We start from the raw sequence: 144,179 nt of genomic DNA on the forward strand, positions 1-144,179 counted from the left end.
TAGAGAAGATATGACAGTGACTTCTGTCTTTCACTCTGGTTATCATAATTTTCTCCATATTGGGTTCCAAACATCAAAGATTAATTTTGCTTAACTTCATTGATACTCTGCCACAATTTTAAGCAGAAAGTTCAGCTCAATTTTCTTTATAGAAATTCCTTAGCAGATTAAAAGATAAAGTCAGTAGGTTCAGGTTAATCTTCTGTGTAGTCAGTAGTCTGGCTCTTTTGCATTTTTCTTTCACAGCATATGTGAGACATACTAAAAAAAAATCCTCAGTCTTTTGTGTGCAAGTTTAGTCAATGTAATATCCTTATGTGGAGTATTTCTGTCATATCACTCTTTGATGCATCATCTTTTCTGTTTCAAAACAGTATAACTGAGATAAAGACTTCACACCTCGTTCAGGTTTTCATACATAGAAAATGGGATCAGACTTTGCATATGTTGCTCACCTATGGAAAAAGTATGCAAAAATATTTAGGAAACATTAAAAAATCTAAGCAATTTGGGGTTTAAAGTTGCAGGAATGTATGTGAATAAGCAGGGAAAAAGAATTAACCAGATGACAAAAAATTCTAAGAGTTTACAACCTAGGTAAGATCAAGCTAATATAATCCTGATAAGTGGTTATCACAGTAAGAAGCCAAAATTAAAGGAAACTCTGCTAAATTTACACTAGAAATATTCGTGTGGCAACTTTTTCAGTTGTCTGCCTTACTAAGCACAGTAAGATAACAGGTAACAGCTGCTATAATCTTTTATGTTGAAGTTATGCACAAATGTTGACAAGTCACAAAAAAGACTGACATAGAATCTGGTCAGATTACAAACGGGTTTTATGTGGGACATTTCACTCTATGTAAGTAATAAATAATAACTACACACTTTCATTAGTTATTATTTCAAATAATCTTTGTCATTTTTATCAAGTCCACTTACAGAGGTTAATAAAAGGCAGATATTACCAAAAGTTCTGCAGCATTTCTGAACACCTATAACTTTTTTGTAGAAAACTAGAAATTATGTCTTTTTCAGATAATATCTTGCAATGATATGTTGAATGCAAGTATTACATAGAAAATTTCACAACTTTTAATTCTTGGAAAACAAATAGATCTTGTAAATGTTTCTTTGAGCATTACACCTGTATGGTTATTTGTTTGATTTTGTTTGTTTTTATGGGGTTTTGTTGCTTGTTTGGGTTTTTGTTTGGTTTTAGTTTTGCTTTGCTTTCTTTGCTTGTTTGTTTGGGTTTTTCTCTGAATTCAAACTAGGTTATATCAATCAAGCTACTAAGTAGAAATGTTTGGTTTTTTCTTTGTTATCAGAATATTACAATTATTCTCACATTCACCTATGATATTGCTTAATTCATATATTTTCATGTGAAATACTTGAATTTTCCTAGTTATGGTAAGAGTTTCTTTCAGAAGTAAGGTTGGTGTGCGGGGTTTTTTTGTTTGTTTTGTTTGTTTGTTTGTTTTACTTAATCTGACTTCTGAAAGAGTTATTTAAAATTATTGTGCTGCTTTAAACAAATCTTATTCTCAAAGGTCTTATCACATATCCTCCAGAAAAGGCATATGAAAATTTCATTTATAACAGCAATAAATAACCCAACTTTGTACATTCAGAACATAAATCCGTCGTGAAGACATATTTAAAATTGCATCTTCCAATAACTCAATTTTCTATGACTAGACAGAAATCTTACAAATTAATTTATCAAAACTCTTTTGTATGAGAATTTGAAATATTGTTGTTTGAAAATAAATTTGTACTTACAATGTTTAGGCTTTCAATTGTCATTCCTAATATGCTCAGTTCAGTATTTCTATACTGTTTGAAATTTTTCAAGTGTTTATCCTGGTACAGGGAAGCTTCAGTAATAACCCTGTCCCCACATGTTATCTCTGATTATTGCCTATGAATATTAATCAGTTTCCTGGGTTATAGTGCAGTGCAAACATGGAGAAATTCAACTGCATTCATATGGTGCTACTGTCCAGTTACTCATACTTCATGTGACAAAAGATGCAACCTGTAATACCAAACCCAGTGCTTTCCCTGACAGTATCTCATTTCTCAGAAGTCCCTGAACTAACAAGTTTTGCTCTCATATAAAAATTTTCCTTTCTGATATCTTATGCTGATTTTGGCAAGCGGAATTGCATATGCTAGAACATACAATATGACATGTAGATTTGGGGATAATACTTTTTTTTTCCTTTCTCTAATCAAACCCCTTGGCAACACTTGTCCTTAATTATATTTATTTATTTATTTATTTAATGTCTGCATTTAAATTTAGTTTGAAATGCAACTGTACAGATGATATTTTTTAAAAATCTCATTAAGAAAGACTGGGAGTAAGTAAGTAAGTAAGTTCCTTTGAGAAATAGCAAAAAATAAGGTTACTCTGGAGCTATGGATTTCTTTCACTACAACAACATGCCCTACAAAAGAATGAGTAGTATATTACTTCCCAGGGGCAATTAAAATTATGATCTCCCCGTGGGCTAAATCTACAAATGGAAATTAGCCTAAAAGGTCAGTTCTTGAGTAGATACCCACTATCTGTAGTTAGGAAAGCTTAATGAGAGACCTGACTCTGCCAGTAGATACATGCAAGAGTCCTAAATCTTTTTCAAGTCCAACTCTGGGTAGGATTTTCATACTACTCTTTTCCAATCTATTTACTTCTGTGTGCTTATTCACACTACACCTATGAAACCAGATGTTTCCAAAAGGTATTCTGAAGACTGTGCTGATTTGTCACCAAAAAGGTCACAAATTGGGTGATTCCTTACTTAGGAACTAGAAGACATCACCAGAATAAAATAGGGGGAAAGACTTTTTCTGTGTCTGTTACCTGTACTCGCTTTGATGGTTGTATGCACTAACAGTAACAAGCAGCGAAACATCTAACCTAGGGGTGTCAAACTCATTTTCACTGGGGGTCACATCAGCCTTGAGGTTGCCGTCAAAGGGCCGAATGTAATTTTAGGACTGTATAAATGTAGGAGCAGTTACCCCTGATCTAACCCGCCTTATCAGGTCTATTCAAAAACTTTAACTGGAAAGATTCTATGAACATCTTCCACTGATGTCTGGTTAATTTCACTCTGTTTTATTTCTTTATAGCTTTTCGCTTCAACAAGTTCTCAGCAGTCTACTTTTGAATTTAAACTGACAGCATTTTTACAAGCTCTGTTCAGACTGGGGTTGGAACATGGTCATTGGTGCAACTCATTCAAATGGAGGATATCTGGAACTCCCTGTTACAAAACAGCCACATAATTTTCCTGCATTCTTGGGGAGATCTGTTGCTCAATGAAGTAAACATAGGCTTTTTTGTTTGAATTTAATTTTATTGTAGTCCTCCATAGATTCCATAGTGGTTACAATTACCTTTGGAAAATAAATTTTTGGGAAGTAATTTTCAGTCCTAAAAAATTCACATTCCTCTCAGTATTGTTTTTTATAGCATTCATTGGCAGTACCAATCCCTGTTTACCAAGTATGAATATTTAATTATTTCATACCAGAATAAGTTGGATATTGAATTACCAACTTTTGCAAAAGAAATATTCAGAAGAAATCATATGCACTGTCTTCTTAAACTCTCAAAAATAAAAAAAAATCTTAACCTCAAGATATTAGACTGACAGGGTTTTAGAGGCGAATAAAAATTTCCTAATTCTATTCATAATATTAAAAGATAAATGAACTTCAGCTTTTACAATGGAGATTTCTTTTTTCTCAGATATGCTATTACAGAGCACAAAATTTTTCAGAAATAAATAAAGAAAAATGGAGTACATGCTCTCTTATGCTATCTCATTAAAAAGAAACACATCTGTATTTTTTATTACCTGTATCTTGAATATGTATTAAGCAAAGCAGATATTAAATCATACATGGACCTTATTCAGGAACCTTAACTGGATTAAGGACCATGTTAAATGTATACAAAGTTTGAATAAGGTATTACTTTTTCCTTGATTCACTTTTTTATCCACAACTGAAAGTGTTGAATTTATTGATCAATTCTTGCTTCATTTCCATTGATGGTGAAACTGAAAAAGGTATTCCACACTAGCTGTGTGAATGTAATTAATTTCTGTGTGAATTGTGAGAATGCTATGAATGTGAATATAGAGAAACAGACATATAATCTGAAGTAATAGTACAATGAATTTCAAATTTATCATAAAAGTTATGGAACTAAAGAGAAAATGCAAATCTGCAGTGACTATGAAGAACTTAATAAAAATGTACAAAAAGTATAAAAGTGTGCAGCACTGAAATTTTTATATTGTGCTATACTGCAGTGCATCAACTCAATAAACCTTGCCACTGAAAAGAAACCTAGCTAGTGCAGTAGATGTCTAGCTACAACACCATTCCCATCAATATTAAATTAATTGATACTAGTGTATGCAAAAAAATTTATCAGTTTGTCTTCAGAGTTTGTTATCTTCTGTAATATTCAAATACAATGGCAAGAGCCTGCAGTTTCATCACCACTAAATACCTTTCTTCTGTGGACTTACTCCATTAAATTTGAGGCTTATGAGAAATTACTCTCTTAATCTATTGATTCTGTTTTCAAATGGAAAATACATGAAACCTGTCACCCAGCATATGGGTCAAGACATTCGATGGTATTTGGACACAAAAATACATTTTAGTAAGTAGCTTAGGAGACTGAATCTAAAATCATGCCTTTGTCAAGCCCTTAACCCTCTTTGCAATGAAGTTTTCAGCAATAAAACTTTTATGTGCCTAAAGTCTCACATCTCTGCAGTCACCTTGGAAGTACTGAATAATTACTGAAATCTAATAAGAATCTACTTACAGTCTCTCAAAGGCTCAATCCTGTAGCTAAGCTTGCAGTCAGTAGGCATGAAGAACAGAACTTAGTTCAAAACATAGACAACAAATACATTTTCTTGAAAGAAATGTAACGGTCTTTTTCCTCTAAAACATAAATACTAAGTAGCAGATACTCTGGTTGTATATGACCTCATTTCAATCACCTCCTCAACAGTAGGTATCCAATGAAACCTTTGGGAGAAGCTAAGCTGCAAAGGGCTCTCTGCATAAAGTTATTCCTTATTTTACTGAAGTTGGGCCAGTTTTTAAGAAAGAATTTGATTCATAAGGAAGCAACATGATTCTCTAGCCTATTATTAGAATAACCAGCTGCATGAGAGAAGGACCTCTGTCTTTTATTAAGTCAATAATAAATTTAATACTAAAAATTGTAGAAAGTGAATATTCAGCCTTTGGAAACTGGTCTCTCTTTTCCAAGATAAGCCCTTTTCTAAAGAAAAAAAAATAAATCTCTGGCTGATTCACTGGGTTGTAAAAAGGTAATTCTGACAGCAAATAGCATGACCTCTGCATTTGATGTTATACTAAACATTTACCCTGATGGATTAAACACCTGCAGTCAGCTAACAGTTTGTTAGAGAGGAGGCAGCTTTCATCTGTATACCAGTGGCTACTGAGGTTCGGTGTTTTTTGAAGAAATATTATCAGTAATTCCTGCAGAGATGAGAATTTAAGTTTAAAACCATTGATTTCTAATGTGTTTCATACCTGCATGTGTTCACTTGAGCATTTCACTCTGCCAATACTTTGCCCACAGAAATACTCAACACCTAGTGAATTCAAATGAATTTAATACACGGTCTCATGATTAGTGGAAAATGGCAAAAGTAGGGGACTAAACCAGTTCGTGCTTTCTTTGATTAATTAATAAGAGACTGTCTTTTCCCAGCTTCACCTCATTATGCTAATGAAATGTCATCAGTTAAGGCTTTCCCCTGATTATTGAATCTGTCAGATAGTGCTCAGTTAAAAACGTGCATTCCTTCGCTGTCTTTGTAAAGTTGCCATCACAGCTTTTTATGAAATGCTACTTCCATTAGAGAGTGTTTGCTCTATTTTGTCATTATTGAATCATCCTGTTGACCTTGAGACAGGTGAATATGGAAAGCCCAAAATGAAACAGAGACAACACTATCTATGGCACTCTGGTCAAGATAATACATTAGCAGAAAGATAAATACCATTCTTCATTCATGATTCCTCCATAATTATTAATAGTCTGGACAAAGATAAATTCAAGAAGAACGTGTGACATTCAGAAAGCTATGTTGTGCTGTACTAGACTATACTGGAAGATTAGTACGAGATGGAGGGGAAGTATTTTAATCATTCAAAATACATCTTTTGCTATGAAAGTGGTTTAATAGACACATGGAATGGGACTGTATGATAAAGGTATATTCATAAGTTGTTCACAGAGACAGAATAAAGCAATACAAACACACACACAAATAGTAACAAGATTTTGGAGTATTCATTTTTTGTGTGCATGTTTAGGACTCTAAACTACTTTGAATATCAATATATGGGGTTCAGAATACTGATCTATGTGATGCCAGAAGCTACAGTAGATTTAGATGAATGAGCTTTCATGGAGAGAACATAAGACATTACACAACTACTTGGGAATGAGCCTCTGGGGGGTTGAGAGGTGAGGGCTTAGGTTTTCCACTTTTACTCCAGTGTCTGGAACACTATGACTTCTCTCTGTTGGGCTACTATGCACATTGGTTACAGATGATCATAGGTCAAGTCAAATACCTGTGTCTGACACACAGGGCATGAACTAGAGGAGAAGTTGTGCTGCAATGCAAATGCAGATACAGGCACCATGGCAAGAAAACATGCCGAGCAACGGAAGTGCATGACTTCATGACTTGAATGCTTCTGCATTGGAAAAAAAAAAAAAAATCTCACAAGAACCCTCTTTGAGAGGAACAAAACTCAAACCTCTCAAAAGAGTAGGTCATCTTGTGATTTAAAAGATCTATTTGAAACCCAGAAAACAGATTTTAAAAAAATCTTCACAGTGACTGATATGGGTGATGACTTTATTGGGTCGTCCAGGGATATGTACTCTTCCTGCACAGAATTATATATTATATGTACAGGCAGGACCTGGAAAATAAATTGCATACTGAAGGAAGATACTTTATAGCTAGATGACAAAATGACCAGTGATATTCAATTACACACTCTAAGTGATATGTTGCCATACAATATGGATCAGTGAGGACAGTGTCCAGAAATCTCCAGGATTCAATAGCTTTTAAAATGGTCAAGATTCAGTAGCTGCCAAAATAGTAAATAGGACATTAGTAATTGCTAAGAAAAAAACAGATAAAAACTTCATAGCACCATTTTAATTTGGTATGCACACACATCATAAAGATTTAATGTAGTTCTCATCCTCAGTCCTCAGAATCCTATAATGATACTTGAAAATATACAGAGAAAGGCATCAGGGATAATCAAAAACATGAAATAGGTTCTCAAAAAAAACCCAACCAACTAACCAAACAAACAAAAACCCCAAACCAAACAAATAAAAACCCAAACCACAACAACAACAACAAACAAAAACAAACAAACAAAAACATTTTAGGTGAATGTCAATTTCTTGCCCTGAACAAAAGAGGAATAATAGAAAACATGGCTGAGTATGTGAAGCCTGGAGAAGATGAATCAGTGAAGAGCTTCACATTATTTACATATTATGTTATTACACTGAAGTAACCGAAGAGAAGATGACTAAATAAGAACATAGAAAACACGGAAATCTGGTGATTTTTGGACTCCCCACACAGCATGTCATCAATTTGTGGAACTCATTGTGACTCAGTTTGGCAGAAACCAAGAATATAAATAACAATCAATTAAGTAGGAGATGCTTTTGTGTAGGAGAGGCCCAACAGTAACTGTTAAATTAGAAGATTCTGGTACAGATTCTGTCTCAAGAAGTCCACTGAGTACTAAACAGAGGGAGAAAACACTCCCAGGAAAAGAAATACTCTGCTTATAATTTTTCTGCAACCATATTTTCTGCCTAGTGTCAGAAAAATGTGTCTGGGTTAGAAAACAGGGGTTTTGGCTTACAAACAAACAAACAGAAAACATACAAACAAGCAGAAAATACACAAACAAACAAAACCAAACACCGCCACCATCAACCAAAGAAGCAAAAAAAAAAGCCAGACATCTTAGTTGTAGAGCTACAGTTCTTGTACATCTTCAAGAAGGAGGTACCTGAGAAATTTGGCACTTGGCAAGCATACTATACAGATCCTTAATCTAATAAAAAGGTCAAATTCTTGAGAATAAGAAAGAAAACCAGTAAAGAAACAACACACCAAAATGATAGTCTGTAAAGTATGTTTTGCTGTTTTTTTTCTGATGATGGAAGTTCACTTTCATATATTCTCTTTCTCCCCACATCACTTCTGTTGGCAGTGGTACAAAAAGTTATGGAGAGCTTTAGTCTTAGGAAATTAAACCAAATATTAAAAAATACTCCACAGTCGGAATCGTTGCACATATTTCTAATACTGTCTTAGTGTGTTGGAGGGAATGCTCCCTTTAACACAACATTTATAAGTTTCTGTAGCAATTCTATATTGCAAGTTGTTAAAGATATAGTGTTCACCATTTTATTTTTATCTTCCCATAGTCCAGTCCTTAATAGCTAACAGTTGTCATCCAAAGCAAATTCAGGGGACTATCAGGATGAGAGGGTTCTGTTTATTGCTAAAATTACTAACTCTATGAAGGAATTAGCAGGACTCATTTGGAGAGCGGATAAGGAGCAAATTGAGAGTCTATGGGTGAAAATAAAGGGGAAGGCTGGCAGGGGTGATGCTGATGTGGGTGTCTATTACAGGCCACCAGATCAGGATGAGGAAGTTGATGAGGCCTTCTACAGACAGCTGAGAGCAGCCTCACAGTCACAGGCTCTGGTTGATGTGGGGGATTTTAACTACCCTGATGTTTGCGGGAAGGACTACTTAGCCAGCCAGCCACACTGCAGGAGGTTCCTCCAGTGCATTTACAATAATTTTCTTATGCAAATGGTGGATGAGCTGACTAGGAGAGGTGCACTGCTGGATCTCTTCCTCACTAAAAAGGAGGGTCTGGTTGAAGCAGTAAAGGTTGAGGGATGCCTTGGTTGCAGCGACCATGAAATGGCGGAGTTCAGGATCTTGTGTGGCAGGAACAGAATAGCAAGCAGAATTGCAACCCTGGACTTCAGCAGGGTGAACTTTGACCTTTACAAATAAATTGCTGGGGAAAATCCCATGGGCAAGGCTGCTTGAAGGTAAAGGGGCCCAAGATAGTTGACTAGCATTCATGAACTGCTTCTACCAAGCTCAAGATCAGAGCATCCCGACGCATAGGAAGTTAAGGAAGGGAGCCAGGAGACCTGCTTGGTTAAACGAGGAACTGCTGGGTAAGTGAAAATGGAAGAGGAGAGTTTACAGATCATGGAAGGAGGAGCTGGCCACTTGGGAAGAATATAAAGCTGTTGTCAGAGGATGTAGGGAGGCAACTAGGAAAGCTAAGGCCTCTAAGGAGGCATTAAAGGCCTCTAAGGAGGAATTAAACCTGGTGAGAGGGGTCAAGGACAACAAAAAGAGCTTTTTGAAATACATGGTAGATTAACACCAGAGGCAATGTAGGCCCACTGATGAATGTGGTAGGCACCCTGGTGACAGAAGATACAGAGAAGGCAGAGTTACTGAATACCTTCTTTGTCTCTGTCTACTCTGCCGGAGTCTGTCCTGAGGAGCCTCGTACCCCTGAGGCCCCAGAGGAATTCAGGACAATAGAGAAGTTTGCCTTGGTTGATGAGGACTGGGTTAGGGAGCAACTAAGCAATCTGGACATCTGTAAATCCATGGGTCCAGATGAGATGCACCCGTGGGTGCTGAGGAAACTGGCTGAGGTCATTGCTAGGCCACTCTCCAACAGCTTGGCTAAGTCGTGGGAAATGGGAGAGGTGCCCGAGGACTGGAGGAAAGCACATGTCACTCCAGTCTTCAAAAAGGGCAAGAAGGAGGACCCAGGTAACTATAGACCGGTCAGCCTCACCTCCATCCCTGGGAAAGTGATGGAACAACTTATCTTTGGTGCCATCTCAAGGCATATCAAGGATAAGAGGGTCATTAGGGGCAGTCAACATGGCTTTTCCAAGGGGAAGCTGTGCTTGACCAACCTCATAGCCTTTCATGAGGACAGAACGAGGTGGATAAATGATGGCAGAGTGGTGCATGTGGTCTACCTTGACTTCAGTACAGCATTTGACACAGTCTCCCACAGCATCCTTGCTGCTAAACTGAGGAAGTGTGGTCTGGATGACTGGGTAGTGAGGTGGACTGTGAATTGGCTGAAGAAAGGAAGCCAGAAAGTTGCGGTTAATGGGGCGGAGTTTAGTTGGAGACCTGTATCTAGTGAAGTGCCTCAGGGGTCTGTACTGGGACCAGTTTTGTTAAGTATATTCATCAATTACTTGGATGAGGGAATAGAGTGTACTATCAGCAAGTTTGCCAATGACACCGAACTGGGAGGAGTGGCTGACACACCAGAGGGCTGTGCTGCCATCCAGCAAGACCTGGACAGGCTGGAGAGTTGGGTGTGGAAAAATTTAATGAAATATAACAAGGGCAAATGTAGACTCTCGCATCTGGACAGGAACAACCCCAGGTTCCAGTATAAGTTGGGGAATGACCTATTAGGGAACAGTGTAGGGGATAGGGACCTGGGGGTCTTTGTGGACAGCAGGATGACCATGAGCCAGCACTGTGCCCTTGTAGCCAAGAGAGCCAATGGCATCCTGGGGTGTATTAGAAGGGGGTTGTTAGTAGGTCGAGAGAGGTTCTCCTTCCTCTCTACTCTGCCCCGGTGAGACCACATCTGGAATATTGTGTCCCGTTCCAGGCCCCTTTGTTCAAGAAGGACAGGGAACTGCTGGAGAGAGTCCAGCACAGAGCAATGAAGATGATTAAGGAGCATCTCCTTTATGAGGAACGGCTGAGAGACCTGGGTCTCTTTAGTTTGAAGGAGACTGTGGTGTGACCTTATTAACTTTTATAAATATATAAAAGGTGAGTGTCAGGAGGATGGAACCAATTCTTCTCAGTGACAACCAATGGTAAGACAAGGGGTAATGGGTGCAAACTGTAAGGCAAGAGGTTCCACTTAAATATGATAAGAAACTTCTTCTCAGTGAAGGTAACAGAACACTGGAACAGGCTGCCCAGGGAGGTTGTGGAGTCTCCCTCTCTGGAGACACTGAAAACCTGCCTGGACAGTATAAAAATGGCCCACGTAGATACAGAAGAAAGACATAGTACAATCCCTGCATATTTTTGCAATTACTAAGATATCATAACTTTTTTTCTTTTTTTTTTTTTTTTTCTTCACATCAGTCATGGCTTTCTCAGTTTAATCACATACATTTATCTGTAAAATCATCTGGTGTGTTGCAAAGAGAGGAATTTAAGTTGATTTTTTTTTTTTTTTTTTTTTGGTCAATCTATTCATTTGCTATGGGGGATAAAAAAGATTAATTAGTGAAGGAATACTTGGGTTCAAATTCAAGTCATACATCTATTTTAGATGGGATTTGGTATTTATATGGTTCAAATCCCTCTACAGATGTTTTCCCTATCCCACAAGCTCTTTTAAAATCGTTGGATATTCTGAATTTGCCATGGCTGCAAAGAACCTACAAAATAATCAAGAATTTTTTAGAACTTTTTTTTAGTGTTTTTAATAGTTTAAAAAAACTGGACTGTATGCAATTGCAAATCACTGCTTGGATAGGTTTACTTGTAGGACTTTGGGATTGAATTATTTCTTTCACTATTCTTGGGAAAGGACTGGAAATATTTTGAACATATTTCATTTAATAAGATTAAACACCTTGATTGAGACTGCAGTATGTCTGCAGCAGGGCCTGAGGCTAAGGGTGCTTGATTGATGCCTTCGGCTTCATTACAGGTTTGGTTTATAATATTTGTGGATATATGCAATTTATGTGCTTAATTTTTTTTTGTATTAAGAACATTTAATTAGAGGAAATGCAATAAAATTTTGAGTCTCTCAGGGCTCAATGACAGAGTTCTACTTCAGCAGGAATTCTTACTATTATTTGCCACAGTCATTACCTTTCTAGGGTTGTCAACACTTGAAATTCTCCACTCTCCTACTTCAATTTCTTGTTATCATGATTATGTAGCAATCAGAAGAGCTTTTATGTTTTATGGAAGGTGTATGGATATAGGAAGACACTACTTCAAAAAGTAGAATGTGTATAATATATATAAAAGGAGAATAAAAAATTAGAAAAGGGATCAAAATATAATAGCTATGTAGTTAAGGTGATAACATTCACAGATAACTAAATGTGTTTATTTGCATAATTACTAAATGCTGCTGTACTTTCTTTTAAGATCAGTATGGCCAAACTCTCTTCTTATCCTCTCTTCCATACAAAATGAACTATCCATTTGAAATTACCCATAAGCCATTCCTGATAATTATTTGAAAGATATTTATCAGGAAGAGGATAATAGTTCAGCAGTATAAATCATGGCACACTGACATGATACATGGACATGTACTTTGACCCAGTTTAATTTTGTAGTTAAGTTGCAGTGAAAAATCTCACAAGATTTTCACTCTTTTCACTAGCCTCCTACAAACTACATGAAAAACAAAGCTTACTAGACTTTGCCATTTTGTAAGATTTTATAGGACAGCTGAACTAACCCATGTAGCACACTTGGGGATCTTTACATTTAGTACCCTGGTGAAGAGTATTATAGAAGACAAGACAGAGTTTATTACTGAGAAAATCATGCTGCTTTTTCAAGGGCATGAAAAACCTAAGCAGCATCAGGTTTGGCAACTCTGGTGCTGAAACTGTCTTCCCATGTCAAGAAATTGGGCCACAGAGAAATAATATACAAAAGAAGTCACTTAACCACATCCCAAATTGTAAATGAATTTCCCAGTTCTTTATGAGGAAGATAAGAAATCAACATGTGGGTTGATGTTTTGATCAATTTTTGAGATAATTGTTACATAAGATCACATCTTTTTGATTTAATTCAATAACATATACAATAACAAATAGTAGCTCCAGTGGTTCTGAAATAGTAGTGTAGAGATCCAGAGTCTGACCCTCACTGTCTTCAAACTTTCTCCACAAACTTCTCTCTAAAAGACTCTAAGAGGATTTTCGGAGGACAAAAGTATTTGGCTACAAAATGTTCATAGCTTGCCAAAACTACCCAATATGTTTCCAGTAAGATTTTGAATACTTGATTTTTAATGATTTCATAGGATTTCTGTGTCTTATTTCTTTTTTATAGATGAAATAAGACACTTCTACGGGTCAAAATATTTGACATACTGTATGTTATACATTTTGGGCAGGAAAAACTCAGTTTACATTGGTCATCCAAATCTAGTACATAGTCTCACTGTGGTGCTAAACTAAGGGGAAAAAGAAGTAATATGATTAAATTGAAGTCTCTACTGCCCGTATTTGCTGAACAGGAACAATTGTTCACCTTCATTATATTCATGTATACTAAAGCTTTCTGGGCCAAATTACTTTTAGATATAGTGTATATGCACTCCAACCTGCAGTAAGTATGTCTCCCTGCCTTTATCATATGAATTACTCTCATTTCTGTTAATGAAGGTGATTCAAATGTCATTTACCTTTATTATATTCAAACTCCCCTTGATTTCCAAAGAAAAGAAGGCTAGGCAATTTATTATATGTTTCCAAAGCTGTTTTTTTCCCTTTACTTATTCCTGAGGCATCAGAATGGAAGAAATAACCTATTGAAAGAGCTGTAATACCAGAAACTGACTCTTTCAACTGGACATTGAGCAGCAAAGTTTAGATTTAATCAAATTATTCTCTTGGTTTAGAGAGAAAACATATCTAAGAGAAGAGATAAAGGCTGTCTCCTCTCTCTTCATATAGAAAAAAAAATGCATTTAAAATAACAACTGTAGTATCTTGGATAAAAATAGACACAGTGGACACTAGTATAATTGTAATTGTTTGCATCACAATACCACAAATAAATTAGGGAACACAGCTTTCAGAAAGAAGCCGTTGAATCTTCTCTTCACATTCTATTGCATGTTGTGGTGCAATGATCTTGTGCAGTTTACTGAAAAATCAGTACAAGTGAAACCAAAGCTAACTTTCCCAGTATTTAATCAACTCACATTCTATAGCACTACCCACCTTTGAAGTTACTAGGAATGTTGTAAAAGAGGTAATCTGTGGCCATAGCTTAATACCCTGTGTAGGACATATTGAAACCATAAGACAACATCTCTGCTACTAAAAATAATAGCCAAACTTTTACAGACATAGAGACATTCAAAAAGAAAATTGGTGCTGAAAATTATCCTGAGCATTGAGGCAGCCATTTACTTATAAAGATAGTTCACACAGTTACATTAATGTTTACAATTTTCAACTATCATTGTTTCAATGAACTGAGCAGATACAGTATAATTCACATAAATGCCATCACATACAAAGACAACAGATAGTAGAAAAAAACAGGAAATATAAGGGTTCCAGGTTTTTATATTTTATATATATGTGTATATATAGAAACATAGAGAATGACAAATAGGTCAAGGGATTAGTAGCTACCAAATCAATTTCCGATTTCTCTTGCATTTGTTAGACAAGTGACCTGAAGGAAGCTGAAGAGACTCCATTATTGTAAAAAACAAGTTCATAATTATTTTGTTCATGTCATCTAGATTTTTCAATAGGTAAGTCATTCTAGAATAGATATTTAACAGTCATTCGTCAAGGAAGATTAAAAAGAAAGATGTAGTAGTTAAGTACACTTTAAGCCTAAATTTCTTGATGTGCAGCCGGTATGTGACTAATCCAAAGACTGACAAATGTAAATAATCAACCGCCTCATGAAATATATTGGATAATTAACGCACACTACAAAAAGTATGAAATTCTGTAAGCTTATTTTCATGTCAGGGTCATAGTAAGGAAAACTTGAATTAAAAATGTATTTAAAAGCAGAATAGTATGTATGAAAAAGGAACATTAATTCATCAACAAAATGATGCAGACTGTCATATTTTATCCATATTCTTTCTTCAAATCTTTTAGAGACATCAGAGAATACTCCATTGTCGATAAAGAGGACTAGAAAATCCTACATTTATAGTCCAGTCCAAACACCAAAATGAAGTAGAGGAACTGGCCCTCTCCATGGAGATTAATACTCCTGATGACATCTTAATTTAGAACCTGAATTCTTGAAACTTGGTCTTTTAATCAAGATTCTAGACAGATATATCAATAAAGAAATAATCAAATTTCCACCGTTCTTAACTACTTGTACAAGAATCGGAGGATAAAGTTTTTTATTGTGTTACATATTGACACAGTTACATTCTTAATTTCCAGGAAAGCCTGGCTATAAATTTATCTTGATTCATTAGGTTAGACAGAACTGTGTCCTGGTTTCAGCTGACATAGAGTTAGTTTTCTTCCTAGTAGCTGGTATAGTGCTGTGTTTTTAATTTATTATGGGAATAATTTTGATAACACACTGATGTTTTAGTTGTTGCTAAGTAGTCTTTAAACTAAGTTTAGGACTTTTCAGCTTCCCATGACCCACAAGGAAGCTGGCAGGGGACATAGCCAGGACAATTGACCCAAACTAGCCAAAGGGATATTTCATAACATGTGGCATCATGCTCAGTGTATAAACTGGTGGGAGTCAGCCAAGGGAGTTATCACTGCTCAGGGACAAGATGGGCACCTGATTCTCTTCCCCATGCCACTGTGGGGGGATGCGTGAGGGGAGGTGTGGTGTTTGGCTGCCTGCATGCTTAAACCAGAAGAAACTGCCATGTTTTATTGCATGCGATGTCTTTCATTTTTAACACAGAATTATATGTACTGAGAACACCTTTTCCCAACAAAAGCTTTCTTCTTGCTGCTGTGCAGCAGCTGAAAGTTTTCCTTTTATATGTTTGGTTACCTCATTAGTTACAACTTCTTCTATATTTCATTTTTACATTTTTTCCTACTTCAACTGTTCCCAGCATTGCATCAATGGTCTTTGAAGGTTTTCTTTCTTTGTTGTTTTTGCTTGCTTGTTTGTTTTGCTTTGTTTGTTTGTTTGTTGGAGGAGTAGAGGACGGTGGGGAAGAGTTAGTGGGTTTTGTTTGGGTTTTGGTTAGGTTTTTGAATTTTTTTTAATAAAAACATAAACATAATTATTTGGCTTATGCATTCAGCAGCTAACTGGCAAGATGTTTACCTGAGTAAAATCGTGTCAGTAATTCAGTATGTAATAGAAAGATCTGGCCTATAATATCTGTTTACTTGTGCAATCATATATATATTAGTTCACACGTATTATGTGATTGCTTAGTTGCAGAAACTAAGATTTTGCCTGATTAGGTAGTGAAGACAAAAGCAATATTGAGAAGATAAAGCAGGAAAAAATAGATAAAATCAACATGTTTTTAGAAATGCATGCCAATTTATAATGAGAAAGAAGGTTAGCGAGTTATTTGAGCAGTGACAATTTCCAGCCAGGTTACTGTCCTAGGATTTGAGGAGTCTAGAGGATATTAAATAGTCAAATTTGATTTTCCAGGCAGTGGCAGATTACTTATCAGATGCTGCTCATAAAAAGTGGAGCTGGAATTCTCTAGCAGACTGGGAGACCTGTATTATAGGTTGGGCTGTCAGACTTCAGTAGAGGGCTGGAGCTGAGGCTGTCAGTGCTGATGCTTGTGTTACGGTCACAGTAATCAAAGTCATTACTATATGTGGGTTCTTTCCATTTTATAGCATCTTCTGTCCTGACATAGGACCCTGCTTACTTGCTCTGGTTACTAATCCCTAAATCTGCTTCTGTATACCTCAGATCACAAACTACTATCCTGCTAGACCTTGTGAGCCAGATTAAAAAGCTTTCAGCTTCCACAACTTGGTGTGACAGGTCTCTTTTATTTCTAAATTTTAAATAATGTCAGCTACTTTGGATTACCAATTCTACTTAAAAAAATATATATTTTCAACCATTAAGATTTTCTTGTTATTTAGAAATGTGGTTCTCAAAAAAACCAAATATTTTACTAGTTATGTTTATTTTTCAAGGAAATCCTAGAAAAACACAAGTCCTTAGCAGGTAACTGGTAGCTATGACAACCAAACTATGAATTGCAGTGATATCTAATTGCTAGATAACAGGAATCAGGGATTTTTTTTTAGTCTAAATTGAAAACTAGAATCTAAAAATACTGTAATCATTTACATCTGGCAAAGGAAGTATGAAAAGCTAGTAGTTTAGCATGGCAGTACTTGAGACCCACTTCATACAGGTGTTAGCTGGTAACCTGCAATACAAAACAATGGGAGAATCGAATCCCAGCCTGTGAAATTAATATTTTCCTTTCCTCTTTCTTACTTAAGGGAAAATCTTTTCTTCAGTATAATCAGTAGAGAACCTAGTATTGAGACTGATGTATTTTCTTACAGAGAGTGTTGCCATGGAAAAATTTGTCACATTTTTCATAAAGTTACACACACACTGAGCATGTACCTAGGTGATACATTTTTATGAGGCTGAAAGAAAATGTAGAATTAATCTGCTAATGTAGGATAGAAATAATAAAGTACCATCTGAGAGTGTGTAGAAGAATTCCTTTTCCAAAGGTCCATAATCTCAAATACACTAGCATGACTTTTGAATTTTTTTGGAACTATCAACATTCTTTCATTTTGTTCTGGAGGTAGATCCTTAATGAGACTGGTTTGATTCCATAATACTACTGACAACTGTGTCTACACGGCCTGAGGTACAAACTGGTTGAATGGTTTGGGATTTTTTTGTTGTTTGCTTGTTTGTTTCTTGCATTTCCACTTTCACTGTTAATAATTTTCAGAGTGTGGTATGATGTCACATGCTTTAAATTGTAAACAGTGGTGTCAGAAATGAGCACAGTGATTTCTCTATCTGCTGAAGTTGGACTACCATATTTTTTAAGCTGACTGTAACTCACTTTTTTAAACAAATATGTTGGAAGTCTGCACAGGTATAATAAAACAAACTGAATTGTACTGCTATATTTTTGGTATGTGTGCTTATCCCTGGAGTTGCTGAAAGTACAACAAATTTGAATCAACTGTCTTTACCAAGAAGTAGAGAGACCACTGCAAATTATTTATACTTTGGAGGCAACAGATCCTACATTAAAAATTACAACTTTGAATAATGAAAACAAATTTTAAAACACCAAAAATCTCACAAAATTTAGTAGGGAACTCTGACAATATGAAATGATTTATTTTTTTTCCATTACATGCAAATTGCAAAGTTAAGAAAGGGGCTTGACAGGGACAGAGCTTTCAGGTAGATTTTGCTTTTCTTTCTTTTAAGTACAACTAGGACACATAATAAACCTACTTAATTGACTTAGTTTGTCTTTCTGCTGTAGTTGCTACTTTCTTAGTGTATTGACTGTACATGGCAAGGTTTTAGTAGCCTGGTGGCTACAGGGATGGCCTCTGTGAGAAAAGACTAGGGGCTGAACTGTGCTAGGCAGAGTTGATTCTAGCTGTCTCCAAAACTGACCCAATGAAGGGTCAAGTGTGTGGCAACTCTGTGAAAACATATTTAAGAAAGGGTAAAAAGTGCTGGATGGAGAGAAAGAGAACAAAAAGAGTGAAAAAAAACCAAAGGGAACACCAAGATCAGAGAAGAAGGAGGTGGTGCTCTGTGGTGCTGGAGAAGCTCATGAGGAGGACCACTCATGAGGAGGACCACTCTGGAGTGGATGGATATTCCCAAAAGAATGGTCACCTATGGTGAGACCATGCTGGAGGAGAAAAAGGAGGAAAAGTGTGAGAGGAAAGCATCAGCAAAGACAATCTACTATGTACTGACTATAACACTCGCCAACCCACTGCACGGGTTGGAGGGTAGATGAGTCTGGAGTAAACGGCTGAATTAGAACTTGGAAATGGTGAAAGAAAGGTGTTGATTTAATGTCTGTCTTCTTGTTTACCACTACCTAAACTGTTTACCATGTTTTTGTTTCAATTGGCAATAAATTCACCTAGTTTTCCTGAACCTGAGTCTGCTTTGCCTACAACATGAATTGGCAAGCAATCTTCTTTTTTTTATACAAACCCTCAAGTTTCTTATTCCTGTTCTTCCTGTTTTCTTCTCCTGTCCCACTGAGGGAGGAAGTGAGTGAGTGGCTGGGTGGGAACTTGGCTTTTAGCAAAGGCCAACCCACCATGGTTAGTTACAGAATAAATGTCTAGATATAAAAGCCCTTACTTTTTAATTCTGTATGACTTTGGGTACAATAAGTAGAAATCAAAGTACAAAGAAGATAAACATGCTTTTCCAAGCACCCTGTTCAGTGAGTTCTTCATGTTTAATAAAGAACATGAAAATCATTAATGTAGATTAATATAGGACTGATTTATGCATTTGACTTATGTATGGTAGCTCCACTCAGTGTATCACTGTTAGCTGCAAAATAAATTACCATCAGAAATTGTAGTATTTCCTCTTGAAAGCTAAAATCTTTCTGGTCATCTCTGCACCTTCATCTAGAAAATAACCTAAATGCATAGAGAATCTTTTTGAATTTAATGTATGCTCTTTCTACATTCCCCAAAAGCTTCAGGATCCTGAGTTCTGAAATAGAAATAATTCAGCAAAAACCATTGTGCCTGTGATTTTTTTCTACCTGAAATACTGACATAAAGGCTGCTGAAATTAATAGCTATGTCATGGAAGGCTTCCAGAGTTCACTGGGAAGAGAAGCTCTGGAAATATGACCAACCAAAATCTGAATGATCAGCAAGACATAACAAACTGAAGAGCAAAATGGGGGAGCAATTCATAATAACTAGTATTAGACAAGAGTTAGCTGGCCAGTCTTTCTACGTACCATTTATGTGTACAATTGGTAGCTTTTCTACAGCATGTTTCTGATCAGGAGCTTAACATGTGTGCACTGAATTGTTTTCTGAAGGAATTTGTCTTTCTCCACAAACTGCAGAAGCCTATAGAATCTATTTCATAACATAGGCAATAAAAATTTAATGTTTGTCAGTCTGAATACCTCACACTTTTCATTCAGTGTTATTTCCTTTGGAAGAAAGCATACCCTATGATGTATGATATTTAAAACAGCAATGAATTGTGAACGTCTTTTTTGTTTATATCACATTGAAATTTATCGTATATTCAACGTGGTAAATCCAGATCAGTGGATCAGAATTATTAAAAACTAATGTCTTCCTCAAGTTTTGTACCCTAGAGATGACAAGAAATAAAATGTAAACCCTTTTTCTTGATGCCAAGGTGATTAATGATTTTATTTCTGGGATGAGTATTATAGATGAACAACAGTGCAATCTTTAGATAAATTGGAAAGATATAGAAGATGATTAAGGAGTTTAATTTACTTGGTATGTTATAATTATGTTGTGTTAAAATACAGAGAGTTACAACTTTTTTTTTTTCGTCATGAATACTACTTTTGCTCCTGCAGTTTTGTACTAGGAAAACAACATTTTAAGACAGACACAAGAAAGACTTGTTTAATATTTTTTAACTCTTTCCTTATAATATCATTTTTTATACCTGGATTTTTATATCTGATATCAAGCGCTGTCTCCACATTTTTTCCTTTCCATTGGTTTATAATTTCAGTTTCATGTTGGAACGCTGTTTAAGAAAGCTATATTCTTGCCAGTGGCAGCATTAACTTCTGTGTACATGTTTCGTCCTGTTACTTTATACAGTTTGTTGTTGTATTTGAAATTGATGGTGGCCAAGAAGAAAGTTTATCAGCATTAGACAACAACAAAAAAGAAATGAGATCTAATAAGGTCACACTGGTTCTAATGCAAGAGATGCTGAAGGCAAAACCCAAGCCCTTCCTAGCTTGAACAGAAGTAGAAGCTTTTTCTCCTTTTTCACAAAATGTTGTTCATGTAATAGATGTTCCAATTTAAAAAAAATTCTTAATATCTTAGTGTCTCAAAAATGTTCTTATTTTAATAAATATTCAAAAATTTTACCGTTACCAAGTATCGCAATTTTCCAAATGTAAATATATAAATGAAATGCACAGGTTAAAAAGCATTTCCTTAGGATATATCAATTGTTTACTTCTTTTCACAGAATCACAGAATGGTTGGGATTGGAAGGAACTTCTGGAGATCATCGAGTTCAACCCACCTGTTAAGGCAGTTTCACCTAGAGTAGATGGCACAGGAATGTATCCCTGTAGGTTTTGAATGTCTCTGGAGAGGAGACTCCACAACCTCTTTGGGCAGTCTGTTCCAGTGCTCTGTCACCCTTTTGATCTATTAACATCTGTAACTATAAAACATTTAATATTGCTGTAGGGCATGGAATTATCATTTTGTTATGCATACTGTGAAGTTTGTATCTCAGTACTATATGACTTTTGGATTCAAAACATGAAACACAAACAGAAGGATGGTGGCAACAGAGAAAAAAAAAGTCCAAGAAACTATAAGAAGTTTGATAACGCTGTATTATGTAGAGCTACTTTTTAGTATCATCATTACTCAGACTAGTTGAACTCTAAAAGATAATCTTATTAAAAAATATCATGGCAAGTAGTCAAAAGGTGGTAGATGTTTCCTGGTCACAGAACTAGCCCAAATAAATGGGGGGGTGTGTGGGTGTGGTGTGTGTGAGTAATTGCCAGAAATACAGCACTTTTCCTCAATTTGCAAATTATCATGAAGTTTAATGTTGTTTCATTTTCATCTTTACTTTCATTGGATAATATTTTATTACACAGATAAAAATCTCAGTGTTGCAGGAAGAGTACCATGCTACTTATAGTGAGACTCTACTCATATGCCATCTGGCCTCCTATTCCCTGGCCCAAACTTGATTACAGATCCATTGGCTGAACATTTTCATATGTATTTGCAAGGCTAAAACAGAGGAAAGCTGAGTTATTTCATTTTTAAGTGGATGCATGCATACCTAAGATATGTTAGAAATTAAACAAAATTATTAATATTGTATACTGTTTTCATGGGAAAACAGTAGATTCATTTCAGTGCGGGATTCTTTCTGCATGATTGCAAAAATAATGTGGAATTCTTCCTGTCAAACTCAGACTGAGTCAAACTCTAAGTATGGCCTAAAAGGTTAGTGTCTTACTAAAGACATCTTTCAGAGATAGGTCCATGCAGCTACCTCAAAGCGCACACAATACAAACCACACATAGTATTTTTGCCCCATGTTAATGACACAAAAAATACTGAGATTTCTCTATTTGGAAATAGTACATTCTTCAAGATATATTATAGACCTCCTGATCTTGATTTATCTTGGCCAAGATCCTGAATTAATAGAGGCAGATTAAGCAGAAGCATGTCCTAGAAACCTGTCCTGAAGTAAGAACTGAGAGCAGTCCTAATGTGGAACAATATATTAAAGTGTAAAAAGAGGAAAAGGAACAACATAGACCTTCTTGGTTGCAGAAAAGCTTCTTGTTGTTATAGAAGTTAGGCAGTGAAACACAGAATATCACAGTTCTATACCTAGTATATGATAAGAAGGACAGATAGGAATTGTTTATTTAAGCATCCTTCTTAAAGAATCAAAAAAATTAAAACCCACAAAATTTTTTGAAGAAAAAAAGATTGAAAATAACTTCGTTATTTAGCACCTATAGCAGAAAAATATTCTAGGGATGGTAAATCTTCCTTGCCAGGGGATACATAGTAGTGGGTATAATGGCATGCTAGGATGCAAAATAAATAATTAAAATAATACTATTTTGAAATTATATTCAAATATTTGTGGAGATAATCTGAGGGTTGTCTTATTTCTCAGGTCACTGCTGTTTGTATTCACTCATGAACCACATTATCATCATGACAATGAGTATGTAATTTTGTAAATAGGTAATTTTAAAAAATCTCACAATGTTAGCAGTTCGTCTCTTTTTATAACAGGAAGTTCTACTTTTGTCATTATTTTTCTTCATTAATTCCACATACTGCTGACATCTAGTGACCAAATAATCTCATCTGCTTTGATATTTTTCTGCTATCAGAAAACAGGTATTTGGAAATTACACTATAGCTGTTTCAAGATATTTCTATACACACGAATATCAGTTGTTTAGATTTTGTTAACTTATTGAAAAAAAAAATGTGTCTTATACCTAGAAGGTGTGAAGTGAAAATAAACTTTATTGTCCACTCTAGACAGTGACTAGAAACAAAAATAAAAAGTAGCTTTGAAAGGCTTTATTTATGTGTATTATAATTTCACCTCAGTGCTTGCTGTGTAGTCTTTTATGTTGACTGTTTGGAGTTCAAGTTCTATTGTTGGAAATTATGCTAATGTTGGGCATGTAAAAGAATTGATGAAAGGGAGGGATAGATTATCAAGGATGAAACCTAAAAAAAGTAAATTGCCCTGAGCTTTGGCAAAATGACTCCTGTTCTGATGAGTACAAATTAAAGAAAGTACTATTAGGGTTCAGTCCAGTGATTGTGAAGGCTTCCAGCTTTCCATTCTGGGTCAAATTCCTGCATTCTGTTGCATGTATAATCAAACTACCAGTGTCAAATGTACTTCTGAAGATTAAATTCATGCTACAGTTCACTCAGATGAGTAGAAGAGTCAAGCCTGAGCCACTGCTCAGTTGATGGAGCTGATCTAACTCTCAGCTCAAAGTGGTGCAGACTCTGGAAAATACCGTTAAGTCCTCTGAAGTTTTTTGAAATCCTAATAGGATTTATTGCTGAAATGGATAGTGGGTAAACATGTGTCCACAAAAAAGGGTTCAGAAACAGACCTCTTAAACCAGGTAGGTTAGCCATACCATTCATTCCTAGCTCAGATTTTTACAATCTAAGTATTAAATAATTAACCATTTTAAATTTTGTTATTATTATGATTTACTTCAATAAAAAGTACTTTGAGTTTCATATTTTGAAGTGCTTGACAGGGAGAATAATATAGCTACATGGTTAACCAGAACATTAAAACAAAACAAACAAAACAAATAAACCCCAAAAATTTAAAAACAAACAAACAAACAAACAAACAAACAAACAAACAAAAAAACCAAAACATAACACAAAAGCAAACCAAGAACCATATAAGAAATTAATTTAATTGCTTATCTGCAATTGGTCAACATGAAACACAGAACAGCACAAAGCTACATTTTCTTCTTGTACTTCAGCACTTTTCATATTTTTCACTTTTCTCCCTTCTGCACATTGGGAGGAATAGCATCATGCACCGGCACATGCTAGGGCTGGTCAGATGGAAAGAAGTTTTGCGGAAAAGGCCTTGTGCTCACCATGAACGAGCAATATAGCCCTGTGGCAAAGAAGGCTAACAGTATCCTGGGCTGCATTAGGAAGAGCATTGCCAGCAGGTCCAAGAAGTTGACCTTTTCCCTCTATTCAATGATGGTGAGGCCACCCCTGCATTGTTGTGTCCTGTTCTGGGTCCTCAGTACAAAAAAGACTGAGGAGAGTTCAACAGAAGGCCACAAAGGTGATTAAGGGACTGGAGCCTCTCTTCTACGAGGAAAGGCTGAGAGAGATGAACTGATTAGCCTGGACAAGGCTTGGGGGGATCTTAATGATGTGTACAAGCATCCAAAGGGACAACATAAATAAGACAGAGCCAGGCTCTTTTCATTGATGCCCAGTGACAGGGTAAGAGGCAATGGGCACAAAATGAAACACAGGTTGTTCTGTCTGAACATAAGGAGACTGTGAGGGTGATAGCACTAGTACAGGTTACCAAGCGTGGTTGTGGAGGTTCCATCCTAAGTGATACTCAAAACACATCTGGATATGGTCCTGGACAACCTGTTCTATGTGACCCTCCTTCATGAAGAGGACTGCACAAGATGATCTCCAGGGGTCCCTTCCAACCTCAGTCATTTTGTGATTTGACTCTGACAAAGACAATTCTATTCACTCTGGTTCTAGAGCCTGAAGTTGTCTTCTGAGTGTTGGCGATTGAAGGAGGCAGATAGGCGTCCACATTTTCATATAGTACACTAATAGTTACTGTTTTCTCAGCTCCACCTCTGGAAGTTATGTCATTGTATTGGAAAGACTTCAAGGCTGATGAAGCTAAGGAAAAAAAAAAAGAGAGATTTAATGAATGATGTGACTCTAGATTACTGTTAGGTCATTTACTATCTTAAAACACAGTTTGGGAGATGTATGCTCAAAGCTGCTATCTCACCACTTTCTATGCATTCTACAGGGCATCCATTTACATTGGATAAGAAAATACAAAAATTGTCTTGGATGTAGAAACTAGATCTTTAACAATGACAATCCTCACTGTCACTAAACACAGAGCTTCAGAATCACATTCCTTTGTGCCTCATGAATCTTGCACTGTGCAGGTGAATCAGCTTTCCAACGAAGGCAAGACTGCGGAGTGCAACTCTGCATTGTATGGTTTAAGAATTGTATTTGTATCCATTGAGATGAGGGAGAAAACAGACTAGGATTTTCCCCTCTCTGAATGAACACTTTAGTTTGCAAGCTGCTGTAAAAGGAGAATATTAGTTCAGCAAAATTTTGTTTTATTTAAATATCAAGACTACCTAAATGGTACTTGGTGTTTTGAAATGAGCTGTAAATGAGAATCCTGGTTCTGCTTCCTCTGTTGACAGAGACATCTTCTCAGAAACATTGTTCTCAGCTCTCTGATTCATTCATGAGATACCATTTTCTTCTTAGCTTTTCTTGCTGGGAATTTTGCAGCTCTCTATTCAGCATATAAATCTTTGTATCCCATCTGCGAAGTGCATGGTTCTTCTTATGCTCAGAATTTAGGGCCAAACACATTAAATTGAAGCACTGCACAGTCTCTGTCCATTCCCTGTCCATTCAACTAATCCCATATATCCATGTCTTAATTTGAAACTGCTGTATGGTTCTAATGGTTCTGAGCCAGTAAATCATATGTGAGGAATTGAGAAAAATCAGTGTTTATTGTAAAATGAACATTTACATTGACACAAACCTTACTGTTATGTCAATAAGTGATAAGAGAGATATTCTATACAATTCAGTAGTCATAAGTCCAAGGAAATAAACTTTTCCCATTAATAGCATGACAATGAATCTCCATTGCAAGGTGTATTTTAAGAGACACATACTTCACACTCAAAATGTTATCTTGCTATATAGACTTACACGGTGTATTTCATTAAGGGCCTGACTCTGCAAAGTACTAAAAAAAAGGTTTAACACTAAGTATATGGATACCCCTACCACCTCAAAGCTGTGACGCTTGTTAAACCTTGGTATTCTGAATTAGAACCTACCAACCCTGTAGTTGGTCATAACGCTCAAAATATTAATGTCACTACACTCTTTAAAAAAAGCGTATATTTTAGTGTCATTTGCTGCAATTTTTAGGTGATTTCTGTTTAATAAAGACAGGAAAAAAAATAAGAAAAAAAAGTTGTGAAAAATTTTCAGCCATGATAATCTCAATTGTTTGTAGTGATTGAATCTTATTTAATTTTATAATGACATTAGCATTGCAAGAAGCTTTATCAGCTCTGCAAATAGACTTTCACTCTTAATTACTATTTTCAGTGGTTTTTTTGGTGTTCAATGGTAAGTTTGAGCCACAGCTGCTGTTTCCATTTTGATTTGTCTACTTTCCATAAGACAATTTGTATTACAAAAATTAATTCCATCAAACTGGACTTCTTTCGTGTGACATGTGAGTATATTTTTTTGTCTAAGGGTTTTCATTTTAATGAAGTCTTTTTTATGAGTGCTTGTTTACAGAATATCAAGTTTTGTTGATTTTCTTAAGAAATAATGCTAATAGTTTTTCTTTATATTACATTAAGCAAACACATTTAAACAGGATGAATAAAAAGTCCTGCAACTGGAAAGGAAGATCCTTTTGTAACACTGCAAGTTGGGCACTTAGTGAGGAGTGCCTCTTCTGGAAAGAACCTTGGGAATCTTGGTAGGCAACAAGCTGATCATGAGCCCACAGTGTCGTCTGACACATCAGAAGTGCAGTCAGTAGCTCAACAGAAGTGATTTTCAGGAAGCATCACTGGTAGAGTGCTCCGTGAGGAAGGGCAAACTGGGAACTGAGGGTAGCAGAGGAGAGGGAAAAGGTACCTACCTCACTGAGAAGGAGTCAGAGAGTTGAGTCATTAAGTCAGGGTCAGGATAGGTGTGGTTGTTAGAGTCAGTCTGTGATCACACAGCATGTCCATTGCAATGGAACAGGTGCAAAATCAATTCAGAAAGCAAGTCAGTGGTTTAGCACCAGGGTAGAATCAAGGCAGTATGTGCCTGGTAGATCTGGCTGCTACACAACTGCAATGTTGTTTAGGTGGGGGCCAAGTGTGAGAGCCTCAGCTGAAAAGGAGCTTCCTAGGGACGGAGGGGCAGATCCTCACTTCTACCTTGCTTCACAACAGCTCTTAGCAGTTGGACTTGGTCAACCTTGGACTCAGTCAACTAAACTCCTGGAAAAGGGAATGTGGTCAGAGACATGACAATCATTATTCTCCTTTACTTTGCAGACCAACCTAGAATATTACATCCAGATTTGGGTCCTCTGCAATATAAGAAAGACACTAATAAGCTGATATTTGCTTAGTAGAGGACCACCAAGTTGGTCAGGGAGCTGGAGCCCTTGCCCTGTGAGGTTCTAGAACATGAGTCCTAAGAGAAGTGACTGAGTCAACTGGGGTTATTTAGCCTGGAGAAAAGGAGATTTATGTGAGACCTTATCTGCAACTACCTGAAAGGAGGTTGTAGCAATGTGGATGTTGGTCTCTTCTCCCACATCACAAGTGATAAGACAAGAGGAAATGACCTCAAGCTCCACATCAAAGAAAGAAATTAGAAAAAAAGAAGAAATCCTACAATAAGTTAAAGAAGAAAAGGAACTGTAAGGCAATCAGTCAGTCTTCAAATTGAACTATTAGGAAGTGTAGAACTACAAACTAAGGTTCTTGGAGGTGGGGGAGTGAGGGAGAATTGAGGTTCATTTTACTATTTTGATGCCATCTTTGAAATTAATGTTTCTGTTTGTAGGGAAAAGTGTGAATCAGTATGAGCTAATAGCATCTAATTTATCATAAACTAGTCATACTGGGTTCCTTTTGTATTCGTATTTTAGTTTGGGTAACAGATGTGCTTAGGATAGTCTCCTGATCATTCTCTCTCACTGCATTTTGTTTCACATTTCAGACAGGTCTTAGAGCGTACCAACTGTACTTCTAAACAAAACTAAATCAAGAAACTGTATTTAACTGCTAACGGGCACTCAGTCCACAAGACCAGGTCAGAAACAGTCCACAGTAGAACCTTCTGGAATCCATAAAGTATGGACGTAGGTCTCAATACCAAATTTCACTCTATAGATCTCTTCTCATTGGTCTGCACTATTTACTGACATGGACACAGCAGTTACTGTCACAAATTAAAGCACCCCTTACACCTGAAAAAAATCCCAACCAAACAAAAAAGATCTCATCTGCAGGATATTTTAAGAAATGAAATTTCAGTAACATCAACTGAAACTGTTCAACTGAGTTCAGAGAAACCAAGATCATATTGAAAAACAGATAACAGTTCATCAGGATGAAATCTTATCTTTTGAAACATCAATGTTCTTAATGGCCAGGTAAAACAAACCTGTGGCTGGTTTGTTGGTTTATTTAATAAATTGCTGGTTTCAACAAAAGACATCTTTTTCTTTACTTGAAGTCAAAGGAAATTGAAACCTGGCTCCATATATTTTTCTTCTCGTGACAGACAGAGTTGTACCTCTATCATCTGGGAGGAGCTTAAGTCAACTCATTTATCCACATTTCCATAAATTAAGAAAACAAAACAAACAAACAAAAAACCCCACAAAAAAAAACCCACATCAAAACAAAACAAAATAACCCACCACCACACACACAACTTGGTAAAATGCTAGGACTTGGGTGTTAAGGTTTCATAGCGATAACATTTCTGAATTAACAACAAATGAATGCTTGCTTTTGATAGCTCTTTTATAGCTGGGTACAGCTGGATTAAACTTAACTGCAAAGGGAACTCAGTTTTCTTTATCATCAATTTGACATTGCTTAACAGATGTTTTCTGGAAACTATTATAATCTTTTTAATTTGTCTCTATGTAATGTGCAACAAATATCCTTGGTTAATAGTCTGATTATTAAATTTAATTCTTTTTTCAATAGCATTTTTCATTGTTGCGGAAACATTGGATCTTAATAACAAGGCTATAAAGAACACTGATTTCATTCTGGTTTTAAAGCCCACAGCTATTTTACAACATGCTAAAAAGGTTCTTTCATATGAAACTGTCTGTGACAGCCTGATGCCAATATATAGTATAACAGATGAGGGAATCTTTAGTGATGAGTCTTCATCTAAAGCCTCAGAAATCTATTTTGTCTTGATGTTTTTCTTTTGATTCCTCAGAAATCTTTCTCGCTTACACCGTCTACCTTCTCTGCCCTTTACATAAATCTCCCATCCTCTGCCTCTCCTAAAATGATATTCAGACTTGTTTCTCTTCCACTCCCAATGTCAACATATTTAATTTTAGACTACTTCTGCGGCTAAACTGTGAAGGTCTTCTCTGTACTTTCACTCCCTTTTCCTTCCATTTCAATGTAGGTTTAGTATATATTTTAAGAACTTACATATGTGCTTATATTGTCATCTATCATTTAAGTCTTACCTACAAAAGGCTAGGCACTGTACAAACCAGAGAATAATTCTTATTAAGAATTAAGAAGACTACAGTCTACAGTTCACAGGTCAAATTCTGTGAAGTATAATACGCAGGCTCAGTTTTTGCCTGCTTGACATGTTGTTCTCCTTTATGTTTGGAATATAGAAATCTTTCTCGCTACCACTGAGAAATTTTCATAAACATGTCAAGAAGACCTGCAAGACCTCAGCATGAAAAGAAGATACACAGGAAAAGATGAGTTAAGAAGCCCTGTAACAGTATCTTGAAGCCTGGAACAAATACTACTGGTGACTATATTCTGAAATTATATCAGAGTTGAATTAATGATCAAATAGGTTCATGTCCAATAATTAAATAAACTGGAGTTTTAAAAAATATCATAGGTGTGATAAGTCAGAAATGTAATGCCAGCCTTACTAAAACATAGAAGAAGAAAATGTCACAAAATTTGTAGAGTGTACTGAAAAGGGAACTAAATACTAAACTGAAAAAAAAAAAATCATATGTATAAAATTAAACACACGTTTATGTGCTTTGCTGGGGAGAAATCTTTATCTGTAGTAACTGTACTGATCAGAAATGAAGATATTTTTATCAATTTTATTATTTTTAATCTAGAAACTAAACCTGTTTATGGAACTTGTAGAAAATAAGGGAATATAAAAATAGGTAGATTACTAAGGAAGATCTGTCTGAACAAAAATTAACAGAAAAACAGTAGTTTCAATATAGTCAGAGGCTATTACATATGTGTATAAGACTTAAAAGACTTAGGGTAGAGACACATTCAACATGTACACACAAGCACAGTAAATATGTATTGTCAAAGACAGTAGAAATTAATTCTTTATATAATTACATAGTATGGAAAAAGTCAACATATATTTGTATTAAAAGACAGTTCAGAGTTTATCAGAACATATAAAATAATAGTACTGTATGTATGTCAAATTATATTGCAAAATATTGCTTCCCTGTGCTGCTTCTTAGTCACACCATGTGTCTTCCGTAGGCATATTCGAATGGATTTTTCACTGTGTACACATATGCAGGCACATCGCAAGAAGAGCCAGAGGTCACAGATGCATTTGCAAAGAGCAACTTTTATTTTAGTTACCTCTCTTACTGGGGGATCTCCGAAGCCACACCTAAGCTCCCAGGCAGAGGTGACACAAGCAGGGACGCAGGCGCTGGTCAGTTCAGCCCTGCTGGAAGATCGCTGGGCCTGCTGAGCTCGCCTGTATTTCAAGGCTTCAGGCAGGCGCAGCCTCCCACTCTTTCTCACAACAAAGCAGGAATCTCAGACATAGTGATAAGGTGCCTAGAGTTTCTCACAGGCCTATGTTGTCTAACACAGAGGTTCTACTCATCAAGCACACAAGGTCAGTAAGACAATTAGTGTGATGTATGTGCTTTTTCTACAGACAGGTGCAAGTCACTTGAGCGTATTTACATTTAACTAACCTCCTCACCAAATCTTCCACTATATCCCCATACATTCACTATCATATATCTATTTGGGGCAGTAGCTGTAATCTTTTTTTTTTTCACTGTCTGCATATGGGCTTTTCAGAACAAAAGACTCATCTCCCGTGAAAAGTCATAGACACTTCCTCCACCCTTTATCACAAGCATATTACTTTGAAGCTTCCAAGTGTTTTTGCATTGCTGGAGGAAGGTGAGGTAGGATCCTATATCCAGATGGAAGAAGGTAATGTTAAACCATACAATACAAGAGAAGACAATTGCCTCCTTCAGGAGGAAAGTCAGAGGGAAGGATGCTAGTTGTGAAAGAACCCAAGCAAGTTTTATCCCTGTGTAGAAGTTGGGTAGTTTGCTTTAAATTGACTTTATTCCATTTCAAAGTAAAATATCCAAGTATGCTTTGAAATGACATATACCCTTTGTGAGCGCACATCCTACCGTATTACAGAGCTGTTGTCTAAATAAACATTTAAAGCTTCTATACAAAATGAAGTAACATCAGGACAAGTGATTAAGAATCTTCTCAGAATATTCCACCAGTTTGAACCCTTCACCTGGCTTGTCAGAGATCTCTCCCTTACCAGATCTGAAATGAGTTTTTGAAGTTTCTTAAAAAATACCATCACAACTGGTGAAGTTTCCATAAGATACTGGTATTCACCTGACTAGAGAAGGAAAGAAAAAGTGAAGACTTGACTCCATAACCCAAAGATGATGATTAGTGTTTAGTATAAAACAAATCACACACTTTATTTATATGATAGTATTATTATTTAGAAATAATTTATTATTTATAATAAATACTATATTTATAAATTTATTTATTAGTAATTTATTTATGTAATAACATACATTTTAATATAACCCTTCTGACCATTAGTATTCAGTGCAAAAGTGAAATTGTCCCAGGAACCAGATATCTTTCTAAGAATGTCTTTCATACTTAGGGAATTTTGATCTGAATTTACATCACTATTTTTTTGCTTAATTGGCTTTGGTGGACTTTTATTCCATTAATTTATTTGGTCACTTTTTAAATGTATTTATATGTTAGACATCAGCAGTATCTTGTAGTATTGAATTTTACAGTCTTATGTTTGGTACAAAACTATTTCCTTATGATTTTTTAATATTTCTGCTCAATATCTTCATGTAATGTCATCTAGTTATCATTCTATGAATTTGAGGAATATTTGTATGGTTTTACAAAACAGAAGCTATTCTTTTTGCCACTGTTCTCACCTAGTATTACAATATTATGTCTCAATTCAGATTGAACCAGAACTTCATGTAGTATTTAAGATACGGATAGATCTTAACATTTCAGTTGTTCTGTTTGCTGTTTTGAAAGCTCTTGAGCAATGAGACAACACTTTGACAGAGATACTCAGAGTGAAAACAATATTTTTCTTTCCTGAGCAGTTGTAACTAAGTCAGAAGCCATCACCATGTATTTTTAGTTGAGGCTGTTGTTTTTCATGTGCATTAGATAGCATTTATTGACATTGAATTTCATCTGTCATTTTGTCATCCAGTCACTCAGCTATTGAAACACTCTCACATCATTTTACCGTCACAGTTATTAATAGCAGAAAAAACAATTAGGCGGCCTTGTCACATCACTGTTCATCACCTTTTCTAGGTCATTTACACTGAACAGGTATCTCAGCTGATAACAACCTCCATTGTGAGAACTAATAATTTATTCCTACTTTTTATTTTCTGTTAACCATATATCACCCTACAAAAGGACTTTCTCTGTTACCACAAGAAAAATTGTTCTTTCTAGGACAAGAACAACAAAAGCTTTAGTAGTTTAAATACTTTATATCTGCTGAGTTTATTTTCCCTGTACATGGTGTCTACAAAAATTGCAATAGTTTTCTGAGACCTGGCCTCCACTTCCTACAAAACCTGCTTGAACTTTCTCCATTTGGTCATTTATCTGCTTGTTTACTGATTTCACGTTTTATTTTATGTTTTTCAAATTTGTGCTGGACTAACTGACCAACAGTTTTATGAAACTCACCTTTGTGTTCAAACTAATCAGAGAAAGAATTAAAATCTAGGTTTTCCACCTTCTCTTGGTGCTTTCCATCACTGGACTGAAGCAGAATACCTCTAACTCTAGAGGTGTGGATTTTTTGTTTGTGATGAGGCAAAGGCAATCTGGTTTATGCTTAGCTCCAGGCATGCATCTCATTGTTTTGGATTTCAAACACAGATAAGACCCAGATTTAACCAAATAGATGTTTAATAAAAACTTAAATCACAAACCATTTTCTAGCATTGACTAATAGCTAGCTCAAGCAACTTTCCACACTGAGCTTCTTTGGGCAATTGGTCCCTTTATTGTTGGAGGCCCAAAGTTATATCTCTCTGAGAAAACTGCACGTGCCCAGGAGCATTCCCTGGCCAAGGCCGGCCAGCAAGCCAGCACAGAGTCCTTGTGTCTGTCTCCAGCACAGAAGACTGCACTGCCTGTGGGAACAAGTCACAGAGCAGTCATTCTTCCAAACCAAGTGATTCTTTAGGAGGTTTCTAGCTGGCATATGCTAAAAGCATGCAAGGACTCTATAAACAACTCAGGTTAGCACAAAGCAGTAACTCTCCTCACAGTTACAGTCTCAAAACTAAGGACCTGTGCTGTTGTATGGAGGTAGCTCTTTGTTTCCCCTCTGAGTATGACTTCACAACAAAGACCAATTTAAATCAACTTATTTGAGAAAAACATTCAGCACTTCTGTTCTCCAACATGTCAAAGAAATTCACTGTCATAATAATAAAAGAGATTTCTCTGGTATGACATTCCATTTCCTTAATCCTAAGACTTTTTTTTTTAATCCTTTTCATTTATTGTATAATATCAAGTGCTCCCACAAGGGAGTCAAGTTTTCTTCACTAAATACTGTCAAGCTGCTGTGTGAGCTTCAGCTTCATGTGGGCATGGGGCCAGGAATGGCAGGGAGTCCTCAGGCTGACAGCTGGACAGAACCTGGCAGCTAGGGCCTGTCACAGACCCCATCCAGGATCAGGGCAGGCAGGGGGCACCAGGGCAGCACCTTCCCTGTGCATCAGACACATCCCTGGGGAAGACGACTGCCCAAGGCCAGGCTGGGAGATGGGCTTGATGGTGGGTTAGCTCAGTGGGGCCCTTGGCAGGGTGAGCAGGGCTGTAGGGAGCTGGAGATCAGTCCTGGCTGCAGAGTCACAGGGGCAGGGGCTCATGTTCCTGGGGGCCTGACATGGGGTCCTGGGCTGTGGGCAGGGTTGAGGGGAGTCCTGGGAAGGTGGGGTTGGGGCAGTAGGGTGCAGGCAGGGCTGTTTGTGCTCTCAGGGCTCTGACAAATGTTTTCAATTTGTCCTCAGAAAATGGTGTGTGTGGAGAATCCAATCACAATAATGACAAAACAGTATAATTCAGGCACATAGGGAAACATAGAAAAGGTTGCGCACGGAAGTATAGTTTTGCCATATCCCAACTTTTGAGTGTGTTGACTCAAACATCAATAGAACTATAACAGCATTACATAATACTTAGAATGGTTATAATACATAGAAAATTCTGAGAATTAAAATATTACAAATAATAACTTCCTGTTTGGGAAGCTTACACATAATGAGAGCAGTTAGAGAGCTAAGAAGTACTGATAACACTTTTTTTCTAAAACTCAAAGTATTAACAAAATGACATTGACATCATACTTTAGTTTCCAGTTACAAATTGCAGATCTGAATGGACAACTTCTAGATTTGTATTTTTTAAACTCTACAATTAACTCAATTAACTTTCTGGACCTTTGCAAAACTCTACAACCACTGGCTCACTGAAAAACCTGTAAGTTTTCTGGGGTAGAATTTACTTATAGTACTCTTCTTACCTGTTTAAAAGAATATATATACGCATAACAAATAGGATCTATATAGCTAATAACACATACAAAAATTAGGCAGGCACACAGAATGCCTCAGCATAAAATAAGTTCTGTGGATACTTGACTATTATTTTCTGACACCTGCCTCTTATGGGAGCAATTGACAGTCTCATACGTGCACTTGCTTTCCATCTCAGGTGCCGTGAGTTACAATCACAGTCATAGTAATTGAGATGATAGACTCAGGGATCACTTGATCATATCTTTCTCTAGAAAAACTCTAAGAGCTTTTAGAAATCTGAGTGTGATAAAACACATTTATTTCTCGTTTATGAGTGATGATAATGTAAAGTATCTATATCATTTGCATTAATCAGTTACTTATAAGACTCGTTAAATGATCCTCTTATTCTACATGTTGGAATGATTGCTTTTACTATTTTTTTTCATTTAGGATCAATGTCAAGTCACCATGATGACTATTGGCAATAACTGTACAACTACTGATGATTTTCTAAGCTAACTGCTGAAATTAGTGGAGATGTTATTGCCTGAAGTTCCTACAGACTCTCAGACTTTTGACCACTATTATTAATGTTAGTCCACGAAAGTTAAAGGACAATTTTACTAAGCTGTGATCAGTATCCTTTTACCATTTTATTTCTCCCTGTTTTGTCCCCTTGAGATTACCAAACGAATAGTGATCTGTAATCAGCTATATTGACTTTACTGTTCTTTACTGGACTACCAATAAATGTTAAAAAAAAATTAAGAAAATACATCAAGCACAACCAGTGAAAAGGAAAAAAATACAGTAGGAAAATGTATCCATCACAATCAGTGAAAAGGAAAATAATCAAAGATTTCTATATAGCACACTAAATGATTAGGATAATTAGTGTGAAATGCAATTTGTACTCTACAGTCCAGAAACAAAAGGAGTCCCAAAGGAATACAACATATTCATTTTTGTTACATAGCTACTACTACCACAAAAACAAACAAACAAACAAAACCCCAAAACTAACAACAACAAAACCTAACACAAGAAAACAAAACAAAACAAAGAACCTACTGTAACTTCTGTTGTTGCTTATGGCACGGACATGTGTGACAGAAAAGTGAGTGCATAGAAAGGTATACATACAAATGCATTCATGGCTTTAGAACTTTTTCAGTGTTATTTGACATTTCAAAGAGTATCCTTTAAAATTTATTTTATTTCAACCATTTTTCATGTCTCAAGTTCATATAATGAAATAAGCTAAAGTTTTTTTAGCGCTATTATTTTCCTTTAACTACTCAATTTGTTAATCTTTTTCTCCTATCATAGATTGCCTACATCTCCTTTGGGCAGCAAGGTATTTTGATGTAGTTTTTTGGTTTTTTGTTTTTGTTTTTCCCTGCAATTCCTTATCTTCCACAGAGGAAATTGATTTTGTTTTTATTTTTATAATTCAATGAAATCATTGTTTTTCTCTGGAGATAGATTTTTTTGCTTTTTACTTGACTTTATTTTTATTGCTATGGCATATTTTTGAGCTGGGATTTGACTAAGATGCTTTTTGTGTTGAGTCTTAAACCCCCAGCAAAAATATATTAAAGCGTAAGAAGAAAAGAAGCGTAGTAGCATCAAAAAATATTAAATAAAATGAGTAATCTATCCGTATGTGAAATTAGCCCTACAGGACATATAATCCAGTGCCATATTTACCTGCAAGGATTTTATTCCTGTTTCTGTGATAATCATGACAGAGTTGCTTCAGCATAATTTCTTGGAAGAAAACAGAAGACTTCAGCTCTAGACATGTAATTGGCTTCAGCCTTTCCTCCACTTGGTTCTAAAGCCAAAACTAACATTTCATCTACCACAGAATGTCACAGAAATACCTATATTGTTACCTGAACCTCAGATCATAGATATTACTTAGCGTCACTACTGTAAATATAAAAATACCCAGTCTCTTTAGACAATTTTGCAAGACAGTGGTGCAAAATGAGACATAACCTAGTTTGCCTTTTTTTTTTTTTTTAGCTCATATGTCTAAAATAGTATTTTACTGCATTCCTTCTGATATTTTTCCTGAAAACACTGAATTAAACCGAAGAGTTTGCTGAGGATAAGCATAGAGAAGGTAAAGCCATATAATATGACTCAGCATAACAACAGTGGTTAAACTGCTTACTAGAACCAGCAGGAACACTCTCACTATAACTATCAAGATGTATTCTTGCCAGGCCTGAAGAGTAAACTGAACCAATGGATGATCCTGGATTGACAGAGGAAGGACTGGACTGGGTGAAAAGCTGTGAATGACTCTCTGTCAGGGAACACAGCATCAGCACATGAATTAAGCAGAACAAAGCTAATAATGCACCAGACAAGGGTGTGGTAAGGGAAAGCTTGTGTTAATACTTGAGACACGGGTGGAGTGGTGGAAACATTATATACTGCTTGCTGTGCTGGTGATATTTTCCAGATCAAGGGCATGTTCCCTTTTTCTGTGATGTTTTCCATCAAGAGATGAAATGGCATGAAAGGAGAGGTGGTGATAGTTCTGGTGAGGAGACCATCATCCTGACTCTGGGCTTTTCAGTCCTTGCAACAGAGAAGATTATATGCCATGGTCATCTCTGCGGCACGCAACAAGAGAAAGTGGAGAAAAGGAGAAAATTGGCAGGAAAATCCACTTATCTCAGTGAGTCTTTTACTCCTAATAGAGATCAAAACTTGCGCCTCTTGGGCTTTTGTCTGCATGACTGACTACAATCCTGAACACCATTTGCATTTCCCTGTTCAAATAATATCGTTGGAAAAGTCATCATCAGAGAAAGAAAAGACATACTGCTAAACAGGCATGAAACTTCTCCATTTTCAACAGTTACTGAAGTAGTTTCAAGGATGCACAGGTGGACTGCAGTGGTCAAAAGATTAGATTGTAGTCCATTTTTGTCTGAGGCTGTCCTGACAAGGGTCTGTGTAGATTTGGTTCACCTAACAGCTTTCCGGGCACTTGGGACACTGGGAAAAAAAAAAAAAAAAGTGAAGATAGATTAGTTCTGAAACCGTTTCATGTCTTTATCCACACCCAAGGTCAAATACCTCTTCCTTTTCTGTTAGCATTGCTTATTAGGACTATGAAAAGACAGGGATAAATTAGAGTAATGATGGAAGACATGGTCTGGGATGGCTGGGAAATAAATCCCAAGAGAAATAATGTATCATAGTCCTCTTTGATTCAGGCAGCATCTTTCTTGTAGCACTTTTTGTTTCTAGCAAGTCACAGTATCACAGTATGTTTGGGATTGGAAGGGACCTCAAAAGATCATCTAGTCCAATCCCCCTGCTGGAGCAGGAACGCCTAGGTGAGGTCGCACAGGAATGTGTCCAGGCGGGCTTTGAATGTCTCCAGGGAAGGAGACTCCACAACCTCCCTGGGTAGCCTGTTCCAGTGCTCTGTTACCTTCACTGAGAAGAAGTTCTTTCTCAAATTTAAGTGGAACCTCTTGTGTTCCAGCTTGATCCCATTACCCCTTGTCCTATCATTGTTTGCCACTGAGAAGAGCCTGACTCCATCCTCGTGGCACTCACCCTTTATATATTTATAAACATTAATAAGGTCACCCCTCAGTCTCCTCTTCTCCAAACTAAAGAGCCCCAGCTCCCTCAGCCTTTCTTCATAAGGGAGGTGCTCCACTCCCTTAATCATCTTTGTTGCCCTACGCTGGACCCTCTCCAGCAGTTCCCTGTCCTTCTTGAACTGAGGGGCCCAGATCTGGACACAATATTCCAGATGGGGTCTCACCAGGGCGGAGTAGAGGGGAAGGAGGACCTCTCTCGATCTACTGACCACCCCCCTCTGCCTTCTCTGTGTCTTCTGCCACCAGGGCACCCACCTCATTCATCAGTGGGCCTACATTGCCTCTGGTATTAGTCTTATCTGCTATGTATTTGAAAAAGTTCTTCTTGCTGTCCTTGACCCCTCTCGCCAGCTGTAATTCTAAGGAGGCCTTGGCTACCCTAGCTGCCCTCCTACATCCTCTAACAGCAGCCTTATATTCCTCCCAAGTGGCCAGCCCCTGCTCCCATGACCTGTAAACTCTCCTCTTCTGCTTGAGCATACCCAACAGATCCCTATTCAACCACGCAGGCCTCCTGGCTCCCTTCCTCGACTTCCTACGTGTGGGGATGCTCTGATCCTGAGCATGGAAGAAGCAATCTCTGAATGCAATCCAGCTCTCTTGGGCCCCTTTTCCTTCAAGCAGTCTTGCCCATGGGATTTCCCCCAGCAATTGCTTGAAAAGGCCGAAATTAGCCCTGCCAAAGTCCAGGTTTGCAATTCTACTTGCTATTCTGTTCCTGCCACACGAGATGCTGAACTCCACCATCTCGTGGTCACTGCAACCCAGGCAGCCCTCAACCTTTACTGCTTCGACCAGACCCTCTTTGTTAGTGAGGATGACATCCAGCAGTGCACCTCTCCTAGTCGGCTCCTCCACCATCTGCATGAGGAAGTTATCATCAATGCACTGGAGGAACCTCCTGGACTGTGGCTGGCTGGCTGAATGGTCCTTCCAGCAAACATCAGGGAAGTTAAAATCACCCACAACAACCAGGGCCTGTGACTGTGAGGCCACTCTCAGCTGCGCATAGAAGGCCTCATCAACTTCCTCAGCCTGATCTGGTGGCCTGTAATAGACACCTACAACCGTCAGAAATGGAAGGTCAGTAAATTACACGATTTGAACATTTAAAGAAACATAATGGAGCCTAATCTTTATTTTAGCAATCTACTGGAAATATCTTCCCTCTTTTCAGTAGGGATTTATTTGAATATTACTCGTAACCAGATTGCCTCCAAAGTGTGCAAGGCCGACTGGTCCTAGAGACTCTCTTCATTTGAGATAGCTTCTTTAGTTATATCTCCAACTGTCCTCCAAGAGCAAATGAAATAAACAAAACAGTGAATTCACTCCTGAAGTCTCTGTAAGACACCTTTAAGAGAAAACTATACAGGTAGCCTCAGTCCTTAGTGCTTTGTTTGTGTATAATGCCCCAACGTTAGTAGCAAATTGTCTTGCGCATAACTATACTAACCAGGGAAGATTTTGGTGAGGGCTAAAGAAAGTTTCTTTTGTAACCATGAGTGAAATATTACAATCTTTGTACGTAGTTTCCAAAGAATTAACGTAAGTATGCATCATAATGTGAAAAGCTAACTGCATACTGGCTTGTCTATTTAAAAACCTTTGGAGGTGATGAGATTTCTCTCAAAAAGTCTTTTGTCACTGTGCTTGAAGAAATCTTTAAGGAATCTTTTTGAAAGCACATTCTAGCTCAGTAACTACAGGTTTATATAATCTGCAGTGAATGGAGTTGCAATTAAGGTCAGTATTATCTCAAACAAGGTAAAACCAACATAATTATTTTTCGTGTTTCTCTGACTGGGTAGGAACTTATGTGTGTTATGTGATTTGTAAAAAAACTGCTTTACTGATTGCATGTGTGCAAAGTGGCTGTGCACACTCAGACCTTCAGATTTATAAAGAAAAAGGCACAATGAAAAGGGGAAAAAAGTATTTCTTTTAATAGTGAATTTTAACTCTGGAGAATATAATTTTTCATCTTGACAGATGCCTATCCTTCTTAATGCAGAAAACTGAAATTAGAGGAGCAGAATTTTTTGGGGGTGGTATTTGGTTGTAGAAGATGGCACCACAGTTGAATGGATGGTTGAAACACAAACCAAAGTTCTCCATTTCCATGGAGATTTAGATTAATCCATTCCAAGCAAATACTACAATCACCATAATATTATGAAGCTTACACTCCTCTTACATATTCCAGTGAAGGATGATTTGATGTGGGCTTTTGATTACTACTTTTTAATATTAAACAATTTCACAAAACAAACACTGGGTTCTACTTACAAGCAGTCAGAAGGTATAAGAAGGAGTTGTACTACTCAGCCTTCTATACTGCTGAAAATAATGTAGTTCTCAGAGTAGTGTTTAGAAAAAATAAATAGTTTAAGAAGCAAGCACTCTATCCACACTCTCTGAGACAAACACAGAATCAAGGAACTTGTCTGAGCACAATCTTCTGAGCCTCAACAATGCAGTTACAGACCTAGTGAAAGTGATAGGAAAACAAGTTGGGTTACAAAGTATGCAAACTACCATTTGTTATTCGGTGAGTATATCAAATTTTGTACTTGATTTAATTTCACAACAGACAGAAGTAAAAGCTACTTGTTCATCCTCTTTTTGGTTTATGGCAAACAAACTGAAAAGCAAATCTCCATTGGTACAAGTCTTACAAGTGTACTTCATTATTTATCAAACTATGATCAAAGCTGTAAATTTCTTTACACTTTTCAATTTTCAAAACAGAGTTAAAAGGCCCATATCTCTCTCAGTGATTAAATAAAGAGAAGACTTGTACATGGTTTTTGGTTTCTATCAATTTATTGACAGTATCCCTTGTATCACTTGAAGCAGTAGTATTGTCCTCTAGGAGAAAGTATTCTATTAACACTGTGACAACTTTCTCTTTTTAAACAAGAGATTGCTCCATTCACTCTTTGCTACTGTTTTAATCCTACAAAAGGTCTACTTCTTCCATGATGCAATTTTTCATCCAAGTAACAAATAATGAGCCCAACTTGATTGTCAGCCACCTACAGAATTTCACATCAACATATATGAAGTCCCAAACAAATATTTTTTTGTCCTACTGTAGGCTGTGTCTGTCACATGGACTCTTATTTCTGGGTAAAAACACAAAACAAATGGAAGTAAGTTTCTGTTCACTGTACAATATGACCTTCTAGCACTTTCTGAAAATATGTCCTGGTTAACTGACTCATCTGACAGGGACACATCACAAGGACTCTCTCCACCCCAAAGTTATCATGGCCAAAAGCCACTGTTTCTTAATTTGATTATATTCTCACAGTCTGCAGCTGTATCAACGCATTAAGTTCAAACTGAGCTTGCTAGCTCATATTAACTCTTTCTGTACCAACACTCAGTGAAGGTGTTATTACACATCCTAGAGGGTGTGTAATACATGTTCTCTTACAGTTACCTATCTAGATAAGAGAAGTGTTCCATGCACTCCACACTTATCACAGAGCTATCTAACATGAATATCGAAACCATACTTCTACTGCTTGCTAGAGATGATGACTCTAATCAATTAAAATGGAAATAAAATGGAAAGCAAGCCAAATGTATTAATAGCAGAGAGAAGAGTTTTTCGATTTCCAACTGAATGACTTTCAGTTGTAGCCTGGCTTAACTGAGATATGTTTGTATTCACATTTCCATTCTTCTGAAGTTCTGGGGTGTTGAAATCCAGGGATTTTTTTGGGGGGAAATAATTTGATTTTTATGTTTTTCTTCTTTCTTCTCTGTTTTTACCATCCACTTAGAAACATGCCTTTCTTTTCCAGATTAGTTATTTCTATTCCAATAAACATAGTTTTCTCCCTGTTTCTTCCTGATTTCCAGCCAATGAGACTTACTTGTTTATGACTGTAATTTATTTGTCAAAAGCATCTGTGATTACATCATCAGTGATGTTTAGTACAGTTCTGGGAACAGACTTTCTGAGTTAACCATTCTGGCTGGAAGACTAAATCTCTGTACACAAATTAAAAATACCAGAGAAGTATGGTACTTTTTTAAAAGCTATTTTTTTTCCAGAGACTAATGGATCCAGAAAAGCATAAGTTTATTTTAAAATTTGGAAGATACTTTGTCCCCAAATTTGCTTAGGTCAAAACTGGGTCTAAACTCTTTATCAAAACAAACAAACAAAAAACAAAACAAACAAACAAACAAACAAAAACAAACAAACAAACAAAAAACCTGAAAAATTTTCCCAAGTAGGGAGGTCTTTGCGTCACTGTAGAAAAGGTGCCAAATTGTTACATTCTGTGTCATGTCTTTCTTAGAATTGGTAGCTTCACGTTGTTAAGAGCTGCAATTGTTAATTTTCCAAACAGCAGCTGCACAGTGAGACAAATGCTGCTTGTAGGAGGGCGGCAAAAGAGAGCAATAGCATTTATTTCCCCCAGGAAATATTTAAAAAATAAAATTATTTTGGTGAACCTCTTGCACTTCATTAAATTTAAATTAGGAAAAAAAAGAAAGTTTCGACAACTACAGTGACTGGCCATCTGTCCAAATAATAGCAAGGAATAAAAACACACTGACCCTTTCCCATCTGCATTGGCCAATGGTTTGAGAGAAATGCATAATACTGTCTCTCTGATCATCACTGAATGCTCAATCCATTCTCATTTACATAAGCTGTGAGGGCAAATTCCTTCTGATAAATAATTATCAGAAGGTCATGGCCATGGAGTCCATTATTTAATTGTTTTTTGTGACTGAGTTTTTCTGTAATACTCTTTTTAATAATTTGACTAAAAAAACCCAAACAAAATAGAGTAAATGAGTGTTTGTATCTACTGTATGAATTTATCCAACAAATAAGAATAAAGGTGCATACAATGCGCTCTTTGATGTGACTTTGCAAGGAACAAAATAGACAAATCAGTCATCTAAACTCTATATACCACTCATGCAATGAATCTTCCTCATGTAGCTGTGGCACAGACTCAAGTCCATTATAAGCGTAGGTGGTGGTACAAACTACCGCTTGCCAATTTCCAAGAAATTAGCAATACATTTCTATGTCCAAGACACACAAAAGGTAAGGCATTGCTAGCATTAAAGGCACTGTAAACAAAATATGTGGGTGCTGGGGTGTTGGAAGATCCAAAAATATCTTTTACAGTCATGGTGTGAAAACAGTGAAAAGAGCTTTAGCAATCACTGTAATAGTTCCTTCAGAGCTCAACACCATGTTGCTGTGTAGTTCAGAGTTAGATTGTCCGCTTGCAAACACAGACTGGATGCTGTTTCATTGCCAGGAACTGCGTATACTTTTGAGTGTTTAAAGAACACTAACTCATGGTTGTCTGAAAGCAATCAAAGTCAGCTTGCCAGTGTTGGCACAGAATTAGAATCTTGGTGAAAACGATAAGTGTGCTTGGAAAAACTGGGAAAAAAAAAAAAAAAAAGGATTATTTTTGTGGAATAAATTCTTGTGGAAATGTCATCTGTTTGAGAAAGCACAGCAGGGTTTTTTTGTCAGATTTTTATTATTTATTTATTTCCTTGTTCAGTCTAGACCATATATGGAATTTGTATGAAAACAAAGGGGTGGGACAGAGGGAAATAATAGGAAGTTATTGCAACCAGATTAAATAAAACATGAGAGGTAAGATATGTACTTCAGTTTTTGACCACTTCTGCAAAACAAATGAAGTAGAACCTGAAAAATTCTGTTAACAATATATACAAATGGTTGATGGATAAAATCATAAATGTGTACCATTGGAGATTTGATCTAGAATTCTCAAGGGTATGCTGAAATACAAGAAGTATAGGGCATTCCGTGGTAGAAGTAAAGGGGGAGAAAGAAAACACCAAGGTTTCACATATTATCAGTTGAACTGATTAAAATTTGTACCTGCTGAAATTTTAATGTCTGATAAGAATTCAGATTTTCTGCTAGTTAATGTTGTTTTAATCTGGATTTTAATTTCACACTTATCTTCTAATTAGAATCAGAAAGCACAAAGATTCTTATTTCAGATTGTACTGATTTGACTGAAAATGAATTAATTTTCTTCATGCAGTTAGAAACCTTTCTTTTTCATAGCTTACACAGTCATTATTTGGACTTAGTTTGAGAACAAGAAGATAAGACCCAAGAACAGAATTAATGTTTTTAATCGCTTTGGTCTGAGAGCAAAGGGCATTTTGAGCACTCTGCCTACAGGAGTGAGGCATCGAGAAAGGTGGGCACAGATGGAGCAGAACTTGACTGACATCCGGACTGATCAATAAGAGTATTCCATCCCATTAGTGTCATGCTGCATATTTAAGGAGAATCGGGATCTTGTAATCTTCTCTCTTCACTCTTGGAGACCTGTTTGGGGCAGTTGTGTTCAGGACTTTCTCTAGTTCAGCCTTTTGCCATCCTGCTGTTTTGCAGAGGCCTCTGGGACTTTCTGCCTTTTTTCTTCTATTCTCTCTCCAGCATCAGCTTTGGGACCAGGTGCTGTTTCCTAAGACTGACTGCTTGGTGTGGACAAAGTTCATGAGGAATTGCATTAAGTATCTTTTATTTTATATTCTATTTCTATTTCATATATATATTTGCTAGTAGTGTATTAATATTCTGTTATTTTGTTAAACTGTGTTTATCTCAATCCAAGCTTCTCCTTCCCTTTTGATTCTCTTCCTTATTTGAGGGGTGGGGAGAGGAAGAGAATGAGCAGCTGTTGCGGTTATATTGCTAGCTCAGGTTGAAACACGACACAGGTATTTTGTAGCCCAATGAAATAAGCTCTGGGTATGTATTTACTTTTTTTTTTTTTTTTTTTTTTTTTTTTTCCACATTCTGTCCCATTATTAGCAGATATAACTGCACTGATTAAGCAACAGATTGAAAAGGTTGTACTCGCTTGAATTCTCTACTGAGCCAAAGCAACCAGTTCTCTGAGCAGCTTCAGAATTATTTTCCTGTTGACAAAAAAAAAAAAAAAACAAACAAAAAAACCCACAAACAACAACAACAAAAACCTGTATGTTGCAGCTATTCAGAATTTAATATAAAGGTGACTGCCCAAAGGAACAGGATCACTGCACTAAAGTATGGTTTTCTGTTAAGGGTAATTTGCCTGACTTGGAGTAGGAAGATTTGGAGGGATTTGTTTAGGTTTTGGGGTTTGTTTTTTGTTTTTGTTTATTTGTTTGTTTTTCCTTAACAAAGAATAAGGCAGCTAATTTTTCATTCATTGTATATTATTTGTCAGTATTTTTAGCATGTATCACTCTTACTGTCAACTAATCAGTCCTGTAATTTTTTTTTTATTTTAAATTACTTTAGATTGTATTCAGGACATCTAATTTTTTCTTCAAAGATTCACATTAACTTCTAAAGTGTTCAGTACTTGAAAGTTTTATAGGAAACCACAGAGAGATGGGAAAAATTAATTACTTATTTATAGCAAAACAGAAATACCTGGGTATCCATAAGTTAAGCTGAATGTAATAATATCTGTTTGTAAAGGGTATTATTTATACTAGTGATAAGTCATGTCATTATCCTGCATTTTGAAGCTCCAATATGTTAGTAAGAGGTTGCAATAAGATGTATTATGGCATTTTGCTTCATTGTATGAACTCCTTTATTGCATATGTAAAATGTATTAAATTTTAAAATGCAGAAGTTCTCCCTAATCAGTGTTTATTTAACAAGATTTTTGTACAGTTCCTGGTTACTTCTGCTTCAGCCCAGTAGAATGTGAATAGATAAGCCTTTATAATTTTAAAAAGACACAACCTGTTAACATAATTTTATACCAGCTTTATAAAATCTGCATGGGTTAATCTAACTTCCAACTGCTCACAAAAGAACTAGAAAGAAAGAAAATTGTATTTAGGACACACTTCATGGGGAAATCCTGTTATGAGTTCACAGGTAAAACTTCCATTTACTTAGCTGAGTCCAGGATTTCAACATGTGTGGGGAAAAAAAAAATCAATCATCTCTTTAAGAGTTTAAGAGCTAAAACTTTCTTTAGTTTCCACATAAAGGGAAAAAAATGAAAGGATCTTTTAAGGACAATCTAATTATTTGTGAAAATTGTGTATGATTGTAGAACTTGAATGAACCCAACAGTCTGCAGTTTTATAATAATGTCTTATACTATGAGATCAGTTGATGTTACATTTATCTGGCTGAAATTACTGTGACATAAATACTTTTACAACTTACAGTCTATGTTCATTCAACAGAGCTTTGTGCTTCCAGTAATTAATTTACAGGGGAGCCTCTTCCCACTCAGAATCGTTCCTTGATTTATTCAGGGTTCACAGGGAAAAAGGTAGGCCATGAGTGTTTAAAAATATTTGCTAACTCTCCATACCTAGTCTAAATATTTTTTAACTTTAAAACTGTAAACATTCATTAAGTCTTAAAAAACATAGTTATGCCTTCAGGAAAGTAATTACCTGTTTCACTAAATCTGACACAATCAAATGACATTCAGTGCAGTACAGAAAGCCCTTGAGGTACCTGGGCTATAAACATCACTCTATGTGCAACTGAGAAAGAATTTTTCAGTTGGTATCAAAGTTACTTAAAAGGACTGCTCCTCACTAAAATTAATCAGATGCATGTTGATTTTATCTTTGCCATTGCAAAACTAGAATATGAATTACACAAAAGAGCAAAAAAAATGTTTCCATGAGTGAATGAATATTAGGACAGAAAATTATGTTGGGAATACATTTATACGATGCCATGGTATCACTTTTGCAAAGTGACTTCTGCTGCAGGGGCATTTTCAGATAAAGTATATAAATTAGGATGCCTCCAAGGCATAGTTTTGCATTCTATGTGAAACCAAAAACACTTTATATGTCTAAAAGGACACTGTAGGGACAAACAGGCTCATACTTAGTTAAGGGAAACGCTGCCATAGGGAGAAATGTTAGATACATGATCTTGATACCCAGCAGGGAAGCTAGGCTGATATCACTAGTAATAAAAACCCATCAAACTCAGCATGTAGTTCAGCTCCTGGTTGGAAATGCTAAGTGACACTGACAAAAAAGTGTTCCAAGTATCATCTACAGAATTGTTCACTGTCAGATGTGACCTCTTTTAACTTCCTGTATCAAAGTGAAATTAAGTAATGCAAAGAACACTAATCATTTGCCACACACACACATACTCAAATTTAAGAAGCAAATCTATTTATAAATTAGAGCATTAGTGTGTACTCAGTTATAGTTAACTGAGTAAAGGTAACTTAGCCAAAGAACAGACTCCGACCTCTGCACCCAAACTTCAGGGAGAAATCCACTCAAAGGTACAGGATTTGGAGGGGATGGGGGAAATTTGAAAAATAATCCCATTTTAATTAGATGACTTCAAGCTATCTGAAACAGAAAGCCCAGTGAGGTTATTGCAACCACTCCTGAAGAATTTGCATTCTTTTTTAACACACTCTTTAGTGTTTCTATGAAGCAGATTCATTTGGAATATTTCCAGAGTTTATTTGGTTTTAAAATCAATTAATATCACTCTTGCTTTCTTTTCTCTTTGTCTACTTTTCTGTCTCCATTTTGTTCTTTCTCTTCTCCATTCATGTTTAGTCAGAAGACTGTAAGCCCTAAATAGGTACTTTTGCGTTTTCTTTGCCACACATCAAGTGGCATGTATTAAAAGGACTATTTTTGATTACCATTTCTTTATTTCTCCAGATAAAAGGTTAAGTAGCTGTAGAGTAATTTAATATGCCTAAACTGTTTGAAATCAAGGATTTATTCCAGTGTTTCGTTTTATCACCATAAGCACTACTGATTTTGAAAACTCATTTTTAAGAAGTGAAAGAATAACAGATGTCTTGCAGCCCTCACCACCAGCAGCTAACTTGGCTAGCAAATTTGGCTAGTAGAGTCAACACTGTAAAATCCCTCTGTGTCCATAATTATCTCTTTCATGTGATTACTGGCATGGTCTGGCCAACCTTACCAAAGTCAATCATAAAAGCTGGGCACAACCTGATGGAAATGCTAATGAAAAGTCAGCCTTTTCTAATGTAACTTTTGTCAGCCTCCAGATATAACTTGAGGGTTTTTGGCTGTAAAAGCTGGGGAATTTGAGCAGCCTCTGTGATACTTGAGCATGGCTGAATTCAAAAGTGCTAACTTTTTTGGAATTATATAGATATTGCTCATAGGTCTTCATGGTTGTCAGAGGTGTGACTATGCAAATGTATCTGAGTTAGGGTGTAGAAAACTATAGGGACAGTTGAAATACTATCATCAGTTCCTGGGGTAAATACTTGTATTTCTGGATCCACTATTGCAATGACTCAAACAGCATTAGAATCTGACAGTCTAATGCCAGCTTATATTGGTTTATCTGAGCTGTAAAGTCATACTTTTGCTGGCAATATAGTCTTCTGCTATTTTCTAGTCATGGAAAGGTTAGAAACACCTGTGTGCTTGGCCACCCTGGGTAAATATTTGTCTCACACAGGCAACTACATCCAGAATGGTATGGGTACCTTGAATCAGACAGGAGCTTGTTCTTCAAAGTTTCTTTTGGCAGGTGATTTTTCAGTCCTAGATTCACAAACATCTTATGATCGATCTCAGTGCCCAAAATTTTGAAGTAAACTCCCATACAGCGAAACTTCATTGCTTGCCAGTCTCACCATTCCTCCTAATTTCCTTTTGTAGGCAATTCACATATGGTCAGTTGAATACTGGGGAAAGGTAGCTATATCAGCTAAAAGGCTGTCTGCTCCTTGTGTACAATGAAGCTTTGCACGAATGCATAAAGTCCTGGTCTACTGGAGAAAGTCAGATGTCCTCTGAGATTCAGGCCTCCCCTACAATGCCTGGCACTACTTTCCAGCGTAAGTGCAAAATGCCTTTTGCATGCAATCTCTTGTTGCACCTGTAGCCATTTCCTCCATCCCACACTTGGAAATTAGATGGCCTGCACAAAGAATCTTCCATGCCTTGTGAATGGCAATGACCATACTGCTTCGTGCAAGGTTGTGTTACTGCATCCCCACCACATCCCACTTTCAGATTACCTATGTGTTTCAAACAAAAAAAGAAGTTTGCTTTTTTTTTTTTTTTTTTCCCAGTTGTCTGGTTTTGCTCTTTCTCATCAGATCGGTTTAGTCTATACCGTTCATGGTTTCCTCCTCTTGATTCCTTTCTCTGTTGCTTATGGATGGCCTCAGCAGTTATGTTTTTCTTTCTTGTGTTTACTGACAATGACCTGAAATGGAAGGGGCTGAGTTGTCAAGGTAAAATAATTCTGGAGGTAAAAGACCCCTCAACATAATTCAGTCCATGTTATGTTTCTCCTTTGCTTCCATAGTGTTTGAAATCAAAAGGGACAAAGACAAAGCATTTATAGAACACTATGAGAAAGTAGAAGTAATTTGGGATTCTTGGAGAGAAAGAAGCAGCAGAGTACCTTTGTCTGAAATACATAACGACTTACTTAATTCCTGTCTTTTCTTTTTGAGAGTTTTTCAGGAAAATAAGGGAACAGACATCCCCAATATGACTTAATAGATGGAGCCTGTGTGCCAAAAAACTGCTCAATGATCATGCTAATTTCACTGTTTTCTGGTGTTAGTTTTGTAAATTTGAAAATACGCATAAAACTATGAGAGAAAATAAATTATTTTATTGATTCATTTTTTTACAAGTGTTTTGATATGTTTTTCTGGAGATCAAGACTGGTATCCTAGGAATTAATTTTGTGGAAGTGTGTTTGGTAGAATCAGGTGCTAACAAAAGCGTTTCAAAAAAAGCGTTAAGGAAAATTAGGAGCCTAAGTTGTGTTGAGCTATTCTTTCAGGCCTGAAACTGTTAAATGTTTTTTACAGCTGACTCTTGCCTCTCAGCTGTCCAAATCATCACTGAAATGTGAGTTGGAACATTGCGGAATAGCACTGAGAAAACTGAACAGTAACTTTACAGCTACTACAGCTACTATACAGTGTTAGCTGGTGTATGGTGACAATGCAGTGGTGCACAGCTGACACCTCAGTGTAGGACAAGGTACTGAAATTTGCTTTGGGCAAATTCCCTTAGTATGTTGAGGTGATCTTTGAGCAATACTGCAGGCACTGTTGGGTGTGATGTAACCATGAACACAATAAAAGGGTGTTATGATGCAGGCTAGTATCGGTATAGATAAAGTTTACGCTGATTCACAGCATCTATTTGATCCCATTGTATGTAAATACAGCAATACACATAAAGGCGGCTCTCTCACTGGTACCTGTTTAATATCAACATTTGTGTGGGGAACAGTGATACACTATCAATATGCTGCTTTATTCAACAGCATTCAACTTGCCTGGTGCATCACTTACTGACATGATTTACCTTTCAAAATCTTAGAACCTTATTAAAAGGCAAAGTGTAAAGGAGTGATGCATAGCTGAGGAGGTAAATGAGGAAGAGGAAACAGATCCTTTATGGGGCCATACACAGGGTTGTTTGTGTGCTATGATAATTCAAAAGCTGTTATTGTCAAGAGCAAATAAATAAATATGTATGCACATCTGCCTAGGTGTTTTGTTTTCAGCATTCTTGAAGTCCCATCAATGTAAAATTAACATGAGCAAAATCACATTTATCTCCCTCTCCATTTCATAATTTTTAAATCTCCATATAGGTCACCTCAGCACTTCCTTTTACACTGTGCTATTGTCTAGAAAAAATTATGGAAACAACATAATGTTAAAACAAGAACAATAATCACTGTTATTCCTGGAGCACTAAGAATAACAGTGTTTATTGTCTTTGTGCCGACATTCTTTCTCTGTTACTGTTATGACTTAATGCTTTGTGCTTTTGCTGCTCCCACCCCAGCGAGCTTTCAGGGCACGTTTAGTTACTAACCCTTTAAGGTCCAGAAGCCATGATTTGTTGTTCAAAATCTAACGCAATGTAAAATGAGGTAAAACACAAATGCTTTTTAGATCTCAGTGATAAAAAGGTCTTCAGGGGGTGCCGTACAGTGTGCAAACTATGGACAGATGGAAATTGGATGTAATGACAGTTACTCCAGGGGATAGTGTGTCAAAAATTGGCATAAGAAGAAGGAAATACATTTGAGAGAAGGAAGTTTCCAGACTGTGCAATGGGCTTTGTATGGATAAATAGGTAGAAGTGAGACTGTCTTAGCTTAGAAACAAAGTTCATGGAAACCTGCACTCAGAGATAAATTCACTCTTAGACAGCACACAGAAGAAAAGAATGCTAGAAAAATAGGTGATTTTGTTTTTTTCCCATCAGCTTCTCTAATAAGCATAAGAGTAACAATCCAATCACATATATGGAACAATATAAAAGAGTGATTGCCAGAAAAAAAAAAAAAAGAAAAAAATAAGTTCTTTACTTTCTCAAAGGCAGAAGCCATCAAATGCCCTCATCTCAAAATTAAGAAAATGTCTGCACTGAGAAAGTGTTTGCTATTCCAGCTCTGTTACCTCTTAGGTACGGGGCCCAGTGGGAACAGATCCTGTTACTGCCTCGCTTTTCATCTCCTGGTTTCAGCTAGTGCACGACACTGAACCCCTTTTCCCCCCTTTTCCTTTTAACAGCCTTTCTGCCTTGGCTGTTCAGGCAGTAAGGATTCTAGAGAAGAAACTCTCACTGTATATTATTACTACAGGTGGCAAATTGATGCCTTTTGGCACTCCTGTAACAGATATGTTCCAGTAGACTGGTTATAGTATGTTTCTATAAAATACAATTAAAAATCACAGGACAGAAGTACTTCTAAATACTTCCATCAGTTCAGGCTCAACAAATCAGAGGTTGCAATATTCCATATGTCCTGCTTATTTACTTTTATAAAAACTCTTTTTTGTTTCCTGCCAGCTGTGCATAAAAGCTACCTTTTTTAGCTCCATGTATTCTTATGGATCAAAATTTATAGGTAAAGTTCATACAGATTCTCATGTAGAGCTGTGAGATGCTTGTTATTTTATATGTTTAAAAGTTTTGATTTTTCATGCCGTTTAGAGATCAGCTTTGTCAGAGAGAAGGGGTTGTACATCAAAGGCTATTGGTGCCTGTGTACCACTGTGGGTAGCAACGTCAGACTAACTTAAAAGTATGTGATCAGGTTGTCCTCTAGTGGCTGCCCAAGAGAAGATCTAATCACCGATTTCACAACAAATATTGCTGCAATGAAAATTAGTGTAAATCCTTGCCACATTATTTTTTCTTCCAGGATCTGATAACAAGAGCTCAAAAGTATCAATCTGTGTGATTTCCATTCTAGTGTCAGATCCTGCAAGATTTTTCTTATCTCTTCCTAAATTGTGCCTTGCAACAACATCCTAAATTATGTTTCTGAAGTGTCTTTATGGGTAGAAAAATCAATTGCACATCTCTAGCCTCTTTTTGTAGGGATGAAATTACCCTCTTCTGATATTTGGTTTTCCTTTTATGCTTCTAACCTCTGTGCCACTGGATTCAGTGCTTTGAACACAGTACAAATGTCCCTTCTTAGGAGAGAGAAAGTGTCATGGGAGATGGGAGACAATTTCTCCCTCTGATTTCAAAAAAGAGCATTCTGTCCTCCTTCCTTCAGCCTCACTGCGTGTGCTGCAGATACCTTATTTACGGTAGTGAGTGAGGGTCTTGTATCCACTGAGGAGCTGTCTGGCAGGACTTTTTGACTCTTCTACTGACCTGAGAGAAGTCTTAAACTTTGAGAGTTCTTTGGAACGACGAGTTTTCTGAATACACTGACATTGGTATTCAGACCACTGTAATAATTTATACTAAATTATGTAATAGTCCTTTTACTCTGTTATTTTAAAATGTAAGCTCCACATGTAAGACAAATATAAAAAGAAAACACACATTCCTGAAAATAAAATATTGATTCATAAGTGCATGTCCAAACTGTGCATCAATACACCCACAGGACTGAGATTTCTGAAAGCAGCTGAGAAGTCTTTCTCAATGCAATTCACAAAGATTATGAAGCATCCACTGGCCATTTAGTCATACCTGTCATCAAAAGAACGGAAGCTGAATCAGCATTAGACAGGCTGCAAGGTCTAGATTTTCTAGGTTTTTCCAGTATGTGAATCTGCCTTTTATTCAAGCCACAGCTAAGACTTCTCATTGTGAAACAAAGGCAAGAATTAAAGTATTTTATCAGTGTTCTCTAAAGAAAGTTAGGATGCCTAGTTTCTCATCCAACCATGTACTTATTATCTCTGTTTCACAAATGGTGAGTACTGAGGCAGAGAGCAGTTAAGTGAGTTGCACTAGGTCATACCTCAAATCTCACAGAGAAACAAATGTCCTGCTCAGTCCACTGTCCTCTGGACCACTGATTGACCTTACCCAGACAAGGAAAGCTTATGTGTTGGTGTTAATTTATAAACAGAATAAAAGTAACAATACAACAACCACTGGTTACTGTACAAACACATTCTGTGTGACACTGCAAGATTAATGTTGATAATAGTTGGAGTATGGATCTGTGAAGCCATCATATAGTGTGAAGCAGAGAAAAACTATCAAGTTCACTTGCAAAACAAATTCAAGGCTCCTCTGAGCCCAGTCGAGAGCAAAAGTTATACATTTGCATTTAAGCAGCACTGAGGCCACCAAGAAGACACCATTAGCTGGAAGCAGAAAGTGTATAGCAATGAAGAATATTCAACTTTGTTCCTCAAATAAACCAAAAGTACTGGAAATCTATCTATCCCTTTCTGCACAATCAGCAAAGTCATAATACAAGAGTACATATAACAGTAACATCAGGTTTTAATATTTTCTGTTGTAATGAGAGGCTGTAGTTATTGCTTTTACTAAGGTATGTTGTGTTTTTTTAGAAGACAACTTCCAAATTCCCCAAAAGTATCCACAAAAAAGATCTATACTCACACACGTTTCTAGGATGCTACAGGAGGCAGATTGGCTCTTCTGACGTCAGCCGGTAGCATAGTTTAACTTTAGTACCCCCACAGCACTTCCTAACTGTTGCTTATTTATTATTCTGTTCCTGCCAGTTACGTCTTTCTTGCACTTTGCTTTCTCTCAACTTCAGCAGCTGGGCCTGTGTTAGAATCCAGGCCAAAGGGAGCACAAAGATTGTTTGAACATTTAGTAATAGTGTTCTTTGAGAATTCCTACAGATAAGAATCTTCTGTTCTCCAGTTCATGATCTGGGGTGTTAGATAGTGGTTTACGCCCTGTACATAACATTGCTTCCAGCTGGCACTTTCACATGTGATCATCACTCTCTCCTGAGAGCTGAGGATCTGCAGGATAACAAAAATAGTAATGGATTTCAAGACATTACCCTCCTACTAAACAATCTAAAAAAAAGCCTAGAAGAAGGTGTTATTTTTTTTCTGTTCCCCGCCTCTACCCCCCAAATATATTTTGCTGCAATTGTGAGAAAAAGTTTGTCTCGCTGAAAGCAAAGAACAAATAAGAATTAGTGGAGATCTTCTCTTAATTTAGAAGTTCACAAACTGATAGACAAAGGGTTATGGAAAATCATCACAGGGGTGGTATAAGGTTTAGTGCAATTCCATATCAGTTGAGAAATAGAACATGGGAAAATGAAGCTCTTAAAAATCCACGGTATTCTGAGATCTGTCCAACCTTTAAATTTACAGACACACACACACACGCAAAAAAAACCTGTACTGTAAAAGATGTATTATGAAGGTGCACAAAAGCTAAAATATTTAACAGTATAAGGCTCAAAATTTAAGATTAAGAAGCCTGGTTGGAACACTTCTATTTATACTGGTTTTATATTTAAAAAACAACTATTTTTAAATAAAATTAGGTTTATTTTTAAAAAACACCTGTTCTTGTGAGAAAAGACCTCTTTCCATCAAAATAAACTGTATGAATACTGAAAAGCTGATAGACATGGATTAATAGATTACATATCATAAAATTACACCTTTGGAAAAGTGACAGGCTTTGTGTCTTACTGTCACCAGCCTATGTGGACCGATGTCCTAGCTGGACTTCAGTTCTAGTGTGTCATTATGGTCAGAGATTCTCATGATATCAGATAATAGCTTGACAAGACAAGAAATCATCATGACATAGCTTTAAAATGAAAGAGGGTAGATTTAGATTAGATATAAGGAAGAAATTCTTCACCATGAGAGTGGTGAGGCACTGGAACAGGCTGCCCAGAGAAGCTGTGGATGCCTCATCCATGGAAGCGTTCAAGGCCAGGCTGAATGAGGCTTTGAGTAACCTGGTTTAGTGGAAGGTGTCCCTGCCCATGGTAGGGGAGTTGGAACGAGGTGATCTGTAATGTCCCTTCCAATCCAAACCATTTTATGATTTTATGATTCTATGATATACAGTTAATATTGTCTGACAAGGGAAACTGGTCCATAGGTGAGAACAGGGGCAATGAAGCATTTATTTTAACATCTTATGTTTGGGTCAGTTAAAAGAATTGCAATTTAGGCTGGCTAGTTTTTGAAATGAGGTACTGTGTTATATAAACTTGTTCTATTAGTACAACAAAACTACTCATCTGTTACAGAAAATAAAATCTCTAGGGTAGCTGCTGAAAAATTTAAGTTTTGCTGAACTGGCAGAAACCAAAAGTTGGATAGCCTAGTCCAAAAAACTTTAAGAATAAACTTGTCATTGCACATGAAAAAAATCAATGTACTGTTGAAAATCATAATGTAGCTATTAGTGAGTCACTTAGTGACTACTACTTGGGAAAAGTAACCAGAGGGAATGAGAACATGCTTACCTCAGTTCATTCTTGCAAAAAATTTATTAATTTCTTGTAAGGCTGTACTCTTCCAAATGTCTTTTTTTCTCATACTTAAACTGACTTTTCCTAATAACCTAGGATTGTTGGTAGCAAAAGGAAAAAAAAAAAAAAAACACCACAGATAATAGAGAATATTTTATACCAGAAGCTTCACATTTTAAATACAGTTTTAACAATCTTCAGAAGCAGATGACAAAATATCTAATATTTAAACTCACAAAATTCATCACCAGTGTTTTCATACCCAGGTGATGTGAATGACTAGCTTCCATATTTGAACATACAATTTTGTTAGAGAAACAGGATATCTTCTGTTGTTATGTTTTGGTTTGGTTTTTTACTTTGTATTTGTGTTCAAAAATATTCTACAGTGTCATAGTAAAGGAGCTTTTGGATGGTAACAACAGATTGTTCAGAAAATTTAAAGGGAGTATGCTTTCATTGAAGACAGAATAAATTGTTCAAAATATCAGTATTGGCCAGATATTCACAGAAATCAAAATTTTACAGTTGTTGGAATCTAAAAAGGATAAAGAAATGTTAGTGTAATTAATCAGCTTTTTGCCAGGGGTCTACTAAGTTATGAGGCACACAGGGAAGTTGAATAGGAAATGCTTATTTACTCTTTCTAATTATAGAACATCCCAAGGAACATCAAATGAAAATTATCTCAAGTGGTACAATCGAGATAGTCAAAATCAGATTTTTTCCATTAGATGTGTAAACTGGACTGAGTTACTATATTGTGGATACTAAAACATGAATTCAATAAATTATATCAATTTAAGGAAAAAAAAAAATCAATCTAGTCCTAGTAAGCTATGGTCAGTCATGCGGGAAGTGCCTCAAATGCAGATTGATGAAGGTTGGAAAGTTGTTTCTCTAAAGCACTATTATCCTATACTTTACTGTTCTTATAGTGTTTCCATAAATATCTGCTCCTGGTCCCTGTCAGATGGAGGCTGCTGGACATGATGGACTTCTGGCCTGTCCTATGAACAATGTCCTTACAAATCTGCTCCCTATATGTTCTATTTAAACAGCAACCTCCAGGTCTGGAATTTGAATCATAGTCTGCTAGCTGAGGAAAGCTATTGATTTATCCTTTATAAAATGCTACATATTGTTTCAAGAATATTATTTATAACAGCTAGTAATAATTTATTTTCTAATAATATTTTTATTAAGGAATCTAAAAGCCACATCTTAAGTGCCTTTGTTGCAATTCAATCCCTGCAAAACAACTTCAAGACTATCTTTCAAATAATGGTGTCTTGTGCCAGAAACTTCGGTAGTGTGCCTTACCCTGGCATGTCAATTCAGTTGCTGCTACTCAAGAACACTGTTTCTTTTTTTCGTCAGTTAAGAATTAATTCAAAAGTGAGGGAAGTCACAAGTTTTCAATGACACTTTAAAGACATATTTTTCTAAAATCACATTTATTCAATGTATTATTAATTAATGATGTAAAAATGTCACTAAAATTAAAGGGAGTGCTTTAAAGTCATAAAAAAATAGGAAATACGGTGTTAAAAATGAATTTTCTCCTGACCTATTTCAGCCTACTGAGATAAGGCCAATTCTGAAACTTTTCTGGGAGTCATTGAAAAGGCGAAAGATAATAATTGCTTCGGTCACTATGGTTTACCCGATAAATCCAGGTACATCTGATATAGTAGACAGCAAAGTTTTATTCATCACTGTTTGAAATGATTATGTTAATCAAAAAAGTGTCAAAGCAGCATGTCCAAGAACCAGTAAAAAAGTATCTGATTTTTTTTTTTTTTTAAATTAAATTAATGTAAGGAAACACCTGATGCCTTCCTATTCCTCTTCACAATTGTGAAGCAATAACTACTGAGGTTTTTGGGAGGAGGATAATTAACTTCAATTGTAGCTGAAATTAGGATTCAATAACAAGTACAGCTCCTTTCTTAGTGTGGTTTTGCATTTTTAAGATTCTGTAATCCTGAGCTGATCCTCCAGCTTCAGAAATCTTTAACAATTAAGAAATCTAGTTCCTGTGCTTCACCATCTCTTCTTGGTATACATCCTGGAACTTGTACAAACCAAATCTCATTTTCAGGTGAACAAACCTGGAAGGAACTTGGATATCAAAATGAGCAATACACAGGTGACAGGTCATTCAGGTAGTGAGTTTAAGTGTGGAACACTAAAATGCTGCTATATTCATCTGCTGTGTAATCTCCTTGACAGTGAAGATATTCAGAAATTGACAGTTTTGAAGTTAAAATAAGAGAAGAAAGCAGATATTTTTTCTGTTATTTTTAATTTTGAAAATAAAGTCTCCTACATTGCACAATATTTTAAAGAAGGATATTTATTTTCTTTATAGATTAACTCAGACATGTCATTGTTTATCCTGAGATTTGGTTTAGTTTTTCATTGTACAAGCCCAAATAAATAAAAGTTCGACTAGGATACTTTTATTCAGGACAACATATAAAAAGTACATAGTTCTAGTCTATAAGCTATATAGCAAGTTTTAAAATAAAATACAAAAACCTGTCTGGAACTTAAGTTTAATCCAGTGCTTAAATGTTACCTTATATTTGTATGATTAAATGTTAGTAAATATGATCATGTATAGAAAACATGGCTACTTTTGATTCAGATATCATCAAACTGTACTATTCTACTCTGTTAATATCTGCTTACAGGTTTTTAATTGTTTTCAGCCTAGAAAGCTTATTGCTATGTTGGAGTGGCTGAAAACCAGTCAAGTATTCTATTAATTTTATACCAAGAGAATATCATGTTTTCTCCAGTTCATTTTCAGAAACAAGTGAAACCATTTGGCATATATTTTGAAAATAAACACTTGTATTATCCAGCGCACCGTAAGATTGTATTAACCAGAACTGACTTCATAAACCAAAAATAAATCATACCTGAAACAGAGTGGTTTAAGTAGGACCCAGAGAAGAGAAACTCCCTTGATTTTTCCTTCACTTAATTTAAACACTGTGTATGATTTACAATTTTTTTTTCCTCTGATTTTACACTGTATTCTTTTTCCATAAGAAGTGATTTTTTCACTCTATAATTGCCCATGAAATTTCATTTTCATTTAAAAACTCAAATTAGATCTGTAGCAGTACAATTAAATACCTTAGATTATTTTGTTTGTTAATCTTTCATTTTCATCTTTCAAATAAAACAGCACAATTTTTTTGTTGCTGTTGTTTTCCTTGTCTTTCAAATATAATAAGATCTGTCCTTTGAGGGGAAGTGAGGATGGTCGAGAGGGAATGAAACATACTATGTCTTATCCTGTTAAAAAAAAGTCAGTCAAGAAAACTAAGGGGTTATAATGGATAAGCCTGAAAACTTCTAACTACAGTTATAACACATGGCATATCAAGCAGAGAGATCATGATCTCTGCAGAAAGCTCTCCAGCAATAACTTGAAGCTAAAGAGGAACAAGAGCAACTGATTGGCATTTTGTTACTTGAGTGATGACCCCACTGATGAGGCAGAAAGGCCGTTAAGGATGATTTTTTATGCTGTCTAAAATCTGCCAGATGTCAAACTTAAACCTGTGAAAGTTATAATGCATTAAAAAAAAAAAAGAAGTGTACATATACATATATATATATAAGTGCCCAGACTCAGAAAGCAATACTTTTCCTAGGCAACCAAGACTTACATATATTTCTTCCTTTTTGCTACTTACCCGATATATTCTTCATCATGTTGTCTCCTTTATTCTCCTACAAACCAAAGAATCATATTCATTTATATGTAATATGAGCTTACTGCCACAATACAAATGTGTTGCATTAAAAATTAAAGATATTATTTTTTACACTGCCTCAAGATGAAAAGTGAGCCTTCATTCTCTTTTGCAGTTCTGCTTCTACACTATCATCCTTCTTGTATTGTACTGCAGGACATGATCACTAATAGACAGCCAAATTTCGACGGACCTTAAAGTACGTCAGCTGTGCTCTGTACTTGAATCCACATGGCAGCAAATACAGAAGAATTTTCAAAGGTGAGTTAAGTCGGGCACTGTGCTTCACTGGGAATAAATTTCTTTGATCTAATATCAGAACAAGAAAGAAAAGGAATGTATGGAATGGTTTATCTTTCTGCACAAGGCTCTTAAAAACTGAAGGAGCCATTGTTTGGTTTTAAAGCTAAGAAATCCAAAACTGACTCTTTCCATGCAGTCTAGCAATCTTTAAAAAGTAAAATAAAACGGCTGATAGATGTATATCTTTTGGATCCTTCTTCTCCTTAGTTGTTTGATTTCTTTTTTTCTTTTGCTAGGGCAACACTGAAGTCCACATTTGTGTTTGTGGAGAAGTAAGGTTAGCTTTCAAGTTGGCTGAAGTCCTGACTCTGTGAGCACTCAGTTTTGTAATATGAAGGTTAAATTATTCTCAGAGAGCCTTGCTGGAGTTAGTGTTCTCACTCCCAATAACTGCAGGAGCTGCCTGACCTTTGTAAATACAAGTCAATGCTCACACTGTCAGAAGGAGCATGGTGGAGAGTAATCTTCACAATCATGAGGAAAGGTGCTTTGCCACAGGCTGATCATGACCAAGGAAGAGGAATCAGTGAACAGTCAGATAAAGCTGTTTTAACTGGATTCAAAGAGTATCTTTTATACAGCATCAGGTTGTATACAAAAGTCTGTAGACCTGCAGTATCCACAGTTCTCCTCCAAATTTCAACAAGATCAATGGAAAAATAGTAATCAAAAAGTGAACTAGGAGGGAAACACTCTAAATGTTTTGACCTCTAGGTCATCTTCAACAACACTACTCTCTGGCAAATTTAGACACATGTAACTGAAAAAGATATAAAATAATTGGCTATTGCTTTTGTCCTCTACCCCAAATAAATCTCAAAGCAGGTTTAATATGAAAATAATTTGGTGAAAAACAGTGTTTGAACATACAGTACCTTTAAAATGTCACTGCACCTCTTTTCCACTTTTCCAATAGAAACACTCTTGAAGCAATATCAGCTTTTCTGTGAACTGAAAAGGTCCCTGCAAAAGCAGAATATTCCATCTTGAGATATTTCTTATGTTATGCAAATATCCTCAGGTTTCCATTACACTTACAACTAGATGTATGCAAGCCAGGGAAAAGGGTGGCTAAGGGAATGAACCAAGAAAGAATGACTCAAGATACAGTACATAAGTGACAGTTGGTCAAAGGTATGCGCATTTGAGAGCAAAATCCACTTGGGAAATTCAGTTTGTTCCTCTCCTTTAGACATCTCAGGTTACTAGAAATTCCAAAATTTAGTAGAACCCCTTGTTCTAAAATAAATGTTTTGGAGCATACTTTCTCTCCTCTAAATTTTCAGTAAATGAAAAGTCTGTTTAGAATTTAATGACAAACAATAAATGACATCTGAAACTTGGCAGAATAATGTAAACTGGGGCTTGCCTGACTCAGACAAAGTTTCTGGCTCTGTTTAAAACATCAGAGAAAGGACAAGCCAACCCAGTGGAAATTTTGCAACTGAGCTAGCATAATAAACTATGATAGTATTTAATATATATTTTTTTAAGCTGTTTATTCAGCTCTGTAGCTCATGACCTGGCTTATGTTTTGAAACATCTGTTACTGGCTGCAACCAAGGTAACCAGCAAATATTGGAAATTGCATAACACTTAAGGAATGTTAAAATATTTTTTACGGGAACACCCTACAAGTCAAAAGGATTTTAACTAAAAACTGGTTAATTTCAGGCCCACAGTCTCCAAAGATATATATATACACATAATTTTTTCAGTTATGTAAGACAATATCTTCACGTATAGAGATGAACTCTTCCATCATGTATACGTTTTTAATATGATTGGTATTTAAAAAAAAAAAAATCTTGCAGAAAATGCATATGTTCCAGTTTTTGCTTTCATATCAAATAGACAACTTTTGCAAAAAGGTTTCCGTTCCATAACATCACTTGGACTTTTCCTGTCAAAAATTTCATTCAGAAAGTTTTGATTAAAATGAAAACGTTTTGATTTTTACAGTTCATGATATTTTGATTTTTCTTGATTGTCCTGAAGAAATCTTAATTTTGACTTACTACAGCACTAATTTCTAGATACCTGTGTTTCCATTGTTTCTTCTGTGATTTGTATTAGAGGTTTTGTTTTTTTCTGGGATTAAGTCTTCTTTCTAAAATACATCTCCACTGAGAAAAGATGCACAGTGATCATAAAATTTTCGTCTTGATCTGTGTCTATTCAGTTTCTGGAGATATAATGATGTGCAGTATGGGCATTGCAGTCCAGTCTTTCTTTTATATTGGCCAACTGGTGTGAAGTTGATTGAGAAAAAAATGATCAACCAGTGAGAAAGATCAACTAATTAAACTCAGAATCATTCAGAAAATATCGATACATTTCTATATAATAGCTTGAAAATGTTAATTACATAGAAAGATTCATTTTGCCTAAACCAAATTAATAATCATAAAAGCGAACTCTATGTAGCAGTTGCTGAAAAGGCACTGTTCATTTAATTTATTTGACTTTTTAAACAGGTTTCAAACAGCACTTGGTCAAAGAATCTTTATGGTTGAAAACAAAATATAGTAATAGTAACTATCATCACCATTGTCCAGTTGCAGTTTCCTGACAATGTTTTTGTTACTTCATTTTAAGCTTTTTATCCTCTTTTAATTCTCCAAGAGGAAGGAAAAAAAATTAATGTTGCCTGGGGCAACAGATTATATTCTTCAGGTTTTCTATTTTCTTCAAAGAAGTAGATATAGTGGAATACCAAAAGAATCACTTATATTTTCCATGCTTGAGTAACATTTATTACAGAATTTTATAATGCCTGATATTTTTCTGTTTTAAATCTGGTCAGTCTTTTAATGTAAAGAGTTGTACTCATTATTCCTAGAGCATAGTGAGAAGTTATATGTAATATTGTCTTATAGAGCAGCTATAAGCTACTGTCTCAATATCATATCATGCTTTTAACAGTAACTTGTGGGTTAATGTGTAATGTCATTCAGAATTTGAGGTGATTTAGAGCAACTTCATTTGTTTCTTTATGCAATGAATCTCAGGAAAGGACTGTTCCAGTTACTCCTTCTATCTTGTATCTTTATGTGAACTGCTTAGTAGGGTGTGGTCTTGTTCCCATTTATGCTGATTACTCATGGTGGCATTTAACACCCACAGATTTCTGAACTAAGCAAAATACATTCTACATCCAGAAGCTAAATGCATCTGTAATGGGAACCAAAATGTGAAATACTTAAAAGAGAGAAGACAGCTACAAGAAAATAGTATGTATGGTAATGGTGTATATGAGACTATTACAAAGAGTTTTGATGACACAGTTGGCTGGTCTTCTTCTAGTTTACCTTCAATTTGAAGAAGTACAGCAGGCAGGGAGGTATACCAACTTGATAACTGAAAGAAAGCTGGCCCCCTCTGCCCCTCCCCCAAAAAACCCAGATCAAACTAACCAAAACTGTTATTAAAACAAAACAAAACAAAGCAAAAAAAAAAAAAAACACCAAAAAACCCACACAACAAAACAAACAAACAAAAAACCACCAACGTCAGATTTTTCTTAAAAAGTTTGGATATCTAAAGTTCACAATTGTCAGCAAAGCTGGCAAACTGTTTCCATCACAAGACATTGCTTGTCAACAATTTACAATGCTGCCTAGCACTATCCAGTGTTAGTCGCTGGATGAAACCTTTTAAACATTTTTTGAATAAATATTTCTTGAAGATATTATTTTTATTTCTGAGAATGAAGGAAATATTTACTTTGCCAATATTAAAAATTCTGGCAACTTTTTCATAAGAAGCTGAAAAATACTTGTGTTTCAAAAAAGTAAAAAAACTTTAAACAGGTATGTTACCTATATGTCAAGACATGATTCTTCTATTTTTCTGGAAACTGTCCCAAACGTGTTCTTAAAAGTTCTGTTAAAAAAAATCAAACAAACAAACAAACAACAACAACAAAGAAAAACCTAACTTTGAAATATCTCCATTTTCATTTGCTAAGTTATCACTGATTTTTGTTTTGTTTCTGTTTATTTTTGTTGTTTGTTTCAGTTGAGTCCCACAGAGTACTGCTGCTGTAACACTAGTTTGTTCTTGTGGCTAAGAATTTTGTTTCTTCCATTTTTTTAGAAACTCGAAGTGAGAGAGAAGGGTCAGAAATGTTGCCAGTTCACTGTGACAACTGAACTGGACAGCTCTGAAGATGTGAGATGTTATTTAAGAAGTAGAATTTCAGAAAATAAGATTCAAATTATCAAAATGGAACACCCAAATTGTTTATTTAGTGTTCATATAAAGTATGGATATGAAAGAAACAGAGAAAAATAAGCCAGTCCACTGTTAACTGCAACTTCAGCCAAGCACAAATATATTTTCTTTCCTGTATTTTAGCAAAGTGAACATGCAACACCCCAGCAGAATGGTCAGAATGAAGTGGCTAGTGAAACTGGAATAAAGGTAAAATATTTTTAAGCTTTCTTTTCCGTTTTTCTTCCTCTCTTTTTCTGAAATAAGCATTACTTTGTATACTTCATGAGCACAGTGCCCTCTGGTCAGTTGGAACAAAAAAGGAATTTGCTGAGGAACAGAATAGGGAAAATATTTGTGTGTTTCTGAAATGATTGTATGTAAGTAAGTTTGGCTGGATTCCACAAAAATGGGTGAAATAGCATATGAATTTCCATATAGGACTATTTCTGTAACCTCAACTCTCGTTTCCATAGAAAATGTGCTTATTCTGGGAGATACTGATGCAATGAAAGAGGCGACCAAGGGATCTCACCAAACAATTAGTGAAGTTCTTACAAAAATATTTATAAGAAAATGGAACGTTTGTTTTAGTATAGATCAGACCAGATCAGGCTAATATCAAGTACCCTAAGGTCTAAATGAAGTAGTTTGCAGATATCTACTTATTGTTTGTAGCTGCTGAGTTCAGAAGTTTTAATTATATGGAAGGCAGATTACTTCTTTGCAAACAATTTACTATTACTTTGCAAGGAATTTACGATTTTAAACTCTCACATCAATGTTTGTAGTGTCTTCTGAAAAATGTTAGTATCACAGGAGACCCAGAGGCTGAAATTTTTAGCTATTATAATGGCCACAGAAGAAATTGGTGATTAAAATGTGAAGGAATAAATCATATTTGGCTAAATTCTTGAATAAATTATATGCCTAAATTCAGGTGCAGAAATTTAAATTTTTGTTTCTAATAAGTAATCTAGACAACTTTATCGCTGAAGAGAATAATAGGACAGAACTTTATAACTGGAAATTGTATTTCTTTTTCAGCCTCTCTTTGTTGGCATTTATAATTTGGGAGATAGCCTTGTAAAATTCACTTACTAATTGAATGTCAGAGAAAATCTCTAATGCTAACTACTTTACTGAAGCCAGGTTATACATGCTTATCTGTGATAACAGATTAAAAAAAAAAAAAACCCACACACTTAATTTCTTATGTTTCACATCCTAGGTCCTGTTCTACTGTGAAACAGGATTTTGCACACCAAACTGGCCATAAAAAGAAAAAAATACTTCACCTCTGCTTTATTCCATGTGAGATTTCCAGTAGATTCATTACCAACTGCAGCCACATCCATTCTGTAGGGTTTCCTGTTTACCAAAGACTGACTTTGGACTGTCCCTGTGTATACCATTATCTTGAGGTTGAAACTTTGAAGAAAAATTGTAAGTGGTTGCTCATACTCATTGAGTTAGTGTATACTGAGACCAATAAACATCATCCTTATACATAGTCTCAGTCATGACCAAAACTTGGCAATCAAAACTCAGTAGTTCCACAGAGGCAGACATCACAGGAGACTAAAAATAAGGCCAAAACAGGACAGTGTGTTAGAAACTTTTTATACTGCTCTATATACTGTTGTACCTTACATTTTCTTGGACCAAAGGTTCACTTTAGAATAAAAATAAGCTTTTATGTATATATATTTAATTTTAAGGTAATTTTCCCCACTGCAAAAATTAAAACAATAAATCTTATTCTGTAAAGCCTCATGTCCCAACTAGCTTTCTTCTGGACAACTATATGGACTGAACACATCTGATTAGTCTGCTTGATTTTATACTTTAAATCACAATTCTAGTACTTATACTATTTTGGAATGAAAGATGTTTTTGAAAAGTATTCATTAATATTATTTCCATATTTTCAGTCTTTTTTTCTATAGCTCTCATTACTGATATTTGTTGTTATGCAATAAGGGAAGCACTACCTGTTTTAGTCTCTGCATGGTTAAAATTTGTAACTGATTAACTTTTCTAGTACTCATCATCTATTATTATTTACTCCACAGATTCACTGAAAATGCAACACAGGTTTTAAGGGATGTCAACAGCAGCCACTACTTCCAGCAACTCCATGCCCAGGAATTCTTCCTGCCCTACTGCTGGAGCCCAGCCCGGGACACCAGGAACCATGAGGTGTCTCTCTATGAGGGACACAAGTCCTACTTTTTTTCAGGTTCACCCAGTAGCGAAGCTCAACAAATGTCCCACATACATGCATAGTCAGATGCATGGACTACCACAGACAAGGTGCTGCATTCAACAGCACCTATATACGACATTTGTTTAAAACGTAAGTACAGACAACCAAGTCACCTTCCTCCTCTTTTTCTGGTAGAGACTGAACTTCATGAGTGAAAGCACACATGCACCATCCTCCAGATTCATAAGATTCACAAGAACACTCATGTTCATGGATCACCCTGAGTACTGGCACACCATGATCCCTCCATCCATCAAATAGCACTACCTGCATCCCATATAAACCACTTCCCAGGTCTCCTATTCTGCAAGTTCAGCCTGATGCTCAACAGCATGCAGATGTACACACACTTGTCTCATAGGCACTTCATACTCAGGTTTTCCTGCAATACCAGCACACACCCTCTGCCCTGATACTCATTGTTTGATCCAAGACCACCTACTCCCTGGCTAGTCCAGGATGAAACTTACTAGAGAATGAGTCATGTAAACTTCATCACACACCATTTTGGGGCAAATACGGATACTTGCTCACCTCCAGCAGCAGGCGGTAGACACAGGGACTGTGATGTGCGGTTCCTCTCTGGACACTGGCATTGAGCCCCTCACTTGCCTTACTCACACCAGTCCCCCCAATAGCTGTTTTTCAGGACACACACTATTCCCCCCAAAAAAAAACTGGCAGCAGAGTTCATCACGCATTCCAGTATCTGCCACTGAGATCACCCGTTCTTTCCAGTTGCTGGCACCACAGATCAGAGTCCCCTTTGCCTCCACTCTGCCTTCAGTTGATTGCACTAAATCCACTCATGTCAGTCCACCCAATGGCTGGCATTCTGGACATGAAATCTGCAAGACCTAACAAGACCATCTGGAGAGCTGTCTTTTGACAATTCCTTTTTGATTTCTCTGCCCTGAACAAAACTATAATAGTTTTCAATACAGAATATACCCAAATACAACTTCAGTCTTAGCATTTTTCCACCTTTTAAATACAGAGATCTGCTTTAGGTTGTTTTCATGCCATTATCCAATATCCTAGTACTTGTAGAATTAAGTTGTAAGAGAGAGGTGCTGTGAAATTTCCACAGGGCCAAGACCTGATGCATAATTCCTTTGTAACTAAGACGACAATTTTGCTATGACTCCTGCCAGAAGATCCTTTCACATTTTAGACTCGAGAACTTTGGACTGGGCTGAGAGATCTGTCTGCAAAAATCAGAGCAAGAAAGCTGCCAAAATTTGAAAGAAGTGTTAAGATCATTTGGCCACCTCAAAAGCTCTACTCCTGACTTTCTTCTCCCACTCTTTTCTGTGAAGAAGAAATCATAGCTGACGTGCTAAGAGCTGCAATAGGAAAATTACATCTCTTAAAACATTTCAATCTTTCCACCCCCTAACTGCAAACTGCCAAACAACAGATTGCAAAGCAGCTTTGACTACTGTGCTTACAAGTTCCATACGTTTGCCTGTTAAGTTCAGGATGGAAAGGTAGCCTGAAAGCTGACAGTATTTTCTGTTTATTTTTTGAGATGCATCTGTTTTAAGAAAGACCAAGATAACATGGAAAGAACAAAAACAAAAAAATGAAAAAAAAAAAGTTGTTAGCCAAGAGTAAACAAATTACATATGCATGCTACACAAATCGGGCACATATCACGAGTCCCTCCTTAAATGAATTCAGTGCTGCCAGACTGATGGAATATATGCACTGCAGGGAGAATTGTCAGACTGCTGGTATCTCAGGTCTGCTTATCTCAGCTCTGGACTAGCTATTCAGCTCTGTTTTATGCCTTTTAGTGTATCTTAGCTCTGAACTGAAGAGATTGCTCATGAGATTTCTGTTTGTGCTGCTTGCTTCTTGGATCTCTCTAATAAAATTTTCAACAAAAATGTCAACTAGGGCAGCTTTTCTGAATTACATTTTCAGTCCAAGAAGGAACTAAATGTACATTCTGTTCCAAAATTCTTTTAGTTTTGGATTAAAGAAAACAACAAAGTGAATATTTGTAGGTGGAAAAGTGGGAACAAGACACACATTTTGTCTTTGATAATGTAATAACTGACTGAGATAACTGAAGGAAACTTCCTTTTAGTCCTTCTGCAACTGGTACAGTGATCAAGGAGGTCTGGAAATCTAACTTTCTCTGGAAGCTTCACCTTGGAGATCACCCTTGCAGAATCAGTAGCACACAGTACATTGAGGCCATATTCCTTACATTTTGATGAGGAGGATTATGCCATGTTATTGTTTATGTATATTGCCTTTTCAGTCCTTGGATTTAGGGAAGAAAGAGACACTAGTGGCAAACTATTAATCAATCTTATTAATGAAGTCAGCAATCCCTAAAGATGAGCATTAAACTTTTTTCTTTTAAGTTTAGTAATAAATTGATACCAATACATATGAAATAAGATTAATTTCCTTTTGATATTCTGCTTGAGTGGCTATGAGTAGAATGAAGTTACATTAAGATGTTTAGTCAAAAATTACATTAACAACACAGGGAGCTGAAGCTGAGCTGAATGACCGACCCAAGTAAGAGTTATATAAACAAGGAAAAGTAGTTCCATAAACCTGAGGGAGTAAAAAGCCTCACTCTGAATTTAGAACTAGTTGAGAGATAGGAAATAAACTGTGCTAATAAAGTGATTATTGACAAAGATTCTGATAGATTGCTAAAGAATTTCAGTGCGTCAGTTTGGCTATTAATCCAGAGTAGAGATTAACATCAAAACACCCTGATGTTCAGACTGTATTACCTTATATCGGTCTACCAAAATGGGGGAGGACTGCAGAATACTTCTTGAAGATCAAATGAAATGAGAGGAAAGACCTCAACTGTTATAATTTATTCATTACAATGCAGTTTATTATAGGTGGTTTCAAACTACTATATGTTTAGATTTCTGGCATAGAAATGAATTCAAAATTCTAAGGAATAGAATATGTTTTATATACAATAAGCTTTGGGATCTACAGTACAGAAAAAATACAACATTTGATTTCCACTCCAATAATAGATAGGTTGCATAATACATTGGTGTTTTATGGTCACAGAATATGTGATTAATTTACTCAGGCAGCTGGCATACACACTATATAATCTATTTAATATAAAATATATTGTAAGGATATACAATACTAATGAAATTAAAACCCTGTAGTACATTTCTGTTTCTAACTTTTCATTAAAAACCGTAATAACTAATGGCAAATTATGTCAAGTTTATTGTCTTTCAAAAATCATAAATAATAAGACATAATAAATGTAATTCTTAAAAGTATGTTGATAATTTCATACATTCACAAGGTATTCATCACATACTTAAAAGATAATTTTAGACAGTTGTTTTTATTATCATCATTTTTATTCATGTTTAAGTAAGGACTTTTTCATGATTCTTGCAAATTTGCAGTATGTTTTTATCATCAACTTGCAAAATCTTCTACAGAAGCACCTCTTTTTACTGAGTATATTCAACATATTCAAAAAATGCTCAGAGTTCTAAAAAAATTCTCCCTGTCTTTGTTGCAGTTATCTATCATCATCATTGTCATCACAAGTCATCTGCTAACACTTCACTTCAAGAAGAATTTTACATTTCTCATCTTTAAAGTTCAGAATCCTCTGATCTTATAATGCTCTCATGCTGATAATGCACTTCAGTAATTGTGCTATATAGCAAACATTTCTGTGTGCAAGTTTTAAATACTTATTCAACTGAATAACGTCAAAAAAATCAGAGGCTCTGTTTAAAATACCAGCATGTTCTTTTAATTAATATCACAGGAATGAGATTGGCATTATTACCAATGCATAATAAACGAAACACAGCAACTGCAAGGCACATTGCCCCGTGTATAGCTGTGCTATCATAAGTATAAAATTTTATTCACTACATCTTATGACATACATTTTGTAAGATAAGAAAATACAACCTTCTTTTAAATATTATAAGTGGGACCTAAAGACAATATTATGTCATTGTATCTCAGTGAATAATCAAAGCTCTTAGCAAAAACACTAGGTTGGACAATGGCTTTAAAAACCGTCTGTTTTCTGACCAGTTGTCTCCAATATCCACAGGAATGCTCTGCCATTTAAGTGAACTGTTTCTGCATTCCACACACTCTTTCATTGTCTTCTGCCAAGTTTTGTCAATTTATAGTTACAGGAACATCAAAACAGCTCAATGTCTTTATTACCATAGCCATGTCATAAGAAAGACAAGGTACACAGTGCTATACTATTGATTTTGCTTGGCAGTGCTTACACAGTGTAAAGGCCTTTTCTGTTTCTCACATTGCCTCACCAGCTAATAGGCTGAGTGTGCACAAGAAATCAAAAGGGGACACAGACAGGACAGCTGACCCAAAATGACCAAAGGGATATCTCATGCCGTAGAAGATTGTGTTCAGCAATGATAGTTGGGCAAAGAAGGAGGAGGGCGGGATATTTGTAGTTACACTGTTTGTCTTCCCAAGTATCCTGCTTTCCAGGAAAGGGGATAAACATCTGCCTGCTGATGAGAAGTAACAAATTATTTCCTTATTTTGATTTGCTTGCACATGCAGCTTTTGCTTTGCTTATTAAAATGTCTTTATCTCATCCTAAGAGTTTTCCCACTTTTACCCTTCTGATTCCCTTCTACATCCCACCTGGGGAGGAAGGAGTAAGTGGCTGTGTGGGGCTGAGCTGCCTACCACAGTTAACCCACAACACACATCCAAGAAATCTCAAAGTACCTCTCACCTATTACATTACATCATCCAGACAAACAACGGTCCATCTTTAGCCAAGAAAATATTTAATTTTTTCAGTGAATGGTCAGGAAAAGCTGTGTCTTTTTTTTTTTTTTTTTTTTTTTTAATTTGTGATTAGGTGACTTCCGAACCAGATGATGTTTTTTCAGGTTTTTGAGAAGGGATAGTAGGTCAAAGATGGTGACATATTAGGGACCAAAGCAATGGGCTGTCTAAATAGCAAAGATTCCAGGACAGAAGGTTTCATGTGATATGAAATGTCTACATTGAAAGAATATGTTTTAATGTCCTCATGTAATAGTAACAAATCAAGAAAAAGATTATTCAAAAGTAATACATTATGTAGTGTTTATTATTAAAATTAATTTGTCTGAAAAACAAAAACAAAAAAAACAACCTGGAGATAGTCTTTGAAGTATAAAGACTTACTTGATGTTGTAATTTTTATGTCTTGGCTAAGAATGAAACTCAAGAATAAAAGGCTAGATAGAACTCCTTAGTAATCTACAGTCTATCCACTGCATTCAATTTTTATTGTTAAAAGTAATTCTTCTCTTTATCTGATTAAATTATTTGTATTTAATTTGAAAAGTTTGATGGTGCTACACTCCACTGTGCAGTCATAAAAATTACTTCTTTGATAAACTGGTATTTGAAGACATGTCAGAAGCATGTTATTTGTTTAGACTGATTTCTTTTGTGAATGCATGAGTGAATGTAAGAGATCAAAAGCATCCTGTGTCTAACGTGATGCTCCAAATAACTACCACAAAGTTACTGCATAAAAAGACATTACACTGATAAAACAAGTATCTTCATCAGTAATCTCATTCTTGGTAGCTGAAATGGAGATACATAACTGGCAAGAAATTATCAGTAACCTCAAAAAGCTCTCTTTTCACAATTCATACCATTAATCAATTGAAAAAATAACAAATACCTAACCTCTGAAACAATGCTATTATTTTCTCTGTAGTGTTCTTCAGTGGTACTCAGTAAAAAATATGCATACATTTAAATTGACTGACATTGTTTAAAATATTTTTACTTAAAAGATGATCAAATTGATTTCTAAAATTTTTTGTCTTCAGATTTTCTATAAGTTGTTCTTTTCAGTAAACATTTTTAAAAAGAAAAAAAAAAAAACTTCTTAGGCAATGATACAATGTCACCTATACTCATTTCACCCTTTTACCTTTTAGAAGTCATAGGACTAAGAAAGGCTTAATAGCGTAAACTCTCAAAGAAAAATGTTCTAAATAATAGGAGTTTGAGGTTTGTTTTGTTTTGTTTTCTGAAAAATCCTACTAAGTAACAATTCCAAACAGGACCTTAAAATTGTATATCTCTTGAACGAACAAACAGGATTACAGGGCAAACAAGTTTTTGAAACTTCAGTCATGATTAAGAGCTGAAAAATGTTTGGACTCTACTTTGGACTCTCCCTTCCTAAATGGCAATATATGCCCTTGCTCAATACTCAGTGCTCAAGTCTCTCTAGAGGGCCATCAGCTTCTCCTTTTTCTGTTTTGTGTGCCATTTAAATTACCGCCATTAGAACCTGTTTCAAAATCAATTTTGTCAATCATCGTCAGTTTGTAGAAATACACATAAAGATGAAAATCTTCTTCTTAATAGGATCAAATAAATCTTTAATACTTGGAGGAGAAGCAGGCACATATAAATGTTGATTGCACCTTATTAGCTTATTTTTTACAAGGTGGGAAAAAAAGGATATTTATTTTTCCATGTTCCTTTGCTGAACATTTGAGCTGTCTTTTTTGTAAGAAAATTTACTTCTATGCATAGGGCCAGCTTACTGTGACAATAGGACTTGCATCCCACTAACAAATCCAAAATTACAGAAGAGGCGTTCTGCACATGGGTAAATTTCAGCTGAACAAATATCCCCATACTATTGCATTTCAGTTTTATTTTATTGAGTAAAGCAGAACTGAATATGTAGCCTTCATGTTTTTCTGAAGCTCACAATTTTCTACAATTAACATGGCAATGTGTCTTTTTCCTCAATCTTCCTGAACTGTTTACAGGGTTTTGTCCTGGTTTTGTTAAAAACAAGGTCAGTTGTCTTTCAGTGATTTTTCCTTTCAGCTAAGTTTTCTAGGTGACTGTACTTTTCTGAGTTTTTGCCTGCATATTTTTCCTCAGATGTTGTACTCAGTGCTGATAAAATGACCAAAGGAATGCTGAAGAAGCTCATGTTTAGATTTATTACTATGGTAGCCAAGAAAACTGATAAGATTTCCCACATTCCGTCGTGAGAGGGGTGTGTTTGAGGAGGGGCGGACAGAACAGGTGACTAAAACTGACCGAGTATTCCAACCATAATCATAATACCCCCTATATAAGAGGGTCATTATGAGGGTCTGTCTCTCTTTCACCATGGCCGGCATCTACAGAGGACCTTGTCTGTCTGCCTGAGATCTGGAAGGCCTCAGGCTCTGTATCCCTGAAATCCAGTTTCTGGTTTGCTGTGAAGTCCCGCCCATGACTTCCGGGTGCCTGCCCTACAGCTGCTGGAGCCACGCCAGCTCCACCCACCCAGCTCCGCTGCTGCTGGAGTGACGCCAACTCCACATCGAGCACTCAAGATTGTTTTTGTATATTTTGTGTATATTCTCTATTTATTAGTAGCATTAGTAAAAACCTTTAAAATCTTCCAACTTGAAGTCTAAGTCTCTGTCCCTTCCTCCTTATCTTCCTGTCATCTTTCCAATCTAAAGGAAGGGGTGGCCGGAGGTAAGGGGGTAACAGAGAGTATCTGCCAGAGCTTATTACTGCCTTGCCTTAAACCTTGACAGGTTGTCAGTACAAAGAACTTCACAATAACACCAAATTTTTATTGTGAATATATAGTGGTAAAGACTAAAAGATGACAAAATCTGGTGCAGTAGTTTACAAGAAAACTTATTCCAAGTATAGAATTTCAATTAAAATAGGTGCAAAATGGGAGACACAAGTGACTATGTTGACAAACTCTGGCTAAGTGGTAAAGTGGAGGGAGATGCAGACTGAAAAGGTTAGGAACACCAGTGCTACTGTATATCTCAAAAATTGTAGCAAGATCTCATCACTGCCATTATTAAAGGCTGCTTGAAAGGTCAAGTAGCACTAAAATAGTGTAAGGGCCATGATCAGTAATTAGGAAGAAGCCATCAATATCTTTTGCCTGAAGATTTTTCAGAACCAAATGAGACCAGATGAAATCAGACAAGAATGTATCATACAAAATGGAATAAGTATTTGCTTGATCTCTCCCTTCCCTCTTAATGTGTTGTGAAGAAACAATTAGGACTCAAATGGATAAGGGAATAATATTAATCAACAAAATATTTTAAAGCATTTTCAATCATCTTTTTTCGGTTGTTTGTTTGGTTTTTTTCCAGTTAGTTTTATCTACAGGATAAAATTTAAAAGATACATTTTCTACATGAATCCTGAATAATCAAGAGCGGTTAAATACAGTGGTATCATTTACATTAAGTGTAACATGTATTAGGATGTCAATGTTTCTGTGAGTCAAAAATAATTGTAAACCTTTCTAGGCAAACTCACTGTCATACTATTAACAATATTATATATTCTTTACATATGACCTTGCTATATCATTAGAACTCTCAGTATGCAATTAGGTGTAAATGGGTGTCTGAGAAAGGAGGTATAATTTTTGATGGTACTTTGAGAAAAAGACAGAAACCCAAATCTCATTTTCAAAAGTGTTTTGGGAATATCTTATTGTAGATAAATACACTTAGTCTTTATGGAGCCAGTCAGTGGTAGTGGGGTGCTTGAACACTTCAAAGGTTCTTGGATCTACATAGTAAGATTATTTTTGAAAGATAACTTGATACACTTAGTTGTATGCATGATTTCTAAAAAAAAGAAAAAAAAAAATTAAAGAAGTTGTTATTCTTGCTGAGTAAAAAAAATTTAAAAAGTTGTTATTCTTGCTGAGTACCTGTAGATTACTACTGAAACTCTGTCAAATCACTCCATCTGGTCATGACCAACTTCACAGTTCTTTATTCTCATTTCTATGTGTCCCAATCATGAAAGCTATGTATAAGCATCTGAAATTGCTAGTAAAATAAAATGGTGTGGTGTAGCTTGGAAAGGTCAATCTACATTGATTCCTGAACACAGACTCTATGTTCCAAACATATGCTCATTTTCTAACTCGATGTGTTCATGCACAAACTGTTCCACACATCTATAGGCAGTCCAGCAAAAGAACAAATTTATTCAGAAAACATTTTTTTTAACGTTATAAATTACATGTTTTATGGATAGTGATGTTATCTCCTCTCACCATACTAACATCCTCTTTTGCTTCCCAAAACACCTTTTTCTTCCCAGCAGCTTAAATGATAGCCATAACTGGGTAAAACTCTGATTTATTGTTCTAAGTCTGAAATCAGCTGATCTGTTTCACATCTGAAGGAATTAAGTGTCCCAAATTTCATTTTAAAAATCTATATTATTGAATCTATCTATTTTGAAAAAGATATACATAGAAACCATGCTTGAAGGACATCCTTAGCTTATGAAATTGACACTAGTACTACTGCTTCCTCTTAGAGACAGAGGTGTTTCATGGTGACTCCTGCACACAGTATAGGTTCCTGAATAACTGAGCTGTCTAAGGATAAAACAACAAATATGATTATAGTTTTGCATTATGTCATTCTTTTAGCAATAAAATAAGATAGAGTATTTATCTTGAAAAATCATTGCATTATCTTGAGTTTTTAGCAGATGTTTAAAGGATTTGCTACCAGAGAACAAAGAAGGGATCTGTAAGTGATACTGTGGAATTTGAGGCAAAGATTAATGACCACCTTTTTTTTAGTAAACACGTTATTTGTGTTCCTGCACAAAAGGGTAAAGGATGCAAATTATGACCGCCTAGAAACAAAACAGGCCTATCAGTGACCATCTGAGCTAATCTTCAGTATAAACAGTGATAAAAAATGAAGACCAAAGCCTTAGTTTCATATTATTTTGAAAAAGTCATTGGTTGCTGAGATACTTCTGACACAACTCAGCCAAAAACCCCACATGTTGTCTGTTGTATGGAGTCATCTGTAGTTTGTCATTTACAGCCTCAAATTCTTTCCTGATGAAGACAGAGTTAAAAAAATTAAGTCATGATTTAGGAAAGATGCTTTGATTTAAAATAGCATGCATGATGGAGAAAAATTTGTTTCCTTTGAGAGCAAGTACTATTAGAATGATATCTAGGGATGACCTTCCAAAACATGCAGCTGTTATCCATCTGAAACATGTATCAAATTAAACGTGTTCCCTTTTCCTGCCTGTAAAACATGTATTATGAAGCATTATATCATTGATATGTAATGAAAAAAAAAACTCTACCGTCACTGAACATCTGGAACTGCACTGATGATGAAGTGCAGCTGTTGCCTTTTATGTGAACTGTGATGCACAACTACACAGAGGCATTTACTTCAAAACCCTTTACTTATGAAATAATGTGGTTCAGGAATGTGAATTTTTACTTCATCCTACACACAGCGTTCAGAATGCTGTCAAACACACTCAAAGATATACAGACAATATTTCTAAGGTAAGTTTGCAAAGTAAGAAGTCCCATCTCTTTTAAGGTTCACTGAGAACAGTTTATCTTAAATTGTTATGAATCATTGAGAAAATCAGTCACAGAATCTTGCAAATCTGGAGCTGAATTCAACATTAATAAATAATTGGCATGGATAATAATAAATAAATAATAAATGGATCAAATACTTGGGTATATTATTTGTACCATTATTAACCCTTGTTACTGTTCTTTAGAGCACCATTTAATTAACTCTGTCTTTGTCCAGTTTTCTTGTGACAGAACAGGCTGAAATGCAAAGTGAATTTTTTTGTCTGTATTTTGTATTGCTTTTCTCTTATGCATTATATTTAAATTAAAGTTGAAAAAAAAAATCTGTAGACTAAAATATTGTCTTAGTAACGGTCACCTTTTTCTTCAATCTGGTCAATCTTCCAAATGCCACTTGTGTGTAGTTTTTATAATGCCTTTGAATAGCAGGCAAATAATCACGCTCTAGTTTCACAGAGTATCGCCTTATCTAAACAGTTTTCTGTTTCACTTTTGAGCATAACCTTATCAAGCTTCCAAGGAGTTTATTGATGTCTATAGTTTATCCCACCATACACTCTTGGCCTTTAGATGATAAATCAATGAACTTCAATAATGCTTCCTCAGAGTGCAATCAACATGGTACCTGTTACTTTTCTAAGTAATCTGTATAAAGATGTATACTTTAAATGAAATATCAAAATTCTTCATTCTTTTTTTTTTTTTAAAGGAACAACAAAGAGCGCAAGAGAACATTTAATTTCCTGACACAGAGAATAGTTTACGTTTCTTGATTAAAAAGGTGAATTGTCATGTACTTTGCTCATTTAGAAAAGCAAGTTGTTGCCTCTTGTAGACAGAGCAGTCCAGACAGGCATAGGGTCCTATGACTGGGCAGAGCAGAACTGGACTAGACCACCTCCCCTCCAGTACCATCATCATTAATAACTCTTAGGTATTCTTCCCACATAATTACAGGCATCATATGAGAAGCACAGTTATACTAACTCCCTATACAGTCAACTGAGAAAACTAGCAAATAAAAGGAGATAATTCAGTCCTTCCATGACATAAATTGTTCTTTGTCCCTATCTTTTGAGGGTTGTCTTTTGAGTTCAGTTGGATGCTTAGCGGTAAGTGGGATGAAGATGGTCATGAGGCTTCAGGGTGTAGTGGGCTGACACATTAACAGAGACATTTCCTTAGCTCTTGTAATGATTCAACCCTTTTTGCTGCATTACTGGTTTGAAGTATCTGGAACAGACTACAGAATTTGAGTGTACACATCCAAATATCAACAATAGAGAGACTTAATTGAATGATATTTAAAAAATAAATTCCAAATAATCTTCTGTTTTATTGGGTAATATCAGAGAAGTAAGATATTATAGCAAGATCTTGCTATAATCTCCCAGGAATTGCAACTTATGAAGGAGTTATAAATGAAAAGATGTTTTTTAAAACTATGTTTCCCCACAGTATGACATCAGCCTTCCAAAGCTGAACCAGGATAGCAAAACGTGGGGAGACTTCCACAGATATATTAACCAACCTATGGATTTTCTGTTAAAGCTTGGTTTAACAGTAGTAAGAAAGGATAAAGGATCAAGCTTATTTTCTATAAAGAAATGAACTGGAAGGTGACTGTGTTATAATATAAAAAGATCAGCCTCATTTTTCACTGTCTTGAATTTTGTGCAGATTTTTACCTGTGTGAAATACTTAAAATACTACTAATTTACATCTTGACAATTCTACAGTAACTCCTTGCCCTTTTTCAGTGAAATTGCATAGTCCTATTTGAAAGCCCTGATGGAGTCACTAGGACAGTGCCTTGGATCCTTCCCTCCAATCCCCAAGCCACATTTTCAGAGTAATTCTACATGAGCATAACTGTAAATAGAGTTTTCTCAGTCCTTATAATGAAGTGTCATAGCTGTGTATTACTCCTAATACTCTAAAAGCCAATACATTAGCAATGATAAATAGATATGGTTATACCAACGGCAAATGATTTTCCAAATTCAATTGGTATTTCAACATAAAAAGCTCTAAAAATCCTAAAATCCAGAATTAAATTTTGAAGTACTTAAATTCCTTGTGTACTCTTGGCTTTATTTAGCATTTGGTAATGAGCTGCACAGACCAAGCACTTTATTTCCTTTCTATCCTTTCAGTAAATCAAAAAATTTGTGTCTGGAGAATCTTTTAATATTCTGCATTCATTGATAATAAAAGAAATCTGAGAGGTGAATTTTCTTAATTCTTAATATCCTTGCTACTAGAATGTCATGATCATTTCCGCATACTGTCATGGACAGATAATATACAGAGGCATTTTTTAGTCACAGCTTTTCATATTGTATTTTGAGTCTATCCAGTTTAAAGTTACAAACCTGTGGGACTCCTTGATTTTAATGAGATTGCTGAAGTAATAAATGAAAATTTTAGTGTTCATAAAATATAAGTTTGCTGTGGACTGTTCCCAAAGCTTGTAAACAAGGAACATCCTTAAATCAAATTTGGATATACCAACAATGACAGCAGTTACACTTCCCAGAATTCTTTTGGCACTTTTGTGATATGAGTCATTATAATCTCTCACTATGCCAGAATACCAACCTTTTATTCTCTGGGATGAAGGAAAACAATTGCAGCGTGTGTGACAGGCCATATGAACAGCCATACCTCCAAGACTTGAAGACTTTGAAGCCTGAGGAAACTACACTTATCAGAAACCGTATCTATAACATTTCTATAAATATATGCAGTATATTTTATAATGACAATAAAATGAAATGAAGGGAAATTTGAAACTGAAGCCAAGAATCCAGTCTAATTTTTTTCTCTAAGCTTCAGGGTAGTGGCACAGGTGACAAGACTGTAGAAGTACAGTGAGTGTACTGTTAAAAGCTGTACTAGATCTGATGGGATAAATAGCATTTGTATTACTCTTTCGATATGTATGCATTATTTTTCTGGGAGCATTCAGTAGTAGTTTGGTTTTTTTTGTGTGTGTGTGTTTGTTGTTGTTGTTTTTTTTTTTAATATAGAAATTCCAAAAATTAACTAAGAGTTCTTAAAAAAGGCAAAGATATGTTATTTCTCTTATTTTTCCATCTTTATGGAATGAAATACATCCTTTACATGTGCTTCTGGAATTTCAGAAACTTCCAGAATATCACCTGTATGCTGGCTAATTGTGGAGATGATCCCAGTACCACTATTATTAATGTTACCAGTAACGAAGAAATGTATGCACAGTAACTCCTGGAGAGAGTAAAAATAAACAAACTCTTCTGAAAACATCTATACCTCTGCATCATACCACTTTCTTTACTACGTTTAGAATTATGAGTCATAACTGTCCTAAAATTGATACAAAATTATACAATTATGATTGTAAAATATTGCATTTCTGTGCGCTTCAGAACATAGTGTTTGAACTTACCCTAAATGTTGCCTTCAGCATTTAATCACCTATCTTTAGATACATGTGACAAAGTTTGCAGCTAGTATACTTACATAGGCTTGAAAAATATCAAAATTTTCAGTGACAAAAATCCCTAGAAAACTGCAAAACAATATTGAAGGGAATTCATTAACTAAATTAAAGATCAAATAGCAGTCTCAATTAGTGTGGCTAGAATTCCCTCTTGTAAATCCACTGTCAGTTGTGCGAGAAGATTGCTGCCAAGAAGTCCCTCATTATAAAGGGAAGATTTTTGGGGTATGAGACCTACAAGTCCTCAGATATGATGTTGAGCACATACACTTATCTGTAGGACAGATTTAAAAGATGACAGATATTTACAACAGCTGATTGCTGACACTGGTATACTCAATAAACTATATTGCAATACATGTCTTTTTGGATGCTTTTTCAGGGGCATGATTGCATAAATTTATGATTGCACAAATTTATGATTGCACTAATATTTGCCCTTTTGTTTATGCTGCTAATAGGTTCTTCCCAAGAAAAAGATGAGTTGAATGTGCAGAAAATAGCCTGGAATTCAGACTTTAATAATACCTGATGTTTGCATGCTGGGGAAGGGTGTTACTCTCTGACTCCCACAACACTGAGTACCCTCAGTGGCCAGTAAGAAATACATGGGTTGAAGCCATCTCAAACCCATTGCTTTCTTCAAAATTATTTTGCTAGTTGTCTAGTTTTCATACCCTGTCTTTCACTGAATCACAAATTCACTCCCTCCATGCTGGTCTGACTGCCTTTGGGAAATATTCATGCTCTTTCAATGAACTCAGGCAGAAACATTTACTCCACCAGTTGATCCACTCAGCTGTTGATAGGCATTTAAGAACATGCTCCAGTCCCTTTTGTGATGAAATAAGGTCAGCTTCTTTGCAACAGCTGTGATCAGACATCTTGCGTTACTCCCTGACCTTCATGGGTACATCATCCTTGTCCATCTCCTCTGAACTTTCTTCCATTTAAGACATATTCCACCCCCAGGAGTTTATTCAGTCACAAAGATGGAGAGCACTAGTGTTTACATATGCACCTACCAAAAAATTAAATAAACTATCACATTTTTAATCAAAGTTTTGGGGAAACATGAAATTGTGTCTCTAAATAAGTACTGCAAATGAAAATCTCATTAATCTGTACCTACAAGGACTAACTAATATAAAATACAAAAACCACATTAAAATATTTTGGAAGACTTTAAAATAATTCAGTGGGCTCCTAACCATTTCTTCACTGAAGTATTAATAAAGAAAATAAAGCAAAGCCATTGGAAAATGTATGTTGAAAAACAATTACTGATGAAAGAGAAAACTGTCAGTTCTACAGGTAATAGAAACAATAAGTCTTGAGTTCATGAGAAAACATACATTATATTTGATTTCTGCTACATTGTACATTATAATGGAAACAGTACTTTTTAGGGTGAAGTAGTAAGGATTTTCTCAGTATATTCAAGGTATGCCTTCATATTTTTCAAGGAAATTATTGAAGAAATAGGTCCAACTCCTCGTGTAATCTGAAAATACACATATATACAAGGCTGTGTAAGCACGTAAGCCAATATTTTTAGTTTTAAACAACATTCAAGAATGTAATTATTGTTCTTGAAATTATTATAACATAAAATATGGATAAAATAATATTTTCTTTTGCTATGAAATGTCCTCAAGCTTTTGAGCAAATATTATACTTGGCTGATATTTAATAATTTGCCTGGTTCCTTAAGGAATGCAGCAGGGATTACTTTCAATTATTTGAAAACTTTAATTAATATTTTACTTAATGAATGCCTTAAGAGTTGATAGATTAGCTTTCGTACACTTGGTTGCACTTTTGAACACTAAGTCTTTATGCATTGCTCAAAATTAAACTAAACCTCTTCAGAACAAAGTTTGTGTAGAGAGGTATTCAGTTTTCTAACATTTTGCTGCATCATCCCTGAAAGTGTAGGACATCATGATCTGCCACTCCTTTTGGTCTATCCAAACAATACCCATCTAATCATTAAGAAGAGGAAGTGTTTTTTCCCTTCCTCTGAAGAGAAAAAAAAAAACACTGTCTTGACTTACAAAAATATTTAGATTAATATTTTCAACAGTGATCTGAATTTCACTAGACTAAAAAACACAAAAGGAACATGCCATCTAAAACTTTAACAAAAATTAAATCCTTATTACCCAAAATTCTGTAGAAAGCATGATGGAGGTATAAATCCTACACTGCAATACAAATGACCTAATGATAGAACAATTAATTCTCCAGCTGCAGCTAAGTTACTGATAAGCAACAGCTGGGATAAAAACCTAACAATAAGGGAATATTAAGTGTCTGCTCCAAGAGATGTAAACATTTATTTTATGAAGAATTGTTTGTATCAAATAGTTAAGATTTTTGTCCTGGTTTTACACAGAAACATATTCAGGAGTAGAATAAATAGACAGGGAAACAGATGAGGGAAAACCTTTCTGCTTTCTTACGAGACAGGGCTGATCAGGTTTGATGGTAGGACTTTTAGATTATTATATATGTAAGAAGTAAAGTTTATTGGTGTAGTCCTGGAAATAATGATGCTTATTATACTTTAAAATAGATGAAGTAGTAAACATCTTAAAAGGGTATAGTAGAAGTAGAATATTAACTGGAGTGCTTACAAATAGATCAGGAAATTTCCATGGAATGATAGAGGCTGATCAATGTGTCTTTGCAGAAGCAGAAAGAAAGCAACAACAAAAGGCAAAGATAGATGCTCGTGATTCTACTATTCCAAATGTAGCAATGTTTCTCAGTGAACTACTCTCTCTAAAGATCAGCAGTGAGAGGAAAGAACAAAACCTCCAACTGTTGTTAGTGGCAGTTCAACACTGGGGACCTTGTTCCAGGGCACAGCAATGTCTGAACTTGAATCTTGTAAACAGACAGGGGAGACATGAGCTGTTAACAGAAGAGGCCATGGTTCTGGAAGGGAAATTAGTAAATCAGTGATTAGCTGGATCAGCCACTCAATTCTCTTTTCTTGAAGAGCTCCTGAAAGCAAGAGAATGCAAGTCCTTAGATGCAGAAAAACAGACCGACTGCTCTGATCCTAGGGAGAAGGATGAAAAAGACAGGTTCTTCTCACAGACTTTTAAAGAAATCTGAAGTCTTTACACATTAAGTTAATGTTGGTTGTGCAGCATTTCCTGACTGGGAATGAATCCTACCTGACTCAATATTCATTTGTGGAATAGTGAACCTTCGACTGAGTTGGGAAAAGAGACACAAATTCCTTCTTGCCCCCTAAGGTATCAGGGGAAGAAGACTTTCTTCACTCCCTAGCTTCTTGTAAGTTGCTGTAACTGCTGTGAATGAAAATGCGCATTTTGCTCATTATTGTTTGTCTTCATGGTAAAAGCAGAAAAGAGTTCATGCCTCTCTTACTAAACTTTCAGAACAAGTATATAAGCTTCTATAGGATAATTTTCTTATTTCTTTCTAAACTACATGAAGGGTGTGTAAATTACTTTCAGATTCAAATAAAATCCACTGATTTTAGTTTTCAACTGAGAAAATGTAACTTCAATAGTAATTTCCTTCTATGATGCTGGTAGAAAAAAGAGAAATACACATTTTATAATAGATGGCAGCAAAAGGCCTTATGCTTTGTAGTTACTTAAAGTTTATCCTTTGTAACTTGGAAGGGTAAAAAAGGTGAATATTTAGGGGAGAGTAAACATATACTCTGAAAATATTAGTCACAAAGTGCACTATGAAAGCATTCATTCAAGAAGATGAGAAACAACCTGTCATCATTAAAGTGTCACAAAATTTGCAAAGGCCAGTATTTCTTTGTGTTAGAAGCTATGAAGATAATGATTATGCAGTTATAATACTGGGATAGCTGCATAAAATATTTTTATTTCACATGACTGTTTTCAGTCTTCCTGTGCTGATTTTGACTCGCCTTCCAAAAGAGCAGTCATTCTCAATCATTTTGAGGGCAGCCAAGTGAACCAAAAGGTCAATCTAATTAAAAAGGAAGAGAACTTCAGCCCATAGGGAAAAGGGTCCAGTAAAATGCCAAAGGAGCTTGTATTAGAGAAGTACCAAGTAAACAGTCCAAAACAATGAAAAAAATCCACATTGGTGTCAAAAATATAGAAACAAAAGAAGAGTATGTGACCTTTTCCTACATTATAAATGAATGGTCTTGTCTGCTTAACAGAGAAATATTGTTTATTAAATATGAGGAACACAACTTTCAGTTAGGAAATTTTACTACCATTTGCTCAGAGACTCAGAAAATATTATATTTCAATAAGCAATTTGAGGGGTGGGGGAATTAAAATGAAAATGGTTTGAAGTTGTTTTTCCTCTGAAAGTCATGCTTAATGAGTTTAATATCAATGTGAGTCATCCATCATTCCAAAAGCCCCAAAGAAATTATACCATTTTTTTTCTGTCTAACGGCAGTTCAGCTAAACTCACAAAGAGCAGGAGATTTAAACCTCTACGGCTTTCTAACTTCTTTAGCCAAACAAGAATTTCCTAATGAAAATCAAACGTACTTATGGATCAGAAAGAAGTAAAAAATAAATTTCAGACTCTGAGTTTTCTGTAATAGTTTATAAATTAAACAGAAAAGCACATCAGAGAAGCACCTTACAAACTCATCAGAAAAATAATCATTAGCTGTTTCCCACTACAGAATCTTTGTTCTGCAGCATAACCCAGTCCTTCAGCCATTTTAACTACTAACAAAACTTTTGTCTTTGGAAAGTCCACCTCCATCTTTCAGTGTCAGCTTTTCATAAAATATGAGTATATTGGGGTCTAACTTCTATACTAGAAGCCTGTACATAAGGCACAAACACATAATGCAGACATGATGTAATACAATGTGACTGGAGGTGTTTCTCTTTAGTTGGTCAGTGATCTCGTCTCAAAGTCATAGTGCATTAACAAGTTGCCACATGTTCTAAGTGGACATTGGTGGTCGAATCTTTAATAGACATGTTTGGTGAATTATCTGTATCTTTCTCAAGATCCAGTAGAATCCATTAGTCACAACTCAACCCTTTTTAGGTTTCTGAATAATGATTGAATGAAGATGGTATTGAGGGACTTCACTGGTCAATGTCTCAGTTCTTTCAAATGGAATATTCATTAAAAAATGGAACTTGCACTCATACACCATGTATGAAAAAAAAAGATGTTGGTTTTCAATGAACTTCTAAACTTATTCATCTTGGAGTTTAAAAGAGAATCTTCGCCACAATTGTTTTCACATCAGGAATAAATAACTTCTCTCCATGTGTATATGTGTGAAAGGCACTATCTTTAATGAATAAGTGTAACAAGAAGAATTTTGGGCCCTGAAATTAAGTGTTCTTTAATGATGGCATTGATAATATTCACACCTGACTCAAATTTCTTTCATTTTTTTTTCCTCTGTAAGCTAAAAGGGGACTAACAAAAACAACTGTTATTGAAAAAGGAGGTAACGTTTTGAATCCAGGGAAAACAAGTCCTGCTGAACAAAAAAAATATTGTTTTACCTTTGTTAGTATTTGGAATAGAAGTTCTTGGACCCATTTTGCTATGTCACGGTTGAACAAACTTTCCTTTTCCAATTGCAGAAAATGGTATTGTTATTAAAACAACTTTTAGAAATTAGGTTTTTGTTTGTTTGTTTGTTTGTTTGTTTGTTGTAATTTAGTAATTTTGCCATTATTCTTCTGGAGTTTTATTGTTTGGAGATCAAATAGACCAACACTCATATATTTATTATTAATAGATAGTAATATTTTTAGTATAACACGCTGTCTGTAATTCAGTATATTGTAATTCAGCATATAATAAATAATAATATTATATGCACTTTTTGATGTTTAAAAACAGTTATTTGTTCTTTGAGCAGAATACAAAAGCCAAAGACTTACCTATTTTTGGAAATTCAGTTGTCAGTGGGTATCTCATATTTTACATATACTGAAATTCATGCAGCAAAGCAGAATTACTGTATTTTGTTAGCCTAAAATTTATTCTGAGGTTGCTAGTAAGTTGTATCTATCTCTTCATTTTATGTAACAAGCAAGAAACGTTATCCAAAACTGTTGAACATTAGTTATATTGAATCCCAGAGGCGGCTGCATTTCCATAGTGGTTGCAAGTGGTTCTTATATCCATACAGTACGAAGTATCATTATATACCCTCAGGTTAAATGTATTAAGCTCACACTGAAAGTGTAGGAATTTATGCTTGCTTCCCTTAGTGACAGAATTTAGTATATTAACAAAAGAAGCACCTCATGAGCCTAACAGATGAAAATCACTGCTGTAAACACAGGCAATCCCATTCTAACTATGAGACATCTGCCATTGTTCCCTCCCAGTATTTGCACTACAATAGTAACAGAAAGGAACCTCAAAGGCAGAGGTGACTCAGTTCCATTTCTGCATCTACAACTGTGTTAAGCATCTGCAGAACTGTTTTTTAATACAAAAGTTTACAGTGTGAGCTGCAGCTAAGCAAAGCAGGCACAGAAGTTACTTTCATGTAGATTTGAAATGCTGCACACGTAGATGCTTTTCCACGGTTGCTAGATCTCTTAGGATAAAACTCATCTCCTTGGAACATCATAAAGAATTCAGAAACATCAGGTATCTCCATAACAATAAGACTGCTTCTTAATGTTGCTATACTACATCAGCTATGTCTTCTTTCTGCATCAGTGAAGAGACCCTTAAATCTAATCTAAGAAAGTACCCAATCAGTTATTTTGAATTCTGTATTGCATATGTGTATATATTACTGTAGATTTCCAGCACTTTAAAGAATTTGTGCAATCTATTGCTAAAACACTTGGTAAGTTCTCAAAACATGAAGTGAATACTAATGATGTTGATCTAATTCTACCTTGGGTGCATAGGTGTTTAACACTGCTTGCTCTTCAGAATTTCATAAAGTACCAGAAATACACACTAAATGAGATTTATATTCAGTAAGATTTCAAACTAAAAGCATTTTATTAATTTACCAGAATAATAAAACAAAATGAATAAATAATGATTAAACTTTGAGATGCTGAAACACATTATTCAAAGTTTAAAAAATAAAAACTATCAGAGTTTCTTAATGCTTGTTTCAGGAGTTATTTCACAGCTTGGGTTGGAGGAAATAAATGTATAGGTTTTGAACAGAAAATGCCACAAGCTGTAATTGAACTCTATTTTTGAAAATCACCACTGGCTGCAGTATGAACTTTACATTATACAATGGAAAAATCTGAGTCAGATTTTAATTATATCCATGGAAAAACATAGTTCAGATATGTCCATACAAGTTTGAGAGTGATGAAGCTCTCTAGGTACAGCTATATGGAAGAATGCCATACTGTTTAGAGGTACTTGAGCTACTTCCAAGCAAACTGCTTCTGGAACTGGAAGCTGTAGAACCATGGGATTATACCTCAATCAATAAGTTCTGCTGAGAAGCTGTATATGTTAGGTATTGGAGATGCATTATAGTAATTCAGCCCATTACATCCAAGTCTAAAGGAGTACTACTGTATGGGACTGTTGTATTGCATTCAACCACACAGATATAACGCAAGATATGGTTACTATCTGTCAGCTTTCCTGGTCTCCCAGTCACAGCGGATAACTGAAACACTGTTTCAGCTTTCTTATCCCTTTTTTTATTGCAAGAACGTGTGCACACTGGAGGCAGAGACTTCACATCCTCCTTCACATTCCTGTGGCAAGGGACATCTCAGTAACAGGGGGAGTGAGGAACAACATAGTATTATGCAGTATGGTGAACGTGATTTCTACAGAAAAGCCCACAGTTGTTTATTGCAGATCTACAATGAATTATACAACCATCTTCACAACAAATGAATTCAGTCACCATTAGTATTATTTGGACATTTCTAAAACAACATCACAAAGTAAAGGTATTATCAATCCATGCTACTTTTAGCACTTCAGAGCAGACAAATCCCATATATTTTTTGGTATTTTCATAATTTCACACAGGAGAAAAACAAAGTAATATATCATTGAAAGCATCTCAGTAATTTCTGTAAAGGTTGCCCCGTTTTCACCTGAATCCAGATCAGCCGCTTTACCCTAGTTCCATATCTTTTCATTATATCAGCTAGTGCTGAACTCCAGTTACTGTCTTGACTCTCTGTCTCCTGCTCAACACCATAATTTCTCCTGAAGGGAGCAAGGGATGGGCAGAATCTGCCAGAAACCTGCAGGCTGCTTCTTCTTCTTTTGTAACCTCTGAGTAGTTCAGAGAAAATATGCTGCACAGACCAGAAGCAAATATTTGTTGATATGTGATATAGCTGGTTGATTCAAACAGATTAATAGCTTAAACTATGCATAGCGGTCACAGTTCAGTTACCAAATTGAAATATGACTTGACTCAAATCTTTCCTTGAAAAAATAGGTATTCTGTTTGTAATAGTCTTATGGGGTATTTCTAAGCAATTTAGTTTTTATATTTTTAAAAGTCCAATTCCAGTGCTTAATTTCTTTTACAGTAAGTTGTTGTTGTTTTGTTTTTCTTTTTTTAATATTTAGACTAAATACATTAATCTGCAAATTAAGCTGATTATATTTGTCCCCAGTGGATGTTGTGAAAAAAATACATCACTGTCCTATTTAATTTTTTTCCATATGAACAAACAAGCTATGCTTGGAGCAGCAACCAGCACTTCAGAAGCTTGTTCCAGTGTTTGACCACCCTCTTGGAGAAGAATTGTTTCATTATGTCAAGTCTGACTTTGAACCCTTCCCAGGAATGGTAAACTCCAGAAAGAAGGAAAGTCATCTGTGCTCTAGCTCTAGACCTAAGAAATCTCAATTCTACTCTGTAACCATTTATTCTACCCTATTATTATCCTAGGAAAATTTCTTCCGAAGTTATTTTATTTCTCCCTCCTCAGAGGTAGGGTCTGAGGCAAGCAACTGCAGAAATTAAATGTATAAAGTTCAGGCAAAATAATTTTCAGCCACTTAAAAGTTGGTAATGAATGTGAAATCTTAAATGAAGAAGACTTGGAAAATGTGCTTAACAATCTATATAAAATCCTGGCTCAGAGCAAGAAACACATTTTTGCAAAAGAGAACTCTGAGACTGGAGAAATAGAGTCTGAGGACATTCGTTTATTCTTAATTGTGTCTGCTATGCAGTACCTTAGAAAAGCTGATGCAGCGGTATCAGAGCAATGAAATTTTATATATTATGGCAGACTGAACAACCAGTAGGATGCTCAGCAAAATATTGTAGAATCAATTTTACTTTTAGACTGTTACATGAGCTATAAAAATCACTTTTTAAAAAGCATTATTCTGTCTATATCTACTCTCTGCTATGAAACAATATTTTCTGTATGTTGTCCCTATGTTGCTAAAATCTCATCTAATAAAGTGAGACAACATAAGATGCTTACCAAAGCACACCATTGATTCCATATTTTTGCTTCCACAAAAAGTAGTGGCCACAGGTACTTACAGTAATACTTGTCTAAATATGTATGTGCAGTCACTCATTTGCAGAAATATAATTTATATCAGGTCATTTATTAAAGCCATTGATTCTGAAATATCTTGCTTTGGGTTATTTTGCAGATCCACATGCCATCACACTACTTAGTGCCCTCTTTCCCCCTCTACAGACCATCTAGACTGCCTAATTTTCCACATTTTTTTAATAACAAAATCATTAAAACTTTTGGAAGAAAGGGTTTTGCTATGGATTTTCCTTTAATGTGAAAACAGAGGAGACCAAATATATTACACTGAAAAAAATGGAAGTAATACTTCTTGATCTCTGAGTAGGATTCCAGTGAAATCATAAAATTAGTTTCTCACTACTTCCAGAAGGTTGTGGAAGAAACCTAGTAAATAAGTCTTCCTGATCAAACTTATAGGACTACGGTGTTCAAATATTACTGCAAATATTACTGGCATCAGCAAGAAGAAATGCCATTATATGCTAATGAGAGTTAGATAGCATTCAGCACATGCAGAAAATCCCCACTCCCTGAAATGAACCAATTAATTAAATGAAGCATTATATAACATGAAACATCAAAGTCTAGTATACAGACTTTGTAATAATATCATGTTTTTCAGGATTCTTGTACTTGTTTATTGCATGATCTGTGGATATCTGAGAAGATACATAGACCTGTATTAGCAGTAGTTTTAGATCCATAAAAATTAAGGAACTCATGCCATTTTGCTTTTCCTTTGCTGTCTTCATGTAAGAGTTTCTGCAGCAGAAATAGCAATTGGAGAATTTTTTAATGTGTTGAAAATAGAAAATGTCTTAAGAGAGTTAATTTCTTCTACAGAATAGCAGAGAGAGCCCATAAACTAATAATTTTGTAGTAAACTTATATTTTCTCTTTTTGTTTTATCAGCAAGATGCCTTTGTTGTACAGCTCTTGGCATCTTTTCTGTCATGAATAACCCTACACTCATTTCTATCCTATTTAATTATCCACTCTGGCTTAAAACATAATCAGCATTAAACCAGCTGTGCAACCTTGAAAGAACACCAGTTCAATAATACATTGATAAAAAAAAAAAAGCTAGCAGGTTATTAATTTTAATAGGAGCCCTCCCTTCTGACTATAGCTTGGACACTGTTTCGGAAGTTGTATCCATTTACTGTCAAGCAGTAGCATCCCTGGTGCACTCATTATAGCAACAGATTCCATTCACAGCCTGACACTGTGGCCAGTAAGGTCACCTTTGAGGTGTCGACTTCCCTGCTAATACAGTGGAATGACTTGTAGAAACACTGATCAGTTGCAGAAGGAAAAGTATGTGGGAAATAATGAAGAAGTTTAATATAATTTTAAAATGTTTTGTCAACTAAAAATGTGGAATGAGAAAATTATTATTTAATGCTTTAAGAGTCTTAATTACTCCGTCCTGTCAGTTATGAGTTCTGTCCAGAAGCCTTAACTGCAAAGAAGGCAGAAATTAGTAAAAGCATATATCCCCTGATCCCTTAAGCTGCCAGGATATGAAGTAGAAGTCTGGATTTGGGCTTGAATTCTTCTACGATACTTTAAAAAACTATCTATAGGTGCTGTTATTCACTGGGTCAAACCTATCCTAGTGAAGGTGCACTAAGGATAAGCAAAGTTTTCAAAAATTGTAACATTTTCCTATTCACGGTATTTTCTGCACACTGATTGTCCTGGTTTCAGCCAGGGTAGTCAGTTTTTTTCTAAGTAACTGCCACATTTCTTATATCAGTGTCAGAATAGTGTTGATAATGTCTATTATTTAGAGTTGTTACCTAGGAAATATTTATGCTTAGCTGGTGCTCCTCCTCTTGCTCCCAGTGCCTGACCCCTGTTATTTCCTTCCCTATGCCCGCTGTGATTCTCACATTTTCCTGGGCTCACTGGGATCTCAGTGTCCACTGTCTGGTGTCCATTCCTGGGCATTGATCTGTATAATTGTATAGCTTTGTACATTTTGTTGTATTACCAGTATTATTCACTCTTCTTTTATAATTGTTCTATTAAATCTGTTTCCGTTTCAACCCAAGAGTCTTTCTTCCTTTCCCCTTCCTTCCTCCCAGGGAAAAAAGGTGAGAGAGAGTGGCTGTCTACTTTTTAGCTACTGGCTGAGGCTTAAACAGTAACACTAATACAGGCCATTCGGGTAGAAACTACAGATCTCAAGTTCATATTCCTTACCAGAATGACCGACCAGGAACGTGCACAAAGAACTGATATTAAAGGTAGCAAGGCAATCAAGATTTCTCTCACTATTGCATGTGGTTGCAATATCGGTGTCTTGAGCAGTATGCACCGTGAATTCTCTCAAGCTTAGTAACATGCCAGGCCTGCTATTCATCACTACAGAGTTTATGCACAGTGGTGATCATGACATTTTACTCTTCACTCTGGTGAGCAGTGAACTTACAGAAAGCAATTCTGATGATTTATAGAATCCCTACTTTGTTCATTTTTTATGGCGGAAATACTGGAGTGTTCTTATTTAGGGATAAAGACCCTTAATTCTGAATTATCAGCAGCCACACATTATAAAGCATGAACATAAAAACACTTATTATTACTGTATTATATAAAAACTGAGCATGATTTATAGGTCAGTGCGGACATGAAGTACCTTCACTCCTACATGTATCTATGTTTATTTAATATAGAGTCAAACATATATAGATTAGCCCAGATGCCAGAAATATTAATGAATTTCATGTTAAAATAATATAGGAACTACTTACATGAGCTCAAAAAAACCTTTCTCAGTCAGATATTTTCAAGCAATCTGTGTATTTTATAAACATGTTTTTCATCGATCATAACCTCTGTGGTTAAATCCCATAGCATGCTTTGAAACGAAGCTCAAAAATAATGTTTCTGTTACAGTCATAACATAACATGGAGAATATAAAACTCTCAATTATATGGGAATAGAAATTTTATTTTGTCAATATTGTTAAAATCTACTCATAAGCACCCATTTCTAATGGAAAAATGAGAAGAAACTTTACTGGTCCTTAAAAAATTTTGTAATTTTAAACATATATTAAAGGCTCTTTATTTACAGCTTAGCTATAAAAGGAATTGATCCTCCCGCAGAGGTTGTGGCAGTTACATTTCCCCCCTCTGAGAAGTGGTGTGGCAGTTGCACACCCCCCTCTCCTTCAATGACGCAGTTAATGGCTCTTTTGTGGGACCCTGAGTTGGTTGGACAGGGTTATTTAGCAGAGGAGGGGAGAGCAGAGAAGCTGAGAAGCTTCTGGAATGTCCACAGCCAGATCTGATCAGACTATAAAATGGGGCTCCTGATGAAGATTCCCTTTGTGTGATCTTCTCGAAGCAGCGGATCTGTGTGCCGGAGCCCTCCCCTTAGACTGGGATGCCACCTAAGGAAACTTCCCGGATTGGAAGCGCCTCACCTCCTCGTTTGGGTGGGTGACAATTTAAGTCCTTGCTGATCAGGCAAGTGTAGTCCTTGCCTAGGCAGGCAAGTGTAAGTCCTTGCCTGATACGGGCAAGTGTCATATCCTGGAGTCAGAGGGCTCTGGCTTTGTTTCTTGTGAGACCGTGTGTGCACACTGTGGATCCTCATTATTCTCATTTGCTGCATCCCAATAATATCCTCAACTGATATCCAAATCTTTATCTTATGTTATCGGAGTGCTAACTAATTGTATAAACCCTGTTTTGGTCAGTTCATTGGCTGTACTTTTCTGGACAGAATAAAGTCTGTTTTGGAACTTGTTTTGCCGCCTAAAACTGACTTTGGAGTCCCTCCGTGACAGAGGTAACCAAAATTAAAATTCTGACCCTTAAAAGTCTCCTGTAAACTGCTGTCTAAATAAGCAGCATTTTTTCACTTTGAACTTCTCAGGTACTTGAATTGTGGCTGTCTGTGTAACCAGAGAAGCTACAGAAAAAAGTTCACAATACTCTGACAAAAACTAAAAACAATCTATAAACTAAGTAGTTTTGAATATATTAAGGAGTTTGATGCCATAACTGTTCTCTGAATCAAACTGTGTGCAAAATTCAGTAGTGAACACTTCTTTTATAAAACCCGCAAACATTAAATAGATACTTTTCCCCTCTATTTTGATACAGTTGCCATTTCCTGGCTATTTCCCCACTTCTTAAACAACATTGCTCTTCCTAAGGCTGTGTAATTGACCTCTATAGATGACTTAAATGCATTTCTGATCCTTCAAGCATTTTGGAATAGCTCATTTTCAAATCACAGGAGGTACTGTTGGTTTCAGCTAGGCTAACATACAAATACAGTGGTTTCTCATGACTAGTTTTGATGTGGTCTGTTTATGAAATACAATGAAATGGCTGCTAACATAAACAATGTCCTCAGGCAGAAAACTGTAAGCAACTAGAGCAATTGTGTCCCTAACCAAACACCAGTGTATATTTCCTGATGGCCTATACTTTATTATGTTCCTATTTTCACAGTAGATTGCAACATTATAGGAAATATGACAACAAAATACATAAAATTCATTCTTCTGGGCATAGTTTTGGACTGATGTTCTCCACAGTATCTCTTAATTTTTCTGAGTTGCCTCTATATAAATGTTTCCTTTTTTCACTTGTAGTTAGATTTATCCAGAGTATTTCTGATCTTGTCCTTCATTTTTTTGTGCTAGAATTACCCCAAAATATTTTATATTAAAAAAAAAAAATTACATCAGTTTTATCATGCACAGGTTTTTTGTCTCAGTCCCTGAGTGAGACAAGAACGGTTTGTCGTATTTTGCAAAACTAACTAATACGACATTACTAGGGGGAATAAAAAGAATTGCTGAGAAAGGAAAGAAAGTCAACACTCCTCAATTGCCATGTTATGGCATGTTTTCTGGTGGATATCTGCACATCTTGGTGGCTGGAGACACTTCAGTTTGCCATACATATGACTATACCCTCAAATGATGCTGATGGCTATTCCAGCACTACTTGCTTGTCATGTTTTATTGCTTAAAAGCATCTCAATACATCTATGCCAGCAAAGCAATAGATTATATTAACTTAATCACATTTTTTACCATGTCTATTTGCATTTCTGCCTTTCTTAAATGTGTTCTAAAATTTAACAAACCATAGCAATACGTTTAGAGATGGGTAAAATCCACAGGTTGCTGGGTTTCTTTTTAAGCCTAATGGAAACTTATTCTAAAGTTTTACTCACAGTTACATTATTTTTCTTTTTTCTTCCTTTTTTTTTTTTTTTAAGAATACAAAGTAGACAAATACATACTGAAAAATGCTGTGCATTATGTTGGTCACCATCTTTGACAGCCAAGTTTACTACATTTTCTGTACTTTAAATAAATACATTGGTTACTTTATTTCGTTCCAATCATGATGTGTTCTCTCTAAACTGCATTGAAGTTGTTGAAAAATATTTATTTTTTCAGCTTGCAGTAAAACAGATGCAGTGCATGCAGATGCCTGAAGAGCAGCACTGCAGAAATATAACAGTCTAATGTCAAACTATCCTTAATGTCACACATCTGCACTATGTAACATTATAGTAAAAATTCACAGTTTGTTTGGGTTGGTAAAATGTTTTCATCTTCTTAGGTCCACTTCATTATTGCTGGGTTTTTCTCAGCTATGGAAGTGCCTGCTTTGTTTTTGTGTCTTAAAAATAAAATGAAAAGTAAATAGAGTGAAAAGCTACAGGGAACTATTAAAAACAAAGACTGCAAAAATGTGAAATGTTGGTTAAAGATCAAATAGGAGGCAAAATTGTTATCTAGAAGCTGTATTATCACTTCTAAACTTCATCCATTAAAAAAAAAAAAAGTAAAGAAGTTTCTAAACTTACTTTTAATTGATTTTACTTACAATTTTTTAATAAAGATGGAAAATAAAGAGGAAAGAGATTTTTACATTTCCAATAGGAGTTTTGCACTTTCCACATTAGACTTTTTCTAAGGAAAACATGGTATTCCTAATCAATTTTGCTCTCTTAAAATTAGAAGACAGTCAAATTTAGTTAGTAGAAAGGTGATTACAGATATAAAAGAGACATGTATTATATTTAAGGAATATGTATCAGCATTGGTTTCAACACAGAAAGTGCCAACTGAAACAGTACTATCATTCAAAAACAAGGTATTGTCATAAAGGTAAAATTACTGGACTAAAAAACAATATGAACAAGAATATTGTAAGGACTACTGGAATAAAACTTAACTTTATAAATAATTAGAGGGAAATAATCTAAATTAATTTTAGTTATTTTCATCCTTATTTTTTCAGAGCAGATAAGAATGCATTTCTAAGAGGGAAACCACTCTAAACATATATTTTGATAAATGTAAACTTTATATGATGAGTACTTGTTAATTCACTGCCCATTAAAAGTCTAACTCTTCCTTAGTAAACCGAAGTCTTAGGAAGAATCCCATTCACTCTTTGCTCTTTAGGAATTTCATAATTTCATAGGATATGGATAAAGTAATTCAAGCCATTGATTGTTCTTCTACATCATTGGAAGTAGTAAAAAAAGTTTGAAAGTCAATCCTAAATTTTTAATTGTACTGCTTTTTGATGCAGCTTGGGTTACACTTTTACCTCCTTTGGGAAGATTGAAACTTGTGAGTGATCTGCCGTCTTTCTAACCAGAGATTATGCAATTTTATAGTAAAAGATCAGTAAGATCTTGCAACTGTTAAGTCAATGTTTGGCACTAAATAAAAAGCTCTAGCATCAGCTACTCTTTTCAATCCATAATTGAAGAAGTTGCTATCAAGTTTTCTTTTGCCACTCTTTTATTTTTGCCCAATATCATACCCTTCTGTGTTGGTATTTTGCAGGAATAATGTATCTACTTTTTTTCAATGGATTACTTTGCCCAAACTACTCTATATCAATTAGTGCAATACATCCCCTGACTCACATCATACTGAGGTCAGAAGAAATTATTGCCAGTACTAGTAGAGCACTAATTTTTATTTTAATCCATAATATTTACTTTTTTTTTAGTTCAATTAAGAATTATGGTTCATCTACATTAGTATTTGTCAGTACTATTTATTAGGAATTATTAAAATAAATAAATCCTTACCATCCAAGAAAATTCCTATTCTAAAATGATGTAGTGTTTCACAGCCATTGAATGTCAAGATGAGCAAGACTAATGAACAAGGGAGAATGAAAATTCAGATAAAATTTCACTACAGGTAGAAATCTGTTAGAATTCTTAGTGTTGCAGTTATTTAAATTTATGACAAATTCTCCTGAAAGAATCATTGACATGGATGCAGTGGAATATTTTAAGCAGTCAACAGTGTTTCCTCCTTAGCAACCACACACAGTTCTACAGAAGGTAACATTACATCAGGTTGCTGGAAAAATTATTTCTGGCTATTCATCAAAATATAATAGTACATAAGAGATTTAGCTATGCACATGTGTCTTACAGAGAAAATAATTCACTCTGTGTTGATCATGCATACCATCTTTTGACAGGTAAACAGTACTTGCTGCTGAAATAGTAAGTCTATGTCTGTATATAAGGTCCAGTGACTGAATATAGGTTTCTTTTTAAAATTGAACACCCCATCAGTCAAATCAAGTATCACTTGAATGTTTCTCACTGTTCTTTCATCAAAAGAGTACTTTCATAGCATCACAGAGGAACGTTTGACTAGCTGAAAGAGACATATTATTGTAAAGATCCTGGTTGAAGTTCTGGCCCTACTGAAATCAGTGAGAGTTTTTCCACTGATTCAAGTGTGGCAATTATTTCATCGTAGTCCAGGATGTTAAGCTTCAGAAAAATGCAAATTAGAATAGCAAAGTTATAAAAACAGACTTTGTAAAATAAATGGTAAGTCACACTTAACTACCTGTAATGCACTGAATGTGAGACCATGATGTTAGAACTTTGCTCTCTGTTCTGCATTGTGATTATAGAAAACAAGAACACAGTTAATCATTGCACTTACCAGCAGAGGCAGGGGACTTCAACATGTATTTGATTGTCCCTTGTCATGCCATTCCTATTCCTGCATTTTCTTTAGCCACTACCATGTTTTTAATTGTAAAATGAAATAGATTATGCTTTAGTTTTAAATTAGGATTTTATGCATTTATGAGGTGGCACAGATAGTTTCAGGATGATTCCTGTGTACATTAGCTATTTTGTGCAGGTGAAGAAAAAGGCCAAACTCAAATTCACTTCTAATGAGCCATGTGCTAATGTCAGCGTCTCTGCTGTCTACTCAAATGCCATAGAACACATCTGACTCTATAATGAGCCAAACAGTTGTCTCTTCATAATCACGAGTTTGCCTTCTGTTAGGTATCCGTTTCCAAATTTTATACCACTATAGTAGAGATTGTGTACTTTCATGGCTAAAATCCAGTTAAAGATGTATTTGTTCTAAAATCTCTCACATTTTGTCAAAATTATTAGCAAGAAGTTGTCTTCATACCCTTCGCGGTGAAAACGTTTGACCTTACAGAGTCCAAGTGGCTTATTGCCCAGTTCTGATATACTTTGTACACTAACGGGTAAGAGATCAAAACCAGATGACAGACATCAAGGCAAACAGCCAGTGGCAGAATGATTGGCCTGTAGGCAGAAAACTGAAATAAACCTGCCAAGTATTATTTATCTCAAGGGAAAACTACCTCCAGCTGACCACTTTCATGATTAACTCCTAAATGGTTACTGAGAACCAACAACAACATATATTTTGAAATTTGACAGCTTGACCCTTTTTTCCTCTTCTAAAATAGATTTGCTTGCATTAGTTTTAGAAAGAAATGCAGAAGAACCATGATTTGATAGCTGCACATAAAGACATATGTATATTGAGAAAATAGAAATGTGAGTGTAGGAAGGACATGGTAATAAAAAATAAGTAACTTTCCCATATTTTTCCTAGGGTGAGGACAGTGTTGAACCACTTCAGTTTCATGGAGCTTTAATCAAGTGGGTTGGTAGAGTGTTTGCTGTTTTATTCTCTCTAAAATAACCTTAAGCAAAAGGATTTAACTACATACATAGCAAAAGGAAAAGTATTAAAAAACGAACTCAATAAAGCTTCTTTTTCTTTATGAAAATAAATTAATTAGACTATGTTTCTGCTCTAGTGGAAAACAAATTTCATACTCAAAATAACAAATAATAGAAGGGCTGTTTACAATTAATAGCTTAGTAAACAAACAGTATTGTCATAATTAAAAGTCACCATTTAGTCTTCACAAATTACACTTTTTCTTTAAGTATGATAGCTTGTATTTCCTAATGCTTCAATATCCCTGAACATATTCACACTTAGATGCCGAAGACTAGAGCACAGCAGGCTGCAGTAAAAGAAATGTCAACAAACCATTACTGTATTATTCTCTTAGTAACAGAAACTAGGAGTAAAGCATAATGCACGAAACACCACCACAGTATGCTGAGCCAGACATCCAAAAAAAAAGAAAAAAAAAAAAGTCAGGTGGATTAAAACCAAATGTCTTCACTATTTTTTTCAACTTTTTGCCCATGATTAAGTATACAAATCTACAATCAGATATTAACTTATTATAATGCATTATCATAGGCAAATCCATAGCTGGCAGCCATCAAAATCCTTCGGTCATTTAGGCATCCTGCAGGGTAAAGAGGAAGAGAAGTACTTCACAAGGATTCAAACATCTCAGCCCCTACCCCAGAGTTCGAGGTCCCTGAGCCTTTAAAATGCTGTCTCTAATCAGAGTCTACAGTACCCAAAACTGCTCTAAGATCCTGTTTTTGTGAAGACTGACCCTTGGCAATCCATCTGTATGATTTACTGACAGAAGCAAAACTAATTCCCAGCAAACATTAACATCAACACTTATTAACTTATAGACTCTGCAAAAGTAGCTTGTAGAAGTAGAATGGTAAGGAAACAGTAATCTTTACGGTATGCTTTGGGTGTTTAATTCTGTGCAGAAGCACCACTGGAGTTCTTGATATTTCATAGTTTAAATTACATTTGAAACATTGCTGTGGGATTTCACAATAATCTCCTGCATAAAATAGTGATAATGTTGGTGTCATGCGATTCTCAAAGTGTGATAATGCTGTGGTGTAATTTCTTTGCACTACAGATCATTTGGTAAGTGGTAAAAGAAGATTATCACAATAAAAATAATGCATAATAAGCATTAACACTTTCTTCTCCATTTTTGTTGGTAATTTTAAGTTTTAGCTACTGAGATGGTAAAATATGCAGCATTGTTTACTTCTCAATGAAGAAACTTGTTTTGTTTCTAACAACTTTGTGGCTGTTAGATGTCTTTCAGTCTCCTTCTTCCGTATTTTCTATCATTTACCGTTCATTTGGAAACAATAAAATGTGTAGCTCAGGTACATCTGAGCTTGTCCTAAATGACTGTGGTGTAACAGCAGTCGCAGTGAAGTGATAAATTGAGACTGTTGTCAAAACTGTACAAAATTAATTCAGTTATTTTTTAATGGTTCTGCATTGTGACATATAGACCAGCTCTTGAAGAATGACTGTAAATCTATTTAAAGGCGTAGTGAGAACATAGTAACTAAACTAAGATAAACTACTGGAAGGAAAATTAATCATGTATCAATTCCTCTGATGCAGTTCAGCTTTACTGTGGTGGTGAAACAGGAAGTGTTACACTTACGAATTTGAGGATGCACAAACCATCCGGCTACAAAGCATTGACCACAACATATACCATTTGCCCTTTAGATGGTAAGAGTGCCTGATTAGGTTTGGATTTATTTCCCATTTAATACTTTCACAGAGATGTACAGTTTTGCTTGATTAAAACACATTGTGACAAGGTGGTTGGAAATAACTCTTACCTCCTTAAACAAATTAATTTAGAGACTTTTAAACAAAATATTTCTATCTTTAAATGTATTATGGTGGTTTACTTTGAAAATTGCTACATAGTTTACTTATGAACCATTGAAAATCCTTTAGAAATAATGATTCTCGTATCCGTAGAGCTTTTATTTTTTCCCAATAAAATGAAAAGATACACACACATTTTTAAGCTAAATTTGACGTAAGCTCACCCTGTGCATTATGTTGCTCCATGCTCTAGCGTGTGTGTAGAGAGTTAGTTATTGGGTCACATAGCATTCCACATTATATCTGACCTCACAGAAGACAAAATATTTACCACTAATATTTTGGAATACAGTAGCTGTCTTCAACTGAGGCAGTTTGGACGCCTGTGTCCAGCATACAACATGTTGTAACTTTCCATTAAAGAAGTGCAAACATATCCCTTTCCCAAGACAACCTTAATTTTGCCTTGAGAATGACAAAGTAATAATAACAAAAGTAAAATCTTTATGGAAAAGTAACATTTCTTTCTAGGAAACTTCATTATAATGTACTAAATGGTAGCTGCTCCTGCAGCATATGTAGGAAATATCTTACTGTTTAAAATTACCACATACAATAAATCCAAGCAGATAGGGAAAAAAAAAAAAAAAAGTAAAAAAAAAAAAAAAGTTAATAGGCAGCTCACTTCTACAAAGGAAAACTTGTGAACATATTTTATTTTTGCCTGAAAGTTTATTTTATCTTTATCTTAATGCATCCTGCTGTTACTTTACACCTTTTTACAATGTTTTTCAATACGCTGGTTACACTGATTCTTCTGATATTTAATGATGTGAAAATAGAGGTGCGAGATAGGTTTAAGAAATTAAAAGTTCGTAAAAAATATAAAAGATTTTATTTAATTTTGTTAACTAGATTTTATACATACTGGATTTTCAATCAAAATGACATTGTTTTTCTTTTCAGAAAGAACAATTGTGGATTGATAAAGACTTTATTTAATGAAAATAAAACATTCTGCTTTTGTCAAAAATTTATTTAATCTAAATTTAAATCAGATACAAAGTTGCATCTGAATGGAAAACAGAATATTCAGTTCCAAAGTGATCGTATTAAACATTTTGGTATTATAATTAAAACCAGATTTATATAAAATTTATTGAGATTAACAAATTGTCTGAACCAGAGTTTCCCAATCAAAGACATTTCTTTAGAGGAACTGTTGACATTTCTATGTTTTACTGTTGTTCACTTTTGCAGTAATTCTTTTATGCTTGTAAATATTATTTATCTTACAGTTGTAAATCTCAGGGTATTCTGCAGCAATTATGGTACTCTAAATAATGCTGTAAGCATTTTTTCATTGAAAAATGAGCCTTCTTCAGCAACCAAGATAATATTTATTCCATACACACATAGCACTGTGGATAGTGTAACTATTGATTTCTAACATACATAGATTTCCAAGTTAGTTATTTTTCATGGTCCATGGACAAATTTAGGTTCTTGGGTAACTATCATGTCAAGTTAGGAATTCTAAATTGCATTATTTTTTTATAATTCCAGAATATATTCTGTTGATGGTTTTGTTTCTTTGGTTGTTTGTTGTTGTTGTTGTTGTTTGTTTTTTCTCCAAAGCTTAAAAAAGACTACTTTATGGAAAAACAAAATATAATTTCCAGTCCATTTTTTTTTTATTTATAAAAGAAACAAATTGGAATTATGACATTTTCCTTGAGAAGAAAGACAGTCTATTCAGGATTCTAAATTTTTCCTGTGGGGTTCATTTGAAGAGAATGCATTAATGACTGAAAAATCTATCCTCTGCCCTTAAAATGGAATGAGATCTTCAGAGTCATTCCTGGAAAAGAGACATTGTTAAGGGCTGCCATGTGTGAAACACGGAATTACATTGCAATATGTTTAGTCATCTTGTTTCAGTACTATATGTATATAATGTATGTATATATTGACTGGTGTTGCCAGCAGGTCAAGGAAGGTGATTGTTTCTCTCAGCATTGGATGAGGCTACTTATGGAACTCTGTGTCCAGTTCTGGGCTCCTGGGTACAAGAGCAATATGGAGCTACTCTAGAGAGTCCAGCAAAGGGACTGGAGAATCTGTTATATAAGGAGAGACTGAGAGTGTTGGGACTGTTCGGCAAACAGAAGTCTTGAAGGGAGATTTTAACTATATGCACAAATACCTGATGGGAAGGAATGAAGGCACAGGAGTCAGACTCTTCTCAGTAGTGCCCACAGACAGAGCAATAAGCAATGGCCACAAATAAAAATACTGAAAATTCTATCTGAACACCAGAAAACACATTTTTACTGTGAGTGCCCAAAGAGATTGTGGGGTCTCCTTCTGTGGGAATCCATCTACATCAGATGAATCAGATAGATCAGATCCCCATCTGGGTACAGTCCTAGACAACCTGCTCTAGCTGACCCTGCTTGAGCAGGGAGGTTAGATTGAATAATCTCAGGAGGTCCCTTACAACCTCAACAATTCCGTGATTTCCAGAATTCCCTGATTACTTTTCCTGAGAGGAACAGATTAGAAAGGATTATTCTCAAAAGGAGTATCACTGCTGTCAAAAGATACAACAAGAGAACAGAAGCGTTTATTATTATTATTTATAAGGCATGTACAACATGAAGGATGATGAAAAATTCATACAACACAAAGTCCTTTTTTTACAGTATGGGGAATTAGAAGATAACTTATAGTACGAACTGTTATAGTGTACATCTACGAATCTAGGTAAATTCAAGTACTGGAGACTGGAAAACAATTTTCTATGTTTCTTAAAATTATCTGAATTTTTAAGACTTTTAAGGAAATATCACTAAATTTCCAACACAAAAACCTATTCTTCTGGATAATAAATTTCAAAGATGAAAATTCTAGATTTTGATAGTCTGGATTGTCTTAAATTTTTTTTTAAATGGCAGTTCAGTGAGAACCAAGATATACCATAAATAATAAGATCGCTCAGACTGAATGTTGACTTCAAGACAGAAACTCTAACTCTTGTTCATGGGGAAAGTACAAAAACGTAAAATGAACCCCAGAACAAAAATACATACTATTTTGTTTCTAATTTTGAAATAAATGATGTTTTATGTAATACCCCTGTCACTGTACAGGCCCCAATAGTATGTCACAGGTGAAAGAACCTCAATGACCAGAATTCAGCCCACTGTGTCCAAGTCTTACAACAGAAGATTTTTGGATTGAGCAACAGTACAGCTGATTAAATAAAGTGTAGCTTTCGTTTACTTGTTACAAAATGGTGAATTTTTAAAATGCTAAAATCTGGTATGCTTAATCAGTGTTGGCTTGTGTTTTTTAAATTTATGTATTGTAAATTTTACCCTAATTTTGAGTGAAACATTTTCTTGTTAATTTTAACCTTGAACAAGTGTCATTATTTTCCCTTTAACTTAGTGTTGCTTCCTTGTTACTTCTTTTTCCTGTATTTTTTGTTTCAGTGCCTTACATCAGGTTTCTGAATAAACAGTTTGCTGAAACATTTGTTATTGTATTAACCAGAATACCGAAAAGAACCAAAATCTCAAAACCAAAATATTTTGAAATATGTATTATACTCCCATATTTGTACTAAATCCATTGCCTCTCAGGGCATTAAAAAATATTCATTCTTCCATTTACTCCAAATTTTAGGAACGGGCAACAGTATATTATCTTACTAGGTAATAGGAAAACATAAACTACACAGCTTCTTCATAATACCCTTCACAAGACGCTTCTAGTATTTTTGCATTTCCTGAAACATTCATTTAGAGTTTTATGGTCTTGGATATTCTCCTGCTGTTGAAAGAGGTGATTTGTCCTCCAAATATTTTGTTTTGATGTGTAAGTATAACCTGAAGATACACATTCCTCCCTCCTCAGTCATAAAAAGTTGGCTGAATTATATGATACATTAAAGTGAGGGGAAATGCCAAAATGTCAGAAAAATATTATAGACTTTTTTATGGACAAGCTGGTTTCTCTAATGAAGATACTCATGCCATCAGTTCAGTTAGACAGTACAGTCCTAGATCCTTGAAATTTCTCCTGGCCAGCATAAAAGAATGTTTTTCTTCACATTTCATTTGTAATTGGTTCATAATTGTCACTGACATGTGGATTTACTTTGATTCCAGGATTAGGTAAGAGAAAATCCAAAGGGAAAAGTTTTAGGAATGTATTTTACAGTGACTGGCTATATTCCTCAGTACATATATATAGAATAATGCACTAACAGTTCCTAGTACTTTGCACATACTGACAATATATTTTTAAGTAATATGTGAATCAGTAAAAATAATACATAAAGTCAAATTACTATAAAAAGTAGTATAAAATTTTGCATAATATTTTTCAATAAACGTTCCTGAAATACTTTCATTTTCCTCAACTGTTAGAAATCTGGTTTCCATTTTTCCTGCCATCTCTTCTATGTCTCCTCATTTCTAAGCAACAGCATATTATAGTAGATTAAAGTAGATGAAACTTGTCTAATACAGAAAAAAATACCATATTAGTTTAATGCTACTTAAATAAACATTTTCATGCAATTTAAATCTCTTTATAATGAAAAACGAAACCAGTCTGATTTCTTTTTTTGTCCTCATCAGAGATACCAAATTTCTGTGTAGCTGTAGACTCTCTGTGAAAAGAATAAACTTTTATAAAAAGTACAGGAAAGTAGATGGTACTAAGCATGTTGTGCAAACTTGGATTTGTTTGTCTACAACAAAATTGGGTTACTCGGAAGACAACTCAAGGTTTGCCAGAGATGAGAGAGAAAGTACATTTTGCTTCCCTAAGAATGGGGTATAGTCCCCATCTTGAGCAGGGTAAGAATAAAACTGAAAAGGAGTTGCACATGCCAGAGAGTTCTGAAGACTTAATTTCCTGTGTTGTCACTCCTGAATGGAGTGAAAGAGGAGAGAAATATGGGAAATGTTGGAGTAGGAATGGAGGTGATAAGTGCTGTTGCTGGAAAATTTCTCAGAAGTAGATCCTGCTCCATTCTTAGCAATCAGTCCGTCTTCCTAGAACTCTACCACAAGTCTTACATTTCATCATCTCTAGTAGTTTAATGGTGTCTGTGACTCGTTTTTCGTCTATATGTACATCCCTTCTTGCTCAGTTCCTTTGAAACTCCATGAGAAAATTTAAAAAGCAAGTCAAATTTAACCTCATTTTCTCATACACTATGCGTGCTACTCCTTTGCAAGCTACACAAAAGACAGACGGCAAAAGACCAAGCTCTGAAAATTTTAAGCAAAGGAATTTAGTAATGAGTAGCAGTCAGCTTATGACCTGAGTAGAACTGCCTCACTGGAAAGGTTAGATATCAGAACACTTCACTTGAAAGAAGTGGCCTATATTGTTCAGCCCCAACTCCAGGGCTGCCTGCACAAGACAGTATGTAGACACATCCTTGTCATACTTAACCTGATACAGTCAGCTTGTAATATCTCCATAGCTAATTAAACGAAAACCCATTTTCAATAACACTTTTTGGTCCCCCCCCCCTTTTTTTTTTTGTTACTTGATCATACATGCCAAAAGAGATTTCAGAGTAGATATAAAATCTGTGAGGCTTGAAGAGCATATCAAAACTTAAAATGTGGAGGTTATTCTGTGTCTATTTTGGTTTAAAAACTGGGAAAACAGAGGATATCACCCAGACAGTTTAGGTGTACCATTTCTAAAATGATCCAGTACATATCAAGAGAGCTCCTAAGCACATTCACCTCTGAACTATTACAACTGCAAATTATTAGAATACCTAAGTCTATACTTCTTTATCTCTGACAGTGGATGTCCTTGCCTCTTTATACTATCCTTTTGGTTGGCAGGAGTCTTGTGAACTCAAAGATGTTGCTAATATAGAAATAAGCTTGGAGAACATGTTTAGAGATAGTAAATAGATATCATTTTGTTTCTAGGACTTTAACATCGCTAAAAAAAAAAAAAACCAACAACAACAACAACAAAACAAACAAAAAAGAAAAAAAACAAACAAACAAAAAAGAAACCCACTAAACAAACAAAAAACAAAAAACCCACCTGTCTCTAGAATGAGAAACCAATAACATTAATCATTCTTTTCTAAAGTCATCAGCTTACTTTTTTTTCCTTTGCACACTGATGAATGTAATAAAAGTTCAGAATATTTAAACTTGTCTTACAGACCTTGAATAACTTTTATATTCATGGTTACCTTTTGGTTCTAGAAATTGTTCTAAATCTATTCAAGTGTTATGAAGCCTTCTCTTTGAGACTTTCATGTTTAAAATGTCCATTCTAGGACTGTTAGTTGCATCATCTTAAATTATTCACTCTCATAATTTGTCTTTTGCATATCTCTTAATATTACATCAATACCCTTATTGCTGAATTTAATTCCTGTACTTAAGTTTATGATAAATGTAAGCATCCAAAGGGACACATTTAAATAAAGCAAATTACTGACATTGAGAGCTACATTGACTGTGACAAATAAAGCATTAAAATATATAATGTATTGTATATACACAAACAATAAAAGGTCCTCTCTCCACTGTATATGCTTTATGTAATAATTTAAAGGTATCCTCTTTTCCTTGTACGTTTGTTCTAGTTTCATTTGTGAGTTCTTTTTATATTATTATGAAGAAAACAATTTCTAATCAAAACTAGTGAATGTACTTCAGAGTTGTAGGATTTTCATATTTGTACAGATGTTTAGTATCTCTTAATTTTGAGATAAAATCTTGAGTAAATGAGAAATTCTTTTAAAATACATACTAATGTAAATATTACTCATATAACAATCAGAATATAGTGAGAAGGTAGCTCGATGTGAAAATAGGACTGTGTGGCAGGAAATTTGTGGTACAAATATGTATTTACATCTGGTAGCTACTTTAAAAGGGCTCTAGGCATGCCATTACAATGTACCAGGTGGGCCATTTATACCAGCAAATTGTTTATTGTGAAATACATTGCAAAAAATATTTCCTGCTGATCACCACAGCACATGTTTGCGGTATTAAAATTTATAAGGGCTCCAAAGAGAACTAGACTACAAGGAAAACTGGATTCAACTACAGTACATTACACTCCAAAAGTTAAATTAAAATTATGAAAACTAATCCTTCCCAAAAGCTCCTACCTCCCAGAATTCCATGTTAAAAACATATCTTCTCTCCTTTTTTGAACATCTGTGTGACCTATTTTCATATAATTAACCACATTTTATTCTGAGGACTGGTAGTTATACAGCACAGGAACTTTCTGCTCTATTTCAGAGAAAAATGTACTGTTTAATTCGATGTCACAGCAGAGTTTTATAGCAGTGAGGAATTACCTTGATAAATGGTCTTGACATTAGCATTTTCATGACTCTACCTTCAATGTCATCGCATCACAGTGCAGAGTACTAAAGTAAGACCACTGTTACCTTCCAACAACATATTAAGTTCAAGCTCACTCTATCTTTGGATCCCATAGGCACAATAAATGGAGAAAATAACACATTTACAAACTGATAAAACCCAGTAAAGCTAATAAAATCAGACGCTTTATAGCTTGGCTAATAGTGTCCTTTGAAGGGCATCAAATAACACATCATGTACTGCTCTGGGGAAATCAAATTAGGTACAGCAATCCTTCCTCTGAACTATGCATTTGAATAAGCAGGAGATACTAAAGCTAATCAGCTCATAATGATAGAAATTTTACAATTAATGGCCTGGTGTTGTTAACGTGGATGTATGCTGTTTTGATAGGCGCAGCAACAACCTATCAAATTGTTGCAATTTCAACAAGAAAGTTATTTCAAAATTTTACAAATATTTCAGGTATTATACTGTCTTTCTTAACATTGTGGGTAGAGTCTATTGGAAGGACATCATCACATATTACCTCAGTAAAGACCTTTTTTTATTGTTGCACACCTGCAAGAATTGCTACATTATTCGTTATGGTTAAAAAAAAATTAATACTTCTTTTTTTAAATTTTCTGATCACAGATTCTATACAGTCACAAACAAACCAACCAAAAAATAAGAAAAGGATTGTCTTTGTTCTCATGTTGCAGTTTGAAATAATACTTCAGCTCCACCTTTCTTCTACTCTATCACAGCTGGATTTCACTATGTTGATCTTAAGTACCAAACATCAGATCTAGTCTGTGTTGAAGCTCAGTTACCTGTTCTAGCTCACTTGATCTCCGATGAATTCCATCATTTCAACAATGCGTAGTCTGCAGGACTTTAAAACCAAACTTGTTAAGTTGTATAAAAATGTGGTGCAGGGTTCCTTAAAAGACAGCAACACTCATTTGTTCTCTGATTCTACCAAATCTGACAAACTAATCAACATTAAGACTGGATAGTAATAATGGAGGATATTTCAAAGGATGAGCTAGACTAAGAGAGATAGTATTCTTCCATTTTTGTTGTTAGCTGAAAGGTTATGAAAATAATGTCAGTTTAGGGCAGAGACACTACTCTTTTTTTTTTTTTTTTTTTTTGGTCTGTCTGTGACTCTTTCTCTCTCTCTGTATATCACATAAGTCTAAAAACTGAGACCTGGAGACCTCTTTGCTGTCATTGCTAAAGCTAAAATATACCACAATATATCAAATCTTTAAAACAGATAGTATGTGTTCTTGACCCAATGAACTTGCAATAGAAAGGCACAGCAGCTACTACTGTAAAGCATAATAAATAGTTTTTAAAAAGCAAAACCACAAAATTGTGTTTGTGAATAATGTAACTGAATATCATAGAGAGTAGGTGGTACTTCACATGGAGAACCCACTGCCTTTTCTAGTATTCAAATAACATGACAGAAAGTTGCTCATGTAAATTCCTGAAGTGCCAAGGAAGTTTTAAGTATTGTATAGAACTGACCAAATTTCAGTACTGGAAATCAGTGGTAGGTTGACTCACCGATAACTCAGATAAGTTCTTGCCATAACATTAAAAAACTGTCTTTAGTAGTTGTGAATGGACACATCTGAATTGTCACTTTTCAATATAACTGTGTTTTCATATTTCCAATAAATATATTGGAACATTTAAACAAACGTTTCTTGACTAGTTGAAGCTCTTTTGAGAACCAAAACAGCCCTGTTACAATTACAATGTGTAGTGGGTCTTTTCAATCCAAAAAAAAGAGAGAGAAAAAATATACCGAAAGTTTCTTAATTGTGAGGTCTTTTCATTTTTTTTAACCTTTTGAACTCTTATGAATTCTTCCTCTATATGAGGAACTGGTACATCTACCATAAGTAAGCAGTTGGATTTGTCACATGAATTAAATGGTTCTGGCATGTTTTTATGAGAACACAGCATATCTTGTTTTACCAGAAAGATTGCTGCATCCTCTACGGTTGCATACATTCTAGCTCGATGTAGTTCTTATACAGCTGTTCAAAGATTGACTGGCATGCCTTGCAAGATAAGAATAAGCATTTCAGGAATTGTTATTTATCCCATCTAAGCATATATTTGTTACCGTCTCAGTTATTGTAATTAAATGTTCATGTATGCTGTATTAATGTATGATACTGATACAATGTAATCGGTCATTCACATTCACTGTGGTTTCTATGTCCTTTAATTAAGGATAGAAAATAGGTTTGTGCAAAATAGAAGATAAGAACTGAATTTTCTACTCTGTACTGAGACAACTGACCATTTAAAAATGTTGTGATTTTGAATCTAAAGATGGCTGTGTCATCTTAAAATATTGGATTTAATGAAGAGACAGGAAAACTAGACCTAATCTCAATTCTGCAAGATGGGAAACATCTTAAGAACGGGTTTATTAACCCAGTAAATTAGCATATTAACGTCAACTTCCTTTTCCCAGTCTGTGAAATGATAAGAGTAGCCATTTTATCTAATAAGTTTCTGTTGTAGTTCTTTTTTAACAGTTACAGTGTATCTCAATATTTGAGCAAAGTAATAATACATAAGAACAAATTTTACCTTCGTTTGTCCTTCCTGCAATAGCCATTGCCTTTGTTTCTTCCACTCCTTTTTTAAACTTGCTTTTGTTCTGTGGGCATCAGCCAACTTTGTGAGATGATCTAAACAATGTAGATCTTTTTTACATAGATGTGTTAGATAAACAGACAAATAATAAATACATGATACATGCCTGAGTACTCATAGATATAATCAATAATAAACTCTAAATGATAGTTAGCTGAATATTTTTTTCTAATTTGTGTTTAACTACTTTTCACCAACAAAGACAGGAATGGCTGAAGGTATTAATGTAACACAAAGAACTTTTATTACCAAAGTTCTTATGCCATCAGAGTGCCAACAATATGCTGACTAATTAAAAACTAAGCATGTATGACACTTATTTTCAAAACTATCCAGCAGTGCTTCCTAAAGTTAAGATAAACAGTTCCCTTATCTATTTTACAATTGCTACCACTCCTTCAGCAGTTAATAGCTCTTCCTCTACCTCTGTGGGTAGGCAGGGGAAGATCTAATATTCAGACTTCCTCTTGGCTCTGACTTTTTCAATTCCTCAACAGTATGCAGAATAAAGTAGACAAAAAGTTTATTGTCTGTTAAGGATGTGATATCTATGACGTCATTTTAAATTGCTTTTGCCTTTTAAGTTCTTGCCTGAATGTCCTCCAGAAATTCTAACTTCCAGAAATCATTAACAAGGGGGGTGGGTTTGTAATATTTTCTGGTTCTGGTTGTTATTCCTTGTGTCCCTAAACTCCCTTGTTGATAATTGTACATTTTTCCATTCCCAACTTATATTATGAAGATTTTTTTGTTACCGAGTATTGACATCTGTACAGAAGATATTTCTTTTAGTGCATCCCTGACACAGTTCTATTTTGAAATGTGGAACATATATTTTTATTTTAGTAAAATAGCATTCCTGTTCTGTCACTGAAATCTGGTTTATACATCATCTCTCATCAGGTTTAAGTAGTAATATCATTTAATAGTTCTCCTTCACTTGAGATGAACTTCAGAGCCTCATTGTTTTTTTGTAGTAGGTTGTCTTTGTTAGTGTTTTGTCAGGTTGAGTTGGTCTTTACCTTAGAAATATATGTGTTACATTCCTTTTTGAGGTCCTTTGAGTAAAATTCATGCTGCATTGTAGAAAGCTGAATGTAACTTCAGGCTTTTGAATGTAACTTTAAGCCTTTCATGTCATTATGACAGCATATTAGGCTACCATCTCTTGGAGAAACTGGCTACTCATGGTATGGATTGATGTGTAAAAAAATCTTATGGATGGCCAGGCCCTAAAAGTTGTAGTGAATGGAGCTAAATCCAGTTGGCAACCTGTCACAAGTAGTCTTCCCCAGGCCTCGGTATTGGGGCCAGTTCTGTTTAGTGATCTGGATGAGGGAATTGAGTGCCCCCTCAGTAAGTTTGCAGATGACACCGAGTTGTGTGGGAGTGTTGATCTGCTTGAAGATAAGAAGGCTCTACGGAGAGATCTGGACCAGCTGGATCATTGGGCTGAGGCCAGTTGTCTGAGGTTCAACAATGTCAAGCACCTGGTCCTGCACTTGGGTCATAACAACCCCATGCAACACTACAAGCTTGGGGAAAAGTGGCTGGAAAGCTGCTCTGCAGAAAAGGACCTGGGGTTGTTGGTCGACATCTGGCTGAATATGAGCCAGCAGTTTGCCCAAATGGCCAAAAACGCCAACGGCATCCTGACTTGTATCAGAAATAACGTGGCCATCAGAACTAGGGAAGTGATCGTCCCCCTGTACTTGGCACTGGTGAGGCTGCATCTCAAATACTGTGTTCAGTTTTGGGCCCCTCACTACAAGAAAGGCATTGAGGTGTTGGAGAGACTTCAGAAAAGGACAACAAAGCCAGCAAAGGGTCTGGACCACAAGTCATATGAGGAGCAGGTGAGGGAACAGGATTTGTTTATCCTGGAGAAAAGGAGGCTCGGGGAGACCTTATCACTCTCTACAACTACCTGAAAGTAGGCTGTAGCGAGGTGGATACTAAGAAAAAATTCTTCATAGAAAGGCTTGTCAAGTATTGAAATAGGCTGCCCAAGGCAGTGGTTGGCTCACCATCCCTGGAGATATCTGAAAGACACGTAGATGTGGTGCTTATGGACATGGTTTAGAGGTGGACTTCGCAGGTGTTAGGTTAATGGTTGGACTCAATGATCTTAAAGGTCTTTTCCAACCTAAATGATTCTATGATTCTGTAACTGTGTTTCCTTCATTTGTTTTCAGTTGACATATTATGAGCATCTAACATTTATTCTTTCCTATCATCACAAAGGAGAATGGATAAATAAATACATAAAAAATAGAATAAAATCTACAGTATGGAGAGAGTAAATCCATTTATTAATCTGTTAACAGCAGTGTTAAAAGCGTTACAGGTAGCAAATAGTATTTTTTTACTGCAAAGTATTTTGCACACTTATCCTCTTCACATTGGACAGTTCACTTGTACAAAATTATTTGTTCTTCTGTTCATTTTATATCAGTTGAGCAAGACGTCTTTTTTTTTTCTTTTCAATTCCCTCTAAGATACTCAAAATAAACACCAATGTGGTGACTTATCTAGGTTTGCTGTCAGACCCCCACCCAGTAACTCCCTCTCTATCCTCAACAGAGAGAAAATAAAATGGAAAAAGAAAAGCTAGTGCATCCAGATAAAAATGGGGAGATCACTTACCAGTTACTGCCTCAAGAAAAACAGACTCAGCTTGAGGAACAGAGTTCTCTCCCAACCCAAACCACTCTGTGATTCTGTGAATATTTATTTAATTTATTGGCAATTAAAAATACAGTAGAATGGTTAGAAACAAGAGCAGACTAAAAACACCTTCGTACCACCCCCCACTTCTTCCCAAGCTCAACTTCAATACTTCATTCCCAACATTTCTACCTTGTCTCCACCTTGAACTTTGCAGGGAGATGGGGAATGGGGTGTGCAGTCAGTTCATTATACCACATCTCTGTTGCTCCTTACTGCTCACATTTTTCCCCTGTTCCAGCACGGGGCCCATACATGGGACACAGTCCTTCATGAATTGCTCTAAAAGGAGTCCTTCTCAGAGGCTGCAGTTTTTCAAGAATGGCTCCGTCATGGATCCTTAACATGGGGCACAGTCTTTCAGGAACAGATTGCTCCAGCTTGGGTGCCCCAGAGGTCACTTGGTCCTGCACAGACTTCTCTCCAAGGGCTGCAGTTTCTGCCAGGATCCTCTTTCGAAGTGAGCTCAGTGTGGTCTGCGGCTTCCTTCAGGTCACTTCCACCTGCTGTGGCATTAGGTCCTCCATGGGCTGCAGTGTGGGTATCTGTCCTGACATGGTCCTCCATGGGCTGCAGGTGGACAGTCTACTTTACCATAGTCATGTCCACAGGCTGCAGAGTAATTTCTACTCTAGTACCTGAAACACCTCCTCCTCACCCCTGCAACCCTCCCTGCTACCAAAACCTTGCCATGTAACCCCAATACAACTAGTTTCCAAAAATCAAAGGAAGTCAAGGAACTTCTTTTACAAAGAAGAAGTCATTCTTGAAGTTCATCTTAATAAAATACCTTTATATAAATTAATTTCTTGATAAAATATTAATTTCTTCTTCAGCCTGAGGTTTTAATTTGTGAACACAACACACATCCAGTTCTTGAAGGGTCATGTAGTGTGATCTAATATTTCAGTGAACTGGGTAAAGGAAAAGTGGATATCAAGACACTTATGCTATTTTCCTGTAGTTGGTCAGTTATTCAGAGAATGATACTACTTTGTCAGGCAATGACCTTTGATATACTAGGACCAAAGTACTGGAGGGATTAAATTCTTCTCCTGCAAATAATTTATAATATTTACAACCACTGGCTTTGAAACAACCCACCAACTTTCAACAAGCCTGTTTACACTTGCTTTTCTTCTTTTAGACTGCGATGTCATTAACATTTTCCTTGAGATCAGTGCTTTATTCTTTCATAGATTTCTTAGATTTCTTTTGGCTTTCCTACCATCATGCTTCCAAATGATAATTCACAGATCTGACTTATTTTTATTCATATTTCTTCCTGAGCTCTGAATGTGAAAAGGTCTTGATGTGCACATAAATACGATTTAAGCACATACCAAAATCTCTGTGATAACATTCAAATAAATCTGTTATAAAAACTGATCTCTGCCACAGATCCAGATTTGAGTTCCTTATATTTATTTATCACTTAATAAAGAGACATTTTTTTTTTCTACTATGTCTCCACCTCTCTTTCTTTCCTTACCCTCCCACATTAAGTTTTGACCTGATCTACCAGCTGTTCCTAAAAACACTTTGTTATTGCAGTTTCCAATCATTGAACCTCTGGTAGATGCTGAAAAGGTTACAGGATAATATTTTTACAAATGTTTCAATATTACCAGTGGGGATCTAAAGAGGTCTGTTTTTCAAATAATGCCCATATCTGCTCCTGGTCTCCTCTAGAAAATGACAGTAAGGCAACACTTGCAATTCTCTGCAATACAACTAATGCATCTTCATTAGAGTGACAGCTCTCATCAGATATTTTGTGTTTTAGAATCTAACAGCAAGTGAAGCAGTGATGAGGCTTGGAACACTCCCAAATCTGTGAGGAACACATATATTTCACTACTTGTTCAGCTGGCAACAGTGTCTGTGAAGTCATTTGAGCATTTACTTTAAATTATAAGGTTCTGTCAAATGAAACAGTACCTAGTTAAGTTCTTAGGAAATTTATTTTAGAATTGTTCTGGACTGTTGTGGACAGCTACCTGGTTCATAAAACTAACATAACCTCTTTGCCAAATGTCTCGTATTCCCTTGGATCAATAATTCAAATATATCTTACAACAGGCACTTAGAACCCTGTCCTCAAAGATCCTTAGATTCTTCAGTTCCAATACTGCAAACTACCTTTAGCTTTCGGGTTAAGTGAGGTATATTTGCCTTGTCTTTTGGGTTGTGGGTGTTGGTTTTTTGTGTGTTTTTTGGTTTGGTTTTTTTTTTTTTTTTTTTGTACTACTTTGCTTCTGGTCTCTCCCATCTAGCACACTGATAGAATTGTGGTAGTTTGGAGAAACTTACACTCCCACTGAGTCCATTGTGTTTGGTCATTAAAATTTTATTTAATGAATAGAACTTGAACTTCTAAATCCAAGAAAGCAGGCATCATTAACCAACAGGAAGTGAACTGTGATGTCCCTAATTTCATTTCCTTAAATTCTGGTCTACACTTTTTGAAAATACGTAAAATAAGATAAACCGTGTGTAATTTTCATTCTGTGTGAATGAAATAATATATAAGGCATAACTACTGTCATTTCCTTCAATGCTATGTGATATTCAGTAGCAGGACACCTTCTTGCAAAAAGTAAAAAAAAAAGAAGTAGCATTAAAGCCTAGCAAAGGTGCCCTCAGGTTGACTTGCAGCCTGGATGTTCATACTGCTAAACAGTGTGATAAACTTTATGCTCCATCTATGTGTGAACGTGCTCTTTCAAAGTGTTTTTTGCTTCATGCTTCAACAACCAACAATAAAGAGGAGAGGCACAGCATGTGAAGCAGATCCCATCCAGATGCACCCTGATGTCCTTTCTCTGCACTGTGTCAGATTGTGGACAGGATTTTTACCGATGTTGCATTCAGTTTTGTGTTCCGTGAAAATGAAATTAAAGCACCAGACAGATTTAAATCTCCCCTCTCTTATTATAGAGGACTTTTTTTTTTTTTCTAAGAAGCTAGTAGGTAAACATGCTAGAGACAGAAGCACTGTCAAGCAACACCACAAAATATGACACAAAACAAAGTGACTGAGCATGAACTGTGCTTAGTGAAAATTCACAGATGATTTGAATACTGGCTGCTAGCTGCCATGGCTACCAAAGCAGTTTTAGAGCTATCAGGATATGATTTTAATGTTTAAATAGCAACTTCAAATGTATGGCAGAGTATGTACACTAAGCCCTTAACTTCTTGGTTCAGTGTATGCTTCCAGCAAGTCCAAAAGCCACAGGTATTCATTAATCAGAACAAATAGAATTGCTTGAATTCCTCTCCCATTACTTCACAACTGATCTATGGTCACAAGTCCTTGCTGGATGCAGTTAAAGACAGAGAAGGGACCTGTCCAAATAGCTTACCTTGCTTGCAGTTGCTCAATGTAAATATCTGATATTTTCTTTGGTGTTTGTGTTCTACATTCACATTATCAAACTCTGAACATCACTTCCTCCATCCTCATGCCCCCCTAAAAATAGAAAAATCATTAAGCTCTTCTTGAAAGTGACACAGTGTGACCTCCATCAAACCAAAAGAACTACTCATGACATTGGGGTTATTTTGTTGCTAAGAAAAGGAGCTTTCTGGCCGAGTCGCATGTGATAACCAAGTAGATCTGAAATAGCTACTCTGCTTTTTCTGTGTGAAAATCTATGGCCAGGATTTCCTCTGGCTAGCCCTCATTACCCTTGAATCTAAGCAGACACTTGAGGGAAGAGTAATATAGGGAATGTTGCTGATTTAAATGAAATTTTTTGTCCTCTTTCTCAAAATGTCTCTTCTGGAATGGAATACAGTAGAGCTTCTTGATTTTGAAGAATTTTCCCCTAGTTAGGATAATAAATAAATATACTAGCCTTTTTTTTCCCCTCACTTTTAACAATAGTTAATAATTTGGCTGTAATCACAACAAAGAAATTTTATGTAGAGATTTGGGGTTTAGTCCAGAAAGGGCAAGATGCATCTAATTCATCCATGCTAGCTGTTTATTTTTGAAGTAACCCATTTTCAGGATCCAAGAGGTTTTAGGAAACATTTTGAGTGTTTGTTTTCATGGTCATTTTTATGAAGCCTAAGAACAGAAGTCCTAGAGATTTTGTCACATTTCAAACTTTATTTGTAAGCTGGAAATGTTAGAACAGTTCAGGTAGTTTGGGTAAGTAAGTGAACATTTGAGAGTTTAAGCAAAGGAAACCTGTGCTCTAGGAAGACAGGTAGGCCCTGAAAAACTAAAAATAATAGTAAAGAAGCAAATGCAGCAGCTTTGCACACACAAGTAAGAAAATATTCTGGGAATGAGGTAATTGCAACAGATGACATGTTGAATTGTCTTAGTCTTTTGATTTTCCTTCTTACTCGGCCATAGTGTCTTAAGAAAAACATCCAGCTTTAACTAGAGTCATATGTAGATTCCTTTTCTCTAACAACCCTCATACATATTCATAAGGACCAATTCCTCTGAGAAGCATGATTTCTGCTAGAACCCAACGGCTCTGCACATTTCACTCTCACAAGTACGGTATCACATAACCTTAACTGATATAATGACATTGTGCTGTTTTATTCATCTCATGCTACCATGAAAGTTGGCTTATTGTCTAGTTTAAATAATCTAAGCTTATCAAAAGAATGAGGTGGAAGTGGCTTTCTGGAAGAGTAATTTGTTAAGTGCCTATCTGGCAGATTCTAGTTCCCAAAGTCATGTATTACATAGGAGATGGAGGATAGCATTCTAACTTTTTGTTCCAGCCCTGTAAATGCACTGAGACTGGATTAGAACAGCCATTAGAACAAATTATAATTGAAAAAGTAAGAGGGTTTTCACCTAGTAAATTGTGTGGAACAGTAATGTAAAACAGCATTTTTTTACAAAACAGACTTTTAAAGTGGTTGGTTGGTTGGTTGGTTGGTTGGTTGGTTGGTTGGTTGGTTGGTTGGTTGGTTGGTTGGTTGGTTTGTTTGTCTGTTTTAAGTCAGTCTTCAATACCATTTTGAACCTGTTCTGGGGCAATCACAGTGTTGTATTTGCAATTCTTAATTCTGCCAATCCTGTAGCCCTGTCACCTTCCTATATTGATGGAATAATTTTCTACAAATCCCTCAGAGATCAATGTTTTTATCCAAAACTCACAGTTAGAATAGGGATTTGAAATGTATCAAAACACATATCCTGAGTGACAGGGTTATGACCTATACTTTTCTAACCATTGGAGACATATCACCAAGACTTTGGTGACTCCTATTTGTATATTCCTTGTAGAAATCTAGTAGAGTTTAGCAGTGGAATTCACCTAAGACTTCATTTCTACTGGACATGCTCTGGTGTTAGAACACTTTTTGGTGTTCTTAGTTCTGCTACATCAGCTAGAATGGAGGATAATGCTGTCTGACTTGCAATGATAATGTTTGGATGCACAGCTAAGGCTAGTGGAGAGTGTAAGTTTAAAAAGACATGTATGAAAAGTGAAAAGATATGCTGGCTTGTAATTTGGAGAAACTAACCTGCAGAAAAAGAACCTCTGGCAACCCTGATGACTGACGTCACTGGAAGAACTGGACACTTTCCCAATTCATTGATTTCTGGAACAACCTTAGCAAAACTAAATGATTACAAGCTTCTACACAGCTGCACAAACCTTACCAACCTACAATTTTAAAATGAAAATGTCAAAATTGTATTCTTTAATTATATTTAAACTATGCCTTTAAGCAATTCTTTGTATTAATCTTTACATAAAAGACTTACATAAGATGGGAGAAATACTTAATATGTGATAAATCTTACATAAAATGTGAGAAAAAAACAACGTGGTAAAGACCCTCTAATTAGAATACTTCTGTCTATAACAAATCTTTACCAACTCAAGTGGTGTTTTTCAGTGAGTCATTATTCTCATGCTTTTCTCCTGCACTACTGACTTTAGATACATTGTTTTACAGAGAAAATCACTAACAGTAGCAAGATAGGCATCATTCCTCACGTCACTTTTTCATTCTATGCTGAATACAGAGAAACTCTACACTTTTCATCCTGTCCTGTGCTTCCACCGTTCATGTTGTACAGCAAATGAAAGGGAAAACAAAAGGCTCTGATGTTATTCACTGTGTCAACAGCCAATACTTACTTCAGTTTACTTCAGCTAATGAAATGAGGCCAATTTAATTTGGGTGCTGTTTGACCCTCACTTGGATTTGTATAAAGTTATCTGATATTGCCATTATTTGCTGTTTGTTTGGTTTGGTTTGGTTGGTTTGTCCATTTTGGCTTCACTTATTCACCATTCAGTTTTCTGTTGCTGTAGATGTAAAAAAGTTATGAAATGTCCCCTGATATTTCTTCTTAGACTGTCATCATGGCAGTATTGCTCAAGGAGTTCATTTACCTTCATGGTTTGGACTAAGAAGTGTTTGGTGAATCATCACATCTTTACTAAACTAGTTGTACTGCATTATCTACTGACCTTTAGGCTTTTTTGTAGAATATCCCACAGCGTGTCATATAGTCTTGTTTAAATTACGTGAGTTAGACAGTAAAACAGACTGATCATGTCCAAGTTAGATAAACAAAGAGAAATAATATGAATGATCTTTTTTTCCTGTGAGACCCATCAAGAAAACAAAACATAACAAAACAGACAAACAAACAAACAAACAAACAAAAACCACCACAGAAATTCCCTTTCAGGTTAGTCAAAGTTGAGAAAAATAATTCAGGTGACATTGTTGATTGACCAAAAATCTCTTTTGATTTTAATTTGTGCTTATACTAACATTTAAAATATATTTGCAGAAAAAATTGAAAAAAAAAAAAAAAGGATAAATGAGAGGGGGCTTCACATTATAATTTAAACATTTTCATTAAAGTCCTTTTCATTTTCATTAAAATTAGTGGTGCAAATAAAACATGCAAGAGAAAACTCTGATTCTCAGATATCAAAAACAAATTTGTAAACTGGCAAAAGACACTGTGATATGTGATTGTGATTAGCTTGATGGAGGTGAATACACAGGGGCAGAAAATAATTACTGGTAGTGATTTGGAAATGGTTCATTAGCTACAATAGTTCTACTGTATGGTCTTTGGATTAACACATCATACACAAGAATAAAAGGTAGAAAACTTGCACTCACAAATTTACTGTAAAATATCTGAATTCTGAATTATTACTGTATGTTTGGGATGTATTTAAACTTCTATATTTCTGTACATGAAATAAATAAATTGTAAGTAATATTAATGCTTTTCCACTCAACCTCCAGCCCCCTCCCTAATACAAACTTCTCTTTCACAAATTCAACTAAAGATGTTTGACAGATTATACATTCTAGTTCAGTCACCTTAATTTTCTGTTGGACTGGTCCTCTGCAATTTGAAATACAGTGGCAGCCCAGGGGCATAGTATAAAAATGAATTTCATACAATTTGCATTTCTTTTTGACTTTTTTTATTTTATTGCAAATGTAATATTGTTCTAAGAAAAAGGAAAATATTTTGTTCTATTCATTCTTTGCAGCCCTACCTTTTTCAGGACTTCTTTGAAATAATGGTATTTAAAATTAAATGCAGGGCTGCTTTAATTTCCTAAACCAAAATCCTTTAAGATTTGGCAGATACATTTTAAAAAGCCCCTTGAGAACTGAGAGATTAAAAAAAATCTACCATCAACGTTTTGTGTTTTTTTCTGTCTGAAGCAGTATTGTCTCCAAATTCTACTGCATATGTAAAAACTTGTATAATAATCTATGAATTTTTAAAGGGGTCAGTTACACAATAATAGAAGTGTATTTTCCCATGAGCACAACATCCTTAATAGTCTTCTGAAAACAGGCTTCAGAATAGGCAACATTTAACTTTCTTTTGGAAGTTTCATTTTCATTGCTATAGCCTAGATCTGTGTTGTAGAAAGAGAAGAGGAAATTAAGATAGTAATCATAAAATGGAAGAAATGGACAGCCCCAATTCATAACAGAAAATAGAGTGATGAATATTAAATGCAGGGTTAGATTCTAAAAGTTTTCAAGATTTTCATAAACCATAAAATTATCTTGAAAGAGATTACTAAAAATTCTAAGAGTGTCTGTTGTAATGAAAGGACAGGTGTTGAGACCAGTTTCATCCTCTTTAATTCAGACTTGTTCCCTGGGAACACTACGTGAGCCCCAGTTTAATTCATTTAAGTACCATTGATGGCACTAGCAACAGCAGAGGTAGAAATATCTCCTTCATGTCTATTGATGTGCCCATAAACACAGTGATGACTCTCTTACTTTACAACCTCTGCCATTTTCCCACCTACTATGACATCAAACCCATAATCTTAAGCCACAACCTTACTGAAAACAATGTTCTCTATTGAAACTCCTTCACAGCTTCCTCATCTTCTCACAGCATACTTTTATCATCTAAATTAAGACTCATTGGCCAGGTCCCACACCATGGTTTCCTTCCACCTCCATGTATTAAGTTCTGTCTCCTCAAGCTACAGCCTTGTCTCTAAGGCTTCAGCTACACGTTCTCTCCTACTGCAAAACCAGAACCCAGCTATGTTCCAGTCATTTGTAGATAATTGGTCTCAATAAGCTTATCTTCTATTTTGTGTTCCAGGGCAGTGTGAAGTCTTGATAGGACTCTTGGAATTTTCTGTACATTATTTTAGAATCACTTAATTGGGAGCTTCAGAACTGTTTTGTTGGATCAGCACACACTAAAGTACATTTTGCTGTTGGGAATTCATTCAATTCATTCTTGAGATAAGTCTTCAGTTTAGCTTTGCTCAGTTTGATTGAATTACGCCACGGGTACAATTCTATACTGCAAAGCTAGTTTATGAGGTTTCCAGTCTCTCTGTTTCCTGTCTGCTTGCCTCTCCCCTCCCACAGCAACCGAGTAACCTATCAGTTGTGTTGATACCACGTTTTGAGATGACATGTTATAGCTTAGATTAGTGAAATCATCCAGGTGAAAGAAAAAATCAAGCAAAGGAATTGTATACAAAAATTTAAATCTTTTTTCATAAACCAAGTTTTCTTCCCAACAATCTTTTTGCCTTGCTCTTCTTCAGATTGCCTCTAGCTAATATAGTTTCTTCTGTTACCAAGGTGTTTGGAGGCTGACATAGTTATTTAAATTGTGAAAGGATAGAAAGGTCTATTTTAAAGAACTTACCTGTTTTATGCCAGGCTAGTTGTTCAGATCGTCACTTTCTGACTGCTATATTATGCAGCTAGGCAGTATCATAGTTGTTCATTGGCATTCTTGATTTCTAATAGAGTTGCCATCAGTGCAATACTGCTACAAAATGGACAGGGAATTATGTAGCACAATGGACCTAAAAATACTTAGTCTTCTTGATTGCTATAGGCTAACTACAAAAGAAAATATATATCTTACTGATGTGTGTAAAGAGAACTGAGCCTGTGCTGCTTGGCAGCTTATATTCTTTTCATCTTGAACTGTTTCATGTATAGCTAAAACATTTAAAAACTAGTTTTGCTTCTATTAAATTATTTCTTCCAGTATTTTATTTCACCCATACAACTGTTCACACAACTCCTGCTTAGGTTTTGTCTAACTCAGCTCATGGTAAGGCCTGATGTGTGTTGGGAGAAGCACCATTAGGTCAAAGCAAGAGCACCCTGTAGGCAGGACAGGTGGCCAGGAAGAGCTGAAGGAATGCTATGCAACCATGATCAGCCATAAATTGTCTCTAGCAGCCATTATATTTTTTTCACATTTTCCTCAGAATCCATGAATTGATGGAAATGGTATAGACCAAACCTCCAAGCTGAAGGGCATAAAATACCAGCATACCCAAAAAAGTTGTTGAAGCAGATCCAACAGCAGTTGCACTGTGGAGGCTTTCATGCTTCCCAGTGTCACTCAGGGGAAACCCACACTGTGATATAGGAGGAAAGATGAGCAGAGGGTCAGGTTTTAGTGATCAGTAGTTTAGTGGCCTACAGCAAAAAAATAGACTTAGACATGCCACTACTGCTCCCCATGTGTTGGAGAAAAAGAGTGTCAAAATGATAAAGTGCCCACTACAAAGGGTTTTGGACTTTCAGCAACATACAGTACTACTTAGTTAGAGCATGGCACCTCTAAGGCCATGTCATCCACTGACATTTTGTTCAATATAAAACTGAAAATAGGACTGTCTACCCTCTGAGATGCTGATGTATCAGTTTAAACGGATAAGCACTGATTGGGTGGTGGTACAGTGAACTGTTTAGAGTGCTCAGAGAACAGGTTATTGGAAGCCCAAATGTCCTTGCACAGGAAGGATTTGAGTACTTCTTTGCCAAGTTTCTCAAAAATTTAAGTACTATAAACATGTAGACCAAGAACATTCACTGCTATTCATTAGAGTTCTTAATCTTCACAAATACATGAAGAAATAAAATAAATTTAACAGAAATTATTAAGTCTTGGTAGCTTTTATCAACACCATGACAATACTGGCAAAAAAAAAAAAAATGGAAGGATCTACTAAATCTTTCTCTGGATTCCTTGTGAAAACAGGCAAAACAGCAAATCGTCTAGTCTTACTCTCATTTTGTTAACTATTTGTTTACTCATTTTGTTAACAGTGTGTGTAAGACACATGGTCATTTGACTGCTTCAATTCAAGAAATCTTTCTCAACTATGCCTTGAAATTTCCAGGTACTTAAATTAAAATAATATTTTCTGATGTCTGACTGAGTACAACTTCCTCATCTGGCATAGAATGATTCAAAAATCTGCAGACCAGTCCTCCATAAGTCAATGACCTATCTGTCACTCTCACAGGGTTTGTTTGTTTAAAGAATCTGTTGAAAATTTATTCCTTTGCATAATTCTGTAACTATACAAGCTGGTTGGTTTATCACATGAATCAACACACAAGAAACTGCTGAGAAAAGAAATTGAATAGAGCTACTCAAGAAATTCTGCTGATCTCTCTACTTAATTCTACTAAACTCATTTCTTAGACTTAATACTGTCATGGATACCTTGGATTTTGCACCTTCTTGTATGGCTTTAAAGCACTACCTCAGTTATTTTCACTGATTCAAAGAGGAATACACTTATTACAAGCTATTCTGTCTTTTCAACCTATTGTTGTAGTATAGATTGAAAAAAGAAAAATCAGAGGCTAGGTAGCCCCTCTATACTTCAGTAGTTAATAAATTCAGCTAAAATGATACATCTTTCACTTGCCTCTACACAGAAAAAAACTTCATTCAAATGACAGAATTTTGCTGTTATTCATGTAGTTTGACTATTGACAACAAAGATTAGGTATAAGGGAAATGATAAAAAAACCCTACAGTTACATTAATAACAGAATGTCTTGGTTATGAAGCATCCTACTTATTGAGAGAGAAGCTAACTGTTCTTAAAGTTAGAATAAGGATAGTCTAAAGTTAACCATGAGAAGAAAAAAAAAATACATTTTACTTTAATTGTAAAGATGTTACTTCCAAATACCAGGTTTATAATACTGAAACTTGGAAATAGACTACATGACACTAGTTAATGAAAAGTATTTTTGGGGTAAGCTCACTTTTTTACTCGATGAAGACAAGCCCATCTGATGTACTTCACTGTGCCCATAAGGAGCTGGGAGCTTATCACGTCTCACTTCCATAATGGAGTAAGTGTTAAATGAGTATCAAAGAACTTGAAGATTTCTCAATTTATATGCAATACTGAAAGCTCAATGTTTCATGGATAATGCTTCTGCTACAAGAGTTCTAATTTCATAAGCAACAGATTGAGTGGGGGGCTATCAGTAACAGACTAACTTGTTTGAATATTGAAATTTGTGATTAATGACAGATCGGAACAGAGTGTAGAACAAATTTAGATGCTATTCTACAGAATGCTGCATGTTACAATGATTTTTTTTTTCCTGGTAACAGTGATTTTCACTTATTTCAAGAGTTAGCTATAGGTAGAAAAACTTAGTTTATGGGTAAAACATAATACTACTTCTGTGGGACAAAAAGATTTGTTTCCTTCTAAGGGTGCGTAGCTTGTTTTCAAAAGATGGAAAACAAACAACCACGGAGTAGAAGGTGGCACATAATCTGAACCTAAAATTTAACTGTAGGAAGAACTGTGGCAGAGAAATATCGTCTCCCGCTCACAGTAACAGACTTTTAGTTCATCTCCATTATCAGGAAATGAGATGGTGGATGGGTTTATGTGGACAGCAAATTAAGTCTGTTTCACACCTGCATTACTCATCTGCTGATGGATAGAGTCAGGCAGGGCAGATCCCTAATGCTTTTCATGAGAATAAAATCCAGTTTATGGTTTAGTAAATGGAATATTTCTTTATTCATATTAATGTCCATTTTAAACTCTCCATATGCATTTTTTAGACAAGTTAAGTTCTTATTAATTGAAAAGTTTAAATGGTTTTAAATTTAAATAATTATAATTAAATTAATTAAATTAAATTAATCAAATTTAAAAGTTTGAAAGGTTTTCCCTGGACTGTGGAGCAAAAACAGTGAAGTCAAATTAATTGACAAATTTTTTAACAGAAAATCTTTGCTGTAATGTATGGACTATCTGGCATCACTGGTAAGCAGAAGAGCCAGGAGAATCCAGGCATTAAATCCTATCTTGGGATTCCACCTATTTGGAGATTTATGACTTGTTACAAAGTATTCATATAGTTATGCAAGTCAGTCTCAAATGCAATGGTAAAGGAGCATTGTACAGATATTTTGCATGAATCCAAAAGAGCAGAGCAATAATACTCAACTGAAAATTTGAGTACTGAACTTTCTGATATTCTTTGCACAGAATTACACCTTAATCCATACTGTCCTTTTCTTGTGATTAAATAATTAAAAATTAGATAATGAGTAACAATATTTTGGTTTATATTAAACACAGAAAAATAAATAGCCTAGGTAATATCAGAGTTTAATCTCATATCATAATTTTAATAGGATTACTCTCATAAACTGATTTTTTTACATGCTGGAAACCTTAGGTAATTAGGAGAGCACAGCACACTTCAGAATACCTTTGTGCTAAAAGAAAGAGAAGGTCCACAATAAACACTTTGGGTTTAATTCATTATGCTCCTTTCCATTGAACTTCAGTATCCATGATACTATCCTTAAAATCTTAAGTACAATTAAAAAAAAATTAAAGTTATTATCTGGGGCAACAAACCTCATTTTCACTGTCTCAACAGCACTTCCCTTTTCCTTCCTTCTTTTTCTCTTTTTTACATTCTGTTATATTGTAGAGGACCAAAAATTCAATGTCCTGCATTTACATGCATAGATCTTTACTCATAGAGTAGTTTCAATATTTGATAGAGGATACACAGAACCATTGCACTGTGAAATGCCAGATTTTGAACACCAAGTTTTTATTCCTCTTTATTTAAGGTGCAGAATTTTTTGGCTCATGGGAAAGTGTTACTTCTTAAAATTTATTTTTGTTTCTCCAAGAAGTTGCAACATTTTTTTAATTTATCCAATCTATGTTATTTAAATAAAATACTATGATAATTTACCTTTCTGTTTTATTGCAGCAGAGGTACTTCCTAACTCTTCCTTAAAGAATTTTAACAATTTTAGAAAAAGCAAAAAGCTAGTACAGGGCTCACAGAAATTAGAGTATGTTCTGAGAATCTGAGGAATATCAAATAAGTGTAAGATATTCCACCATAGGTCATGTACAAAGCTTTAGTGATCTGTAGTTAGATGATTTCATAATTATTTTCAACGTAATTTATGCACAGTAGATTTTATTTAATAAGATTGGCCTTAAAGTTAGAGAAAGCATCAAGTTTTTAAATAAAATATTATTCTGAAAAACAACAGCAACAATAACAATGACGACAAACCCACGCATGCGAAAGCCTCTTTCCAAACTTGGTTAACTAGGAATGATTCAATCGATAATTAACAATTTTTATTTTCTTTACTTTCAGACTACTATGATAACACAACAAATATTATCTCAAAAATAAATTCAAAGTTTACAAGATTAAAAAGTAGTAGTATCTCGCAATTAGTATATTAACTTTGACCTACAGAAATAATTTCTTTTCAGTTTAACCATAATATCAAAAATATTTGGTTTGTACAGATTAAAACTAAGGTAATCTCTCTTTCAACCCAAGTAAACATAGTCTATGAAATCTTTCTTCATCTGCATTTTGTCCTGCAACAATCTTCTTGCTATCCATGATTTTTTCCATTAGTGAGTTTCTTCTTACCTCCAGATCACTGATGGAAATCTGAAAGAGTACTGAGGGACTGGATGAGCACCTCCAAACCTTCCTGGAAACCTTTATTTGTCCTTTCATTTATGACATCTAACTGAAAACAACCTCTCTGAGATCCATCAGGCAGATTTACTACGCCCTACCTGCACTTGCAGTTCACTGGATATTATTTTATGCCAAGAATGCCTCCAAACTGGTCACAATTATGTAAAGTCTTTGTATAATCATACCTTTTAACTAATTAAACAATTAAACCAATTGCTTTTAAGCTTGTTATGCAGCATTTTCAAAATATGATTTGTTACCTTCTAGAACACTTCTCTGTTCATTCTTATTTTGCCTAATAGTTATGTGAGGATTATGTGACATACTATATAACACCCATTCTCAGTTTTGACACAAGATGACTCATCTTCTAGACTGTCAAAATTTCCTAAGCATTCTAAAATTCATAAAAAATCAATAAATATTTGGCATAGTTGAAAACATCTCAGTAAGAGCTGCCCTTCTGGAAGAAGGATAATGCATAAAAGCTGGAAAAGGTGCCTAAGCTTCCTTCACACACAAGTTTCAGGATCAATAACATGGACATTAGCCCAGGTGACCTCAACAGTGAGTTGGGAACAAGAAAAAGAATTACCACACTGACACCCAAAAGCAGGGGATAGGTAGGGGTAGAAGGCAGTACAATTTGCAAAATGTTTGGGTTTTGTTAACTGTGTCCAGAGGTCATGGGACACCTTAAAGAGAGACCAAAATGACAGATGTGAACAGCAAATGCAAAAGTATATAAAGCCATAAAGGTGCTGGATGGGAAAGTTCGGACTGTGTGGTGGGAGGGGCAGTGGGCAGAGTTCTGCCCAGGAGGCCTGTGACCCTGGAGGGGGAACACTCTGCTCCTTCACAGTTACTGGGATGGTGTGAGTTGACCTTGGCTGGCTGCAACCAAGCTGCTCTTTCACTCCCTCTCTTCAACAGCACAGGGGGAGAAAATAAGATAGAAAACTCATGCATCAAAATAAACACAGGGAGGATCACTTCCCAGTTAGCATCATAGGAAAAATAGACTCAACTTGGGGAAAATTAATTTTAATTTATAGCCAATTAAAAAAATGATCAGGATGGTGAGAAAGAAAAATAAAAGCACCTTTCCTGCACCTCACCGCTCTTCCCGGAATCAAGTTCTCTTCTTCATTCCCAAGTCTTGTTCTATCTTCTACCTTCTACTTTCTTCTACCTTCCATCCCAAGCAGCACAGGATATATGGAGAACGGGGGTTCATATCCGTTTATCTCTTCCACACCTTCCTCCTTATACTTTTTCCTCGCTCTAGTTCCTTCACAAACTGCTCCCGCATGAGTCCTATCCACAGGCTACAGTGTTGCAGTTCCTACTAGAAAACATGACCCTGTGTGGGCTGCTCTCCGCAGGCTGCAGTTCAGGCCAGAAGACAGCTCCGCGTGGGTTACCCATGTGCTCCAGTTTCCTTCAGGGCATATCCACCTGCTCCAGTGTGGAGTCTTTAATGAGTTGCAGTGTGACTATATGCTCACCATGGGTTGCAGGGAGACAAACTACTTCACCATGATGTTCTCCACAAGCTGCAGGGGAATCTCTGCTCTAGTGCCTGAAGCATCTGCTGCCTCTGCTTCACTGACATTGGTGTCTACAGAGCTGTTTAACTTGCATTTTTCTTACTCCTCTCTCTTGCAATGTCTGCACAGCATTTTTTACTATTTTTTAAATATGTTATCATAGAGAAACCACCAGCATCACTGACGAGTTCATCTTTGGCCCGTGATGGGTCCAGCTTTGACCAGTGATCGGTCCATTTTGGAGCCAACAGGAACTCCATGTTGGCTGTGTCCAACATGGGGACAGACCTTAGTTCCTTCTCACAGAGGCCATCCCTGCAACCCCTCTGCTACCAAGGCTTTGCCATGTAACCCAATGCAGCTGGAGATATTTGGAACTCTTCTAATGAAGGGTCTGTACTGAAGGGTCTGAGAGTGAGAATAGGAAATTCCCCTTTGGCCAACCTCTAGTGAGAAGTAAGGCAAAAGAGGCCTTGAGTTCCTTGCAGCATGTAGGCTCTGTCTGTGATTGCACACAGGCAAAGCTCCAAAATTTGCATTATTTATATTGACAAAAGACATGAGAATGCCTGGGGCAAAGACTCCTATGTGTCTGGGACATGAGCAGGAATATTATGTATCTACACCCTCATTACTCTGTATTTTTGAAGACCACTTTGATCATACAACTCAAAGGGACACGAGGGACTGGAACTCCCCTTGTGGGACTAGGTCCATGCAGCTGGAATATTGTGATATTTCTACTGCTAGTAAGTCATTCCACTACATTGATAGCTCTGTTTTACAGTAATGAAGTAGATGCTGTGCTGTATCCTCCTGTCACTGATACCCCTGTTGAACCTTCTGAATGCTGAGCCTCATTAAAGTTCACCTGCAATAATAATAATAAGTGTCTGTGTCAGAAATAACAATTTGTTAACAGAGCTATCTCTTGGAGCCTCCATGGTCAGTGCCTGAATGAGTAAGAAGCAGAGTATGAGGTGAAATGGCTATTCAGGGTGCAAAGAAATAACGTCAAATTGTAGCAACGAGGACCAAGTGTTGGACATATGGACTCTGTACTGAGTCTCTTGTGTCACATCCTTGTGTTCGATTGATAACCAAGCCCATGTGTCCATTTCTTGTGATTCCTATTCCCCACTCATAGCCCTCATGAGGTTTAGACTTATTGCAATGGCAGCCAAGGTTACTGATAAATTTTGCATGCCACATAAGTGAGACAGGCATATTTGTAAGGAAGGGTGGACAGAACAGATAACCAAAATTGACTATACACCGTAGAAAAGTGGGAGATCATGAGGGTCTCTTTAACAATGGCCAGCATCTGAAGAGGACCCTACCAGTTCTGCTTGTGATCCTAGACCTAGTTCTAGGCCCTGCATCCCTGAATCCAGTTCCAGTTTACTGTGGAGTCCAGCCCAGGAGTTCCAGATGCCTGCCGTGCAGCTGCTGGAGCAACCACAAGCTCTGCCACAGGCAATGCTACGCTACCCTGAGAAATTCAATATTGGCTTTGCGTATTTTGTATTGTTTTGCCTATTTATTAGTTGCACTATTAAAGCATTTGTAATATTTATTTTTTTTTAACTTGTAAGTCTCTCTCCCTTTTCGTCCTATTCCGTTTCCTTAGCGGGGAGGGCAGGGGTTAACAGAGAGCATCTGCCACAGTTTTTTGCCACCCTGCAACAAACAGTGGCACATAGCCTTATATATTACAGTATTATGCATTAGACAACAATATGAATCATAAACTGACCTGCGTATAGCCTGCATACTAATCTGCTTGAAATTATGAGATAGAATGTAGTAGGCCACTGCAGAAGACCTCGTAGTAAGTGATTTCAGGCATAATCTAGGCAGAGTTTAATCACAGGCCTTTGTTGCAGAGACTGGTATGTTAGCATTAGAGACAACCTGAGGATATACATTAGTATGTTCCGCCTTTAACACCACCACCACCTGTATGCACTGCTTCTAAGAGCTTGCTCCTGGGGAGGTATGTAAGACTGTAACACTTTCAGCAAACCTTGGGGTACCGTCAAGAAATTTCCGTATTGTTCTGGTAGAAGATGAATAGCTTTGTTCATTTAGAATACAAAGTTGTGAAGAACAGTGAGATCACAGAACCTCACCACAGAGAGGAAGTATGCACCGTGTACTGAGATCAACAGAGAGGCATATCTTACATTGCAGCAACTGAGGTTCTCAGCATCAGAATGGATGCAAGATTACTATCACTGTACGACTGACATAATTTCCATCTTTTACACAAGAAACCAGATAAATCAGACCAGAGTGTCTGCGCTTGTCTCATTGAGATCCCGAAAGACCTATCACCTCCTTGACGTAAAACAATATTGTCCCATGCACTCCTTCATCCTACTTTCTTAGAAGTGTTGTGTGCAAATTATCTGAGTTTGCTGGTACAAGATGTTTAGCCATAAGACAATATAATATAAATTAATCCTAGTCACCAATTTCCTGTATTTATTTTTTTCTGTGCTATACGTACATTGTTCTAGTATACAGAACCAAAACATCTTTGACTGAATTTGCACTATTTTGTGCCATTATTAAAAATGTTATTCCAATTTTGGAACAGGACTATTTAAATTCTATTATTTATTTTGTTATCAAAGTCATTAAAAAAATTACAGAAACAAAATATACCTGCTAATTGTCTTTATTTCCAATCCACTCTGTACCATTGGATGAATTGACTAAGAACTGCAGCATAGGATTAATTTTAGGCCTGAAAATGTTCAATATTTTTCTATATGCATTATTAATAAAGGCAGACCTGCACTTTATGCTTTGTGGAACTGAGACCTATACGAATGCTAATGTTAAGAGAAACATTTTTATATATGTATATCAAAATACAAAAGTCAATTCTTATCTAATTTTAGAATTATATATATATATATATATAAAATTTATTATAGCCATCATATTTTTAATATTGTGCTTTAAAAAAGTTGCCAGATGCTAAGGTAGCAGTTGTTTAGTGCCAGGAATTGTTAAATTTCATTGTGCATATCCATGGCAATTCCTATTTCTGTTTAGCAGCACATTAATTTTTTCACCTCAGCTTTTCTAATCCAGTAGTGCTTGAATATTCTCTAATGTTCTCTGCACAACAAATCAACCTATGCTGCACCAGTAACCATCTTAACCTGTGATAAAGCACATGAACAGAAATCTAGTCACAGTTCCATGACTACTTACACCAGCCTTGACCTCCTTACTGCATTGTACTCCTGAAATCTTCCAGGATAGATGGCATGTTTAGGTTCTTCTAGAAATAAATGGTGGAATTTGGAACAATCTCTCTCTTTTTTTAATCACACAAAAAAGTGAAAGACCTTCAAACTGTCCCAGATGAATGCAAGTCAGTATATTACAGATCCAGCTTTTAAAGCCCCTGGAATGGCAGTAAGCAGAAGCAAAACAATTAATTCCTCACTGTATTCTGCACCCAAAATAACCAGAAAATCTGACTGATTTTATGTTGGAAAATATAATTTAGTGAGGGTTATATCTCAGTTTCATCAGATGATTCTTGAGCTGTGCAAACAATAAACTGAAGTAAACTTGGTACAAACTACAAAATAGCCCTAGACTTTGTAAAATATATTCCCGTTTCTCTGATTTTTTGATATGGTAACTCTTAAAGTACTTTGGTCCTTTTACCTATACTGGATAATACACATGTTCTGAGCAAGTCAATTCAAGCCTTTCTTCCCTTCTGACATATTCCAGTTTTATATCCTCAACCTGTAGAAAAAAAAACCTTTTTTGGAAAGAGAAGTGCTTAATAGAGCTTTGAAATGGCTCCAGGTGACCAAAATAAAAAAGTAGTGTGGCCTGAGAGTTTGTCAAAGAAAACTACTTAGTCCTCTTTCTATTATTTTTTAATGTCACAGTACATGAGCTGTTTCTGCTTCCTCACAAAATGCCAGTCACTACTGGGCAATTGACAAATCCACTGGAATTAACAACTTAATTTTATAGTTGTAAGAGACAAAAAAAATTAAACCATTTTAAAACTGCCTTGAAATTACTCAGTTTGTATTTCTCACTTCTCATTTTGTTCAAATGTGGCAAGGGTCAAACTAATTGGTAAAATTTTCCATAGAGTTCAAGGTTTCCTTACCTTCAGCTGCATGCTAAGACTTAATATTATCCCCAGCATTAACACTGCAGCACAGAATGGGAGTTACTGCATAGCTAGATCTCTTCAAGTCTGATTAAAATATTACATATATGATATTCACTTTTCTGTATGGCAAGAATATTATTTATAGATAAGTTCTCAACTGAATTCTGTTTTAACTATAGACATATATATATATATCTGAGCCAACAACTCAAATGTCAGGGGAACAGTAAAGCTGAAATAGATCTAAAAAGATTTAGTGTTAATCAGTGTATGAAGGGAAATCTATTCAACTCTTTAGAGATCAGGTATTTTCCTCTCTAACAGACAGAAGTTTTATCTTCAAACTCACAAATTCCTCCAGAGGTTCCAGGTTCATTGATTTGGGAAGGGCTGGTAGCCCTCAGTCTCTTTCAGTAACAGTGCTGCAGATAGTAGATCAATTAAAAACAAACAAACAAACAAACAAAAACAGTGGCTCCTTACAAAATTACTCTCTTACATAATTACAAACTCTTTTGAGTTTTTTACTTATCTTATTAGTCATAACTGAAAATACCAGATAATCTGAGTATAACATAAGTTGTGAAAAAGTAATAAGTTAGCAAATATTTCAAAATGAAAACTTGTGCAACTGGACATTCCCAAGTGTAAAAAATTTTAAAAGCAATATGAAGCTCTCAGCCCATAACATTTGGATTCTTCCATTGGTAACCCACTATCCCTGAAAATGCAAGAAGTTAAAAAGACGAAAGTTACTTCTGAAATTTCCATATTCAACAATTGTATGTGATCGGGAAATTAATGTTCATTTGGTCTTTAATGATTATATAACAAATATTATAGCAAAAATAGACAGCAGAATTATCCAGAGAGGAAATTTTAAAAAGCCTTGCATATGCCTAAGTGGCTTCCCTAGGGAATGGACATGATGAATCCACACTACTGAAGGACAGTAAGGGTATTATTAAAGATATTTGACTGCATTGCTTACTCTGTAATCTTCATTCTGTGGCAGGTTTGCCAATTTGACAAAAAATTCCTCATAATTAAGTAAGTGCTTCAGATAAGACCTATACAGCCTTATATAGGTCTCTTAGTTCCACTCTTTATGATCACAAAATTAGCTTGAAGAAAGTGCTATGAATTAAAAATGCAAAGACTCTGGGAGTCTCTCTCCCACAATGTGCCACACTATGAAAATTTAAAATGGTTATCTAAACATTCCTGGTTTCATATATTCTTGACAATTTTCATTATTTTCTTTTGTTTGGCTCTTTTTTTCCTTCTTAGCTACCTTGGAAGATACAATGAGATACTTTTTTCTTAGTTTTTTATACTATGCTATGGAAGTATTGCTTGCAGTTCCAGAGTTAAGAATGATGCAATTTTTGTATGCAAAACAAACAACAAATGACATTATTTTGTAATAAAACTATATTTTTCATTTTTTTTTTCTGGAGATTTCAAAGTAAGCTTTCGTGGATGAATTTTTTAAATTGATCAGAAATTACTATCGTTGGGCTTAACATATATTGCTCTTTGTCTTCAGTTATCCCAGAATGAAATAGATATAAGGATTTTCTATGTTTCTCAGTTAAAACTTCTCAGCCTGTACTTCATGTCATGGAGGATGAAAGGATTTTTCCTCTCATAGCCTCATTCCTGAAACAGGTTCTTCCACAATGGCTGATGAAGACTATTCTACTGCAAAGAAATTCCATACAGCACTGTCTTCTTTCAAAGCTTGTCAAATTTTAGGTGATTATTCTGAGATGGTTACCTGCCCCGCCATCATTGTTTTCTATTTGTTCTTAAGAAAGATGTCTGTTAGCTTTTCTCTCTGGAAACAATCAGAATTTCGAATGGAGCACACCACCTTAACTGAATCTCACTAAGAACAATTGGAAATGGTAACCATTTTGTAAGTGAGTGATGGATTAACTTCTTTGAGAATTTTGCCCCTGGCGAACAGTCATAAAAATGCCTCACTCAAGCTTTTTTAAAAGCTTATTTCAAACAAACAAACCTCCATTATTTTTCTTTCTAAGGTTGGGTTGAATAGCTTCTCCTTAATGGGTTTATTTATTCTGTCTTTATACACCTCCAACAGGAGAGATTTCATAAACTTGCTCACTAGCTAGTTTGGATAGTTAAGTATCCTTATAGCAAGAAAGCCTTTCTTAATATCTAATGTCCCAGTCTTCCTTTCTGTAAACTAATATCATTATATCTTGCCCTATTCAGTGTCATAGTAAGTACTGTTGTCTTTATAAATCCTTTTTGTTCGATATTGAAGAACTCTTATGTCTCTGAAGTCTTCTCTAACCTGAAAATTCAGTTCTTTCAACCTTTCTGTCAGTCGTATTTTATAAATATCTTGCCTTCTCAATTATCTTCCTCAGAACTGACCCCAGTTAGTCCGTACTAGAAAGTTACTCCCAAAACCAGTTGTAATACTCCATGAGACCTTATCAATGTCAAATAAAGCAGAGGAATGATTAGTATGCATGAGATCTGTTGTGCACAGTGAGTCTAAATATGTTAGATGAATTATTTCCCATTTCCAACTACTTATTTCACATCTTGTACCTGTGCATCTGCTTTCATTTTTCTGAGAACATCACTTTGTTCTCACTTAACTAAATTTCATATGCTTGATTTTATGTGATTTCTCTGGCCTATCAAGATCCTCTTTTCAGTAGTGTGTCAACTGGGTGTCCGCAGTTCATATGAACTTATGTTTTAATTCGTCATTCAAGCTAGTGATGAAAGTGCTGATCAGAATTCAGGGCAGACTTTCTAGTCACACGATGAACCAGTGCTAATTAATCTCTGAGTATGACTTTCAATCGGTTTTGTACCTGTGTGGTAGTTTCATGCCAACATTTGCTTGCAGAAATGATAATGAAACTTTTCATTCCAGCATCAAAATATACCACATCTATTGCCTTCTGACTCATCTACTAGGCCAGTCACCCTATCAGGAAAGGAAATTTGGCTGGTCTGACATGATTTATTCTTGACAAATCCATGTTAGCTCTATCTCATCATCTTGTTTTCCTGTAGGTTTTTATAAAATGATTGTTTAGTAATTTGTCCTACTATCTTTTTCAGTATCTAAGTAAGTCTTTCTGGTCTGTCAGATTCTGCCTATTTTATTCTTTTAAATTAGCATAATCAAACATTGAAAGGTTGTTAGGTTGCTAGGATATATTGTCAAAAATACTTTTAACTACCTGAATTTACTAATTTAAATTGATGGAGAATAGCATATTTTATGGACATAGTTTTTGCAGGAAATTGCTTTCTACATCAGATCTTTTCTAGATTTATATCAGACAGTCACTGAAAGAGAAAAAAGGGGTTTGGTCCAAAGCTTACTGGAAGCAGTGGAAAACCTCCTAGCTGAGGCTTAAGACCATGGATAAGGCTCTCAGTATGTGTCTGGCACTTGCATCAGTCTGGCACCTGCATCAGTTTGACAGACAGATCAATTTGTGAGCCTTGCTATGTAAACTGAAAAGTCTTTAAAAAGGCTTTGCTGCTCTACAAAATGGGAAGCAATGATATACTGACCATAATTTCACTGATAAATGTAGCACTGCAGACTTCATGGGAGTCACTACTGTGCTAGTGCTTTCTGTGTTAGTAATTAGGTATTTAATAGGAAGAATAGAACTACAGTGTATTACAGTGGAGAAAGCAAAAGTGAGAATTTTGTTTAAAAAAAAATACTTCACTGAATATAAACAAAAAACCACATTCGATTTGTGTTTTATTTATGCAATTGTAAGGTCGCCATCTGGTGGTGGCTTTAGCGTCAAAAATGTGATGTTGCTTTTGAACAGCTGTTGATTTGCGATTGTGAAAAAAAAAAAAAAATCGGTTCAAATACTATGATGATGAGTACTTTTTTCCAAAACTTTTGCAAAATGCTTGCTAAATAGAGCATGGAATGACCAAAAATGTCAACCTCTGAACAATTACTACCCTAAAACCTAGGGAATGGAGGTTAGTACAATGACTTCAGACAGGATGCTTTATGAATGCGAGTGGTGAGATATGTTTGGATGCCTATATAAAAACTCAGGAAAATAAATTGGATCAATAAAAATAATGGCAAAGAATATAATTTAGGTTCCAAAGTCAAATAAGTGATTTATTTATCTTAATCAACTTCAGGAATTGAAAATGCAAGCCAGCTAGTTGTCTGGGATACTTCTGTTGTTAGTGAAGAAACACAGATCCCCTTAAATAGCAATTTGTCTTCACCTAATAAAGGCATGTAAGATAAATATGATGGAACACCCTCCAGAAGGGCTCATCTTTCTCTCTAGTTGACTAGCTTTGTGATTGTGTCCAGCCTTTAGATAAGTAAAGTTAAGAAAGATTAATTCCAGTGCAGGGTCAAGTGTTGGACATTCCCTGTCACTCAGGAAATCTTCCTTTCTGCCTCTTATGCAACAAACAAACCAGATGATTGTGATTTGTTGAGGCCTGAGACATGGTAACCTGGTAGGGACTGAACTTGACCTGTTTTCAGTTACAATTTATGTGCAGATATCTATGCACTATATCAAGGCATTGTGAGATGTAACTATTACTTTGTTAATTATGAGCTTTTTATTTAACCAAGGACATCCCTTCTGTTTTTTGAGAAGAAAAGAATGAGTCTGCTTAATGGGAAAACAGTCAGCCTCTCAATTAATGCCTTTATATCTTGGCTGCAAAATAGATGTTTAACAAATTATTAAGACACAGGATTCCTTTGTTCCAATTTGTTGTTGCTGTAACCCTTTCCTACAGACATCCGTATCACAGAATCATAGAATCATAGAAATATAGAATGGTTTGTGTTGGAAAGGATCTTAAAGATTACCTAGTTCCAACTCCCCTACCATGGGCATCCACAACTTCTCTGGGGATCCTGTTCCAGTGCCTCATATTCCTCATGCTGAAGAATTTCTTCCTTACATCTAAATCAAGCTCTTTCAGTTTAAAACCATTACCCCTTGTCCTGTCACTACAAGCCCTTGTAAAATGTCCCTCTCCAACTTTCCCATGGATAGCCTTTAGGCACTGGAAGGCTGCTATAAGGTCTCTACAGAGCCTTCTCTTTCCCAAGCTGATCAACTCCAACTCTCTCAACCTTTCTTCATAGGAGGGCTGCTCCAGTCCTCTGATCCTCTTTGCAGCCCTCCTCTGGACTTGCCCCAGCAGGCCCATATCCCTCTTATGTTGGGGGCCCCAGAACTGAACACAGTACTCCAGGTGGACTATCAAAAGAGTGGAATAGAGAGGGAGAATCACTTTCCTCAACCTACTGGTCACGCTTCTTTTGATGCAGCCCAGGATATGAGTTGCTTTCTGGCCTGCAAGTGCACATTGCTGGGTCATGTTGAGCTTCTCATCAACCAACATCCACACAGTCCTTCTCCTGAGGGCTGCTCCAAATCCATTGTCTGCCCAGCCAGTATTTGTGCTTGGGATTTCCTTGACCCATGTATAGAACCTTGCCCTTGGTCTTGTTGAACTTCGTAAGGTTCACATGGGCCTACCTCTCAAGCATGTCAAGGTTCCACTGGATGACATTCCTTACCTCCAGCGTGTCAATCACACCACACAGCTTGATGTTTTCAGCAAACTTGCTGAGGGTGCACTCAGTCCCACTGTTCATGTTGCCAACAAAGGTGTTAAATAATGCCAGTCCCAATACTGACCCCTGAGGAATGCCACTTGTCACTGATCTCCACTTGGAGATTGAGCCATTGATCACAACTCTTTGAGTGTGGCCATCCAGACAAATCCTGATCCATCAAGTGGTCCATCCTTTGAATCTATGTCTCTCAGATTTAGAGACAAGAATGTCACATAGGACAGTCTCAAATGCATGGCACAATTCCAGCATATAGTTATATAACCTGTTATGACAGGACATTCTTAACTGAAAGAGTAATATTTCAAAATGTGCTGCAATAATGTCTCAGCCACTCCAGGCAACAGCAACCTAAAGTCTTGAATTATCAGCTTCCATTAAAAATTTTGATGTAATCTGTACTTCACATATTGGCTAACTACTCAAATAGGTCCTTGAAAGATGTCATGAGAATGCTGCAAGTTTGGCAAGGTCTTCCTTGTTCTAGTGCAGAAAAACAAGGCAATATTTAGCATTAAAGACTACAGTGTTAAATCTATGATTCTGTAGTGTGATTGTAAAGGAAGATAATATTTTTCTGGTTAAGAAATAAGAAAACAAACTCACAAAATATAACATTTTACTTATTTTGCTAATGGTATCAATCTCTCATTGTTACCCCAAATTCTCGATATAAATGTGTACCATGGTATACCAACACACCACCATAACCAACACACATTCGTTAACGTTGAATGTATACTAGACTTATTTGGTTGAAAAATTACATTTTACACCATACTGTGAGAAATGTATGTTTTACAAAATGTGCTTCATTAACAGTTGCAGCTCTGATGAAGTCCTTGATGATGTGTATTGTCTCCTTCCTGTGAGACTAGACTCAACAGACACTGAGTTCAAGCACTCCATGTCTTGTTACATGTCATGTTTTGGAGACTTGATCAAAGAGTTTGTCATGGAGAGCCAAATAACCTAAATTAATTTGTTGTTACTTTGCTTATAAATTATCTAAGCATAACTAAGCAAAACATGGAATTTGGTTTATGATCAGGAACTTGAAAAAATGCAGAAGATATTTAGCTGAGCATTCTATTTACATTTCAGAACAACTTTGACAAGGAACATCACAGTTATTCCAGACTTAAGCTGGTACAACTTTGCATTTCAAAGAGCATACATATGAAGTGTTAGACAGCCCTAGAATTTGATACCTCCTTGACGATACTGAATCATATATGAAAGCTTGTGTTCTGAAAAACATGTGTTGGCAAAAGCACTGAAATAAATAAGAAAGGAAAAAAAAAAAAAAAAGTATGTCACCTGCAAAGAAGAAAAGAATATTCACTTTTAAGGAAGACATGTTGTATTCACCTTGTTTATTTTAACGTGATAACTTCACTGTTTCCTCAAACTTTGGATTTCTTGCATTGAGCGAATAGTGGTCATTAACAAATGCTTAGCACAAAGGAAGCAAATAATCTTTCTCAAATAAAAAAATAAATTTGTGGCCCTTTGAAAGTAAAAGATACAGATCATTTATGTTTTTTATTCACTAGCTCAATACAGGATCATCAACAAATATAAGATGAAGAAAAGACTACCATGATTTTATGACATGTTGATCATGTTTATTTTTCCCTGAAGTGTTCTAATTCAGAGAATTTACATTTCTATTATAGTAATTCAACTTAGGTAGAATTTGTCCTCTCAAAATTAAATTTTTGAATTCTCCAAATAAATTGTGGTAATAGTTCAAATTTAGAGGCTAAACAGTCTCCACGTGGCATATTTAGATGCAGTTAATTGCAGTTTAGAGAATGTAGACATCATAGGTTGAAAAAAGCTCAAAAATGGACTTGGTGTTTAGTTTAAGACTACCCAACTTGCAAATTTTGTGGGTAATTTAATGATTGGTTTGGTTTATAATAGGATTGCAATAAGTCTTTATTGTCTAAAAGCTTGAAGATCATTGTGCAATACTGGTCTTTGGCATCAAGAGCCCAGTCAGAAGAGAAAAGAAAGTCTTTACATTATTTCAGAAAAATAAATATATGGCTATTTTACTTACTAGAAATGTATAAATAGGACAGTCACTACTGTAGCCAATTCAATGGTTAGACTTTACAGTTGACCAGTATTTTTCTTCTTATTTTTTGATGAATTTGAATTTACTTACTGAAATTCCATACTTTAGACAGATTGAAGCTATTCACATTTCAAAGCTGTCAAAATATTTCCTTTATAACTGTTTAAAATTTGTCCGTTCAGAAAGACATTTTGTTGAATATTTCCTCTCAGAAAAAGAAGTTAAGCAAGCACATAAAGTAAGCAGAGAACTAAATAAAACATTTTACCTCAAGATGATCAGCATGCTTCTGAATTTGTTTGTTTGTTTGTTCGTATGACCAAAAGAAATAATATAATATTAAACACTAAAAGAAATATTAAAATATTTAAAAGGTTTTTCAAGTTGACCTGAGCAGAACTTTTCTCATATTTTCTATTAAACCAAAAGTTCTTTGGTTTAAGCTTTTGGAATTTTGCCAATGTGCATACCATATGAATCACAGAATCACAGAATCACAGAATTGGCTAGGTTGGAAAAGACCTCAGAGATCATCAAGTCCAACCCTTGGTCCAACTTCAGCCCATTTACTAGATCATGGCACTAAGAGCCATGTCCAATCTCAGTTTAAAAACCTCCAGGGACGGTGAGTCCACCACCTCCCTAGGCAGGCCATTCCAATGCCTGATCACTCTTTCCGTAAAGAACTTCTTCCTAATATCCAGCCTAAACTTCCCCTGGCAGAGTTTAAGCCCATGTCCCCTTGTCCTATTGCTAACTGCCTGTGTCACCACAAAGAATAAAATTATACAAGAGGATTTGTATGTATATTATTTAATTACTCTATAGAAAAATAATGTAGGATTTGAAGAATCTTCTCACAATAGAGTACCAGAGTACAAAAAGAAAGATGATACTGCCATTTGAAATACTTCGAGAGAGCTTTCTTTAAAATGTGTATATGTAATATCACGTAAGATTTCTTTCTCAGTCCATGTCCTTTTGAGAATATATCAAACTTTCCATAAAAAGATGAAGTGAATGGTTATTCTGTGAATCACCCTGTAAGTTAAGGACACTATACTATTTAATAACAGAGGAAAATTATTTTCTCAGGACTCCTTCTTTGTTTCTCCTGTGGCAGCCACCTTCGAAGTTTTTAAAGATTTTAAAGTTTTCCTTTATATTACTAGGAAGTAAAAATTATTAGTGCTCTTTCTCTGTAAATAGGATATCATCAAAAAAAGACTGTATCTTATCCAACATCTGTCTGAAAATTTGTGGCAGGAAAACTAATGTTCAGCTTTGCTTCTGAAATTTTTGTTTTATTTTGTTTGTTTTGTTTTTAGAAGAATGAAATTATATCTTTGAAAATATTGTTCAGTTTATTTTTAATTCAATTTAAAACTATGGGAATTTTTAGACTAATGGTTTAATCTGGATTGTTTTTGTAAATGAAAGCATGGAAAAAAGTAAAATAAAAAATCCTTTTTTTTTTTTTTTTGTGAAACGATGTGGGAAAGGAGCTTTTCAGTAATTTTCATAAGTGTTAAAACAGTCCTGAAGAGAAGATGACTTCTGCCTCCCAGGAATCCTAACTATCCATTATTCTGTTGCTCATATAATCTGTTACTGGAAAATCAATCACACCAGAGTTCTGAAGTTACTCTGAAATGTTGTTTATAATGCAAGTCATGGTTTGCTCACTCCAGACCAAATTAATATTAATTTTCCATTATGCAAATATTGCATGTTTGGTTTACAGAAAAAAAAAATCACAGGCTCCAAGTGACATTGTGTGTTTTATTATACATTATTTTGGTACATTAAAACACCTAGATATAAAGTATCGCATATGAGTATGAACAGCACATGTGAATTGTCACATGCTTTGACACTACATTTTTTAAGCATGAGTACCTATTTTTAATCTGTGATATGGTAGTGTACACACATATTATCTATATAATATATTATATATTTGATTGTATTCTTACATCTTTTAGTAATAAATTTATGTGGTCCATTTAAACATTGATAATTTTCACAGTCTTTTCTCATAGTATTAGCTTACTGTTTGCTTTGGATTGTATCACCTCTTTTGTACATCTCCTGGTTTTGCAAAACAGAAAAAATTGGATTACATACAAGCATATCATACTTCCATTTACTGTAAATCTATATCAGCCCAAAACAGCATTGTTTACATAGGAACAAAGTGCAATATAGTAAAAGATTACAGAAATGAATTGTTTACAAATAAAACCACAAATAAACTAACTGGTATCTCAAAGTATAATGATCTGGTGATTAATAA

The sequence above is a fragment of the Patagioenas fasciata genome, chromosome 5, assembly GCF_037038585.1.
Source record: "Patagioenas fasciata isolate bPatFas1 chromosome 5, bPatFas1.hap1, whole genome shotgun sequence".
In the NCBI taxonomy this organism is placed as follows: domain Eukaryota; kingdom Metazoa; phylum Chordata; class Aves; order Columbiformes; family Columbidae; genus Patagioenas; species Patagioenas fasciata.